Raw genomic sequence first — 120988 nt, forward strand, 5'->3', positions numbered from 1 at the left:
CAATCGTGTGAAGGTGGGCGGGAAAGAAAGAGCAGATCTACCAGCCAATCGTGTGAAGGTGGGCGGGAAAGAAAGAGCAGATCTACCAGACAATCGTGTGAAGGTGGGCGGGAAAGAAAGAGCAGATCTACCAGCCAATCGTGTGGAGGAGGGAGGGGCTGGGCAGAGCTGCGCTCTGTAACGTAGACCAGTGTTTCTCAACTCCAGTCCTCGGGGCGCACCAACAGGTCATGTTTTCAGGATTTCCCTCAGATCAAACTGCTGTGGTAATTACTAAGGCAGTGAAACTGATAAAATCACCTGTGCACAATAATGGAAAGCCTGAAAACAAGACCTGTTGGTGCGCCCCGAGGACTGGAGTTGAGAAACACTGACGTAGACTTTCACCCCAGTGACAGAACATAATACATTGCTGGATGTTCTGTTGTTTAGTCAGATTAGGCGACCCGTCAGAATCTGTAATGGAAGTGACGGTCTGTCGCCGCCATCTTGCTACACCCTTGCTACTCCTCCATAGTAAGGATACACTGAGAAGGAGAAAGCAGACATCTTGCTACACCCACAACAGTATAGCGACTTTATATAGTGAGATACAGTACTTAGAACTCCGTCTGACTGGTTAAATGTATAATTTTAAAAGCAGCAAACTTCTGTCAGGTTTGCCGCCGCTTTTAAAACTCAACATGTAACCAGTCAGACGGACTTGTAAGTACTGTATTTCACTATATAAACTCACTTTACTGTTAAAAATATATGCAATAAAATGCAAAACTCCAATGGGTATAACAAGATGTCCGCTTTCCCTGTCTCAGTGTATCCTTACTATGGCATAAAATGAAGGATGGATGGCCGCACTCCAAACCAAACAGGTTGTCTTTATTTAAACGAACAGCAAAAACATACCGGATCACAGCAACAGAAACAGGAGGATAACCGACGTTTCGCACTGACTTAGTGCTTATTCATGAATAAGCACTAAGTCAGTGCGAAACGTCGGTTATCCTCCTGTTTCTGTTGCTGTGATCCGGTATGTTTTTGCTGTTCGTTTAAATAAAGACAACCTGTTTGGTTTGGAGTGCGGCCATCCATCCTTCATTTTACGCCAATGCTTGCCTAGTGCACTGCCAGCACCCTTGGAATCCTACACCTGTGTATGACCCTATAGCAGACCCACCTTGAGCAGTGATTTTCCTTCTCGTATCCTTACTATGGTGGAGTGTGGGGTGTAGCAAGATGGCGGTGACAAAACGTCACTTCTGTTACACATTCTGGCGGGTCGCTAAATCTGAGGAAACACAGTTAGATATGGCAACCCGTCAGAAATGTTAAGGAAAGTGACATGACATCGCTGCCATCTTGCTACACCCCGCACTTCTCTATAATAAGGATACAATGAGAAAGGGGAAAGCGAACATCTTGTTACACCCACCAGAGTTTTGCATTTTACACTTATTTTTAACAGTAAAGAAAAGCCCGGAGCAATGAGTGAAAAGAATATGTGCAGGGCTTGCATGACAGTGGAAACAGGGGACTGGTGGATGTTAGGGACACCGTGATTGGCTCAAAAAGGTGGGGGGGGGGCGGAGGAAGGGAGTTTAGAAAAGGGGCGGCTAACAGGCCCGCACGGTGGGTGGAGTCAGAGACTATGGGTCCCCCCCCACTGTGAGGTCACGGGGGACGGCGCCTCCGCGCGGGAGATCAGGGGCACGGCAGCCGGGCCTACTTCCTCCGCGGCCGGTGGCTTGGCCAGGCCTGTGGGAGCTGAGGGTGAAGGATGGCGGAGATGGCAGCGACAGGGGGAGAACCAGCCCCCCTGGACCGGGGAAGTCGACGCAGAAATCGGTGGGTGGGTCCGCAGCGCTGAGGAGGAGACGGGATGAAGACGGACCTTCGGCAGCCAGGAATCCATCCCCTGGTGGGCAATCATCGGTGAAGGAGGAGCCTGCGGCCTTGCGGTCTGAGGGGGAGCTGTCGGATTCGTCAGAGGAGCGGCGTCCACGAAGGGTGTCTGCTGCGGTGGAGTCGGGACGGTCGGCTGGTGGGTGCGTGCCTAGGCAGCCTGGTAAGTCCATTTATTTACCTTCTTCTTTTAACTGTGTGGGTGGTTTAGCGGCTGCTAGTGAGGGTGTCAGTGTTTCTGAGGTGGTGGTAGAGGCTGCGGGGCAGGTGGGTCCACAGGCACCCGTCAATGGTGCGGGGGTTGGGGCAGACGCAAATAGTGAGATCGGTTTCGCGGGATTTCTGGCGGGCATAAAAAAGAGCTGGTGGGCAAGTTTGAAAAGTCTGGGGGCTCTGTGGCGGGACTGGCGGCAGCTTTGGTTGCCCCCGCTGGGGGGGAAGCGGTGGCCGTGCCGGTGGCGGCGGTCCCTGCGGTGGTGGTTCAGCCGGTGGTGGCGGAGGTCACTGCCCCTGCCCAGCCGGCTGGGGGGAAGGCGGCCGGGTCAAGTGACACGGCTGCCAGGCAGGATGTGATTCGCTTAGCGGACGCGGCGAAGTGCAAAGTGTATATTTGTTTTGAGGGACCGCTGGGTGCACACTTGAAGGCAGACGTTAAAGAGAAGATATTTAATTATTCTTTGGTTGCGCCTGATGACGGTGGCGAGGGCCCCGGGACAGTTTTGTCAGGGGGGGCGGTGGCCCGTCTTCCCAGGGACAACCGGCCAGTAGGGCAAAAGGGGTATGCTGGCAGTACAACTCGGGTACCTGCAGGTTTGGGTCCTCCTGCTGTTACAAGCACGAGTGCTCGGGCTGTGGGGGCTCCCACAATCTGTCCAGATGTTTCAAGCAAGGCAAGGGTCATTCCGGTGAGTTTGCTAACAAGAGGGAGGACGCCGGTGATGGTGGAAAGGATGCGGCCGTTTCTCGGTTGGTATCCAGATAGGGGGGCGGCGCAGGTTTTGGAGGAGGGGTTTTCGGTGGGTTTCCATATCCTGTGCAATTTGAGTGAGGTTCCCCTGTGTCGCGCAACTTGAGATCGGCTTTGATTCACTCTGACGTGGTTTCAGAGAAACTGCAGAAGGAGGTGTCCCTGGCTCGTATGGGGGGTCCTTTTCCCGTGGCGCCCTGGGTGGATTTGGTGGTGTCTCCTTTGGGGGTGGTCGCAAAGAAGGTGCCCTACAAATTTAGGCTGATTCACCACCTTTCCTTTCCGAAAGGTGGGTCGGTTAATGACGCCATTGACGCGGATGCGTGCACAGTGAGCTACACCTCTTTTGATGCTGCGTTCTATTGGGTGAGGCATTACGGGCGCGGGGCGTTGATGGCGAAGTCCGACATCGAGGCGGCCTTCCGGTTGTTGCCGGTACACCCTGATAGTTTAAGGCGGAGGTCAGGGGCATGCTGGGCGTTCGCAAGGTACAACTGCGGGCCCTACAATCGTTGCTTGGGAAACTGAATTTTGATTCCGATGCGGCGGGTATTTAGCCGGCGGCTGTCGGCTAGTACTGCGGGGGTGATGTCGCCAAAGCATTTTGTCAGCCTGGGAAAAGCGCATAGGGAGGACCTGCGAGTGTGGCATTCCATTAATGGCAGGGCATTGTGGATGGCAGGCCCGGTCAGCAACTTTGATATGGAGCTGTATACGGACGCGGCTGGTTCCACCAGTGTTGGGGCGTTTTTCCAGGGCCCATGGCCGCAGTGCTGGGTAGAGGCGGGTTTTACCAAAAACCTTGTCTTGTTGGAGCTGTTCCCGGTGGTGTTGACAGTGGAATTGTGGGGGGACGCTTTCCAGGATCGGAAGGTGCGTTTTCATGGGGATAACATGGGGGTGGTGCAGGTCATGAATCGGATGCCGGCCTTGTCGCCCCCGGTGGTTAGGATGCTGCAACATTTAGTTTTGAGGTGTTTGCAATTGAATGTTTTTTTTCACGCGGTGCATTTGCCAGGGGTTGAGAATGTCATTGCTGATGCGTTGTCTCGCTTTCAGTGAGACAGGTTCCGAGAGTTGGCGCCTTGTCCCGATTGGCTGTGGAGGATTGCATTGGAATGATATCTGGATGGATCAGAAGGTCGGTGAGTGATGCGACTTGGTCGGCTTACAGCAAGGTGTGGCTGGAGTGGGACTCCTTGGTATTGCTTGGCAGGGGTGGATCCGGTCGGTCCGGAGGTAAGGTGGCTGGTTTTGTATTTAGTTTCCAGGGAAATGGAAGAGGGAGCGTCAGTTTCCGCGTTGAACAAGAAGATGGCGGGCCTTACGTTCCTGTTCAAATTGCAGGGTTGCCAGGATTTCACAAAGGACTTTTGGGTGCGGCAGGCGCTCAAGGGTTATAGGAAGGCAAGGTTGAGTAGGGACGCTAGGCGTCCGGTGTCATTCGGGGTATTGGGGGATATCTTAGCGATATTGCCAGCGGTTTGTTCTTCGGAGTACGAGGTCTCGCTGTTCAGAGTGGCCTTCGCGCTGGCATTTCTTGGGGCCTTTAGGATTGGCAAGCTGGTCAGCCCTTCCAAGAAGGTACAAGGTGGTCTGGGGTCGAATGAGGTTTTCTGCTATGAAGACAGGGTGGCGGTGTGGCTGCGCAGGTCATAGACGGATCAGGCAGGAAGGGGCAGGGAGGTGCATGTTTTTGCCCTGCCGGGGTCACCGTTGTGTCTGGTAGGGGCGGTTCAGTATTTCTTGGGTAAGCGCCCGGTGGCTGCGGGGTCCTTCCTTATGCATGCGAACGGGTCCCCTCTGTCCAAATTTCAATTTGTGTCTGTTTTTAGAAAATGCTTGCGGGCGGTGGGGTTGGAAGAAAATACCTTTTCTTCCCATTCTTTTAGGATCGGGGCGGCAACGGAGGCAGCTCGGTGTGGTTTGAGTGCTGAGACAGTCAAACGGATCGGCAGGTGGGAATCTCGCAGGTTTCAAAGTTATGTTCGCCCTCATTTGGTAGGGGGGTATGGCGTAGGGTTGGGGGTTTCAGGTTTTGACTTACTGTGGTTACGGTGTTATGCTTATTCTCTCTTTCAGGTGCGGTGCAGGCCCTGGTGTGGATACTGGGCCACTCATACGTTTTCTGGGGGACAAAACGGGTGAAGGTTAGGCAATTGGGGTTTCCTAGAGAGGAGGCTGGGAGTGCCGGGAATGTTATGGAGTAGGATGGTTCCCGAGGTGCATAGGTTTGCGCGTTGACGTTTTAGTCCTACACGTAGGCGGTAATGATCTGGGGGCTAGATCTATGTTGGATATCACAAGGGACATTAAGTTTGATGTCCTTCGTCTCCGAATGGCATTCCCGGACATGGTCATCATGTGGTCCGACATGGTGGCTCGGACCACATGGAGACTGGCTAGTTCTTTGGAAGAAATTAATCGGGCACGTAGGAAAATTAATCATGACGTGGCCAGGTTCATGGTGAAGAATAGGGGGTTGGTGGTGCGCCACTTGGAATTGGAGGAGGACACGTGGAGGTACCTGAGGGGGGACGGGGTACATCTGAACGCAGTAGGGATTGACATGTGGGCTTTGGGGCTGCAGGATGGCATACAGCGTGCTCTCAGGGTGTGGCGGGGCACCCAAGGGTAAAGTCTTCCCCTTGGGCGCTGTGGTGGGTGTTGGTCTCTGCGGGGGAAGGATATACCTTGAAAAGCAGATTGAAGAACCTGTCGGTGATATGGGTCCGGTCGGAGATTGGGATAACAGATGTTCTTATGTTATTGTTAATTTAAAGTTGTTTTAATAAAGAAGGCTGCTACGGCCGGTATTTCCCCCAACTCCTGGTGTGGTCTCAGTTAATAAGGTAAAGGGGGGAGTTTGGGTGTTACGATGGGTTTACTGTTAAAGGGAAGTGCATCTGTTATACAATAGTCAAGTGAGTTTATATAGTGAAATACAGTACTTAGAACTCTGTGTGAATGTTTTTTTTTTTTTAAAGCAGCAAACTTCTGGCAGATTAGCAAACCTATGAGATGAGCACGCTTGCCGCTGCTTTTATAATTCAACATCTAACCAGTCAGACGGAGTTCTAAGTACTGTATTTCACTATATAAACTCACTTTACTGCAAAATGCAAAACTCTGGTGGGTGTACCAAGATGTCAGTTTTCCCCTTCCTCAGTGTATCCTTACTATGGAGTAGTGTGGGGTATAACAAGATGGCAGCGACGGAACATCACTTCTATTACCATTTCTGACAGGTCGCCTAATCTGATAGAACACCGCACTCGGCCAGCTCAGAAACACTGCGCATGCCCAGTTGTGAGCTGGCGACACAGCGGCCAAATTGTACAGCACATCAGAGCGGCCTGAGGGGCAATTGCATCCCTGCCCCCCGGCCCAGAACTCCCCTGCATCCCATGCCATCAGACAGCAGCACAGTTCAGCTGTGCTCATGCTACATGATCTTGGGTGAATTTTCTGTCATCAGCGCCTGGAACTTTTTTCTCTATTCAACGGCATCAGATGGCATCTTTGCTTTTCATCCTCTAGATGGGGCGTTGGTTTTTGAGAAATGTAAGAAAAGTGGCTGCCTTTCATAATATTTCTTTCACACCCTCTCTGCACATGAGTGAAATTGTTTGCTATGAGCAATAGTACTATTTTTATTTTGCTTTAATTTGAAATGTAAACTGAACTGGAAATGTATGTTTTGTGATACACCTACATTCACTGACAATAGGTCAGAACTATTTATAAATGTGCATAGAATAGCAGGCAGGTTAAGGTGACCGTACACCAGTGGCGGCTGGTGCTCAAAATATTTGAGGGGGCAATTGGGGGGACAATTGTGCCATCAATTGTCGCCACTGTGCCATGCCATCAAATGCAGCCACTGTGCCATGCCATCAAACGCAGCCACTGTGCCATAATTTATCACCACTGTGCCTATCAATTGTCACCACTGTGCCATGCCATTAAACGCAGCCACTGTGCCATCAATTGTCGCCACTGTGCCCATTAATTGTCACCGCTGTGCCATGCCATCAAACGCAGCCATTTTGTCATCAATTGTCATTACTGTGCCATCAATTGTCACCACTGGTGCAGGAGTTGCCTGTGCTTGCTGGTGTGCGTGCCGGTGTGCGGGTACGTGCCGGTATTCTTGGCGCCAATCTGCTTATTTAAACTGTCAGACTGCCTTAGATCAGTGCTGTCTGATCTGCAGCTCCCTGTGACCCTTGCTCCTGTTACCTGTCTCCTGATTACCCGATCTGCCTATTGGATTATCCTTTCCTTCCGCCTGCACCTGACCCTGGCTTGCCTTGACCTTGAACCTGCCTGCTCCTCTGTATTCCACTGCCTGCCTGTTGCCGACCCTGCCTGTGACCCGACTATCCCGCTCTGCTCATTATCATCTGCCTGTGTTCCTGTTTCCTGTTGCCTGTCCAGCCGAACACCTTCTCCTCTGCACCTGGATCCAGAGCTACATCTCCTGCAACTACCCGCCAGGCTCTCATACCACTCTGCACTCCCGTGCCTCCTGTCCATACTACCAGGGGCCACGAGTCGGACATGTATGGGAGACCTTCCTCTGCTCCATTGGGCTCTCCAGTCTGGTACGTACAAGTCTGACACTCACTTCCTGTTGTCTCCTTCCGTTTGTAAGTAGGAGCCATTTGTGAGTCGGATGTTTTAAAATAGGGAACGGCCTGTATATACTATACACTCTGCGGAACATTGGGCCTTAGGTGTTGGTGGTACCAGAACACTGTAAGCCCTCACAGTTACTCTTGGTGGGGGCTGGAACGGGCCCTGCTGTGAATTATTAGATCAAAAATTGTAATTACACGCCCCTGTCAAACAGGGGCAGAAAAATTGGGTCTTAGGCAGTGGTGGTGCCACAACACTGTAACCCCTCACAGATTCTCTTGTTGAGCGCAGGAACGAGTTGCCGGTTTAAAACGTAGTTTTAGCCCACACACGATCATTTTTTACAACCCGAAAAACGACATTTTAAAAAACGAGGTTAAAAAATGCAGCATGTTCGATTTTTTTTTGTCGTTTTTCAGAAGCCGAAAAACTATGTGAAGCCCACACACGATCATTTAAAAAAAAAAATTCATGCCGAAAAACGACCGTGTGTACGCGGCATAACACGGTGGTGGTGGCACAACACTGTAAAGCCTCACAGAAACTCTTGGTGAGAGCAGGAATGGGCCCTGCTGTGAAATATTACATACAAATTTTTAATTACGCATCCCTGTTAAACAGGGGCAGAAATATTGGGCCTTAGGCAATAGGCAGTGGTGGTGGTGCCACAACACAGCAACCCCTCACAAATACTCTTGTTGAGCGCAGGAACGAGCCCTGCTGTGAAAAATGTTATCAAAAATTTTAATTACATGCCCCTGTTAAACAGGGGCAGAACAATTGTGCCGTAAGCAGTGTGGTGGTGGTGCCCTGAACCAAAAATATTCTTAGAAGCTATCATCATGAAGATTAAGGAGGAGGAATAGGATAGTCACTCAGCATAATAGGATAGTCACTTAGCGTAGGCAGTCTTCAAGGGATCCCACATCCATAGAAAAATCAATCGGTTACATCAGCATTAGGTGCTTGGTAGCTGGTAATCCAAGACTGATTCATTTTTATGAATGTGAGCCAATCAAGTGTGTGGACAGGCACACTCTGTGATCGGTTACAAAGTCTCCAGCAGCACTGAATGTGCGTTCAGAAAGAACGCTGAATGCAGGATTGGCCAGTAACCAGAGATGTATCTTGGCCTAGGCCGACAAGGCCTAGGGCGGCACTTTGCGGGGGGGCTGCCGCGTTTCGCAGCCCCCCCGCACGAAAACCCCCCCAAATGTCTTTCCGAATACAGAGGCAGCCACCCGGCACCCGCAGAGATTGCTGCGGAGCTGCCGCCTCCCGCGGGTGGCTGCCGTTCTGTATGTGTCAATGTCATTGCCGCATACTGTGGGGAGCGACTGCCAGTGCCGCCCCCCATAGATCTGGTGCACGGCGTGCACGTTGTGTAGTTGGTGAATGCTCCCGCCTCCCAGTCTCCGAGCGGCATCCTAGCATCTGGTCGGGAGGAGGAGGAGGAGCACGAGAGAGAGAGAGAGGAGAAGAATGTGGACGATGTGACCAAGCAGCACTCAAAGCTTCATCTAACAGGTACAAATCGACGAGTGCTGTGACTGTCTGATGTCTAACCCCCCCCCCCCCCCCCGCTTATTATCAGCATGATGTCTAAAATCATCTTATTATCAGCATGATGTCTATCTGCTGCCTAACCTTTTTACATGTGAATACATACAGGCTAGTGTGGCAGCTCCGTTTTTCCGTTTTGCTGGGACTTGTAGTGCACTGTGTGGGGGCTGAAATATGGCAGCTCCGTTTTGCTGGGAATTTGTAGTGCACTGTGTGGGGGCTGAAATATGGCAGCTCCGTTTTGCTGGGACTTGTAGTGCACTGTGTGGGGGCTGAAATATGGCAGCTCCGTTTTGCTGGGACTTGTAGTGCACTGTGGGGGCTGAAATATGGCAGCCTCCTATCCTGGGACTTGTAGTGCCTTAGACTGTGGGGGGACTGAGGAATCCTCATTCTGCCACTGAGGGCACTACAAGTCCCAGCAGAGTGGGCTGCCATTCTTCCCTCCCCTGTAGTCTAGGGCACTACAAGTTCCAACATAGGAGGCTACCATTTCTCAGCCCCCCCGGGGTGCACTACAAGTCCCAGCATAGGAGGCTGCCATATCTCAGCCCCCCCCCCCCAGAGTGCACTACAAGTCCCAGCATAGGAGGCTGCCATATCTTAGCCCCCCTCAGAGTGCACTACAAGTCCCAGCATAGGAGGCTGCCATATCTCAGCCCCCCCAGAGTGCACTACAAGTCCCAGCATAGGAGGCTGCCACATCTCAGCCCCCCAGAGTGCACTAAAAGTCCCAGCATAGGAGGCTGCCATATTTCAGCCCCCCAGAGGGCACTACAAGTCCCAGCAGAGCAGGCTGCTCTTACAGAACAGGAGAAGGAGCTGGGGGGGGGGTGTACTGGGAGGGGAGAGACGGAGGCACATGTTTGAGGTGAGGGGGGATTTTTTTTCTGAACGTGAGGATTTATGCTGGAAGGGGGAGATGGGGAGGATTTGTGCCGAGAGATGTAATTTGTGCTGGGAAGGATGATATTCACTGGAAGGGGTTATATGAGGGTGAGGATTTGTGCTGAAAGGGTTATTTTTGCTGCTGGGGGGAGATGGAGGGGGTCTGGAAGGGGTGTGGTTTACAGATGATAGGGCGGGTCTTAAATTGGAAGGGGTGTGGCTTTGACAGGAAGTGTGGGTCGTATTTAAATTAGGGGATGCATGAATTTAGTCAGGCCTAGGGAAGCACAAAACCTAAATACACCTCTGCCAGTAACCCAGTGGATGTTCTGTTGGAAAGGTCTCCAAGTCTGATCTTGCCCCTAGATATTCCTGCACCATGCAATTCAGAAGCTGGCGATGGTTGCTGGGATCGATCAGACCTTGGCACTGAGGCCTAAAGAACTGTCTGAAGGCATCGGTTAGCCGGCCACCTTCTCCACCGCTCTTTCTCTGACTGAACAAAGCCTCAGCAACACGTTGTCCAGCACCAGGAAATTGTAACCTCCCAGGCTCTGGAAACGCATTGCACAAACCTTTCTGCAAGGCCTCCCGAAGATGTTTCATCCTCTGCTCCACCGGCGAAGGCTTGATAAGTTCTGCAACCTTACCCTTGTAACGTGGATCAAGAAGGGTTTCCAGCCAGTAATGATCCCAGTCTTTGATACCACGAATCCTAGGGTGCTTTCGTAGGCTTTGCAGGATCGGGGAGGCCATGCAGCGTAAGTTTGCAGAGGCATTCGATCCTGAGTCCTCTGGGTCACAAAAGATCACATGATCCGCAACCACCTCCTCCCAGCCACGTACAACTCTATGGGTTTCTGGGGACTGAAAACAATCCCTTGAAGACTGCTGCTGATGCTGAGTGTTATCCTCCACTTCCATGCTAACACAATCCTCCTCCTCCTCCTCCTCTTCCTCTTTCTGTGTGATCGGCAGGCCCACAGGAATACTATCTGGATAAAGGGGGCCATGAGAGGTAGGTAGTGCCCTGTCCATTATTCCATGAAGCATGTGCTCCAACGGGAAGACAAGAGGGACAGTATCACTGATGCATGCACTGTCACTGCTCACCATCTTCGTGGCCTCCTCAAATTGTGACAGGACAGTGCATGCATCCTTGATCAGTAGCCACTGGCGTGACAAAAAAAAGCCAAGCTTCTCTGACCCTGTCCTGCTGCCATACTCACACAGGTACTCATTGATAGCCCTCTGCTGCGTGTGCAGCCACTGCAGCATTGCCAATGTTGAGTTCCACCTGGTGGGCATGTCACAAATGAGGCGGTTCTTGGACAGGTTGCATTCCCTTTGAAGGTCAGCCAGCCGAGCACTGGCATTATATGACTGGCGGAAATTACCACAGACTTTCCTGGCCTGCCTCAGGAGATCCTGTAAGCCCGGGTACCTGCTCAAGAATCGCTGCACCACCAAATTCAGGACGTGAGCCAAACAGGGAACATGGGTCAAGTGTCCCTGTCGGAGGGCGCAGAGGAGGTTGGTGCCATTGTTGCATACAACCATTCCTGTCTAAAGCTGGCGTGGCGTCAACCAGTATACAGGATACAGAGGAAGACAGCAGATCAGACAGCAAAGGCCCTAGTGCAATTGTCATCCTTATATATGCCACTTGTTGCCAATGTTAAAGGTTGCTTTTTTGACTACCTATTACACTTTTGAAGGCCCTGGAGCACTAAGACAATGGAAATTCCCACAAAATTACCCCATTTTGCAAAGCAAACACCCCAACACATAATCTAGGAGTCTTTTGAACATGTAATTTTTATCCACAAGATTTTGGAAAATGTGGAAAGAAAATGAAAACGCATTTTTTATTTTTTTTACAAAAAGTAGAAATTTATAAGATATTTCTAACACATAGCATGTACATAACAAAAATTACACCCCAAAATACATTCTGCTACTCCTCCTGAGTATGGCAATACCACATGTGTGAGACTTTTACACAGCCTGACCATATACAGAGGCCCAACATGCAGGGAGTACTGTCAGGATGAGCACTGATGTGGCATGGATGTGGCACATTTGAGCACCGATGTGGCATGGATGGTATGGATGAGGCACGGATAGGGCATGAATGAGGCATGGATGAGGCCTGAATGAGGCACGGATGAACACTAATGAGGCATTGATGGGCATTTATGAGGCACATATGGACATGGATCAGGCATGGATGGGCATATATGAGACACGAATGAGGCATGGATGAGGCGCGGATGAGCATGTTTAAGGCATGGATTGGCATGTTTAAGGCACAGATGACATAGATGAGGCATGTTTGAGGCACGGATGGGCATGTATGAGGCATGGATGAGGCACAGATGGGCATGTATGAGGCACAGATGTGCATGTTTGAGGCAGGGATGGGCATGTATGAGGCACAGATGGGCATGTATGAGGCACGGATGGGCATGTTTGAGGCACGGATGGGCATGTTTGAGGCACAGATAGGTATGTTTGAGGCACAGATAGGCATGTTTGAGACATGGATGGGCATGTTTGAGGCACGGATGGGCATGTTTAAGGCATGGATGGGCATGTTTAAGGCATGGATGGGCATGTTTGAGGCATGGATGAGGTATGAATTGGCAAAGATCAGCTCTGTGGGCACTCCAGAGATAGCCCACTTGCGCTACTCCACCAGCTCCCTTCCCTCTTCACACACTGTACCGATCGCATGGAAGGAGAGGAGAGAGCTGAACCAGACATGCGCTGGTTTGTTGACAAATAATTGCTCCGTCATTGGACAGAGCGATCACGTGGTAAAGGGCCGCTGTCATCGGCCATTTAGTCCAATCCATGATGCGGTGGGCCCGGAGAACCCGGCGATCACAGATGCCCCAGGAGGCGCAAGGGAAGCGGGAGTCTGGGAGGACATCATAGTATTTCCTCCCAGAATTAGCTGACTACGCTATAGCCGTCATTTGGCTATGGTCTGGTCGGCAAGTGGTTAAAGCAGTTGTAAACTAGATTAAAAAAAAACTCTTTTAAAATGGGCCCCTGCAGGTTTATGCCATAGTCTGTTATTATGCATCTTAGGCCCCGTACACACGACCAAACATGTATGCTGAAACTGGTCCGTGGACCAGTTTCAGCATACATGTTCGGTCGTGTGTAGGCGCGAGCGGGCCGAATTCCAGCAAACATTTGCCCGCCGGGCCTTTTCCCAGCAGACAAATATTCCTGGACGTGTTTTAAAACCGTCCGCTGGAATCCTGCCCGCTCGGACATGTACGGTCGTCAGTACAGACCTACCGTACATGTCCGAGCGCCCGACGTCCCTCGCATGCGTCGAATGACTTCGACGCATGCGTGGAAGCCTTTAAATGGCAGGCCCGCCCACGTCGGCGCGTCATCGTCGCGGTGACGACGCGGACACGCCCCGCGTATTGTTTACGCGCGGACTTCTGTACGATGGTTAGTACAGCCATTGTACAGAAGCCCTCTGGCAGGCATGTATGGTGAAAACGGTCCGACGGACCGGTTTCATCGTACATGTTTGCTCGTTAGTACCCGGCCTTATACTAGCAAATTATGACAGGCTTATCTTTCAAACAGAGCCCTCCAGCTTTGAGCTGTCACCGCTCTTCCATCTTTGCCTGGTCTTCCTTCCGGGTTCGCACTCTTCGGCCAATTGAATGGCTGGGACGTGATGTCACTTCCATGTATGCGCACCGGAGTCATTATTGCAGCATGACCCTCTCTGCAATCAGGGCACACTTAATGCACCATGAATGCAGACATAATGTGCATGCACCAGTGACATCCAGTTTAGGAGACATTCACAGCACCTAAATGTATTGCCGCGTACACACGACCGTTTTTCGGGTAGTAAATTTTTTTTTTAATGTCATTAAAAACGATCGTGTGTGGGCTCCAGAGCATTTTTCACGACGCAAAAAATGGCCATTAAAAATTTAGAGCCTGACCTCATCCATTTAATGTGGCGGTGTCCCAAGCTGCATCTATACTGGACGGGGGTTCTCACAACACTAAACAGGGTATTCATGATTCAAATACCCCAAACCCCTAAAGTATGTATACTGGGTATTATAGAAGACATACCGCTGGAGGATAACCACAAAAAGGCAGTTGGTAGGGCCCTTTTCCAGGCCCGCAAACTCATACTAAGGCACTGGAAGGACGCGGAGCCTCCAGGGCTGGGAGAGTGGATAGCCCAGATGGGATCCACTCTACAGGCAGAGAAATACATATATCAGCACAGAAAAAGGAGGGGCAGGTTTGAAAAGTTGTGGGCCCCCTGGCTAAATTCCCCGGGTTTAGCTCCACTCGAGTTGGTGTTGGACAGATTACTAATGTAAGAGGTCAGGGGCAAGGACTTAAGACTGGATCTGGGGCACTCTGCAGGGGAGGGAGAGGGCAGGGTACAGCACAATGGAGTAATAATGGAGTAGGTCCAGGAATGCGGGAGCTTGATGATACTTATACACTGCCTTTTATGTATAATGAGTTGGTCTAGTGGGCAGAGAAGGTAGCATTCCAGAAGTTTATGTATGGTTGTTCTTTTTGTTATTTTATTATTCTACGCTTATGTATGGATGTAATACAGAGACTGAGAAATGAAACTGATGCAATTTTTGTAACCATGCATGATTATTCTATTCAATAAACATCCTTTTTTGAGGAAAAAAAAAAAAATTTAGAGCCTGCTCTAATTTTTCACGTCGTTTTTAACGTTGTCGTTTTTAACGTCGTAAAAAATGGTCGTGTGTGCGCTTTAACGACGTGAAAAATAAAGCACCATGTGAGGGGTGGGGGTTGTAGGCAGGGCAGGGCACTTATAGTATTTTTCTAAGCTCCTGCAGGTATAGCAGTAAGCTATCAAATTTAAAAGGTAATTCCACTTAAGTAGGAAACAAAATGCAAATTAAAACAAATAATTGTGTATGCATTTGTGTTTTGAGTCACATTGTAATCGTGGTTTGCACACGCACATGCACGGCGCGTTGTTGCGCAGGTGCCAAGCAACATGTTTTAAAACCCAGCACGCCAGAGCCTTCTGTAAAGCGGCGGGACACAGAGCTGTGGGCTGTAAGCATATCAGTGGATCTGATCCAGGCATACCTAAGACACCTGCTCAGCATCAGGTTGTGCAGTGAGCCCAGCCCATATATATGTATTGTAAGACTAGAGCACAACTGTTTTTGCACTTGTACCAGTACCTCTGCGTTTGCAGTTAAGGGCTATGTCTCCCAGTAAGAGGCGTTCAGGGGCAGGTAAAGGAGGCACAAACAGATCCTTGCCTAGGGCTGGGAATTCTAGACAGGCCGGCAGATTACCATCCCCCTGACAGACTGATAGCAGCCTCACAGAATGAATCTGTACCCCGTCAGGCTTTGCTGCCTCTCTTAATCCTGCAGCTCCTGCATATGTCACTGAAGACGCTATGAAAGCTGCCTTGGATGGCTTAGAAGGAAGGATGGCTACTTTAATCGCAACCTCCTTAAGGAGAAGCAGAAAGCGGGGTAGATCCCCTTCCTCTGCTCTGGGTTCTTTATCAGAGGAACATTCTGATGGTGAAATGTCCCTGTCTGCAGATGGCAGTCATGAGCAGTCTGAGGTTTCAGAGGATGGGGAAAAGATCTCATCTACCTCTCAAGCGCTTAAGATGCAGGTGCAATATTATACAGAGTGCGTACCCCATACAAATTTCCCTCTGCTGAAGCTGCCGTCAAAGGTCAGGGTCTTAAAAGAGTTGGTCCAAGTGGTCAAGGCAAAGAGGAGGCCTTCCATTCACCTTTGCATGAGATTGTTGGAGAAGATGGTAGCCTCATTCGAGGCGGTTCCTTACGCCCAGTTTCACTCAAGACCATTGCAGAGCAATATCCTGTCTGCCTTGAACAAAAGGGTTCAAGCCTTGGACCTTCCAATGCACCTGTCACCACGGGTTCAGCTGAGCCTAAATTGGTGGTTGCTCCCTCAGAATCTGTTAAAGGGAAAATCCTTTATTCTGGTTACTTGGAAGATCGTAACCACAGACGCCAGCCTTATAAGCTAGGGGGCAGTTCTAGAAGAAGCTTCTATCCAAGGAACTTGGTCGAGAGTCGAAAAGCTCCTGCCCATCAACATTCTGAAGATACGGGTCGGATGCCCTGACAATTCCATGGCATCAGTATTTTCTGATTAATGCATTCCCTCCAGTTCCGCTTCTCCCACGATTCCTTTAGAGAGTCAAGAGAGAAGGAAAGCCGGTGATTCTGGTAGCCCCGGCTTGGCCCAGGCGATGTTGGTATGCGGAGCTCGTGAACATGGCAGAAGGACCCCCTTGGGTTTTCCTGCTCCTCCTAGATCTGCTCTCACAGGGTCTGATATTCCATCCTGCGTTAAGTCTAAATTTGACGGTTTGGCTGCTGAGACCCACATTCTGAAAAGCCGTGGGCTCTCTGGTCCAGTCCTATCCACTCGTTAGTGCTAGGAAGCCGGCCTCCAGGCTCATCTACTACAGAACCTGGAAGGCATATGTTTCCTGGTGTGAATCCGGGGGGTGGCATCCTAGAAGGTATGTCATTAGCAGAATTCTTGTAGTGCAAAGTGGATTTGCCTTTCGTAAATAACCCCCAAAGTTTGCCAAAGGCAGAAAAAACAACCCCTTCTGGCTTGTGTTTTTGGGAGGAGGTTTTTTGTCCGAAAAAATGCTAAATGCTCTTAAAGCGTGGGTTCACCCAAAAATCAACTTTCTGCCATTAGATCCAGCATACTGCTGACATCTGCAGTATGCTGTTTTTTGTTGTTGTACTTATCGTTTTATCAGCCTTTGTTATCCGGCGCCGAGCGGGGATTCCTTCCGGGTATAGGCGTTCCTAAGATAAGTGGATTTGATTGACGGGCTGCTAAAGCGCGTCACGCCTTCCGAAAATACTCGAAGTGACACTCAAGTGTTTACGACGCCTGCGCAGTCAGCTCTACACGGCAGGCGCAGGCACCGTAAACACCCGAGTGTGACTTCGGGTATTTTCAGAAGGTGTGACGTGCTTTAGCAGCCCGTCAATCAAATCCGCTTGGCTTAGGAACACCTATTCCCCACAGAAATCCCCGCTTAGAGCCGGATAAGTACAAAAAAACCCCCAGCATACTGCTGGATCTAATGGCAGAAAGTTGATTTTTGGGTGAACCTCCGCTTTTAAAAATAAAAAAAGTTCTACTGCCATTTTTTAGTGTTGGTTCACACTAGTGCCGGCCATGCCCATGTTTTCGCTGGCACAGCAGCCCATTAATTTGAATTGGCTGCCATGCCCGTGTTTGCGCAAAAAAGGAGAATGCACTTTAGAAAAAATGCAGCTGCAGAGAAATTGCATGGTCATTTCTGTGGGCTGAGATGCATGGGGGTGTCATTCAGAATGAATGGCAACCCTGCGCGTCTCCTAAGAGTAGCGTGTTTGCCCTTGCGGGTGGTTGTAGGTGTGGAAATCGCTGTAATTCCACCCACTCACAGCCACATGTTTTCTTGGAAGTCGCCAGCTATATAGAAAAAAGTAATCACTTTGATGTCTATGACATTGTTTGATGTATGGGTATTTTGAGGTATGGGACCTGGGCTCAAGTCCTGCGGGAACGCGTGGGAACGGAGTTCCTGCACTTTTTTCACAGCAGGAACGCAGTTCCCTTTGCAGGACTAGAGCAGCTGAGAGAAGTCGAGCTGCCCGTGCCAATCCTTCACTAAACGGCGATGCCCAGCTCGAGTCACTTTTAGGGGCAGGCGAACCTTAGTAATCCTTTATGTTAATGGCCGCTTCCTGTATATGGGATTCATCGGGTAGTGTGCGGGTATTCCGTAATTTCCTTGATGCCGCAATGTCTCCAGGGAGCTTTTGTCATTGTTCCCAGGAGACATTGCAGAGGTTATCGCGGGATTTAGAAAGAACATGCGGTTTAGTAATTATGCATATGAGCGTATCATTTTTTTTTTTTGGTGGGGGAGTGGATCTTGGGTGGGAGTTCCCACACTTTTTCCCCCAGGACTTGACCCCTGTATGGGACTATATAGCCTGACAAATTGTTAAGCTCTGATTGCCTGAGGGAAGAGTTTGCTGCAGATCTGCTTCTCAGGAAGGAGTTATCAGGTGTGTTTAAAGTAAGTAGGACAGGTTAAACTTGTTGATCTTGTGTGCTACGCCACAAAGGTAGTGCATATGCCATATAGAGCTGACACAAGAACATGTTCCTGGCTGGGTATGCAATAATACACGGAAAGGTACTGTATCTGATTGTTAAGTGTAATCTTTATTTTTGGTCGCTATGATTTCTTAAGTGTGATATTTTCTACACATTAAAAATCGTTAAAGTCTTTCAGTAATTTGAGACTAGCAGTGACAGCTGCTCAGAACAAGTGTGGGAATATGTTGTGTTTATGTCAATTCAGCAACCTGGCTGGAGATCTTATCTATTTATTTTATCTATCTCTGTATTTAGAGGGTGGAATTACAGCCGTAACCGGACCCCTGGTTTGTGATATTGGCTGTAAAAAATTGTTTCTAGTTTTTATAAATCTTGTTTTGATGCAAAATAGAACTAATGGCATAATATGCTCTTAAAAATGAGTAGTTGCATGTATAAATGTAGCACACAAGATTCACTACTTTTTTCATTGGATTCAATTTTGAAAATGTGTGAATGCCGGGTGAAACCATTTATAAATAGACTCTACTGTGCTCTTAGGCTGGATTCACACCTATGCATTTTTTGTGCTTTTTGTATTTTGCAGATTTGCACTACAGAACGTGTTCCATAGGAAACCACGGTAAATGGACTGTAGTACAGATCTGCAGAGTGCAAAAAGCACAAAAAATGCATAGGTGTGAATCCAGCCTTAGACCCCTTTCACACGAGGCAGTTTTCACGCATTTTAGCGCTAGAAATAGCGCCCGAAAACTGCCTCCCATTCTCTGCAATGGGTGCTTTCACACCCGGCAGTGGGTCCTGCAAGCCGTAATGGCGGCCAGTGGAATTTTTTTTTTGGGGGTGGGCGGCAAACAGAACTCTCTGCGACCTGAGCCCACACTATTTTTAAGCCTGTTAACCACTTAAGACCTGGACCAAAATGCAGCTAAAGGACCTTGCCTCTTTTTGCGATTCGGCACTGTGTCGCTTTAACTGACAATTGCGCGGTCGTGCGACGTGGCTCCCAAACAAAATTGGCGTCCTTTTTTTCCCACAAATAGAGCTTTATTTTGGTGGTATTTGATCACCTCTGCGGTTTTTATTTTTTGCGCTATAAACAAAAATAGAGCGACAATTTTGAAAAAAAATCAATATTTTTTACTTTTTGCTATAATAAATATCCCCCAAAAATATATATAAAAAAAATGTTTTTCCTCAGTTTAGGCCGATATGTATTCTTCTACCTATTTTTGTAAAAAAAATCGCAATAAGCGTTTATCGGTTGGTTTGCGAAAAATTTATAGCGTTTACAAAATAGGGGATAGTTTTATTGCATTTTTATAAAAAAAATATGTTTTTACTACTAATGGCGGCGATCAGCGATTTTTTTTGTGACTGCGACATTATGGCGCACACTTTGGACAATTTTGACACATTTTTGGGACCATTGTCATTTTCACAGCAAAAAATGCATTTAAAATGCATTGTTTATTGTAAAAATGACAATTGCAGTTTGGGAGTTAACCACAGGGGGCGCTGATGGGGTTATGTGTGACCTGAAGTGTGTTTACAACTGTAGGGGGGTGTGGCTGTAGGTGTGACGTCATCGATTGTGTCCCCCTATAAAAGGGATGACACGATCGATGCTGCCGCCACAGTGAAGAACGGGGAAGCAGTGTTTACACACGGCTCTCCCCGTTCTTCAGCTCCGGGGACCGATCGCGGGACTCCAGCGGCGATCGAGTCCCACGGTCCCGGAGCTTCGGACCGGGTCGCGGGATCGCGCCGCGGACGCGCGCCCACGACCCATGGCTGGGTACTAGTACAGGACGTACCTGTACGTACATGTGCCCAGCCATGCCATTCTGCCGACGTATATGTGCAGGAGGCGGTCCTTAAGTGGTTAAAGACTCTGGCTTTAATCAGGTGCTTAATAAAAAAAAACGCCACTATAATTCATGCCCCTGGTGCCCTGAAAGGGGCCGGACGCATGAATAGGGGGTGGCCACGGCAGCCACAGATAGATTCATGCTATGCATGAATCTATCCATTGCATATAGGGGGGTGGGTGGAAGAGAGGGGGCGGAACCCAGGCACCCCTAAAGGATGGGCCGCCACTGGCAAGCAGCATAGTTACATAGTAGGTGAGGTTGAAAAAAAGACCAGTCCATCAAGTCCAACCTATGTGTGTGATTATATGTCAGTATTACCTTGTATATCCCTGTATGTTGTGGTCATTCAGGTGCTTATCTAATAGTTTCTTGAAACCATCAATGCCCCCCACTGAGACCACTGCATCCTTGCTGCTCTTACAGTAAATAACCCTCTACATAGTTTACTCTACCTCTTTTCTTCTAATTTTAATGAGTGGCCACGTGTCTTGTTAAACTCCCTTCCGTGAAAAAGTTTTCTCCCTATTGTGGGGTCACCAGTACGGTATTTGTAAATTAAAATCATATCCCCTCTCAAGTGTCTCTTCTCCAGAGAGAATAAGTTCAGCGCTCACTAAGTTTCTTCATAACTCCAGTGCCTTTATTAGCTTCGTTGCCCTTCTTTGTACTCTTTCCATTTCCAGTACATCCTTCCTGAAGACTGGTGCCCAGAACTGGACAGCATACTCTAGGTGCGGCCGGTCCAGAGTCTTCTAGAGTAGAAGAATTATCGTTTTTATCTTTGGCGTTAATCCCCTTTTTAATGCATGCCAATATTCTGTTTGCTTTGTTAGCAGCAGCTTGGCATTGCATGCCATTGCTGAGCTTATCATCTACTAGGACCCCGCAAAATGCGGTCGCGGCCACAGTAGTGAAAGGAGCCTTAGGCTGGCCATACATACTAGAATTTTTTCTTATTCAATTTTCCTTTAGATTTACCAAAACCATATAATATGAGGTCAAACCCAAACCCTTTCAATTTTGTATGCAATCAGGCAGGCCCTTGCACTGCGTAATTTAAAGGGGTTGTAAAGGAAACATTTTTTCCCCCTAAATAGCTTCCTTAACCTTAGTGCAGTCCTCCTTCACTTACCTCATCCTTTGATTTTGCTTTTAAATGTCCTTATTTCTTCTGAGAAATCCTCACTTCCTGTGAACCTCTTGAGGGGGGAGGGGGCGAGCAGGAGTGTCAGGCCTAGTACACACGAGAGGATTTATCCGCGGATACGGTCCACTCGAGGATTTCCGAGGATTTTGATCCGATGGAGTGTACTCACCATCGGATCGAAATCCGCGCCGAAATCCCATCGCGATGACGTGTCGCGCCGTCGCCGCGATGATGACGCGGCGATGTGCGCCACGCTGTCATATAAGGAATTCCACGCATGCGTCAATTCCAGCGGATGGATCCTCTCGTGTGTACGGGGCCTCAGGACGCCCACTAACACACAGCTCCTTTCTCTATCTCAAAAGTAGAGAGTGTCCTGACTTGCCTGCTAGCCCCCTCCCCCCTCAAGAGGCTTTCTCCACACCAGGGAGAAATCCTCGCATTACGGTGTTGAGTTACAGACAGAAGAACAGGAAGTGAGCATTTCTCAGAAGAAATGAGGACATTTAAAAGCAAAATGGAAGGATGAGGTAAGTGAAGGAGGACTGCACTAAGGTAAAGGAAGCTATTTAGGGAAAAAAATGTTTTCCTTTACAACCCCTTTAAGTTAATTCTAAAGGAATTTGAGTGAGAAAAATGTATAATGTATGACCAGCTTTCCTCTTATATGATCTCATAGCTAAATAACTTTGTGCTTGAAAGCTAGGTTGAAAAACATGTGACTTGTTCCAAAACAATTACCTTTGTTCTTATTAAAGTACTGTGTCAATGAAAGAATGTTTTGTTAAAGTTGAATGCCAAGCAAGCAACTAAATGCATATTTAACTGTTTTAACTACCAAAGATTCTGTAACTGTGTTTGGCCAGTCTTGTCATCCAGTAACCCCTGTCTTACAGCAAAGCCAGGTCAGTGTCCTAACTATACTGCAGTTACAGTTTGGGAACTTAGAAGATACCCTTACTTCCTTTTGTTCCCCTTTCTCCACCTATTCTCCTTGTGGCCCCATAATTGCGCCTCAGATGGGGGCTGCCTACTTAGCACATCTAGGGGGGCCTCCCCCCATTCCAACCTCCTTTACACTCCCCCCCCATTTTTTTCCCTTGGGCCTCATGCACACTGGCGTTTTTACAGCTGCTGTTTTGGGTGTCAGGCGTTTTTTTTTTTTATACAGCCAGTAAGTATGTTATCTGCTTTTATCAGTGTTTTTGGCAAGGGCATTTTCAGGCTGGAAAAAAAACCCAGAACTACTGCGTTTAAAGAAGAGTGTTTTTCAGCGGTAAAAACTGTGAAAAACGCAGCAAAACATGGCTATCCTGCGTTTATGAGTGTATTGGAGCCTCAAGATTTTGTGGGAGTATAGTTTTGCTAAAAAAAACTCAGCAAAACACTAATGCAAAAACGCGGCAAAACAATTTTTTTTAACGCAGCATTCTACAGCTAACGCTACTGCCATTTTTAGAACGTCCAGTGTGCATGAGACCCTATAGTTATTGTTCAGTTTTACGATCAAATGGCTCCAGATGCTCTTTTGTCACACTGCTAATCTGCTAATGGGTTCTGATGCAACCCACTTTTGTCTCTACCTCCCCACGATTATTGAGGAAACGTAATCCATGATGTGATTTTTTTTTTTTTTTTATGCATGCACAGTTATGTGTGAGCTTTAAGGTTGTATATCTCCCTGTAATTGAGATGTACCAAACACCTTTGTATTTCACTTGTCTGGTTATGTTGCAACACTTTGTTCCTAGTCATTGTTCTTATTTTTGGAATGGAAAACAAAAACAGCAGAACATTGATGAAATCATCCCTTGACACAATTTGATTAGTATGATGCCGCGTACACACCATCACTTTATGTGATGAAAAAAAATGACGTTTTTAAAAACGTCACTTTAATTGACTGTGTGTGGGGGAAAACGTTGTTTTATGTCTTGTAAAAAACGACCCAAAAAAATTGAAGCATGCTTCAATTTTATGTGTCGTTTTTCAAAAGTGCACTTTTTACTTCACAGAAATTGACCGTGTGTAGCAAAAAACTTCGTTTTCTAAGACGTTTTTTCACCCGCGCATGCCCAGAAGCTACTTATGAAGCTAGCTTCAATGGTAAAACGTGGTGGAACGTAACCTCACTTTGCAAGATCATTGTGAGAAAACGATGGTGTGTAGGCAACTTCGTCTTTGAAAATTGAAGTTTCAAAAACGTCATTTTTTACTTCACAGAAAGTGTCGATTTTTTTCATCACATAAAGTGATGGTGTGTACGCGGCATGAGAATCTACGGTATGAAGTCCAGAATTTGGCAATCTGTATGTTTTTACCTTTAACTTCCTATGGTATCATGCTGACTGATGCCACTATGTCCTTATTGCAGAATAGGATGGAATTCTTGTAGAATCGTGGAAGTTTGGTTCATATCTGTGCAGTGAGAATACTGAAGAGTCCATAAACAGTGGAAATTTTGATCAGATTGGATTATCGAAAGGGGTTGTTAATTTTACATGGTTACATTGTTACACAGTTCACCCAAAATAATTGGAATTTACGATGAAAAAAGTCAGACGGAATTTTTTCATTGGATATTCCGACCGTGTGTGGGCCCCATCTGACTTTTTTCCGTCAGAGTTTTATTTTTTTCCGATGTGGAACTCCGACAGAGAAAAAACCACGCATGCTCAGAATCAAGTTGATGCATGCTCAGAAGCATTGAACTTCATTTTTGACGGCTCATCGTAGTGTTTTACGTCATCGCGTTTTGGACAGTCTGACAGTGTGTATGCAAGACAGCTTGAACGTAATTCCAACGGAAAATTCCATCGGATTTTATCCCATCGGAAATTCCGATCGTGTGTACAGGGCATTAGGGTCCATTCACACTGTTGTACTGTTGTAACATTGGCGTTTCATGTGTTGGCTTCTCTTCGAATGGCACTCCAAAGCACCTTGGTTTTGGTGATTTTTAGTTAAAATGATTGGAAGTTAGGTTGCAGGGGAACTTTCACTCTGATTGCATAGGTAGTTGGAGCAGAAGTAGGATGATGGTGAGAATATGATCAGAAAGCAGCAGAAGAGGCACAGCAAGCAGAATTCCAGAAGCAGGGAGATCTTGCACTACAGGTCCTCAGGTACAGCTTTCTCTGCCTTTCCTCCAATCAGCTGTCACATCGTGTATGCCCAGATTCGCCTACCACTGCTGAAAGAGGAAGTAAAAATTCTAACAAAATGTTCACTTTCTAAAAAATATATAAAGCTGAAGACAGCAGATATACAAGTAAAACTTATGTAGGGAAATTTGTTTCAGCTCTGTGTATCATCTGAGGCTGTTAACTTTACTGGATATAGGAGAGGGCTAACATCAACTTTATGTAACATACATTTTCTTTTTAAATTGTAAAACAAAGTTACACCCAAGCTCATAATATCCCCCCCTCCCCCCCAAAAATATTTGAGCCCCCCCCCCCACACCTCCACATAAAAGGGTCAATGCATGTGTCGGGGGCGTCTACGCATGAAAAAAGTTGATTGCGTCACATATAGCTGCGCACGCTGGAGTGAAAGCAATATTTCTAGAACTAGACCTCCTCTTTTGTGTAGTCTAGAAAATGTAGGGTACTGAAGTTTGTTGCCATTTCACAGGCACACACAAATTTAAGGTTTAACATGTTGGGTATCTATTTATTCAGTGCAACCTTGTCTTTTATATTTCTTAAAAAATGTACATCTTTATTGCGTTCGTGTTCCCTAAAATATACTTTGTGGTAATATTATATGAAAATTTAAACTACCACTATTTTATTCTCTAGGGCAGCAGTTAGCAACCTATGGGTCACTACCCCATCGGGGGTCAAATGCCGATTTGACTGGGGTCGCTGAATCCCAGGCTGTTCCTGGAGCCTGGGCCGCTCTCCCAGCCTTTTTGCGGATGCCCAGCCGGGCTGTCCCTGGAGCTTGTGGCCGCCCAGCTGGGCAATCCATGGAGCCTGTGGCCGCCCAGCTGGGCTATTCCTGGAGCCTGTGGTCACCCACACAGTGTCTTTGCGGCTGCCCATTCAGTTCACGGCATGGCTGGGGGGCAGAGACTAGAGGTCAGCTGACTGGCGAGGAACATTAAGTGGGATGATCTGGGGGAGACCCTATCTCCTGATTTCGGCATTGATGTCACTGCTGCGAGACACTACGGAGCCCGAGACACAGTGAATAACACTGCCTGTCATTATAGTTGCCATTAAAAGTCCCCACTACAGTTCTCAGATCAGCAGATTACCTTGATCAAGAGCACCTAAGTTGGCTGATCAGAACTCCCCCCAGCACTCACACTGACCCACCCCAACATACAAAACAATTCTCCTGCCCTTAGGTGCTGGGTCTATAGATGTGTGTTGCAGTCAACCTTTTATATTGTATGAAAAGTCACTCGTCTTGCTGCCCTACTCAGAACAATGGGTGTCCTTGAAGCTGAAACATAAAGAAGGGAGGGCGCACTGACCTTGTGCATTACCAAAAATAATTTTAATAAAGGTACACAGCAATGATTATACTCACATAGAAAATACTGATCTCACCCCCCCAGCACTGCAACTCATCCCAACTCCCCCCCAGCACTTCCACTCATCCCATCAACAAGGAGTAAGAGAAGGAATAAAAAGAGAGAATACATGGAAGAGAGAGGAAAAGAGGGGGAGGAACAAAGAAAATAAGAGAGCAAGAAAGAGGGGGGGGGGAGAGAGAGAGAGAGAGAAACAAGAAATTAGGATAGAGAGAGATAAAAGGGAAAGAAAGGAGAACAAAGAGAGTGGTACTGTGCATCCTTAAAGGGGTGGTTCCCCTAAAAATAAAGTTTTGACATTGCATTTGCTATAATAATTACAGTTAGAATCGGCTGGTTTTATGTAAAAAATACCTCCGTACGTAGATGCCGAAAGAAGCCGAACGTCGTTGCGCATGCGCCGTATAGAGCCGCACCGACGTTCGGCTTCTTTCGGCATCTCGTGACGCGATGGATGCGTCGGTCGGATGCCTGTCCATCAATAAGGAACGCCCACTGCCAGCATCGTACCCGGAAGTGGCGGTGGGAACGAATAATACAAACGCTACGTACGGAGGTATTTTTTACATAAAACCAGCCGATTCTAACTGTAATTATTATAGCAAATGCAATGTCAAAACTTTATTTTTAGGGGAACCTAAATGTACCATAAGGAGTTTTAATACTGTACGAGTGGAAGGGACTCTGGGAGCGCTAAATGTCCGTGGGTTAGGGGCCCAAATGACTTGCCTTGCCTTGGGTGCTGACAACCCACACTACGAAAATAATTTTACTGTTAGGGGTCCCCACAACTTGAGAAATTTTATCAAGGGGTCACAACACTAGAATAGTTGAGAACCACTGATCTAGGGTGTCTGTTTGCAGAAAATAGATAATGTTTTGGGGGGTTTATGTAATCTTCAGGGCTAAAATGATTTTTTAGGCATTTGTGCAAAAAAAAACACCTACGGATTTTTTAGTTCGCCTTAAAGCTGTATTCCAGGAATGAATATTTTTGCATAGTCATAATAGTCCAGTTTGTACCAATGTAAGTATGTATGTTCCATACCGCCTATGATCCATGTGGAAGCTGAAAATCACTATAGTAGGCATGTCTAATACAATAAATCGCTGCTCTCTTCTGGGTCCTGTGTTCAGTGTCTACCCTGCTGCTTAGCAAACACAGGAGGTCTCTCACTCAGTATGGGCTCCATTCAGAGAACACTTTGCATTTTATATGGATGGCTTTTCATTCCAATCAGCAAATAATCCCCTGCTGATTGGAGCAGAGTGGGATAGGACCTTCTCCACCCAGTTTATGCAGAGTGGACACACACAGACCCTGCTATGCTCTATGGGTGGCTGGGAGCAAACTGACTCCACTATGTGGCTCAACTTACACTGCCAGGCTGTTCTCTTGTGTGCTGGAATGACTGCCTCCTGTGCATCTGAAGGGGTGATGTCACCCCTCGCCAGCAAATGATGATGCCAGAAGACCGGCACACAGGACAAGATGCTCATGTCAGCAAGGGACTGTAATAAAGGCACATTTAACCTCTTTAGTTCTGCTTTAGGACCCCTTTCACACTAGGGACGCAGTAGCGCTAAAGCGCCGTTTGTTTTTAGCGGCGCTTTAGCGCTGTTTAAGTGGACACGCTTTTCGGACACAAGCAGGGCACTTTTAACCCCAAAGAAGGGGGTAAAAACTCCTGTGTTTTGCGGCGCTTCCGCTGCCCATTCATTGCAATGGGCAGAGTATTTTGGGAGTGTTGTATACAGCACTCCCAAACCACCCCAAAATTCTGCTTGCAGGACTTTTGCTAACGTCCCACCAGCACAAACCCCCGGGTGTATAAACACCCATTGCAGAGAATGGGAGGCAGTTTTCAGGCACTATTTCTAGCGCTAAAACGCCTGAAAACTGTCTCAGTGTGAAAGGGGTTTAAGGGAAGTGAAAAAAAAAGGCATTTAGATAGGGGTCTTTCTTTCCATCCAGCGATCATATAGAAGGAATGGAAAGGGGGTGAAATGTATCCTATACAAGAGCTCTAACCCCTTCTTGCTCAGTCCTGGCATCTGTTTTACTGGAGCTATTACGCCTGCGAGGCGAGAAGATCTGCCTGATCAAATACTGTAATTAGCAATCACAATCTTTTGACAGCTCAGTCTCTGTGCTTGGAGTCTGCAATGAGCGTGCTCAGAGCACAGAAACCTCTGCCACCCAAGTATGTATATGTTCAGTGTGTGGGCGTTAAAGCCCAACCTTATTGCTGCCGTACATAAGCAATAAAAGGAGATGTCCTAGTGATATACACTCTTGATTAGTTAAAAAAAAAAAAAAAAAAGACAGAAGCTTTACCAATACTAAATAGAAATCTATACAAATCTAATACACACCTGAAACTTCAAGCAATGAATGGCCATTTAGAGGTATAATTTCAGGTTCCCTTTTCCTAATCTTCACATTTGATAACACCGTTTGGCAGATAAAGGGTTTACAGTAGAAAGGAAATAATCTTTTTATTGTAGGTCTGTGTACCTGAGGGGTGGTTTCCTTCTCTTTGTTGTAGATTACGCTTTCCTGCAGATAAAGTCCACAGAGCACATATGGCATGTGGCGCTACCACACAATTAATAGGTAAACAATATACTGTACTAATAGATGGGTCTGGACTGGAGTCAGGTGTTACCGCCATTGTATCAGGTTGTGCAATCCCTGAGGCCTAGCTATGCAGCCCAAACTATGTTCATTTTAACCACTTCAATACAAGGCATTTTCACCCCCTTCCTGCCCAGACCAATTTTTAGTTTTCAGCGCTGTCGCACTTTGAATGACAATTGTGCGGTCATGCAACTCTGAGCCCAAATTAAATCTTTATGTTTCCCTCCCCCCACAAATAGAGCTTTCTTTTGGTGGTATTTGATCACCTCTGCTGTATTTATAGAGAGGGACAATTTTGAAAAAAACACAATATTTTTTTTACTTTTTGATTTAATAAATATAAAAAAAAAATTAAAAATATATTTTCTTTCCTCAGTTTAGACCGATACGTATTCTTCTACATATTTTTGGTAAAAATCGCAATAAGCATTTATTGATTGGTCTGCGCAAAAGTTATAGCATCTACAAAATAAGGGATAGATTTATGGAATTTTTATTTATTTTCATTTTTTTACTAGTAATGGCGGCGACAAACGATCACCATCAAATTTAACTGAACTTGAGTAGTTCTGCAAAGAAGAGTGAGCAAATATTGCAAAGTCTAGGGCCCGGATTCACTTACATCGGCGCATATTTATGCCGGCGTAGCGTATGGAATATACGCTACGCCGACGCAGCGCAGAGAGGCAAGTACAGTATTCAGAAAGGACTTGCTCCCACTCGCTCTCAAATCTACGCTGGGTTTCCTCGGTGTATTCCGGCATAGGTGGAAGTGGGCGTGAGCCATGCTACGTGACCCCATGCAAATGATGGGCCAAGCGTCATAGAAGTACTTAAAACGAATGACGCATGCACCGTCCTGTGGCCGCATCCCAGTGCGCATGCTCAGAATCACGTCGAAAAAACTGCATAAGATACGTCGAATCACTGCCTACGGCGTGAACGTAACCTACGCCTAGCCATATTCACGTACTACGTAAACAACGTAAAATACGACGGCTGTGTTCCCTGGTCCATACCTTTGCATGGGTTGCGCCTCATATATGGGGAATAACCGGACGTACGACTTACGCAAACCGCGTATATAATGCGCCGGGCGCAAGTACGTTCGTGAATCGGCGTATCTCCCTCATTTGCATATGTGCATAGAAAATCAATGGGAGCGGCAAATCGCCCAGCGTAAATATGCACCCACGATACGCCGGGGTAGACAAGTTACGTCGGTCGGATGAAGCCTGTTTTCAGGCGTATCTAGTTTTGTGGGCACGGCGCACAGATACGACGGCGCATATTTGCACTTACACGGCGTATCTCGAGATACGTCGGTGTAAGTGCTTTGTGAATCCGGGCCTAGATGTGCAAAGTTAGTAGAAACATATCCCAACAGAATAAAAGCTGTAATTAACGCAAAATGTGGTCCAACATAAGGGGGGTGATCCTTTTTCCAACTCAGTGATTCTGTTTTTGAAAAAAATATATGACATTTTGGTGTTATATCTTTCACTTGGATGTTATACGTTGCAATAGTAAATACAGCTGGATAAAACAAAACTGTGTCTGTTTTAATTTCAGGCTGCAAAGTCACAAAGTTTGATTATTTTAAAGGGGGGTGATTATTTTCTATACCCACTGTAACTTTAAACTGGTAACCTGTAAAGACTTTTAAAGCATCTTCTCTTAAATTTTTAGGTAGTGTAGTTTGGCACAGTTCCAAGGGTATACATTTTAAAGCGTGACTTGTTGGATATCCATTTACTTGGCAAAACATCATCTTTTAGGCTTAATTTCCATGGACGTTTTAAAAAACGGGCTGTAAAGCTAGTACAGACGCCAGGAAAAAAGCAGTGTTTTTACCACGATTTTTCCCTCGTTTTGAATTAAATTCAATGCACGTTTTGCCGCGCTAGTTTTCAGCCGTGTTTTTCCCTATGGGAGCCCATTGATTAGAATAGAGGTCGCACGGTGTGCAGAGAATCTTGAAGGGGAAACCCGCGCCGGTCGGTCTGGTATGGATTTTAAGGGGAACCCCTACGCCGAAAAAAAAACGGCGTGGGGGTTCCCCCAAAATCCATACCAGACCCTTATCCGAGCATGCCGCCCGGCCGGTCAGGAATGGGGGTGGGGATGAGCGAGCGCCCCCCCCCCCTGAGCCGCATCAGGCCGCATGCCCTCAACATTTATATAGGCCTCTTATGATGTCACAGTCCCAGCATGCTCCGGGTAATGTCGTCACCACCCGGAGCATGCTGGGACTGTGACGTCATAAGAGGCCTATATAAATCATCGCGCACCGCACACCCGGCATTACAGCGGGAGGGAGCGACGAGGCAACATCGGAAGAAGAAGGAAGAAGGCAGAAGGCTGAAGGTTACGAGGAAGAGCGGGCTGGCCGCTGCCAGTAAAAGAGCTGCAAGAAGATAGCATCGGCCAGCCCCGAAAAGACGGCAACGGAGAGCGGGAGAAGAACCCCGAAGACAGAAGAAGACCCCCGGAGCTGGCTAATAAATTATTTTAAAAACCTGTGTTGTGTTTTTATTTTATTCACACTTTTCCTCCTGGTGAATGGGTAGGGGTACGATGTACCCCATACTCATTCACGTAGGGTGGGGGGCCAGGATCTGGGGGCCCCCTTATTAAAGGGGGCTCCCAGATTCCGATGAGCCCCCCGCCCGCAGACCCCGACAACCAGCGGCCAGGGTTGTCGCGAAGAGACCCTTGGGTGGCATGCTCGGATAAGGGTCTGGTATGGGTTTTGGGGGAACCCCCACGCCGTTTTTTTCGGCATAGGTGTTCCCCTTAAAATCCATACCAGATCGAAGGGTCTGTTATCATCCTGGGGGGGGGGACTTCACGCAATTTTTTTTTAATTTGCGCAGGGTTCCCCTTCAAGATTCTCTGCACACCAGTCGCCCCGCAAGTCGGATCATCTTGATCCGACTTCTGGTGCGACCTCTATTCAAATCAATGGGCTCCCATAGGGAACCATTGATTTTGAATAGAGAAATAAACGCAGGATGAGGCTTACAGCTCTAACGCTGGAGCTTCAGAACGCACTGGTCCTGGTTTTTTTTTTGCAGCTTAAAAACGGCTCAGCCATCTACAGCTCAAAAACGTCATGGTGGGCATGAGGCCATAGACTAACATGGAGAGCTGTTTTTAAGCTGCAAAAAACGCTCACAAAAGTGGCTGTAAAAACGTCCATGGAAATGAAGCCTTAAAGTTTACCAACATTTTTTTTTTTTTTTTGTGTTTGTGTTCAGTAAAATTCATTAGTGTATTTTTTCAAAAAATGTAGTTTGAACCGCTGTGCAAATACCGTGTGGCATAAAAGATTTCAACACATACCAATTTATTCTCTAGGGCTTCTGCTAAAATATATATAAAGTTTGGGGGTTCTAAGTAATTTTCTAGCTAATGTTTTTTTTACTTTTACATGTAGGAGAGGAATGTTAGAATTGGCCTAGGGAAAAAGTGGTTAAGCTACAAACAAGTAGGTCCTCAAGCGGTTAAAGTAGAACAAAAGGCAAAAAACATTTTTCTGCTTTTAAAGGACAGGTTAAAATAACCCAGCAGTTTTGTCACTTGTGTCCAATTGCAGAGATTTTCCTTAAAGCGGTAGTTCACCCACAATCCCATGATGTTACCATCGAGACAGGCATTGTAGCGCGAGCTACAGTATGCCTGTCCCGATTTTTTTAACCCCGTACTCACCTCGTAGTCGTCCATCGTAGATTCCGGCTCCCGCGGGGAATGGGCGTGCCTATGGAGAGGGAGGATGATTGACGGCCGGCCCTGGCACGTCACTCTCCCCGAAGACAGCCGGAGTAGGTCTCGGCTCTTCACGGCGCGTGCGCACAGGCTATGCGCACGCGTCGTGAAGACCAAGCCTATTTCGGCTATTTCCGGAGAAGCGTGACGCGCCAGAGCCGGCCGTCAATCATCCTCCGTCTCCAGAGGCACGCCCATTCCCCGGTATCTTCGATGGACGACTACAAGGTGAGTATGGGGGGAAAAAATTCGGGACAGGCATACTGTAGCTCGCGCTACAGTGCCTGATTTAAAGGTAAAAGAAAATTTTTTTTTTTTTTTTACTGTCGATAGGGTGAACCCCCGCTTTAAGCCCCTGTTCACACTGGTGTGATTTGTCATGCAATTTGACAGTCCCAAATCGCATGACAAGTCGCACCACATTGTTGGCAATCAAACCGTTCAAATTGCTGCAACTCATGTCGCAGCGACTTTGAAAAAGGTACCGGCACTACTTTTTGCCGATTTCATTGCGACTTCCATAAACTTCTATTGTTTGAAGTCGCAAGCCACAATGAAATCGGCAGTGCACATCACACTGATGTGTGAATTTGAAATTGTGCTGAAGTAACCAAATCTGAAGGTCCCCTTTACACCTGTTCTGAATATCATCTTACTTTTGGTAATTATGATAAACAAGTCAAATTGAGGGTGAATCTCCCCAACTGGGGTACAGACCTAAATAAACAAAGGTGCAATGTGGCGCGCCTGTGGCAGAATGCACACAGAGGACGAGGTGGATGAAATATTGAATTAGACTTTGACTTCAGGGATTAGGCATGGCCCCTTAGTTATGTAGCTAGGTCCCCTTTGGTCTAATGAAAACCTCCAGAGTTAGGGACAGCTGACATGCTTCTGTGTAGAGTGGGTTGCAAGGCATAGTGGGTGTAATGTAAGGTAGATTCATGGGCGCCAGACACTTCTTGAATGCAAACAGATTTATTTTCTCTTGAACAGAACTGTGGTAGAGAGGGTTTAGGGCCAGGACCCCCTTAAGTAGTTGCAATGTTAATTAGAAGACTCCAAGACTTCTATAGGTAGACAGCCATGCAGGGAAAGGCACCCAGCCAGACACCACATCTGCATGTGTAGTAGCGCTGTCTCCTATGGCAACAGTCTTATAACAGTTTCTAACACAAGTTGTAACAAACTCCTTTACTTCCTCTACAATCTCTTCTTGTAGATCTTCACTCCACTGAGCTCCCAGTCTCTCTCACTAGACTTGCTGATCCACTGCCACTGGATCTTCTGAGCTCTTCCAACTTTCTCACTGAGTATCTTCCTCAAGCGTTCCCCCTGCTTCCCTGCTGAGTGCCTAGCTTGGCACTCACAGATACTCTTCAAGCGTCACCCCACTGGCCTGCTCAGTCCCAGGCTTAGCACACAAGGCTGCTCTGCAAGCGTCACCTTGGCTGTATGGGTCTCTGGCTTGACACGTGCCGAAGTTTCCCAATTCTTCACCATCCCCGGTTGGTGAGAATACTGCTTCAGGACTTACTGTGGTCCATGATAATAAGGTGGTTGGTCCCTTAGTGGCGACAGCTTCCCCTCTACCTCCGACCACGACAGGTTTTCCAACCAGCAGAACCGTTGCTTATGGTTGGACTGCAAGCCACAGTCCCAACCCTACACTGCTCTTGCTTGCTTCTGAATAGGCCCTAGCAGCCAGATGTCCCTGGGATAGGCATCAGGTTTTGGCCTAGCAGCCCAGGACAGCACAACACATGTCTACCCAGACAGCTGTCCAGGTGGCACAGAACCCCGATCACCTGACCTCCACCAAATAAATAGGCTCTCCCAGCAGGCCAAGGGACCCGAGAAGATCCCTGCCCATTGGCTGAGATACCCTATCCATTCCTAATCTGTTCTTGCAATGCCCTTGTCTTATCTAATGTCACCAGATACCCGGCCATCTAGTGACAGAAGAGAGAAGTGCATCAATTCCAGAATTAGGGTGGAATCAATTGATCTCCTATCAATTGATTTAAGGCAACTATACCTGGCAGGTAAATTTACTAGCAACCCTGCCAAACCATCAGGGTGCTACAGTTACATAGTTAGTCAGGATGAAAAAAGACACAAGTCCATCTAGTTAAAAAACAAACAAAAAAAACATACACCATTCTTCACCCACAGTTGATCCAGAGGAAGCGAAAAACCCCAGCAAAACATGCTCCTATTTTCAACAGCAGGGAGAAAAATCCTTCCTGATCCCCCGAGAGGCAATCGGATTTTCCCTGGAAAATCAGTTATATTATGTACATTTAGGAAAGAATCCAAGCCTTTTTTAAAGCAATCTACTGAGCTTGCCAGAATCGCCTCTAAAGGGAGTCAATTCAACATTTTGACAGCTCTCACTGTGATGAAACCTTTCCTTATTTCATCTAGACATAAAGAGGTCCAGCTTGTCCTCTGCGATGACCTAAAGTGAATAACTGAAAACCAAGCTCACTATATGGACCACTTATGTATTTGTACATGTTGATCATAATACCCACTTAATCTCCTCTTTTCAAGAGAGAACACATCTAGTTCCTCTAATCTTTCCTCATAGCTGAGCTCCTCCATGCCTCTTATCAGTTTGGTTGCCCTTCTCTGCACTTTCTCCAGTTCCCTGATATCCTTTTTGAGAACTGGTGCCCAACACTAAACTGCATATTCCAGATGAGGTCTTACTAATGATTTGTACTGGGCAAAATGATATCTCTCTCTCTCTGGAGTCCATACCTCTCTTTATACAAGAAAGGACTTTGGAAACCGCAGCTTGGCATTGTATGCTATTATTGAGCTTATAATCTACCAAAACCCCCAGATCTTTCTCCACTATGGATTCCCCCAGTTGTACTCCCCTAGTATGTATGATGCATGCATATTCTTAGCCCCCAATTGCATAACTTTACTTTTATCAACATTAAACCTCATTTGCCACTTAGTTGCCCAATTAGACAGTGCATTGAGGTTGGCTTGTAAATTGGAGACATCCTTTACGTTAATCCACTGCATAGCTTGGTGTCATCTGCAAAGACAGAAATGGTACTTTTAATCCCAGACTCTAAATAATTTATAAAGATATTAAAAAGTAATGGTCCCAACACTGAACCTTGGGGTTCACCACTGATAACCTTAGACCATTCAGAGTAAGAATCATTAACCACTACTCTCTGAATTCCTTTTTCTTAACCAGTTTTCTATCCATTTACAAATGTATCTTTACAAGCCTGTAGACTTTACCTTACACATTAGCCGTATGTGTGGAACTGTATCAAACGCTTTTCCAAAATCCAAGTATACCACGCCCACAGCCACCCCTCTGTCCAAGGTTTTACTTACCTCTTCATAAAAATAAATCAGGTTTATTTGACAACTTCTGTCTTTCATGAATCCATGCTTTCTGTTACTTAAAATATTTTTTTCCCAGCAAGAACTCGTCTATGTGGTCTTTTATTAAACTCTCCAGTATCTTCCCAATTATAGAATTTAAACTAACAGGTCTATAGTTACTTGGTAAAGACTTTGATCCCTTTTTAAATATGGGCACCGTATTGGCCCTACGCCAATCCAGAGGTACCATTCCTGTCATTTAGGTGTCCCTAAAAATGAGAAACAATGGCTTTGAAATGTCAGAGCTCGATTCTTTTAGGATCCGTGGGAGGATGCCATCTGGTCCAGATGCTTTATCCACCTTTATTCTGTCTAAATATTTCTGGACCTTATCACTTTTGAGCCATTGTGGATCATTTGTGGCTGTGCCAATACCACCCCCATTATGGACATGGGCTCCCCCATGCTTCTTTGTATACACAGGGGTGAAGAAAATATTTCATAAATTAGCCTTCTTTTTGTCCCCAGTCACCCACTCTAGATTATTTTGTAAATGGCCTACATGCTCAGACCTGACCGTTTTGCTATTAACATATTTGAAGTATTTTTGGGGGTTTGTCCTACTATCTTTTGCAATCTGTCATTCGTTGAATTTTTGCATCCCTGATTTATTTTATACACATTCTGTTATATTCTTTGTAGAATTTAAACAATGATAGTGTTCCTTCATTTTTATATGTGATGGGAACTCTTAAGACGTCATCATACCAAGATATTTTCTTTTAGCAATAAATCCAAATCCCACCTGGAATTCATACCTGCAGGGGTTCTAGTACCAAGAGTAAATATCCACCAGACCTCTCTCTCTCAAGTAGTCTATGGTGGAGATCACCTCCCTGGGGAAGTTTATTAACCTTATCCACACCACTAAATACAAAAGATTCCATATTTCCAGCATGCACATGTTTAAAGTGTTTTGATACATTAGAAAGATTCCTGTCATTGGAATAAGCTGCACTATTATAGTGTTCACTCATCCTGACCCAAAGAGATCTGGAGGTGCATCCTACAAATTGGAGTGTGCATGCTGTGCATTCCATAACATACACAATATTATTTGTGCCACAATTAATGAAATCTCGAATTGTGTATTCTCTGCCAGTGGCTCGAGAGACAATGGTCTTGTTATTTCTACTGTGCTTATGCATTAAATGCAGGTTTGCAGGCCACAGCCGAAAGAACCATGAGTGGTTAATCATCACGTATCCTAAAGCAGGGGTGTCAAACTTAATTTCATTGTGGGCCGCATCAGCATTATGATTTCCCTCACAAGGGCCGATTGTTTCTGTAAGATTAGATATCCAGCGCATCCTCTGCCCTTATATTAGATGTCAAGAGCCACCCTACCATCAGAAGTTGAGTCCCCCACTCTCCCTTACATCACAGTGCACCCCCTTACCTTATGCTGCTGCTGGGAAGAAGCCTAATTCACATGGGGCGTGTATCATTTAAATTAGGCGCGTTCCCGCACCGAACGTACTGTGCATGCTCCGTTTTGTAATTTCCCGCCGTGCTTTGCGCGAAATGACGTCGCACCGACGTAATTTTTTGAACGGCGATGTGCGCTACGTCCTTTCCTATTCCCGGACGACTTACGCAAAAAAAAATATTAAATTTGACGCGGGAACGACGGCCATACTTTAACATAGCTGGTCTATATAAGCCATGAAAAAGCAGCCGTAACTTTACAACGGGAAAAGCCGACTAGCGACGACGTAATAGAATGCGACGAGCGCGCGTAGCTTAGTGGATCGCCGCAAACAGCTAATTAGCATACCCAACGTGGAAAACGACGCAAACTCCACCCAGCAGGCGCCGAAGTATTACACCTACGATCCGAAGGCGTACGAAGCCGTACGCCTGTTGGATCGAAGCCAGAAGCCGTCGTATCTTGGTTTGAGAATTCAAACTAAAGATACGACGCGGCAAATTTGAAAATACGCCGGAGTATCAGTAGATACGCCGGCGTATTTCGACTGTGAATCTGGCCCAATGCCTTTAATTTGGTTAAATTCCTGTGAAAAGGTGGTAACAAAAGTGACAAGAATACTTTTGTTAGATTCAGACAAATTCCTATTGCTTGTCTTGGTGAGAAGTGTGCGTCCATCTCTATTCTTGGCTATTGTGACACCCCTATTAATTTGCCAATTCTTGTAACCCCTCTCTATAAGCTTTGAGGTGATAATATTACTTCCTGCAAGAAGCTAACTGCGCTGGAATAATTCCGTTGTGCTCTAATAAATTCCCCCACAGGAATAGAATGTATGGTGTGGGAGGGGCGACAACTCCTTGCCAGGAGCAACAAATTACCAGCACATTTTTTTGCAGAGTGTATGGGTGTGAGCAGTACCTGTTGTATGGTCCACCACAAGACTGACATCTAAATAGTTAATCATGCTTTAACTCTCATAGCTAAACTCCAAACCAAGGTGATTGGTATTGACATAAGATGTGAGGGCAGACAGATCCATAACGGCCCCTATACAAGTATGAGATCAATAAATCTGCCATACCATCTAATGGCACCTGCACATAGATTGGAAAGGGAGAACAGGAACTCCTGCTCCTGCCAACCCATGTACAGGTTAGCCAAGGATGGTGAAAATATGACAGCCATAGAGTCTCCTCTACATTGTAAGTTAAAGATCTGATCAAAAATAAAATAATCGTGTTGTAACAAAAAAAAAAAAACTGACATGACCAAAACTCTTTCAACTCTGCACTATATGTGCTATAACAATGTAGATGGAATCTCAAGGCATCCAGTGCCAAATTATGAGAAATGCATGAATATAACCACTGAACGTCCAAAGTGACCCACAGATATGACTCCTGGCATCTAATGTCCTTAGTGTGAAACAACACTGTTGATGTATTCTTAATATAGCCTGCCAGTCGTTTTACCAGTGGCTGCAGCTATCGGTCGTCCTTTAACTGGAGTGGAGACCTTTGTTCACCTTAGGTAAATGGTGAAAAAACGGAAAAACATGAAAATCCACCACAAGGGAGTCTGCTCATGTGGCTGCAGGTATTGGTCAACCCATTCCCCAAGTTTTTTAAGAAGGGAGCCAATACCTGCAACTATCGGTCGTCCCTTAACTGGAGTGAAGACCTTTGTGCACCTTAGGTAAATGGTGAAAAACCGGACAACCCACCATAAGGGAGTCTGCTAATTTGGATGTCAAAACCTCCTCTCCTCAGTGCAAAACACATGAAAGCCCACTTGGAGTCTGCAAAAAAGCTCCCAAAAGAGCTCTCAGACTGTGAGGAACATCTGGTCTGATGAAATGAAGATTGAACTATTTGGCATCAATTCTAAACATTATGTCTGGCAGGAAACCAGGTACTGTTCATCACCATCCCAATACCATCCCAACAGTGAAGCATGGTGGTGTCAGGATCATGCTGCGGAGGTTTATCTTCAGCAGCAGGGACTGGTAGACTGGTCAAGGTTGAGGGAAAGGTGAATGGAGCAAAGTACAGAGATTTTTTCAATGAAATACTGTTCCACAGCGCTCAGGACCTCAGTCTGGGCCGAAGGTTCACCTTCCAACATGACAACATTCCTAAGTATACAGCCAAGACAACTCAGGAGTGGTTAGGGACAACTCTGTGAATGTCCTAGAGTGGCCCAGCCAGAGCCCTGACTTGAACCCTATTGAACATCTCTGGAGAGACCTGAAAATGTCTGTCCACTGACGGTTTCCATCCAACTTGAGGACTTGCGAAGAAGAATGGCAGAAAATCCCCCAATCCAGGTTTGCAAAACTTGTCGCGTCATACCCAAAAAGACTTGTAATTGCTGCCAAAATGACTTCAACAAAGTACTGAGTAAAGGATCTTAATATTTAGTTACATGTGATATTTCAGTTTTTTTATTTTTAATAAATTCACAGACATTTCTAAAATTCTGTTTTCAGTTTGTCAATATGAGTGTAGATTAATGAGGAAAAAAATAATAATTTAAACAACTGTAATGTCAGGCTGCAACATAACAAAATTGAAAAAAGTGACGGGAATTTGACAATTTATGAATGCACTGTATGTCTTCATGAATCTGTAATGAAAAGTGACAACATGCAGGTTTTTGGCACAACACCTTTATTGCACTTGACAATAATGTTTACGTTTAGCATGGACACTTTGGTATGCTTACAATTGATGGATTTCGCTATTTTGGCATCTGGAAACCAATCGGCCATGTTATTGGTCATCTAACAAAAGTAGTGGCAAATGTCCTTTGTGCAATAAAATTAACTTTTTAACTTTGTTAAAGTTATTTTTAATTTTTATCTTTTTTTTAAAAAAAATTGTGCAATTTCAGAGCTGGCTTGCGTTTTGAACTTGCAACATGACTATGGCTATCACAAACACCACCATGTAATACGCTGGACAATTTTTGCACCACAGACACTTTGCATTTTTTGATTCAGCATCTGCTCTTAACCAATATTTGAACTGCACATCTGTTAGCCAGGAGCCTAAAAGGAACAATGCCTACATTTGTGAGTTTTTTTGTTGGAGGCAGTGTTGCTTACATTTCTAAAGTGGAACTGCAGACAGCACAACCTACAACACACACCCTGAACTTTTTTGTGTTATCAATACCTGCTCTTAAATGTGTCAACATTTAATTTGAGATTAACCACTTAGGGACTGGAAGGATTTGCCCCCTTAATGACCAGGCAATTTTTTGCGATATGGCATTCTTTAACTGACACTTGCATGGTTGTGCGATGCTGTACCCAAACAAAATTTATGTGCTTTTTTCCCACAAATAGAGCTTTCTTTTGGTGGTATTTGATCACCTCTGGGGTTTTCATTTTTTGCGCTATAAAAAAAACAAGACCGACAATTTTGAAAAATAAAACAATATATTTTTTCTTTTTGCTATAATAAATATCCTCAAAAAAATAAATAAAAAAATATCTTCCTCAGTTTAGGCCGATATGTATTCTTCTACATTTTTTTGGTAAAAAAATCGCAATAAGGGTATATTGATTTGTTTGCGCAAAAGTTAGTGTCTACAAAATGGGGGATATTTTAATGACATTTTTATTATAATTTTTTTTTACTAATAATGGCGGTAATCTGCGAATTCTGCGACATTGCCGTGGACAGATCGGTCACTTTTGACACTTTTTTGGGACCATTGACATTTATACAATGATCAGAGCTAAAAATAGCCACTGTTTACTGTATGAAAGTCATTGGCGGGGAAGGGGTTAATACTAGGGGGCAATCAAGGGGTTAGATGTGTGTCCTAGGCAGTGTTTCTAACTGTGGTGGGATTGGACTGCCTGGAGGAGACCGATCGCTGTTCATAATTAGTATGAACAGCAGATCTGTCTCCTCTCTTTTGACAGAACAGAGATCTGTCTGTTTACATTGAAAGATCTCCATGTCTGTCTCAGGAGTGATCGTGGGTCCCCAGTGGACATCGTGGCCGCTGGGCAGGTGCATCGGCTCGGTCGTCGCTTGCATGCCCCCTAGTGGTCTTGAAGTGGCCGACGTACAAATACGTTGATTTGCCCAGGGGAGCCAACTTGCCGCAGTATAACTGTGGTGGCTGGTCCTTAACTGGTTAAACAGCCCTTTAAAATGTTTTCCCACATCTGTGAGAAACCTACAGCCTTGGGTACTGCAGATGCCTGTCTGAAGAAAGTGAGGAAATGAATGGCTGTTAATAAAAGACTGGTGGGCATTCCTCCCTTCCCGGCTTCTTGCGATGGAATGGAGGCTGTAGGCTGTTGGGACGGACGTGGTTCCTATAAACACGTTTGCGCCATGGCAATAGACTGGGGCTTGAGTCCCTCCTGGACCTGCACTGCATGGCCTGAACCCTAATGAGTAGCATCTGACTGGCTTTTGAACGGCATATACACAGTTCCAAAGCAGCTTTTTTTTTTACTTAGTGCCTGTTCCTGCTCGTTTATGTACAGGTAAAAGCTGCATGATTTTTACAAACTGTAAATTTAAGGGCATTTGGCATCCTTGTCCAGGAGTTTGGAGTTACAGGAATGAGACCCCATCTCACTGCCAGAACACAGCGTGGTACACTGTATGTAGCTGGGGCTACATACAGTTAAAACAGCGTGCCCATCAAGTGTACCTGTTCATGCAGTAAATGGTTTGTTTGGGTCACCTTGGCCCAAACAAACAATTTGATTTGAAGGTACAATGAACATGCAGATCAGCTTTAAAGTTCTTCTCCTCTCCCCTAGACTAAAAAAAGCAATTATACCTTGCAATGCAGGCACAACGGTCGCCACTGCAAGGACTAATTAGAAATTGTCTGGGGTTGGTTATAAATTAGCTCCTTGAGTTAAAAAAAAAACATGGTATAGTTGTTGCTGTTGCATTGACTAATATTGCTATGATCTAGCGCTGGCTAACTTTCAAAACTTAAATAATAAAAAAAAGACACCTTTCCCCTAAATATTCTAGTCAAACTGGTATTCCTATGACTGTAGGGATGCGTGTACAACCCCCACTACACTGCTAATGCTCCTGTGATCTTCAGATTTTTGTCAACCAACTCAAAGAGCTGATGGCTAATGTTAATGGCACTGGAATTTTCTGAGCCAGTGCCCAGGAGTAGGGATGAGCCCGATTTCGACTCGAACATCGGGTGTTCGCCTGTTTGCCAAATAGCGAACAATTTACGTTGTTCGCGGGAAATTAGAAAGCTGCGGAACACCCTTTAAAAGTCTATGGGAGAAATCAAAAGTGCTAATTTTAAAAGCTTATATGCAGTGTTGTAACTAACAGCGTTTAAATAAACGCTGTTGGGTAACGATGGGCCTCCTGAGGGTAACGAGTAATCTATCAGATTACTTTTTCCCTCTCGGCAACGCCGTTCCCATTACTGGGCGGCGTTACCGAAATTACTCCTACCCGTGTCAGCAGTACTGCAGCCGTCGCCCGTCGCCGTCGGCCATCCATTATTAAAAAGAGCGCACCTCCCGAGTGTTCCGTGATTAGCGGTACACTAATTTTCCCAGGAGAGCCTCTGTTTAGTGTTAAGCCTATCACGTATGTTCTCTCATCCGAGGCTGAGGATGAGAAGGCATCCGTGATAGGCTGAACACTAAACAGAGGCTCTTCTGGGAAAATTTGTGTTCCGCCAATCACTGAACACTCGGGAGGCGCGCTCTTTTTAATAATGGATGGCCGCCAGTGTAGCAGTAATATTACTGCACGAGAAGTAGAACACAGCGAAATCTGATTAACTCTGCACGCGCCGAGAGCTACTGCCGAGGAGAACTGCATCTGGATGACCGCGGGGGACACAGGCTTGTATAGGCTACCTACGGGGGGGGGGGGGGGTTCAGTCTATATGTCATGGGGGTCAGTCTGGGGGGGTCATTCTGTATGTCGCAAGGGGGGTCAGTCTGTATGTCAAGGGGGGTCAGTCTGTATGTCGCAAGGGGGTCAGTCTGTATGTCATGGGGGGAGAGTCAGACTGTATGTCATGGGGGGGGTGGTCAGACTGTATATCGCAAGGGGGGTCAGTCTGTATGTCATGGGGGGAGGGTCAGTCTGTATGTCATGGGGGGGGTCAGACTGTATATCGCAAGGGGGGTCAGTCTGTATGTCATGGGGGGAGGGTCAGTCTGTATGTCATGGGGGGGGTCAGACTGTATATCGCAAGGGGGGTCAGTCTGTATGTCATGGGGGAGGGTCAGTCTGTATGTCATGGGGGGGGGTCAGACTGTATGTCACGGGGGGGCAGTCTGTATGTCACGGGTGGGCAGTCTATGTCGCAAGGGGGGTCAGTCTGTATGTCACAGGGGGGGGGTCAGTCTGTATGTCACGGGGGGCAGTCTGTATGGAGATTTTGTCACACCCTTACTGTGCCTGTAACGTGCATGTTACAGGCACAGTGAGGCATGTTTACAGATGGCACAGTGTCGTCTAATACGCTGGCAAAAAAAAAGTCAGTTACTTTGCTGAGTAACTAGTTACTTTGCCAACGAAGTAACTGAGTCACTAACTCAATTACTTTAAGCAAGTAATTTGTAACTGTAACTAATTACTTTTTTAAAGGAAGATGAGCAACACTGCTTATATGCATGGTATTGTCATAAAAAGTGTTTGGGGACTTGGGTCCCCCCCAGGGGACATGTATCAATGCAAAAAAAGTTTTAAAAATTTAAGTTTTTTTCAAGAGCAGTGATTTTAACAATGCTTAAAGTGAAACAATAAAAGTAGGGCTGTGCAAATTAACTTTTAATTAATCGATTAATCTTAAATTTTTTTGATCGATTAAAATTATTTTGATTGGTACTCACCTCTCCACCGGCTTCTGGGCCTTCAGGGAGTTTCGTCAGAGATCCAGTAACGTCACGGACACCGGCGGGGCTTGCCGTGTCCATCTGAAGGGCTCCTTTGCTGTGCCTTTATATCTGCATGCCGGCGGGACCTTACTACCTGCCACACGCAAGGGCTGTTACACTTCCCTTTATCAACCTGGGATTCTACAACCATCCACTGGGAGTTGTGATAGTTCCCTTCATGGGACATCTACATGCTGACGGACTGATGTTAACCTCTCCTCATCTGGATTCAGCAGTGGTATCATGGTACACATTTTTATACCAGTATCATACTTAGCTACATGTTTTTATGACTGCTTTTGGTACCGTTTGGTATTACTCGCACCATTTTTTACAGTTTATGTAGCTACATCGATTTTATCTCCAGTGCAATATTTATTTGGTTACCTACTTGAAGACTATAAAAGTTTTAATGCTTTTCTCATCCAGTGCTGCCTTTGTGTGTTTTTTGTATCCTGCTATCCATTTTTCCAGTGGTTGGTAGCTGCACTGGGAATCAGCCTGCAAGGAGATCAGCTAAAAGTAGTTGGATCTGTATGTGCGTTATAATTAATCGAAATTAGTCGATTGATCGATTAAAAAAAAAACGATTAATCGAACAGAAAATTTTTGATCAGTAGCAGCCCTAAATAAAAGTGAAATATTCCCCGTGTTTAGAAAAGTCCCTGCAGCAAAATGACATTTCTAAAGGAAAAAAAGTAATTTAAAGTTACTGCTGTAATGAATTGTCGGGTCTCGGCAATACAGAAAAAAGTAATTGAAAAAAATGGCATGGGTCCCCCCAAAGTCCTTTATTAAAAAATTTCCAGTGATGTAGATCCATCTGGAGGGGGAAGAAAATAGTGCCGCAACAGCTCTGTCTCCATGGGCGGCTCCCGCTGAGTGACGCTACTCCCACCGTGACAGCTAAGGGTGGGGCCACCCAGTGACATGTATGAGTGACCTCACCCCCTCTAAAGCCACGGGGCATCAGAGGGGGCAGGGTCACCCGTATACGTCACTGGGTGGCCCCGTGGTATTTCCCCGTGGCGTCAGAGGGGCAGGGTCACCCATACATGTTACCGGGTGACCCCTCCCTCAGCTATTTAACAGCCGTCATGGCTGAGCTGTTGTTGCGGCTCTTTTTTCTCCCTCGAGATGGATCTACATCGCTTTTTTTTTTTAATAAAGGACTTGTCCCAAGCTGGCTCTTGTCTTTTTTACAATTTTTTACACTTTTTTGTGTGAAATGGTAGGGGTACAATGTACCCCGTTACCAATTCACATGGGGGGGCAGGGTCTAGGGGTCCCCTTTTAAAAGGGGGCTTCCAGATTCCGATAAGCCCCCTGCCCGCAGACACCCACAACCACCGAGCAAGGGTTGTGGGGATGAGGTCCTTGTGGGGGTGGGGGTGGGGTGCAGAGCTGCAGCTTACGCATATGTTTGCAAATGTGTGCAAACAAAACCCCCTTGTTTATATCGTGAACATTGTCATTTTGTTTTTTTGCAGGCTGGCTGGTAGGTCTGTTGGGCATTTTTGCTTGTTTTTGATGTCTTCCCAATACTGTACTGATAAAATTATTCTATTTATGTGTATGCTGTTAGAAAATAAAAGTGCAGCGCTATAAATCAATGAATAACATATTTTTAGGTGACAATATTAATGAATCTCCAATTAATTCTGTACCCTCCGCTTTATTGGAAATACAGTATAAGTTAAAACCTAGTAGTTAAGGTAGTTCCACCCCCACCTATCATTTTTTAACCGACTGCCATGCATCCTGGTGCTCACTCATTTTCTAGACCCTATTCTACTAGTTTACTTTTGAACCATTTTTTTTAACTGTATATTGTCATTTTTAATTCTTTATTTGGCCAAATATTGTGGCCCCTGACATTGTTAAATGAATTCTCATCTAAAATATAAATAAAATAAAAAAAGTGACAATAAAGTGAAAAAAAAGGCTATACAGAAAATGCACAAAAAATTACATCTAATTCATTAGTGTTATGTGAAAAGTCTGTGTAAACACTCTGAAAGGTGATTAACAGTGCACCCCACCCATAAGTGCAATACAGCGCCTTATCAGAACTTGTTGACCTATGTATTTCAGATGGTCATATAGCACTTTAGGGGATTTAGGTTTCCCTCAAACCAAACCACACCACACCTTTATTCAATGCCAATATGGAATGCATCACCAACATCACTCAAAAATAAGACATAAAAAATGCTCTTATAGTGTAAAACTGTATAGTGAAAGTTTACTAATGGATTAAAATGCACACTTGCATGTAAAAATATCATTACTGGCTTTATGAATGTTCGTGACTGTGAATGGCGTTCCTATGGACTTGCAAACGAATAGTCACGACCAGCCAATAAGGTCCACATGCGTGATGACGTCACTGTTGTAGGCCATAGTCTACGCATTTCATCAGAGATGTCGTCTGGGAGACAGGCAAAAGGACAGCTCACCAACCATTAGGGTCTTATGTAGAGCAGCTGTGACATATCCCACAGATAGGAATAATATATAATAGAAAGAGCGTCGTCTTGTGTCAAAAAAATTATAAGACACATGGAAGAGAAATATACTAATCCATGTCAAAGACAAAAGTAAATATTTAATAAATTATTATTTAAAAATCAAATTTAACCACTTCCCACATGGCCACTGCATAAAAACAGCCGGGAGGGCTCTTCTGAGTGGACATTACAGAACGTCTGTCAGAGGGAGTGGGACCGTGCATCTGTGCGATCCCGATGCGCTTCTATCACCCGGACATGGCACATCTCAGATCGGCAGGAGGGCTCTGTGATTGGCCCTCCTTATCACATGATGGCTGTGTCCAATCACAGCCATTATATGATGTAAATAAAGAGCCGGTTGCTAGGCGATCGGTTCTCCTTCTCACATGGAGCTTGTCAGTGCGGAGGAGAGCGGATCTCTGCAGCTGGCTGGCGATCAGTGAGTATGAGATGTTTTTTACAGCTTTTCACACACTGATCACCCACAGTGTTCCCATACAGTAAAACACCTGTCCCACATATGTCCCAGTAAAACCATCTGTCCCACTGATCATCTGCACACATCTGTACATGATTGTCTGCGCACATCTGTCCATGATCACACAAACCTATTATCATACACTTATCAGGATTTTTTTTACCAAAGACATGTAGCAGAATACATTTTGGCCTAAATGTATGACAACATTTTGATTTTATTGGATTTCTTTTAAAACAGAAAGTAGAAAATATTTTTTTTTTCTAAATTTTTCGCAAAAAAAAAAAAAAACCAAGTGGTGAATAAATAGCACTAAAAGAAAACTCTATTTATGTGAACAAAATGATAAAAATGTCTTTAGGGTACAGTGTAACATGACCACGCAATTGTCATTTAAAGTGCGAGAGCGCTGAAAGCTAAAAATTGGTCTGGGAAGGAAGGGGGGTGAAAGTGCTCGGTATTGAAGTGGTTAATGATACTAAACATTTCCAATCCATAAATTAAAAGGAAAAGCAACCAATAATATTAAAAAGGATTACATTATTTTTTTTTTTTTAAGGGACTGTCCTAAAAAGACCATAGGAACGCAATGTACAAAGAAAAGAGTATTTTATAATACAAGTAGATATACATGTTTTGAAATTGAATGCAAAGTATATATTAAAAAAAGAACCCACAAGAATAACTCAAATATAGTTTGCTGTTATTAATAAAACAATGTACATCCCAATCGACATCAAGGCCAAATAGGACATAGGTTTTTAGGTTATAGATCCATCATGTTTCCAACCTGGCTATTGATATCATAATATGGCTACCCCACCAATGTGGTGCATATTTCTCTATAGCAATACAGAGGTTGCCAGCTGGATTTGTGTGTGTGTGTGTGTGTGTGCTCTGTTGGAGATTTTCCCTCATTTCAGGACTGATGGAACTATTGTCATGGTGGCAGTAAATGAGGTTCTATTTCTTTCCAACTTAAACCAAGATATAAAAAGTTTTTATCCTGGACACATAAACACATCTTCCAGCACCCAACTCTAGATCTATACTGCCGATCTTGGCCAGAAGAGTCTCCAGCCTGATAGTGGATAGTATGATGTTCACCAATATAAGTAATTTTTTCCCTTTCCTATGGACTCCACTTCAGGGATGTTTTTTCTTTCTTTTACCCCCATTGATGACATTGTGTTTCTTTTTTTACCCACTGACATGTTTTCATTCTTCTGCTGACCACCAACATCCAGACATTCTTCTTGCTGCTGACCCTGAACAACAACAGTTTTTGGTTCTCCTTCCACTGATGCCAGGTCAACTTGTCCTCTCTAGGATTCTGGGGGTTACACATGTAGCGGTACCCCCATAAGGGCTGCTGAGTATTGTAGTCCATCTGTCACCCTGCCCAGTCAGGCACACAGTTCTCATTCCAGATAGCACTATATTTTAGGCCTGACACTGGCTCAGCCAGGCTTTAACAAATACCTGTTGCAGGCAGGGACTGTGGGCCCCTCTGGTGTAGCAGAACAATAGTGGTAGTTCTAGTGCTAGATGTCCATGTGGCTACTGATTGCAGCACCATCTCTTCCGTTTCTGTCAGCCCTCCTGACTGCAGCTGTCTCTCTACACTGCCCGTGCCATCACAGTCCACTCCATTTGCTCTGCACAGGCATGCCTCCCCAGTCCTTCTTGACTGCATGTCACTCACCAGCCCTCTGGATTGCGACCTGTTGTTGTTCCTCCCTGGAGACTTTGCCTGGCAGTGCTCTCCTGCTGTCCTCTCCTTGCTCCCATGCCACCTGTCCAGGACACCTTGGTGTATCGTGAGAAGGGTCCTGTCTGCACCCGAGCCCCAGGCCCAAAGTCACCCCCCCTCCAGACTAGGGAGCTTCCTCAGGTCCATGACAGCCTAGCACTCCATCTCCAGCTTCCACCTAAACAACTCCTCTCCAACTGGGCTGACCCTGGGTATTTAAGGAGGCCTGCCCCCTGCCAATCCAAGTTGGGGATTGGTCAGGGCTCCTCAGAATACCCCAGGCAGCTCCACCTTTCCTCTCCTCCTTCCTTTCCAGAAGATGCTAGAATTTTCTGAAAAATAAGTGCTTCCTGTTAATTAATCAGCTCTGCCTGAGTCACTCAACCCTGACCCAGAAGAAAAACACACAGGCTTGGCTGCCAGCCAAGCCTGATAATTTACCTATCATGTACAAAAAATCCTACTCCCTATCTAGTAACCTAGAGGGTGCTGAATACATCACATGGATCATGACTTCTACAACCTTCCTGACCCCTGTGCTCTGAATGTTATGCTGGGATTTTAACAGTCCTGACCAAGGTGTTTTTTTCTCAACAGTTGCTTGTTGCTATATATACTGTAGTTTCCAACTATTTTAGTAAAGTTCATCTTTAATTTAGGTTCAGACAAAATTGTATCTCTGTCTATATTCTGTATTATATTTAAAAAATTACGTGTCAAGTAATCAGCAGTATTTTTGGTTACATGACCATGATAAATTTGTACACTAAAGCTGGCTATTTAAGTGTAGATGTTCGTATAAAAATTCTTAGTACATTTGATGACTTATCACAGTAGTTCAAGTAGTTCAAATTTGAATGTGTTTTTAATATTTTATTTTGATGTGAATGCACAGAATGAAAACCACATACGCTAGTCGAACATGTATTAATTTGAGAACATTTTTCAATCCTACTCCTTTAATTTAGAAAAAATGAATGAATGAAATTCTACTAGTGTATGCCAGCTTAAGACATGGTAAAACACATTTATGTGAATGTGGTCTTATGCCGACCATACACGGATCAAAATTTGTCTGGTCCAGCAGGAATTTCGATCCATGTATTGGATCAAAAACCAGACCGTCAGGTTTTTGCTACCGCCGGCAACACTGATCATTTTATTCTGACGGTGGGGATGTTTCCCCACTGTCAGAATACAAAGTAAGAATGATTCCCCTGTCCACATTGAATGTGTGGATGGGGGAATTGGCTAATTTTTTTTCTTTTAACCCGCTGGTTGAACGAAAAAAATAATTGTGTGTGGTCTGGTTTAGGCTAGGTTCACACTGCTGCAATGTGATTTTGATCAGATTTTTCAGTGTGATTATGTAGTGCAACTTGGATTAAACTTAAATGTGATTTTGCATATTCTATGGGGCCAAAATCATGCTGGAATTGCACCAAAGTAATACAGGAATCTTTCTTTGCACCTTGCTGATTGCATTGATGTGAAATACATCATTCAAAACAATATGATTTCTATTGTTGTGCGATATTGTTCAGGTCAAGTCGTATCTGAAATCACGCTAGTGTGTTTTCAACTGGAAAAAAAGGAAGCTGTATAGTAGAAACAGAATTTTTCTTGAAAGTAAAAACTGACAACTTAGTTAAAGGGAGTGGGACTGAAGAAAAACCAGAGAGGAATTGGGCTAGAGCAGGAACAATAACCGGAGCATATTTATTTACCCCAATGCAAAAGTTCTTAGGAAGAGCTTCCTTACTGAAGAAAAGTGTGTTTGCTCGATTGCTAATAATATTTTTCTGAGAATTTGTTGGCTGCGTAATCCTGGACAAAGCTCACATTATTGTGGCTGTATTTTGAAGACTGATCCACTTTAAGAACACTGTTCTTACTTTTAATGTTTGACTGGCAAATATTGAGCGCTTATGTCAATTCTAGTGCTGTGCATACACCAATGCCAAAGTTAAAACATTAGCTGCTTTTGTCTGAAGTCCTCTTTTAACAAAACGCCTTTTTATTGTATATAGTGATTGGACAAAATTATGTGAACACCAGTATCATAGGGCTACATTAAAAGAAAAAAAAACTGCTAAGTTGCAATTTATCCTTTGTTTATATGTTGCTTCTCTCTATGTGCTACTTAAGCCTGGTAAACACTACAAGTCTTTTCCATTCAACCCAGCGGGTTGAACGAAAAAAAAACTGTCAGCTCCGGTCGGAGCCACTATACTAACTATGCAAAGTTAGTACATCGGTCTCCCCCACTGAGCTTTGATCGGGAGTCGTCGGCAACATCGGCAGTTGGTTCTCCAGCATGCACGTTTGACAGAAGCTGGCCAAACGGCAGGCTTCTGTCGGACAGACCAACATACACACGGGCCGAATCTCGACACATTTTTTTTTTTAACTGGCAAATGTCTCCTGACATTCAGCCTACGTGTACCCAGCTTTAGGTTGTATGTTGGTGTATTACATGTGTTTAAAAGAAGATACGGCACAGTGAGGTTGAGTTACTAAAACTGGAGAGTGCAAAACTTGGTGCAAAACTGTGCATGGTAGTCAATCCACTTTAAAATTTAGCTTGTTTAATTACAATTTGATAAAAAAATAATAATCTGGAACCTGATTGGTTTCTATGTTACACCAGATTTGGCGCATGCCAGTTTTCATAACTCAATCCCAATGGAGTGACCCTCCTGTATCTTTGAGCCTTGGATACCTCCAACTGTGTGTATGTGCAACCAGAGCTACCCTAGACTTCATTGCAAGGGATGCTGTTTACATGAATAAGAGCAAGTTGCTGTTTGTTTACTGAACAGCTTTAATGAAGTGGTGATTTTCAGATATATTCTCAGTTTCTGTAGCGTTATAGAGACTTTGCTGTGCAGTGACATATTACATGAACATTGATATTACCCTGATATTGTACCCTCACAAGAACCCTCACAGAGACTTTGCTGTGAAGAGTCCATATCTGTGCAGCTTTCATATGTATCCCCGCTGTTTGCCCTTTTGATCTATATTTTGAACTATTAAATCATATGACAAGTCAAACCGTTGTGACTGGGGACTTACTGTCTGATTATTTGGTCAATTGCCTATCCTGTTTTCTTTCTTTTTCTGCCTCTATTTCTTTATTGTCGCCTGTTGATCCTGTAAGTAACAGGCTGCCATGTACTGTCAACGTCCACTAACTGTACTGTATTCATGGAGGAGCAGAATTGTCACCCTAGGCTGCTCATATGGACACAAACACACCCCCCTCATTTCCTCTCTATAACAAAGGAGATAATTGATTTGTATTTTATAGATGATAGCTGGAAAAGCTGATATGGTTTCTAGCAGGATCAACAAGTACTTTTTTGTATTTGTAAAAAATGTACTTAACTTAAAGCGGGGGTTCACCCTAAAAAAAAAATTCTAACATTACATCCAGCATACGAACGACATTTACAGTATGCAGGTCTTTTTTTGTTTTTTGCCGTACATACCGATATAGTGTGATTTTCTCCCCGGCTTCCGGGTTCTGATTCCCGCGGGCCTGGGCGTTCCTATCCCTGGGTTTGTGAAAAAGCTCCCATGTCACACAAGGCGCGTCACCAGTTTTCCTTAATCAGCCGAGCTGCGAGTCGGCGCTATACGATGCCGTGTAGAGCTGACTGCGCAGGCGCCGTATAGTGCTGACTCGCAGCTCGGCTATTTACGGAAAACTGGTGACGCGCCTTGTGCGACATGGGAACTTTTTCACAACACGTCAATCATCTAACCCAGGGATAAGAACGCCCAGTCCCGCAGGAATCAGAACCCGGAAGCCGGGGAGGAAATCACACTGTACGGCGTAAAAAAAAAAAGACCTGCATACTGTAAATGTCGTTCGTATGCTGGATGTAATGTTAGAATTTTTTTTTAGGGTGAGCCCCCGCTTTAAAAAAAAAAGAACTAATACAGCAAAAACATTGTTCACGTAGACATTCATTAATTTAAAGAGGAAGTAAACACTGATGGGTTTTACTTCCTCTTCGTTTCCCTGCAAAGGTAAAGCATAATGGGCTACTATGCATCGCATACTAGCCCATTATGTGTCACTTACCTGAAACCGAAGCCTGCGATGTCACCGCTGTCCCCTGTCACAGGAAGCGTCCATTCTTCACCCCTCTTCCTTCCAGGGCCACGAACTCCAGCTCTGTGACTGCCCAGAGTAGCGTGACGTCACACATGCGTGCGAGAGCCAGCAGTCACGGCATGACCCCAGCTAGAAACAGCACAGCATGCCCTTTTTAAAGTGCGCATGCGCCGAATACATCGGCGCATGCGCGAAAGACACCGCCGTGTAGGTTTAGGAGATATTTCTAGCACCTACAGGTAAGCCTCAATCTAGGGTACCTGAAGATGAAAGTGGTCTGTAATGCCCTGTACACACGATCGGTTCATCCGATGAAAACGGACCGATGGATTTTTTCATCAGATATCCGATGAAGCTGACTTTCATCAGTCTTGCCTACACACCATCAGTTAAAAATCCGCTCGTGTCAGAACGCCATGACGTAAAACACAATGTCGTGCAGAGAAAAATTAAGTTTAATGCTTCCGAGCATGCGTCGACTTGATTCTGAGCATGCGTGGATTTTTGACCGATGGATTTCCCCACAGACGATCGTTTTTTTTAATCGTTTTTTTAACCATCAGAAAATTTTGAAAACAGGTTCTAATTTTTTTCAAAGATGGAAAAAAAAACGATGGGGCCCACACACAATCGGTTCGTCTGATGAAAACGGTCCATCAGATTATTTTCATCAGACGAACCGATCGTGTGTACGCGGCATAAGGGTTTACAACCACTTTAAGAAGTCTTCATAAAAAAATTAGCTTTGCGAATGTCTCCTCATTCACGCAAACCTTGCAAATAATGTAACATCCCTAACATTCAAAACATTTCACCATAAGAGTTAACATTCACTAATATATAAAATAGCCTAACACTAGAGGCAAAGAACATCTGACCACTTGATGCTTGAAATAGATTAGGTAGTGAGTCAGTCAACAGTAGGTGGTTTCAAACTTGCTCGGGGGACACAGATCTATACTCAGACCAAAAAAAGTTAAAAAAGTTTATAAAAAAAGTAAAGTTAATAAAAAATATATAAAATGGGGCAGACTCAATGGACCACTTTTTCTGCATTTTGTTTTCTGCCATCACTGACCACCACAGTAAATATGAGGGCAGTGCCGAAATGACATCTTACATTAAAGTGAGAAGCGGGGGGTGCTGACTTCTTACCTCTTTTCCCATGCAGCCAGCGAGTTGAGAAGCTGGGTGAGGGGTCGAAAATTACTTCTCACCAGGCGGGGCCTCTAGTAATTTGGGGGGCCCTCCGCAGCCTTGCGGGGCCCTAAGCGGCTTGCATAGTGAGCCTATAGGGCGGATCGGCCCTGTATGAGGGAGACCTCATCACTGTGTACTGTCTATGGAGATTCCTGTGAGAACAGCTGAATGAATGGTTGTTCAGATGATGGCATTACCACTGCTAAACGTGACTGCATTTTTCTGGTTGCTAGGCAGCCAGCACCTACCCGACTGCCTAACAAACAGTAATTCATCCCTGTCGGGCACATTAAAGCGGAGGTCCATCCGATTTTTTTTTTAAAAAGCCAGCAGCTACAAATACTGCAGCTGCTGACTTTAAAAAAATGGACACTTACATATCCAGCGCGCCCGCGCTGTCGGCAATCGATCGTCTCTTAGCTGCCCCCGCCGCCATCCTCGGTAAGGGAATCACTGCCTGGTTCCCTACTGCGCATGCGCGAGCGGCACGGCCCATCCTCACTGGTCCCTGCTCTCTCCTGGAAACAGTGTTTTTCCCAGAAAACAGTGGGGGACGGGAAGTGGCGTGACTCCCACGGGAGTCTATGCCCGAAAGTGGGTGCAAATACCTGTCTCAGACAGCTATCTGCACCCCCCGAAAGATGCCAAATGTGACACCGGAGGGGGGGAGGGTTCCGAAAAGCGGAAGTTCCATTTTTGGGTGGAACTCCGCTTTAAGCTGTCAGGCCGACATTCCTGACTTGACAGGTGAATGTAAACAAATGGCAAAAAAATAATTTTTACATACCTATTACAAACAGAGGTATTTGTTGCAGTTTATTTTTATTGGCCCTCAAGTGTCCTCCAAATGTCCCCAGAGATTAAAAAAAGTTCAAGCCCTGAATCTGTTATGATAAACCACAATATACTCTTTACACCTGAGCAGTAGCCTGAAAATGGAAATTTGTGTGTATTAACAATGCAATGTAATACAGTATGTCTGCCAGTATTTGCAGACTCTGGTTAGCTTGCCAAGTGTATAAAACTGCTCTCTTCTTACAGCTGTTTAATTTAACACGGGCATACACCTTAGAAAAGTAAACACTTTGCTTAATGCTCTCATCTGGAAGCCTTCTGATTTGTTATGCTCCCATGACTGTTTCAAAACTCTTGTTAAACACAAGACGCTTAAAATGTTTTCATCTGGAATTAACTGATGTAATGTGGTTTTACTATTTGATGATATTCTTTAAAAAAAAGTTTTAACATTTTCCAACCTTTTATATACTTTTTAACTGGGGGTATGGCAGGAATGCATCTTTTGCCTACATACAGTGGGGATCGAAAGTTTGGGCACTCCAGGTAAAAATTTGTATTAATGTGCATAACGAAGCCAAGGAAAGATGGAAAAATCTCCAAAAGGCATCAAATTACAGATTAGGCATTCTTATAATATGTCAAAAGAAGTTAGATTTTATTTCCATCATTTACACTTTCAAAATTACAGAAAACAAAAAAATGGCGTCTGCAAAAGTTTAGGCACCCTGCAGAATTTATAGCATGCATTGCCCCCTTTGTCATGGATTGTTCACAATCATCGTCTTGGAAGACCAGGTGATGTCAATCTCAAAGGTTTTAAATGCCCAGACTCATCTGACCTTGCCCCAACAATCAGCACCATGGGTTCTTCTAAGCAGTTGTCTAGAAAACTGAAACTGAAAATAGTTGACGCTCACAAAGCTGGAGAAGGCTATAAGAAGATAGCAAAGCGTTTTCAGATGTCAATATCCTCTGTTCGTAATGTAATTAAGAAATGGCAGTCATCAGGAACAGTGGAAGTTAAAGCAAGATCTGAAAGACCAAGAAAAATATCAGACAGAACAGCTCGCAGGATTGTGAGAAAAGCAATTCAAAACCCACGTTTGACTGCACGATCCCTCCAGAAAGATCTGGCAGACACTGGAGTTGTGGTACACTATTCCACTTTAAAGAGATACTTGTACAAATATGATCTTCATAGAAGAGTCATCAGAAGAAAACCTCTTCTACGTCCTCACCACAAAAATCAGCGTTTGAACTTTGCAAATGAACATATAGACAAGCCTGATGCATTTTGGAAACAAGTTCTGTGGACTGATGAGGTTAAAATATAACTTTTTGGCCGGAATGAGCAAAGGTACGTTCGGAGAAGAAAGGGCACATGATTTAATGAAAAGAACCTCTGTCTATCTGTTAAGCATGGGGGTGGATCAATCATGCTTTGGGGTTGTATTGCAGACAGTGGCACAGGGAACATTTCACGAGTAGAAGGAAAAATGGATTCAATAACATTTCAGAACATTTTGGATGGTAACTTGATGCCATCTGTGAAAAAGCTGAAGTTAAAGAGAGGATGGCTTCTACAAATGGATAATGATCCTAAACACACCTCAAAATCCATGGGGGATTACATCAAGAGGCGTAAACTGAATGTTTTGCCATGGCCTTTACAGTCTCCTGACCTCAACATAATTGAAAATCTATGGATAGACCTTAAAGTGGAGTTTCCATCCCAATTTTTTTTTTTCATTATTGTGCTCATTAGACATAAAAAAAAAAAAAAAAAAAATAAAATGTTTTACTCATCTGGAAATGCCTGTTGCTATGTGGTCCCACGAAATCTGCCTTTGGAATCACCTAGGATTCTGACATCATCTCCCTCTAATGCTTCTGGGAAATGTGTGTCATCATTTCCCAGGAAGCAGTGCACTACCCAATTATCACTCCCCATCCAAGACTTCCAGGAAGTAAATGCTTGTGGGCTTCACAATGCCCACAAGCAAAATGACAACGGTGTGGACATAGTTTTATAAACTATCTTTTTTGAATAACTATGCGGAGCGGCAGCGGATTGTAAAATAGTAAGTGACCGGATTTATATTATAAAAATGCATGATAAAAGGACATACATTTAAAAAATGTTAATTGTGGTTGGAACCCCGCTTTAAAAGAGCAGTGCGTGACAGACAGCCCAGAAATTTCAAAGAACTGGACGACTTTTGTAAGGAAGAATGGGCAAAGATACCTCAAACACGAATTGAAAGACTCTTGGCTGGCTACAAAAAGCGTTTACAAGCTGTGATACTTGCCAAAGGGGGCAGTACAAGATATTAACTCTGCAGGGTGCCCAAACTTTTGCAGATGCCATTTTTTTGTTTTCTGTAATTTTGAAAGTGTAAATGATGGAAATAAAATCTAACTTTTTTTGACATATTATAAGAATGTCTAATCTGTAATTTGATGCCTTTTGGAAAATTTTCCATCTTTCCTTGGCTTCGTTATGCACATTAATACAAATTTTTACCTGGGGTGCCCAAACTTTCGATTGGTTGCTAAGGATGGGGCTGGGAAGCTGGCCGCTGTGTCCCTAACAACCGATGAGTCATCAGCTGACAGTGGGGTCCCTGCTGAAAGCTTAATTGAAAAAGAAAAAAAAATGGGGGCATAAAAATTTGTGGAAAAAAAACGGTGAGGGGTCCACCCCCAGTTCCATACCAGGCCCGTTGGGTCTAGTATGGATTCACAGGTGACCCCCAAGCCCAAATTTTCAAAAAAACGGCATTGGGTCCCCCCAAAATCCATAGCAGACCCTTATTCAAGCAGGTCAGGAAAGGGAGGGGACAAGCGAGTGGCCCTCCCTCCTAAACCATATCAGGCCGCATACCCTGAACATGGAGGGTATGGGCGCTTTGGGGCAAGGGGGCTCTGCGCCCCCCACCCCAAAGTACCTTGCCCCCATGTTGATGAGGAAGAGGACCTCTTACCGACAACCCTTGCCCAGTGGTTGTCAGGGTCTGTAGGCGGGGGGCTTATCGGAATCTGCAAGCCCCCTTTAACAAGGGGACCCTCAGATGCCCACCCTATGTGAATGGGTATCAGGTACATCGTACCCCTACCCATTCACCAAAAGAGCAGTGAAAAGTAAAAATTTTGACAATTTATTTTATTAGTAAAATAGCTCTGAGTGGCCAGATTCTGATAAACACCCCGACAACCACCAGGAAAGGGTTTTCGGGAAGACGTCCTTGTCCTCATCAACATGGGGGCAAGGTGCTTTAGGGTGGGGGGCGTACCCTCTCATGTTGAGGGCATGTGGCCTGGTATGGTTTAGGAGGGGGGCGCTCGCTCCTCCCCTCCCATTCCTGACCTGCCAGGCGGCATGCTTTGATAAGGGTCTGGTATGGATTTTGGGGGGACCCTACACTGTTTTTTTTATTGTATTTTGGCATGGGGGTCCCCTCCAAATCCATACTAGACCCAATGACTCATCAGTTGCTAAGGACGCGGCTCCCTGCTTAGGAACCAGCTGCATACAGTGGTAAAATAAGAACCGTAAAACACATCAAAAATCACATCACAAACGCACCACTTGCATTTCTGGTGCAGCTGCATTGAAATCTATTAGCCGCAAAATGCGGGAAAAAATTCCCAGACCCTTTCAAAAAAAGCACTTGGCACAAAACGCATAGATGTGAACTAGTACCATATGAAACCATGTTAAATGGACTGTAGTGAGTTTCTGCAAGCTGCAAAACACACTAAAAACGCATAGGTGTGAGCGTAGGGTAAAAGAAATGCAAAATTGAAAAAAGCCTTTATTTCATGTACTTATATAGTGCTGTCAATTTATACAGAGTTTTACATATACAGTATATTGTACATTCACATCAGTCCCTGCCCTCAAGGAGATTACAAATGAAGGTCCCTAACTCACATACATACATACATAGATATACTAGGGCCAATTGAGGCAGGATCCAATTAATATCAGCATATCTTTGGCGTGTGGAAAGAAACCAGAGTACCAGTGGAAACCCACACAGATAATGGGAGAACATGCAAACTCCAGGCAGGTAGTGTCATGGTTGGAATTTAAACTAGGAACCCTAGTGCTCGTAGTCAGAAGTTTTTATCTACAGTAATGCTGTTTTTTTTGTTTTTTGTTTTTTAAGTAACACTGATAAAAGTAGAAAATGGTGCTTCTTTTAGTTTTTGTTTTGTTTGTGACTTGTATAAAAAAATACGAAAATATTTTTTGGAAGACAATAAAATCAAAATAAAGCCTTAGGTAATGACAGTTATTTTTAAATCAATAGTCCCATTGGAAAAATTTTAATTTTCCTCTGGTCCGTAGGTGGTGTACAGATGTGGGAACTGAAGTGGTTAACGTAAAGTGGTGGGAGGGTAAATTAAATGTTAATGGAAACATTTAAAGGTTAGGTTAAGGGCTCTTTCACACGGAGCGGACCGTTTCTGGGTCCGCTCCGTGTGTCCGCCAAAGCTCAGCGGGGATCCCCGCTCAGCTGTCGGCGGATAGGGCGGTCCCCGCACACAGTGCAGGGACCGCCCTGTCTCTGCTCCGCTGTCCCCTATGGGGGACCGGATGCAGACGGACCGTCTGTCCGTCTGCATCCGGTCCGTTCCGCCGAACGGAAGAAAAATAGTGTTTCTTCCGTTCGGAAAAGCGGATCCCGACTGACGCGGACGCTAGCGGATGCTCCATCCGCTAATGGACGCGTTCCCATAGGGACTCATTACAAGTCCGTTAATGGACTTGTAATGAGCGGATGAACGGTCCGCTAGTGTGAAAGGACCCTTAGGGTGTATTTTTGGTGTTTGTGAGTGGTGTTAAGGGGTTAATTTAGTGTTAAGTTAAAGTGGATGTAAACCCAAAAAAGAGAGGAAAGGCCTTTTTATTTAGACAGGTTTTTATCTGGAAGTCTGTTAATTTTCAGTGAACAATAAAAGAGAATTGCTCAGAGCTGGATTAACTCTGTGTGGCAAGACTGGGCACAGATGATAGGAAATCTTATACTCTACATTGTGACATAAAAAAAAAAAATTGGGGTTTACATCCACTTTAATTAAGCTAGAGAATTTAGCAGGCCTCAGGGTTCAGGGTTCATCGAGTCTGTGAGTGATTTGACCCGAACTACCATCATTCGGATTTGGCTGGAGTAGAGTGAGCTGTATCTGTTTAAATCTGTCTTTGATCCTCTGTAATAGGGAGTCATTAAGATCTGGTAAGCAGGCATTTCTCTCGGTGGTGGATCCTATCAAACAACTTCTATTTGTGAAGCAATTACAGCATATGGAAGAGACTGTTTTCACACAGGTGTTTCAACTCTTGTGTCTATCAATAATCATTTTTACCAAACATTTTCACTGGTGTTTTTTTCTGGACCTTTTTGGTTCAAATAACACTGATTTGTTTTATGCAACATTACAGTGTTCAGTTCATTGGACTATTACAATTACTTTTGTGTTTTTATTCACTTATATTCATTTACTTATACGCACTAAGTAACAATTATTCACTATTACCATTGTTCATATTTTGTGCAGAATTATTGTAGTCAGCGCAGCCTATTTTTTGCATTCATACTATTAATAAGCTACATTTTTTTGTGTAGGTATAAAGCTGAGCATGGACCCAGAAATGGCATCAAAACAATAAATCGTGTGTCTGAAATGGGATGGACAGAGCCACTGGTAATTTAAAACAAGAATTTTAATTTGCATGCATGTTTGTCTAAGATAAACCTCAAATGAATATGTGGTACTAATTTTACGGGTAATGACTAGAGTGTGTGTATATATATATATATATATATATATATATATATATATATATATATATATATAATGTATACAATTTGTGTGTGTATATATTGAGTATGTACAGATACATCTCATAAAATTAGAATATCATCAAAAAGTACATTTATTTCAGTAATTAAATAAAAAAAGTAAAACTCATATAATTTATATAGATGCGTTACATAAAGAGTGATATATTTCAAGCATTTCTTTCTTTTCATTTTGATGATTATGGCTTACAGCTAGTGAAAACCCCAAATTCTGTATCTCAGGAAATTTGAATATTACATAACACCAATTACATTTCTTTTTAATACAGAAATGTTGGCTTACTGAAAAGTATGTCTATGTACAGTATAATATGCACTCAATTACTAGGTCGGGGCTCCTTTTTCATAAATTACTGCATCAATGTGGTGTGGTATGAAGGCGATTAGCCTGTGGCACTGCTGAGATGTTATGACAGCCCAGTGGCCCTCAGCTCATCTGCATTGTTGGGTCTGTTGTCTCTCATCTTCCTCCTGACAATACCCCAAAGATTCTCTATGGTGTTTAGGTCAGGCGAGTTTGCTGGCCAATCAAGCACAGTGATACCATGATCATTAAACCAGGTATTGGTACTTTTGGCAGTGTGGGCATAAAGTGCTCTATAATTTCCTGGTAGAGGGCTGCACTGAGTTTGAACTTGGTAAAACACAGTGGACCAACACCAGCAGATGACATAGCTCCCCAACTCACCACTGACTGTGGAAACTTAACACTTGACCTCATGCAACTTTGAGTCTGTGCCTCCCCACTCTTCCTCCAGACTCTGGGTCCTTGATTTCCAAATGAAATGCAACATTTTTCACAGTCCATGATGATTTGGAGAGCAATGTCATCTGCTGGTGTTGGTCCACTGGTAATGGCGGCGATCAGCGATTTTTAGCGGGACTGTGACATTGCGGAGGACAAATCTGACACTAAGTGACACTTTTTGGGAGCAGTGACACCAATACAGTGATCGGTGCTAAAAAAAAATGTTCTGTTACTGTATAAATTACACTGGCAGGGAAAGTGTTAACATCAAGGGCCATCAAAGAGTTAAGTGTGTTCCCTGGGAGTGTTTTCTAACTGTGTGGGGGATGGACTGACAGAAAGAACACAGAGATCCATGTTCCTGCTTACAAGGAACAGAAGATCTCTGTGTACTTCCTTGATTACATAGGCAGATCCCCGTTCTGCCTCTCTGTGGAGCGATCGTTGGTGGCCGGCGGACATTTGGTCTGCTGGACCCGCTTATTGGCTCCCCTGCCGTGCAGTGGATATATATAGAATTCCCTGAATATGGAAATGTTATTTCTGTCTGAAAGGGATTGTAAATAAATTTGCACACAAACATATTCATTAGTGTCTACTTTATTAAAAGGAATGTGGTAAATGCTGGCAGGGGTTGAGAATGCCAAACTACATTACACACATTGTTTTTTGATTGAAAATGTATACTTTATTTTGCAAAGAAAATATACAAAAAACAAATACTTCAACAGGGTACATTCCACTCTGTACTGCAACGCAGTCCATAAATACACTACATAACAATACAGTTCCAAGCATACAAATAAATTACATTCATCCTGCGGTATGATGCCCGATGTGTTGCGCAGAGTACTGGTGACCCGAAACATCACATCATGCATGACGCCGCATTACCCTGAAAGCAGTACTTAAAAACGTGTCAAGAAATGTCAAAGTCATATACTGTCAAAGAGCGTTCACGTAGGCAACGGGTGTGATGGGGGGAGGGGGAGGAGGTGGTAGTATGGGAAAAAATAGTTCACAGGCCCGAAGCTTTATTGAACTGCCAGTGGATACAAACAGGTGGGGGGGGGGGGAATCTTCAGACGTCCTCTTCCTCCTTAAAGTCCATCAAGGTGTAGTCTCTCGATAGACATCCTCTCCCGCTGGTGGATGAGGCGCTTTCTGGCACACCAGAAAGCGTCCTTAAAGCAGCACAGCACCCGCCAGGCACTGTCAATGTCCTCCTGTGAATGGGTTCCACAGAAGAGTCCGTTTAACACACCAAAGTGTGTAATAGCAGTCTGTGGTACAAAGACTTTAAGTTCAGGTTCCAAGGCCCTCAACAGGCCCTGTGCAAAGAAAACATGAAAGGCAGTTTCCTCCTGGATGATACAAAAGGGGCAGTGCCTGTATCAGCACAGGTTTCTGGCATGCATGAATGTCCTCAGCGGCAATCCCCCTTGGATTGCCATCCATGTCAGATCTTTGTGCCTGTTGGTGAGTCTCTTTGAAGAAACATTCCTCCAGACCACTTTGAACGTGGCTGAAGGGAGGCCTGGGATAGTCTCAAAGATGTCCGATGCTCTAATCAACTTGTGGATAGTTTTTGGCTTCCACAAGTCGGGCTTAACTCCATGCAGCCCCAGCTCCTTGATGAACTTGAAAGTATCCAAGTAATACCATAAAGTGTCCCAGTTGTAGGGGACGAAACTGTCCCATTTGTCCCATCCAAGAGACCTCCAAAGAGGCAGGAGGAAAAAACAGGACACGGAGTCCACAGTTCTGTCCACCAAAGTCCTGCGAATGCAGTTACAAGCAAAGAATACCCTCAGTAATGTGGCGATGTCGGGCATGCCCTTACCGCCCTTGAGAGGTTCCTTGAACATAACAGTCTGCTTCACTCTGTCCATTTTGGAGCTCCAGATGAAGTGAAACACTGCCCTGGTGATGGCCTTGCAGGTGCTGACCGGGGGGGGGGCCAAGCCTGGGCGAGGTACTGCAACACAGGGAGAATCTCGCTGCGGAGTACCAGTGTTTTCCCTTCGATGGTAAGTTCTCTGAGGCTCCAAAGCCCAAACTTCTGTCTCATCCTAGCCAGTCTTTCCTCCCGAATTACAAATCTTTACGAATCTATGGAATGAGACGAAACTAAACAAAAAAAAAATTTTTTTTTTGTTGTGCACATGTCAAGTTGAGGATGCCAGACTACATTCCACACATTGATGCTGCTATCCAAACCACCTTAGTTTTGGGTAGCCACCAAGGAAAACCTTGTATCCTTTGTTACACTGCACAGGTTTAGTACAGAAATGGCTCATGAGAAGGAAACAGTCTTTGAGTATCCTTTCTTGCTACCAATGGCCTATGGGGGGACTCGTTCACTATACTTCGCTCCCGCTTGTAATTCTTTCAAGGGTTAATTCACCCTTAAAAACAAACTGTGCAGCTTTGACTAAAGTTAAGTTGAAAAATACCCTTGCTAAAGGTGTGGCACGTACCTCATGAAGCCTGACCAGGATGTTGCTAAGAAAGGCTGTTACTGCTCACCTTCACCATCACAGGAGCATGCTCTCAGTCTCAAACGCTGAGCTCAGAGTTCCTGCATTAGGGGAGAGAAGGTGAAAGAGCTCACTCCTGTGAAGGTTGAGGTGAACAGAAATACCTGGGCCTCTCTTAGCAATGTCCTTAACGTTTTTTTGGAATCTGGCTTCAAATGGCCTACAGCTATAGCAGGGACATTGTTCAACTTTAGTCAAAGCTACACAGCTTGTTTTTATCTACAGACACCCTTTATCTGTATAGGCAGTTTTTTGGTAAAAGTGAACTACGTCTTTAACCACTTCCCGACCTCCTCATGTAGATATACGTCGGCAGAATGGCACGGACAGGCACATCAACATACCTGTACGTGCCTGCCTAGACGTGGGTGGGGGGTCCGATCGGGACCCCCCCCGGTACATGCGGAGGTCGGGTCCGCTCGGGGAGCGATCCGGGACGACGGCACGGCTATTTGTTTATAGCCGCTCCGTCGCGATCGCTCCCCGGAGCTGAAGAACGGGGAGAGCTGTGTGTAAACACGGCTTCCCCGTGCTTCACTGTGGCGGCGCATCGATCGAGTGATCCCTTTTATAGGGAAGACTCGATCGATGGTGTCAGTCCTACAGCTACACCCCCCTACACTAGTAAACACATACACAGTGATCCCTAAATGTTACAGCGCCCCCTGTGTTTAACTCCCAAACTGCAACTGTCATTTTCACAATAAAGAATGCAATTTAAATGCATTTTTTGCTGTGAAAATGACAATGGTCCCAAAAATGTGTCAAAATTGTCCGAAGTGTCCGCCATAATGTCGCAGTCACGAAAAAAAGCGCAAACCAACCGATAAACGATTATTGCGATTTTTTTTACCAAAAATAGGTAGAAGAATATGTATCGGCCTAAACTGAGGACATTTTTTTTTTTTATATATATATGTTTTTGGGGGATATTTATTACAGCAAAAAGTAAAAAATATTGCATTTTTTTTTAAATTGTCGCTCTATTTTTGTTTATAGCGCAAAAAATAAAAACCGCAGAGGTGATCAAATACCACCAAAAGAAAGCTCTATTTGTGGGGAAAAAAGGACGCCAATTTTGTTTGGGAGCCACGTCGCACGACCGCGCAATTGTCTGTTAAAGCGACGCAGTCCCAAACTGTAAAAACCCCTTGGGTCTTTAGCCAGCATATTTGTCCGGGGCTTAAGTGGTTAATCACAGTAGCCACCAATGTTATAAGAGAATTTAAAATGCACCCATTTTTACACCCCTTAACTCTGGTGGCCAGAGATGGGTGCTTATAAGTCATCCTTTTTGACTTCTTTTTACATACCACCCACTTCGGTCCTCCTGTGTTCAAGGACCAAGGTTATGTAAAAAAGGAAGCATTGTAAATTGGCCTACCTCTAAAGGAGAACCATTTAAAGTTTGCTATGGGTCTCTGTATTTTTGGTTGCAATCCATGAAGCAAAGATCTTGGATTTACTACTGTTAATATACTGTAAATTTGTCGTCGAACACTTGAGTCCCTTATTCTAATGTAGACTGTTATGATTTGCAGAACAGATTAACCAGCCAGGAAAATGCTCCAGTGACAGCTTTCAGGTGAACTCGTCCCCGCCAACAGTGTAAGTGTCCTTGTTTGTGTACTAGGCCATTTTTAAAGTTGGACTCCCAGCAGCTACAATATAAAAGACACAAAACTGGTGCAGATCTGTAATCATTAATGCATCACTAAATGCATTTTTGAAATACAAAACCGTGTAAGTACCTCAATTTGACCTGTTATGGGACTCTTGCAGTCCCTGTTTGCAGAGTGCTGACTGGGAGAAGCAGCACAATGATCCAATCAGTTGTTCTACAGTGCTCATGTGCTATTAGGGGACAGGCTGATGACCTCATCAGTTTTGTGCTTCTACTGTCACAGACGGGGGGGGGGGGGGGGGACAAATCATGTATTTAACTGAGAAGCTTAGGTTTCCAGTCTTTTCTAGACAGTGCTGTGTGGCAGATCTGTGGAAATCTGATAAATGCAATCCCATACTTTATGTAGTTCATCTGTATGTTCAGTTGTTTGCCTCGTTTTTTTTTTTTTTTTTAAGTTCTAACTCTATTTTCTATTTCAGGGACAATGGGCCTCCAATTACCTTCCTTCGAAATTTTTCTGCCATTTTCTGATACTTCAAAATATTGCCTGCTGGCACTTGCCATAGCATTGTTCCTGATTGCAATGATTGTTTTAGCGTTCAAGATACACCAGTATTATAAATATAAATCATCTTCTATTGTGAAAGGTAAGAAACATACAGCTGTATAATTAGAAAAGAGTGCCTCCCCAGCCCACCTTTCTTCCTATCCACATCCTTACAAAAAATAAAACTGATTAGCAACTGCTCTAACAATTTTATGTATTTTTTTGTTATTCTTTGGGCAGTTCTTACGTTTTTTTTTTTAGTGTTTATTAAACCTAGCAATGGATGTAATGGCTCATGATAAGATTTTGTCATAACAATAATAAAATGCTTTCTGCCTATTCAAAGTTTATAATGTTGCCATCTTTCAAAGCTTTAATGGATATTAGCCACTTCAAATGAAAATATCTTATCCTCTTGTGATCTTTGTGTCTTTTATCTCCACATAGTTCATAGGGTTTTATAGGGTTTGATGATGTGAAGACTTCCCCAAGACCTATAACCAGTCCCCAAGGCTCTTTTGCGCAACACACATTGTTTTGTGGCTATTTGATCCTTTTGGATATACCAGGGAACTCAATTAAAAGAAAGCTGAGATACATGGCCCCCCATGTATACTTTAGAGTAGGGATATGCAATTAGCGGACCTCCAGCTGTTGCAGAACTACAAGTCCCATGAGGCTTAGCAAGACTTAGCAAGTCAGCCACAAGCATGACACCCAGAGGCAGAGGCATGATGGGATTTTAAGTTTTGCAACAGCTGGAGGTCTGCTAATTTAATATCCCAGCTTTAGAGGGATTTGAGTAAAGAACATTTTGCGATACATATTGTCTTTAGTGCTTCTACAGGCTCCTCCCACCTGCCATTTTGGCTTGGGGACTGGTTTTCGGTCTTTGGGTGCCTTTCTCTTCATCTCCCTATCTTCTTGGCAGCAAACCTCCATCTGTTGGAATGTTTAATATTTTTTTACGCTCTTCTGAAGAAGCATGTCTGCGAAATGCATTGAGAAATTGTAACCCCTCTACAATCAATAGCTGCCCTGTCACCTTTTAAATTTCAATGTTTTTTTATTAAAAGAAGAACAAATTCTAGAATAAACAGACGCATTGACAGAATGGAGTACATTTTTCAGATTGTCAACATAACAATACAGAGATATAGAAGGTATAGCCATAACACATATCCATCATCTACCACAATAACAGAACGTAAGGTGTACGATATGTATCCAAATACTAATGGGGTTGAATAATAGTCTCCCAGCCATGATTCGGAGTACCACTGGCCTGTCACTTTTTATGTACTATTGTGTATAGCAGGGGTGCCCAACCTTTTTGAAGAGCGAGGGCCACTTAAGCGACTTGGTAATCGGTCGCGGGCCACAATGAGCGGAGCGGGTGGATGGCATGTCCGTGTCCACTCTGCATATACAGAGCGGACACGGACACAGCCCACGATACTTTTTAGCGGATCGTATTGGAGGTAAAACACAAGTCGGTTTATGTCTGCCACTACTTAGAGGTGAGTGGAGGGTCCAATTGGTCAGACTGTTGGACTGACCATGTGGAAGGGGCCCAAGGCTGCTTTCACACTGATGCGCTGTGGTTTACCCGCACCACGGGTGCAACGCAGTGTACCTCTGGCTTTCCTGCACTTTGCAATAGACTTCTATTATTTTCTGCAGGTTTGGTGCACTTTCAGAAAGCTCACCAAGCTTGCAGGTAATAACAGAAGTCTATGGCTCAGTGCAGGTAACACACAGGTAAACTGCTCTGCAGCTGCGGATCAGTTTGAAAGCAGCCCAGTAACCACTGCAGGACAGATATGCCCATATATACACTGTGGCCCGGATTCAGAAAGAAGTTACGCTGGAGTATCTATTGATACGCCACGTAACTTCTAGGATTGCGCCGGCGTATCTTTTTCTGTATTCAGAAAACAAGATACGCCGGAATTTTGCTAAGATCCGACTGGCGTAAGCCTCTTACGCCGTCGTATCTTCGTTGCATATTTACGCTGGCCGCTAGGTGGCGCTTCGGTAGGTTTACGCGAGGAATATGCAAATTAGGTAGATACGCCGATTCACAAACATATGTACGCCTGGCGCATTTTTTTACGTCGTTTATGTAAGGCTTTTTCCGGCGTAAAGTTACCCCTCATAAAGCAGGGGTAAGTCATGTTAGGTATGGACGTCGGAAACTTACGAACAGCGTCGTATTTTACCTTGTTTGCGTAAGTCGCCCATGAATGGGGCTGTACGTAAGTTACGTTCACGTCGAAAGCATTGACTATTTGCGGCGTAATTGGGAGCATGTGCACTGGGATACGTCCACGGACGGCGCATGCGCCGTTCGAAAACAGCGTCAATTACGTAGGGACATAATAGTTTAACAAAACACGCCCACTACCAGCCAAATTTGAATTAGGCGGGCTTACGCCGACACATTTACACTACGCTGCCGTAACTTAGGGCGCAAGTTCTTTCTGAATACGGAACTTGCGCCCTAAGTTACGTCGGCATAGTGTATCTGAGATACGCTACACCCGCCGATAGATACGATAATGTATCTGAATCTGGCCCTGTGATTTTAGTAATAAACTGACCTTTAATAATGCCAGAGCAGGAGGTTGCGGGCCACATCTGAGGGCTGCGCGGGCCACATGTGGCCCCCAGGCCACTGGTTGGGCACCCCTGGTGTATAGGTATACATTCAGTGGGCTGCTTTTCTAACCTTTTCTGGAGTAGTTAAATGCCATTGTACATGCTGCTATTTGCACTGTGGATGAGGTTACTGATTTAAAGGGTTTTTTTTTTTTAAATGGGATTTTAACTATTAATAAACTGGTTACACTAGGTTGAGTTGATATGAATAAAATATTGTTTTTTAATGAATGTATATCTGTTTGCCTTTGAGAGGTAATGAACCATTGAAGTCCACCAGAACCTTTTGTTAACTGTTTTTCAGTCTGCTATTTTTCTATGTTCAATTTGGCATATGACCATGGGCAAGTCCCTTTTTGAATCTGTGGCATTATTTAATCTGAGTGAAAACAAGCATTTCACTCATTAATCTAATTAATTTGGTTGTTTTATTAGAAAGAAAAAAATTAATGAATGCCACAAGTGTTGCAAAGAAGACTGAAGGAAATATTTTAGTGAAAAGTTTAAGTCCGGGCTTCTTAGAGACAGCAAGGAAGGAGCAGGATTCAAAGGCAAGTTTATTTTTTCTAAAGGCAAATTGAACCCTCAGGATTTAATTCTGTAATGCATGCAGGCTTTATTTGCAGTAATACATCTGATCATCTTAACTCCTTGTTTTACTGGGAAGTGCTGCAGCAATGGCTAAAATACCCTGGGCTGCAGCATTCCGAAGAGTCGGGCTGTGACTTGCATAAAGCGCAAGCTCAAAAATCTCCCGTGGTCATACATCCCCCACCTTCCAAACCGTACACCTATCAAAAGCACTCTAAGCAGTACTGTTGCTTCATGCATTGTTTAGGATGGTATGCCAGACTTCAGGAGATCTGGGCCACTATTTTATGTCGGAGAACTCTCCAGATTGCTACAGCATCGGGTATTTGCAGCAGCACTTACAGTTAAAGAGTAATTACTGTGTATGCAGCCTGGCTTTAGAGCATTACAGAAAAAAAAATAATGTTGGGTTTCAGCTGGGCTTTAAAAATAATTGTAATACTACTATCTTAAATTTTGTTCAGAAAATAATTTTTTTTTCTGCTACTGATTGCTAACTAGATCCAACTCATGCAGAAGGAAATGGAAAAGCTGGAAGGACATTTAACACCTTCCCCTCCAAGTACAGAAAGTTTGGACGACGTATGCAGTGACTCTGATCGTCCACGCGAGCCCAGAGGGAAGCTTAAGTTTTCTATTAATTTCAATAAGAAGACCATGACCTTGCTTCTCAGTGTTATTGAAGCCACAGACTTACCGAGTTACAGCAGGGACCCTTTTGTCAGAATAAGAGTCTTCTCCAAAATAGATGAGCCACAGTCTAATGTCCAGTCTGTTATTCAGGAATGTGAAACAAGGGTGGTGAAAAACAGTAGAAATCCAGTATTTGATGAGGACTTCACATTGTCCCTTCAGAATTACCAGCTGTCAAACACCAGCCTAAAATTAGAGGTATGGATTATGTAAACCATTTTTTGTGTCAATAATGCATGAAAATCTAAAGTGTATGAAAGGACAAAGCTTTTTTTATGTTTTGGATAGAATGTGGAAGAGCTAAAACCTCAGTCAGGTTTTTATTGCTGTCTGGATCCCCACTAAAGAGATTTGGCCTGTGTTTTGCTCTGGTGTCCATTGTTTTTGGTATAGAAGGTGATAGGAAAACCATTTATTTTTTTATTTTTACAGGAACAGATGGGGAGGGGAAATCTTCCAATGGGAAAACCTGTTCTGAAGGCAGCTGTCCAAAAGGGGCTATCCCCTAGCTTTGAAGAGATTCCTCTTGTGTCTTAGTATTTTTTTTCTCGGATGGAAAATGAAATCTTCCTGAAAAATACAAGGGCTCTCTACTCTATCCAAACGAAGAAAAACTTTGTTTTTTGGACATTTTCTTTCATGCCGAAAAATGATCGTGTGTACGCGGCATAAGAGCCGGTTCACAAAGGGGCGACACGACTCTGGCCCGTGACTTTGCGAGGCGACCTGAACACGACCTGAGTGTGCAATACAAGCGCGACTTGGGGCAACTTACAAGGCAACTTCAAGACACCTCCAGGACATGAGGCTTTCCAGTGGGCAATAAAACAACCATCAGCTCTGTGGGAGGGAGGGGGAGGGAGGGGTTTGCCTGAGAAAACAATTTTCTCTTCCTGTATTGTTGCTTCAGTTAAGACAGTGATCCGACTTGGTGGCGACTTCCATTGAAATCAATGGGTCCAAGTTGCCTACAAGTCACCTAGAAGTCGGATTGAAGTAGTACAGGAACCTTTTCTGAAGTCGGAGCGACTGCAGTAGTGTACATTAAGACGGCTCCATTCACTTACATTGACCTTCTCAACCTTGCGACTTGTGGCGACTTCAAGTCGGATCCCAGGTCGCCCCTGTGTGAACCAGCTCTTAGTAAAATGTGTTTTAATTATACTGTATTTTGGAAGCTTAAAGTGGAGGTTCACCCTTTAAAAAAAACTTCTGACATCACACGGAGTCGCGCAAACCTACCGACAGAATGCCAGTGTTTTTTTTTTTCTCAGCACATACCTCTTAATCCCGATTTTCACCTCACGGCAATCCCGCGGGAGTGGGCGTTCCCAAGCACTGCCTGTGATTGACAGGCTTCCGAACGGCGCATACTGCGCGTCACAGGTTGCCGACAGAACCCGAACGTCGGTGCGCAGGCGCCGTATAGAGCCGCACCGACGTTCGGGTTTTTTCGGCAACCTGTGACGCACAGTATGCGCCGTTCGGAAGCCTGTCAATCACAGGCAGTGCTTGGGAACGCCCACTCCCGCGGGATTGCCGTGAGGTGAAAATCGGGATTAAGAGGTATGTGCTGAGAAAAAAACAAAACACCAGCATTCTGTCGGTAGGATGGCGCGACTCCGTGTGATGTCAGAATTTTTTTTGAGGGTGAACCTCCACTTTAACCCTTATTCAGCTCAGACTCTACATTGTCTTTTAGATCTGTCTGGAATTTAGCAATGTACATGCTCCATGTATACTAGCAGCTCCTAAATTTGAGTTTAGGAGCTTTTTGTGCTTTTGTGCAACTGCATAAAAGTCTATGTGTCCATGCACACATAGTCCCAGATTCTCGTAGATGGGCGTAAAACTGCGGCGGCGTAACGTATGTCATTTACGTTACGCCGCCGCAAGTTTTACAGGCAAGTGCTTTATTCACAAAGAACTTGCCTGTAAAGTTGCGGCGGCATAGCGTAAATCCCCCGGCGCAAGCCCGCTTAATTCAAATGAGCCGGGTAGGGGGCGTAGAGCATTTAAATTAGGCGCGTTCCCGCGCCGAACGTACTGCGCATGCGCTGTCCCTAAAATTTCCCAACGTGCATTGCGCTAAATGATGTCGCAAGGATGTCATTGGTTTTGACGTAAACGTAAATGGCGTCCAGCCCCATTCATGGACGACTTACGCAAACTACGTAAATTTTTAAATTTCGACGCGGGAACGACGGCCATACTTAACATTGGTTGCCCCTCATATAGCAGGGGCAACTTTACACGTCGCAAATCTAACGTAAACGTCGTATCTTCACTGTGTCGACCGCGTGTACGTTCGGGAATTCGCATATTTTGCTAATTTGCATACTCGACGGGGAAAACGACGGAGGCGACACCTAGCGCCGAAAAAAAATGCATTTAAGATCCGACAGCGTAAGAGCCTTACGCCTGTCGGATCTAATGGATATCTATGCGTAGCTGATTCTAAGAATCAGTCGCATAGATACGACGGCCCAGATTAGGACTTACGACGGCGTACATTGCGTTGCGCAGTCGTAAGCCCTTTCAGAATCTGGGCCATAGGCTTTTAGCAGAGTTTAGGAGCTGTCGTGTTTAGGTGAGATTAAACCTCCCTCCCTCTCCTGAACAAGGAAGAATCATGTTAACGATAGAAACGTGTTGACCACAGGCCACAGGAAAATGCAAATTGTGGTAAAAACACGGTTTGCGCTTTTGCCGCGTTTTCCAACGGCTGCGGTCTGGGTAAGCTAGTGTACATGTAGCCTTACTCTTTTAATATGTTTTTTGTATACTGAACCACTACAAATTATAAATAATCTGCCTTTCCAGCCACAGTATTTCAATAGTAAGGTTGCTGCCAGTATAATAGTGAATGTGGTCTTTATGTATAAAGATTACAAACCTCATGACTCTATTCAGTTTCATAAGGTTGCAAGTGTTTGCAAATCTTCTTCGGTGGGTTTGCATATATGCATTTCTGTGTTTGTGCTGAGAGTGCACTGCACAGAGACCATTCACAAAGCCCTTACGCCGACGTATCTAAAGTTGCGCGGCGTTTTTGAAAAATGCGCCGCGCGTATCTTTGCGCCTGATCCTCAAAACGAAATACGCCTGAAATCCAGATTTTTCCGTCCTACTTAAAACGATTACACCGGCGCGTCTTGAAGCGCAAAATACGCTAGACACACCATTGATTTTCGATGCTAATATGCAAATAAAGGAGATAGGGCGATCCACAAAAGTACGCTTGTGCGGCGTAGATTATGCCCTGTGCGCATCTGCTAGTTTCATGGTGTAAAATTACACCTTATAAAAGGTGCCCTAACTTTACACCAGGCGTGTAAATGTCAGCTAAAGCAACACCGTTAGGGAAGAGCTGAGCACACACACTTGCAGGACAACAATCTGTATGCCAACATGCCAGGGGCATCCATGCTCATAGCTATACTAGTGACTTTAGTAACCGAGGGTACCCCCTCTTCTGAGGGAACAGCAGCTAGGAGACGCCTCACAGAATGCATCTTTGCACAGTAAACACACACATTTATCATGGCACAATGAGAATGCATGCATGCACACCCACTGTGGTCCCTAGCACAGACACATCACATGCACATCGAATTGGATTAGACCCAAGTACCCCCAATGGTATTAGGAAGCAGCAACGCCACGGCTCCAATTATGTCACTGTGCATTCATACACTATTCACATGGACCTGGGATCACTTCTCCCTGGTCCTGGGGATCCCTAATCCACCAAAACTGAGGGTGACACCCTTTTTCACCAGGAATGTCACCCCCACATTCACACATCATTCACACACATAAACCAAATCATAATCACAGTATAATAAAAAAAATAATAAAAATAAAAAAACAAAAGTACAACCACAAATTAATGGCGGCGGCGTGAGCTACGCCTGGGCCGGCCACGGGCACGGCCACGGCCAACCAGGGGAGACTCATGGGGGGGAGCAGGGGAAGGAGGAGCCTCATGAGGGTGGGGGAGCAGGGGAAGGAGGAGCCTCCCCTGGTGACTGTCCTCCTGCTGGCCTGCCCTCCAAGGCCACGGCGATCCTGGTCAGACCCACAGTGAGGGCAGCCGTATTGGCCTGGACAGCCTGGGTATTTGCGTTGACAGCCTGGGTCAGGGCAGACACCTCCAGGGCCACGCCTGCTGTAGCGGTCTGCAGGTCACAAATGCAAGTTATGACCGCCAAGGAGTTGGTTCCCACATCACTGACCGAGTCCTTAATTAAGCCCAGGCTGTCCTCCATCTGGGCCAAAGACTGGGTGAGCTGACCCAGATGTTGGGTCTGCCAGGCCTGGTCCCTCCGCAGACTGGCTGGCAGAACCTCGGCCACCCCCCTGGTCTTCTGGGTAGCCTTCCTGCCTACAGATGAGGCTTGTGGCCTGGGAGGAGGGAAGAGAGAGACCCTTGTGAGGGGAGCCCTGTTGGGGGAGGAGTGGGAGGGGCTACCCCTGATGGAGGCCTGACTGCTGCCAGCCACAGGGGTAGCCTCAGGGGTAGCCTCATGGGGAACCACATCCGAAGTCAAAAATATTTCCCTTGCAAGGTCCATCGGATCATCCCCATCCTCCTCCCCCTCATCCTCCCCCCCTCAACCTTCTCATGAGGGGAGGTGTGGCCACTCCACTCCCCTGAGGACTCCTGCCCTTCTTGGGGCTCTTCAGCAGCCTGTTGTCCTGGGGGTGGTGCAGCCTGGCCTGATGGCCCAGAAATCTCCTGGCCATCTGTGGAAGACACAAAACATTCACAGGTTGGAGGATCCACACACTTGGCACATTTTCCCTCCCCCCCCCCCCCCACACATGCTACACACCAGATAGAAATAATAAAAAAAAATAACCTGTCCTCACGCCCTCCTCGGAGTCAAAGCCAGGCAGGCCCACCACTTGTTGTCGGTGGAAGCACCGGGCCACTGCCCACTCCTCCTCAGTCAGCCTGACGGAGCAGGGTGGTCCTCCGCCAGTGCCCATGGCATGGGCATTTATCTTGGCCATCTTGTCACGGACCAGGCTCCTCAGGTCATTTATCTTCTTTGAGATATCACTGGGGGTCCTCGTCTCCCCCCCCCTCCGCATTGATCTGATCCGTAATCTCCTGGCCGGAGGGGGGTGTAAATATCGCCCAAATCGGGTGATAGCCCTGGCAAGTATTTGCTTTTCTCTCACTGAAAAGTTCAACTTGCGTCTCTTTGGTGCCATAACACCCAACACTCAGCACCAAACACACACACAAAAATCAAACACAACAAACAAACACAAATACACACAAAACAAACACACAAAAAGACACAGACCAAACACACACAAAAAGACACAGAACAAACACACACAAAAAGACACTGAACAAACACACACAAAAATCCAACCGCAAACACAAGACAGCAATATCAAACAACACAAGCAGACAGCTAATACAAATTCAAAAACAAACACAGAAAAAACACTCAGAAAAAAAACACAACTACTACAACCTCCTACTACAATAAATCTTTTAGCTAACAATACACTCACCAACAAACAGCAACAGACAACAGAGCAAAAGCAACTTGCTTTAGGAAAGGGGAACACAGGGATGTACTTTTGCAATGGAAGTGCGTTTGTCTGGGGCTATTTAAGCACAGGGCGATTCTCAAACTAAGTATGCTTGGCCTTTTTCCTATCTCACTGATTGCGCCGAGCCGAGTTCTGCACATGCCCAGTGAGGTGCAGATTCGTGCGCGCATGCGCAGTACGGCCGGCCTTTCATTTGCATGGGGTCACGGCTCATTTCAATGGAGCACGCCCACTTCCTTCCCACTTGCAATAACCCCGCCTTACGCCTCGGTATTTACGTCGCGCTGGCGCAAATTTGGGCGCAAATGCTCTGTGGATACGGCACTTACGTCACAAAATTCAGCCGCCTTAACTTAACTGACATACGTTAGGACAAACTAAATTTGCGCCGCTCTACGTGAATCTGGCCCCAAGCTCTCACTGAGATCTCTGGATCTCATACTAATGATCAGGAACCATTGCTTTGTTCCCGGGCACGTGATCGATGTGACAGACTCTGATTGAACATCGCAGTGATCAGTCCGCATATTTTTGTTTTTCTCCTCTTGAATGGAGAAAGGAGAAAACGAAATAAAAGTAAGTGTGGGGGAAAAAACAAAAAGGTAAAATTACTACATTAGGGTTTTTTTTTTTTTTTTTTTTTTTTTTTTTTTTTGCCACTTCAGACTTCACCACAGCGAGAGACTTGTTCATGATTTTATTCATAATTCCGTCTCTACATCAGGTTTAGCATCATTTGTGGTACATTTCTTTTGCAAATTTTTATACTTGTTATTTTTATTTTATTTATTTGTTTATTTTTATATTTTCATCTTTTTTTTTTTTTTTTTTTTTTTTTTTTTTTTTTTTTTTTTCTTTTTTCACCGTTTCGAACTCACTCTTTTATAGTGAGCACGGAATTTTTAAAAGGTTTTATCTGCGTGACAAAGAAATACCCAGCACCCCATCTCCCCCCTCCCCAACTAAATCCCCCCTCCCCCCCCCTCCCTTGACCATCCCACGACTCCACTGTAAGAATTCCTTCCCTTAATTGAAAAATGCGTTCCTATTCCTCTCTCAGATTTTCTGCGAACCTCCAGGACTTTTTAAATTCCATCCAGGGTACCCATATATCCTTTTCCCCTACCTCGTGTTTATAGCTCCCGTATTTTAATTTCTACTACATTAGGGTTTGATCTAGGTCAGTGTCAGGGTTAGAGTTCAAGGTTAGTGGGTTTTAGGTAGGATAAAAACTCAAAATGCACACTTTTTTTTTTGGGTACTGCTACAAACAAATATGGCATTGCTACAATTGTCAGGAGCAGTTAAAAAGAAATAATTTTTTTTTTTTATAGTAAGTTATGATAATAGCAGAAATATACAGCTAAATTTAACAATTTGTTTCACTCTTTTATGCCAGTTTTCCTCTGACAATAGAAAAAAAATCAGGATACCATTTACAATTTGTCTTGAATATTTTTTTCTATAATTTTAACTGGACACACAAAATTTTGTTCAGGCGTTGTTCAGATTTGTTTTACCCTCACCGTGAAATGGCTAAATAAAGAATGATCAATTTGCTATTAGAATTGATTGACAGCATCTTGCCTCATATTTACTACATACTCCTATTTAATTATTTTTTTAAGGATTATCAGCAAACTGTAGTTTCACCAATTTTATTTTGTAAAATAGGTCAAAGATTTTGACAAGTATTCCAGGCACACGCTTATTGGAGAAACAAGAGTGGCATTAAACGATCTGAAAGCATCAGAAACCTTAGAATTGTGTGAGGATTTGCAAGAAAAAACAAAGGTATCCATTTTATTCTGGTTAATCTTTTCTGTTTACTTTTTTGAGCTTTATGTAAAAGATGGATACTGAATTGATCCCATTTCCCATTAGCAGGGTGATAGAATTTGTTTAGCAAAACATCAATCTCAAACCTATTAAATCTATGTAGAGATTATGGGGAAATTTCGAACTTCAAAATAAATCTCACCAAAACGGAGATTATGAGTATAAATATAAGTAAATTAGAAGAGCAATTCTTAAAAGTGAAGTACCAGTTCGCCTGGGTTAAAGAACTCAAATATCTAGGGATACTGTTAGCAAACTCTATAAAAAAAATGTATAAGATAAATTTCATTCCCCTATTAAATGAAATTAAGACAGAAATAAAAAGAGTGGAAAATAGAGCAATATCATGGATAGGACGAATCAATTATTGCAAAATGGTTATCTTACCTAAAATATTATATAAATTTCAGATGATCCCCATAGCCCTCCCGAGAACACTATTTTCCGCTTTAAAAAAAATAATTATGAATTACATTTGGAGAAATAAGAAACATAGGATATCACTCCAGACCCTAAAACAACCAAAAAAAAAGGGGGGTTTAGCGGTACCAGACATCAAAGGATATTATGATGCAGTGGTAATGACAAGGGTGGTGGAGTGGGCCAGAGCCAACAAAGAAAAAAGGTGGGTTAGTCTAGAAAATGAGTTAGCACAGACGAGGCTGGACAAGATTATATGGAATCCTCCTCAATTTAGAACACTAGAGAAAAACACACATGAAATAACAAAAAATGCACTTAAAATATGGGACAATGTCTACAAAAAAATTGAGAAGGAATATAATTCACCTTTTATAGCACTGAAAAATAATGATTATTTTGCACCAGGTAAAACACAAGTCGGGGGGAATTGGATCAAACAGGACACGGCACAACTAAGGGACATAATAAGGGAGGGTCACATAATAACACTACCCGAGTTAAAAACTAAAAAGAATTTAATGGAAATTAATGAATGGAGGTACCAGCAGCTCAAACATTTTACCCAGGATCTACCAGGCCCACTGAGAGCGGGAGACCAGTTAACAGACCTAGAAAAAATATGCTTCATGGAAAGAGCAAAAGGAACTACATCAAAGCTATATAGAATTCTATTGAAGATGGATGAGCAGAATATACCTCCATTCATTAAAAAATGGGAAAGGGAACTGGGAACACAACGGGATAAGGGCACAATAGATAAAATGTTGGCTCTGACACACTCCTCTGCGGTAGATAGTCGAACGGCGGAGATGTGTTTTAAATGCATATCCGGATGGTACATGACCCCGGATAAGCTAAAAAAATTCAAAGAAGATCAGACAGGAGAGTGTTGGAGGGGATGTGGATCACCAGGAAATATGGCACACATCTGGTGGGGATGTACTAAGGTTAAGAGGTATTGGGAAAAAATCTTGGCCTGTGTGGAAGAGATCACGGGGAAAAAGATCAAGATGGACCCATGGGTCATCCTATTTCATGGGGGGGAGGAAGGTATAAAAAGTTACAGGAAAACGCTTGTACCACATCTACTCAATGCCGCTAAGAGACTTATTCCAAGGAGGTGGCAAGAATTGGAGTGCCCCTCAATTTGGGAGTGGATAGATGCGGTCGAAGAAACTTACAGAATGGAAGAATTAAAAGAGGGCATAGAGGGTAATAACATCTTACAAATTACGAAATGGGATAGATGGAGGACTTTCAAGAAATCGTGGAGTTATGCAGAAAAATTAAGGGTAGACACTTAAAAGAAACACTAGAAGAAAATTTGAAAGAACTAGTGATATAGGAGATTGTTTAAGGTGAGATAGGGGGGATGGGGGGGGGGGGGGGGAGAAGGGGGGGATAAAATAAAAATGTAATCCTTTTGTTCCTCTGAAATATGAGGAGTGACATTTAATAAATAACAATAATATATATTTACATATATAATGAAAAAAAGAAAAAAAGAAAAAAAAAAAAAAAGAAAAATAAAAAATTTTCACACAAGAAGAAGCGACACTTATGATGCAAAACCAACATAGAGATGCAATGGGCAGGTGCGCCGAACATGAGCATATAATGCACACTCTATGGGGTGGAGTCTGAAGTAAAAAAAAAAAAAAAAAGAAAAAAAAAAAGAATTTGTTTAGCAAACCTATGTAATTATTACACAAAATTATTTCACAATCATTGCTTACATGCATATGGTATGTGAGCAGAGTAAGAAACTTAAGCAGAAATCCTGTCAAAAAGATTAATAGCCCATAAAAAGATATGATAAAATTGAGTTTGAATATACATTTCTTTTGTTTCACCCCATGTACTGTATATACAGAATAAACATTGTGATGTTTCTTTTATCAAGTGAGCAGGCTATTATTTCTACAAAAGAGACTGTAAGTACCCAATTTTTCCTGGTTTACAGAGAAATGAATGGGCTGCAAAATTGCACCACACGGGGCAATTTCCAGTGTAAACTGGCCCTAAGGGGTTTAACCATTACCTACTATATCTAAAACTAGTAAAAAAAAAGTTTTGGCTATGAAGGACCCTTCTATAAATGTTGGCTTCAGAGTTACACAAGCTTGTTCATGCCAAAAATATTTTGTATTTCTTGAAATAAAAACCTACTAAAATTAGCCCAACTCTTTGATACAACTCGTCCTTTGACTAGTACTACTTTCAGAGTTTAACAGCTACACACAGTTACTAACTCCTCAGCAAAGGGGTTACTGCCTCCTGCTGCTATCCACCAGGCTCTGACTAGTGAGGAAGATATATAGACTCACAACATATTAGGACAGCTGGACTCTTTCTCACAAACTTACTCCTGGCTCTCTCCAGTGAGCTTCTCCAGACCTGACTTGATCACCGGATATGGATTTGCAAATAGGCCCCCCAGCTAAGCCTAGCTGGGACTTTGATGTCTTCCTCTAGGATCCTGCACCAGAGGCAGAGCACAGGCACAGGGGCATCCTCCTGCAGGACTGGACCCACTAACTCTGCACCCTGCTGCCAGGGCCGGACTGGGAATGAGAACCAGCCCTGGAAATAATTTCATACCAGCCCCACAGCATTAATATACCAGCCCCCAAAAAAAAGAGAAATCCATGAGAGAGCCAGAGAGGGGCCATGCTGCAATGGTGAGAGAGAGGGGTGCAACGATGAGAGAGAGAGGGTGCAACGGCGAGAGAGAGAGAGAGGGTGCAACGGCGAGAGCAGAGGCATTTCTAGTGAAAATGGCGCCTATGGTAAGCACTGAAACTGCGCCCCTGTCAAAACATTTGAAACCCATCTTTCAGATAACCAAAACAAAAAAAACACCCAAGATTGCAATAATATCAGCACCCAAGATTGCAGTAATATTAGCACCCAAGATTGCAGTAATATCAGCACCCATAAAAGCGGCCTTAGCAGCTCCCATAAATGCAGCCTTACCAGCACCCATAAATACAGTAATAGCAGCACCCATAATTGCAGTGATATCAGCAGCCATAATTGCAGTGATATCAGCAGCCATAATTGCAGTGATATCAGCACCCATAATTGCAGTGATATCAGCACCCATAATTGCAGTAACATCAGCACCCATAATTGCAGTGATATCAGCACCCATAATTGCAGTGACATCAGCACCCATAATTGCAGTTATATCAGCACCCATAATTGCAGTAACATCAGCACCCATAATTGGAGTAACATCAGCACCCATAAGTGCGGCCTTACCATTACCCATAAATATGGCCTTACCAGCACCCATAAATGCAGAAATATCAGCACCCTTAAATTCAGCAATATCAGTACCCTTAAATTCAGCAATATCAGCACCCTTAAATTCAGCAATATCAGCACCCTTAAATGTGGTAACAGCACCCATAAATGCAGTAATATCAGCACCCATAAATGCAGTAATATCAGCACCCATAAATGTGATAACAGCACCCATAAATGCAGTAATATCAGCACCCATAAATGCAGTAATATCAGCACCCATAAATGTGGTAACAGCACCCATAAATGCAGTAATATCAGCACCCATAAATGCAGTAATATCAGCACCCATAAATGTGGTAACAGCACCCATAAATGCAGTAATATCAGCACCCATAAATGTGGTAACAGCACCCATAAATGTGGTATCAGCACCCATAAATGTGGTATCAGCACCCATAAATGCAGCAATTTCAGCACCACTAAATGTGGTAACAGCACCCATAAATGTGGCAATAGGAATCGTGCGGTGTATCATGGGCACAGCACTGGGCAGAAAGGCAGAGTGGAATGGAACATCAGACAGTGACTGCACGCAGTGGTACACATACAGGTCACACTCACTGGCAGTGGCACTGTGATGGTCAGGGACACGCAGCAGTGCAGGGGGGTGTTTTCTTGTATTGGGTACAGTCCTCTGCCAATGCTGCGCCAGCGCCTCTGACACTGTACAGGGGGAGAGAGGGAGTAGGATCACCAGCGGCCCAGTCTGCTTAGCACACACGCACAATTACACATGATGATGACTTTAAGGCCTCTTTCACACTGGGGCGGTGGGGGCATCGGCAGTAAAGTGCCGCTATTTTTAGCGGCACTATTCAGCCGCTAGCGGGGTGCTTCTAATGGCCGCAAAGTGTTTTGATTCCAATGGGCAGGGGCGCTTTAGGAGCCGCTCTTACTGCGCCTCAAAGATGCTGCTTGCAGGAAATTTTTTAATGTCCTGCCAGCGCACCACTCCAGTGTGAAAGCACTTGGGCTTTCACACTGGAGTGAATGGAACCACTCTTTCAGGGCGCTCTACAGACGCTATTTTTTGCGTTATAGCGCCTGCAAAGCACCTCAGTGTGAAAGGGGTCTACTTTCACACTGAGGTGCTTTGCAGGCGCTACAAAATAGCACCTGCAAAATGCCCTGAAAGAGCCTCTCTTCTCACTCCAATGCGAAAGCTTTCACACTGGAGCGGTGCGCTGGCAGGATGTTCAAAAAAGTCCAGCTAGCCGCATCTTTGAGGCCCTGTAGGAAAGGTGTATACACTGCTTCTAAAGCGCCCTTGCCTATTGAAATCAATGGGCAGCGGCGCTGAACCGCTAGAAAAGCGCTGCTTTTATCATTTTGCGGCTGAATAGCGCCACAAAAATGACAGTAAAGCGCTGCTAAAATACTGACACTTTACTGCCGACGGCACAACGCCCCAGTGTGAAAGTAGCCTAAGAAACAACCTCACGTGACGGGTGACGGCACTCACCGACCCGCTCGCTCGGGGAAAAGATTAAGGAAGAGCGCAGGGGAGGGTAGGTGGAGCCTCCTCCAGTCAAACAAATGACAATCTGGCCGAGTGGCCGGTCACACTCGTAAATGAGCATTGGGGGTGCCTGTCACACTCCTTCATACTGCCAACAGCTAAGTAACCACATTTTTCAGGTAAAGTGCCGTACCGCCGGGGCTATAGTGCGGGAGGCAGCCGCAGGAGGACAGGTGGGAATTTTTTTGGCGTTTATTTTTTTTTTTATTACAATTTGCAGGGGCAGCAAAGGTGACAGAGAAGGGGGGGGTGCAAATTGTAACCTAAACCTGTATAATAATCTCTCTCACGAGGCATTGCACGGTGCACCCCCCCTCTCTGAGATTATTATACAGATTTCAATTGCAGGGGCACCAAAGGTAGGTGACAGAGAGAGAATGGGGGGGGGGGGCGGGGGGGTGCAGATATGGCAAGAGAGAGATTCGTTATATAAATTGCATTAAAATGTTTTTTTTCACCTTGTGCTCCAAGGCAGGGTGGCGACAGGGGCAGTGGGGGCATCCTCTTCTCCTCTGCGGCTCACTCGTGGCCGTGCAGAGACATTGTAGGCGGTTTTGGCGCCGCACGGACGATGGAACTAGTCCTGACATTTTGTTTCTCCTGCTCGGCTCCTCCCCTTAGACACATGATCAGTGATGCTGCTCACTGATTAGCTGGGTAAGCTACCTAGCTAATCAGTGAGCAGCATCACTGATCATGTGTCTAAGGGGAGGAGCCGAGCAGGAGAAACAAAACGACAGGACTAGAAGGCAAGTGCGGCGGCGAGCATGGCGGCCGCAACCCGCCGGCTTGCGGCTGCTTTTAACTACTGCAGCAAAAGCAGCCCCAGGGAACTCAGTGCAGCCGTCACCCATGCACAATTGAAAAGAGCGGCGGCCGCGGCAATCGCGGCTGCGGCCAGCCGCTGATTATATTTGACTGACAGGCAGACTGAGGCAGTGACAGCAGGCAAAAACAGGCGGCCTACCGGGAATTTTCCCGGTTGGCCAGTCCGGCCCTGCCTGCTGCCCAGTCCTCAGACAGTTTATATGCTCTCTCACCACCTACTGGGCATGCCTCCCCTGGGATTGGGTAGTGTCTCATAAATATTCAGACTGCATGCCCCATCCTTCCTTTCACTATGATTCTAGAATCTTCTAGAACAGTGGTTCTCAACCTCAGTCCTCAAGTATCCCCAACGGGTCATGTTTTGGGAACTTCCCTTAGATAAAATAGTTCTTATCAACACCATGTCATTGATATTGATTTAAAGCAGTTGTGCAAAGTAAAGGCAAACATGAAAACATGGCCAGTTGGGGGGTACTTGAGGACTGAGGTTGAGAACCACTGTTCTAGAAGACAGGGGAAGTAACTGAGCAGCAGCCTGTGAAACACTGAGCAGCCCTAAATAATCGTTCCCTGCTCCACTGTTAGTGGAGCTAACTAAATTTATCTAGCAGCCTACATGGCTACATTTACATACCTGTATGATAATTAAAAGGAAAATGCATTTCTTTGAGTGAGATGGAAGGAAGCCTTCTATACTGTATGCAGGTGTTCCAAACAAAAGATGGATAACTTAATTGTTATTCCTAACATTTATTTTTAATAAATACTATTTTTGACTTTTTGGCATACAGTATATCTGAGTAATTGTTAAACTGCACTTGTGTGCCAGATTTTTATTGTGACAGAAAGTGTGCTTTAAACCGATTGTGTAAACAATGTGACAAACTGCACCTGTCAATCCAGGAAAGATTTGTGGATGGAGTTTACCTGCTGCCTTGATTGGCATTTCATTAAAGCGGTTGTATACCCGCAATTTTTTTTTTTTTTACACCTGTAAGGCAAAAGCCTTACTAGCTCATTATGACATACTTACCTTTAAAACGAGGTGTAGAGAACTTACCTGGTCCACGCCGAGCGAGATGTCATCTTGCCTCGGCGTGTCTTCCGGGTATCGCCGCTCCAGCGCTGTGATTGGCTGGAGCGGTGATGTCGTCACTCCCGCGCATGCGCACGGGAGATTTCATTCCGGCAAGGTCCGGCGGCTGGCGGCCCTTTAGCCGAGGATCCCCGCTGCGAATGCGCCACTGCAATCAGCGGCGCATTGCAAGGGGAATATCTCCTAAACCGTACAGGTTTAGGAGATATTCTTTATACCTACAGGTAAGCCTTATTAAAGGCTTAACTGTAGGTAAAAGTGGTAGTAAAGGCTTTACTACCACTTTAAATAAAATTATTGCAGTGATAGGTCTTCAATAATATACAGGACGTTGAGCACCTGCCACAGCTTTTCCCCCCACCTGGGGTATAATTTGCTTTTACTGAGAGGAACAGTGAGGCTTGGTTGCAGATTGCATATTCCAGGTGCATTTTGTGTTTTTTCAATAAACGTTGTTGACCCATTGAAGTCTATGGAACAAAAAACAAACACGACAGTGCTGACAAGGGAATCCCTACTGTCGAGTAATTGTATTCTCCTGAGCGGGGGGGAAGCTATCCCTACCAGGAGAATACAGTGATTACCTCTAGCGGCTATAGCAGCCACTAGCAATAATCGCAAGAGAATCCGCCAGGCTGGTTGTACCCAAGTTGATTGATCAATCAACTTGGTACATTCAGCCTGCCCATTAACGGTTTGAATCTCGGCCAATTCCTGCTGAACTGGCCGAGATTCTAACCAGTTACCTTAATAACCTTTTTGTTGTTCATTGGATTGTAATTACTTGCCCCCTGTGAGAGAACCTCTAGATTTAGCTGTGTTTGCTGCAATGCCAATGAATAAATATGGGCAGGGAGCCCTTAAATATACTTTGACATCTGGACTAATTCCCTGTAAGATCGCCACATGAAGCTGATCTCCTACAAGAATTATAAAAATCAATATTCAAAATACAATAGTTTACAAAACCCAATTTGATTTGTTTTCTGTACGCAAACGTGTAAATGATGAATTATGATTGTATACAATGTTGTTGGCTCTCGTGGTAGATGCGTTTTTGTGTAGTGAGTCCACACTAAACAGGCATATATCGTTAAGGGCCTGGTAGCCCACATTTATTAAATGAGGAAAAACAAAACAAAAGTCCACTCAGGAATCCCACGCAGGGGTTTACACGATGTTCAGAGATAACTGAAAATACCAGCCCACCTGGCTACTCTTTCGACAGCACTGCTGCCATAGGTACAGGTCCCTTAAACCACCAGCTCCTCCAGGCCCCCAGTCTTGGATGCATACAGTCTTAGGGGTCCTTAAAGCAGGGGGTTCACCCTAAAAAAAATTCTAACATTACATTGAGCTGACTTCATACACTGACAGTATGCTGATCGTTTTTTTTTTCCGCTATTTTTCACCCCTGCTTCCGGGTAGTGAATCCGCGGGAGTGGGCGTTCCTATTCACAGGCTAAGTGATTGACGTGATGAGAAAAGCTTCCCACCGGCGCATACGGCCGCATCACCAGTTGCCGAAAGAAGCCGAACGTCGGTGCGCAGGGGCCGTATAGCGCCCTGTTTTGCAGTCCGGCTTCTTTCGGCAACTCGTGACGCGGCCGTATGCGCCGGTGGGAAGCTTTTCTCATCACGTCAAAAACTGACAGGTGGAACCAATGGGTCCACCTGTGTGAAAGGGTCTTTAAAGGAGTTGTAAAGGAATTTTTTTTATTTTGCTGAAATGACTGTTTACAGGGTATAGAGACATAATAGTTAATGGATTCCTTTTAAAAATGATTAAAAATAGATAAAAATCAATCATATAATGTACCTACAGTTTCAGTTTCGTTTTTGCATGCTGTTTCCTGCTCTGTGATGTACAGAGACACAGAGCCAATACAGGGCAGTGATGGTTTGTAAAACTAAACTGATTGGTGTTGAGGGGTTTTAGACACACAGTAATCACACCTCCTTGATTAGTGACCACAGAGAGAAAGCTCCCATGACTTTTTTCATCAGGAAACAGACAACCAGGAAGTGTTCAGAACAGAGAAGGATTAGAGCAAAAACGAACAACGAGGACATGAAACCAGGACTGCAGTAAGGTAAAGGAAGCTAAAAAAAAAATAGTGACCCTTTAAGGGAAGCCTATTCCACCCCCACCTAAAAAACATTTTTTTACTTCCTCCATCAGCTTATCATTCACAATTAATGTGTTTCACATTAAACGGCTAAACAGCAACCACAGTTGCAGGACTTGGGAGACTAGTGTAGTCATGTGTAGGCACTTCTAGGTACCTGATTTTTTTTACTTGCAGCAGTTTTTCCTCTTCTCTTTAGTGTCCCCTTAAATTAAAGATAAGCAAAAGGGCCATCTGTGTCTAATAGGAAATAACCAATTTATTCTTTCCACACCAAGGTGTAGAAATTCCGACACTTTCCTAGTAATTTATGGCTTGGTGTTGGAAGAATACATCTTAAGCCTCACACACACCAGTAGTTTTTTTTTTTGGTTCGAACTAACAGGGCTGACTTTAAAAAAACTGACAGCTCAGGAGGAGCCACTTTACTAACTATCTGACATTAGTACAGCAATCTCCTCTGCTGTTCTCTTGAGTTCTTACAGGGAGAGCAAAAGCACTATACTAACTATGTTCTTCCGATTTCCGTATTGTGTGTACAGCCTTTAGTTCCTTTTAAGTGTAGCAAGATCTGTTTATAGGCGCTAAATAAAGTTAGGTCCATATATATTTTGGCACAATTTTCATACTTTTGGCTCTGTATGCCACCAGAATAAAATTAAAATGAAACAATCCAAATTTATTTGAAGTGCAGACTTTCAGTTTTATTCAAAGGGTTAGGCCTCGTACACACGATAGGTTAACCAGAGGACAACGGTCTGATGGACCGTTTTCATCGGTCCAAACCGATCAGGTGTAGGCCCCATAGGTTATTTAACCTTAGGTTAAAAAAAAGCCAACTTGCTTTAAAATTAACCTATGGAATCCTAACCGATGGGAAAAAAACGATCGTTAGTAGGCACGTCCATCGGTTAAAAATCCATGCATGCTCAGAATAAAGTCGACGCATGCTTGGAAGCATTGAACTTCGTTTTTTTCAGCAAGTTGTTGTGTTTTACGTCACCGCATTCTGACACGATCGTTTTTTTAACTGATGGTGTGTAGGCACGACGGACCATCAGTCAGCTTCATAGGTTAACCTATGACAACGGTCCTTCAGACCGTTGTTCTCTGGTTAACCTATCATGTGTACGAGGCCTTAAACATAAATATCAAGTACAAATTTTAGGAACTGCAACCATTTTTATACACAGTCCCCCCATTTTCAGGGGCTCAATTGTAATTGGACAACTGAATATAATCATAAATAAAATGTTCATTTTTAATATTTTAGAATTCTTTACTGGCAATGACTGCCTGAAGTCTGGAACCCATGGACAAAAACTGGGTTTCCTCATTTCTGATGCTTTGCTGGGCTCCAACTGCAGCTATCTTCAGTTCTTCTTTGTGGGTCTTTCTGCTTTTCGTTTTGCCTTTCAGCAAGTGAAATGCATGCTCAATTGGGTTGAGATCAGGTGATTGACTCCGCAATTGCAGAACAATCCACTTATTTTCCTTCAAAAGCTCCTGAGTTGCTTTTGCAGTGTGTTTTGGATCATTGTCCATCTGTACCGTGAAGTGCCGTCCAATCAACTTTGCTGCATTTGGCTGAATCTGGGCTGACAGTATATCTCTAAACACTGCAGAATTCACCTGGCTACTTTTGTCTTGTCCCATCATCAATAAACACCAATGACCCAATGCCACTGGAAGCCATGCATGCCCATGCCTATACACTGGCCCCACCATGTTTTACATTTGACTTTGGATCATGATCTGTTCCAAGCATTCTCCACACTTTTTTCTGCCGTCATTCTGGTACAGATTTATCTTGGGTTCATCTGTTCAAAGAATTATTTTCCAGAATTGGTCTAGCTTATAGATATGTAGCGGATGGTTTCTACTAGTTACTAACATCCACCATATCACCCCGCTGCAAGACCTCCATATATCACTCTCAGAGACAATGAACAGTCATTTGCTTTGTTTTGTTTTTGTTTATTTGGGGGATATAACTTGGTTGGGGAAAGGGATATGTGATGCCCATAGAACAGATCACTTTGTCATCATATTTAATGAATTGGTTTAAAGAATTGAGCTGTTGAAGAACTGATAGACTCTAATAATCACAGTCACTTCCCCTGCATAACTCATGCAGACGGTTGCTCATCCTCTGCATCAACTCATGCAGACTGTTACCTCCTACAGCAAACTTCACTGTGAACTATTATGCCGCGTACACACGATAATTTTTCGGCAATATTACTGGTCCAACATGACCAAACAGTCAACTCGAGGTAGATAGAATAGGTTGGTGAAAGGAGAGAAACTTGCAGATTCAGGCCTCTAGATAAGCGAAGCAGTCCTGCTTCAGGATAATAGCTCTTGCTTCATCGCCACTCCAGCCGGAGTGGGTGTAGTTCCCCTGGACAGGTCCCTCTCACAGGACTGGCAGCCAAGGCGTCACTTAGAACTTCTGAGAAGGAACAAGTCTCTGCCACCGACTTGGCTCTAGTAAGATTTAGATTTGCAGTGAGACCTCTGCCACAGGCCCAATACTCATGAACATGGACAATAGAGCGAATCCTCCCAGTAAACACAATTTCGCCTGAATCTTCCTCAGTTAGACTTGTTAGCTTGGGGTCACCGACTGACAGTTTGCAGCATACAACCTGTCAGTGTCCGGTCGCCCAGATCCCCGATGGATCGTCTAAGCCCTATTGGATCACCTGCCTCCGGGTTCACCTCAGACCGACTCCCCACCAAACAGCACAACTCGCTTGGGATATTCTCAACAAGAGGTGGGGGACCCAGTAAGTCTCTGGGGCCCCTTGGCAGCATCAGTCGCTCCGGGCCATGAGGGCCCAGAGTCAGGAACTCCGTGTGGCACGTGCGCCCCGGAGGCCATATCGCCGGGGTCCGTGATGTGCGCACACCCTAAAGGTGGGTGCCGCACCTGGAACCAGGAACGGGCAAAGAACCCCACACAATGGCGTCTGTCACAGAAATACCCTCCCCCAGCATGCCCCGCGAGGGAAACACTCCTCTCATTGGCTGCTGGAGAAAGGCGCTCCACCTGGACCCCTCTGGCGCCACCTGCTATCCAAAGATGGGAAAATATCTTTGGAACACACTCTGACACCACAGGACAGCCCAGGGCTGACAGAAAACCAATTTAACAGATCAACATGGATGAAAACTCTCTCATCCCCCAACTAAATTTGACATAGCACCTGTACTGAAAAGTACACAGGCGCTACATTAAAAAATGTCATTTAAAATGATCGTGTGTGGGCTTCACATAATTTTTCAGGTTCTAAAACACGACCAAAAAAAATTCGAACATGCTGCATTTTTTAACGTCGTTTTAAACTATGTCGTTTTTCGGGTTGTAAAAAATTATCGTGTGTGGGCTAAAACGACGTTAAAAACCTGCGCATGCTCAGAAGCAAGTTATGAGACGGGAGCGCTCGTTCTGGTAAAACTACCATTCGTAATGGAGTAAGCACATTCATCACGATGTAACAGACAGAAAAGCGCAAATCGTCTTTTACTAACACAGAATCGGCTAAAGCAGCCCCAAGGGTGGCGTCATCCGCATAGAACTTCCCCTTTAGAGTGCCGTCGTACGTGTTGTACGTCACCGCGCTTTGCTTGAGCATTTTTTTAAAATGATGGTGTGTGGACAACGTCGTTTTAAAGCGGATGTGCCACAGGGAAAAAATATTAAAAGCCAGCAGCTACAAATACTGCAGCTGCTGACTTTTAATATTAGGACACTTACCTGTCCTGGAGTCCAGCGGTGATCGCAGCAGAGCACGAGCGATCGCTCGTCTCTCTGCTGCTCCCCCCTCCATCCACGCTGAGGGAACCAGGAAGTGAAGCGCTGCGGCTTCACTGCCCGGTTCCCTACGGCGCATGCGCGAGTCGCGCTGCGCCCGCCGATTGGCTCACACGCTGTGTGCTGGGAGCCGAGTGTTCCCAGCACACAACGGGCGACAGACGGGAAGTCAGAAAAACCCGTCTTTCGCCCGTAGCGTGTGGCCGGAAGTGGGTGCAAATACCTGTCTTTAGACAGGTGTCTGCACCCCCCTCCCCCTGAAAGGTGTCAAATGTGACACCGGAGGGGGGGAGGGTTCCGATCAGCGGGACTCCACTTTAGGGTGGAGAACCGCTTTAATGATGAAGTTGGAAAAACGTTGTTTTTTCTACATGCCGAAAAACATCGGTTTTTTTTCATGCCGAAAAATGATCATGTGTACGCGGCATTAGTCTTTCCGCCTCATCATCTTCACTTTACATAAAGGATTATTTTGAATAGTCCTAGATGCTTGCTGACTTGTTAAACTGTTAATAGGCCAGGGCCCTTCAGTACCCCTTCTTGCAGCCTAGTTGTTTAGCAGCTTGCTTTAGTTGGTGGACTACTGATCCCAGCTAGCCCGACTTGCAAATCCTGTGCCCGCAGGCCACATCGATTTTACACAAAACCCCACAGTCTCTCCTTTGGCCTTGCACCCAGCTCCCCTGGCATGCCTCTTCCAGATATCCACTGTGTCTCACTTACCGACCTTCTCCTACCCTGAGTGCATGGTGAAGAACTTAACTGGACATGCGTTCCAATCACTTCTCCAGCCCCTCTGTTCCTTGACACCTCTTCCATGACCGTGTAAGGACAAGGCTCCATCCCAGCTCTCCCGGGCTCTTCCACCGAGGCGTGCACCCCCCATATGCTGTGATCTAGCACTCTATTCTTCACGTCTCCCAGCCGACAACTCCCCTCCAGTGGGCTGGACCTGAGCTTAAAAAGGAGGCCTGCCCCCTGCCAATTCCAAGTGGGGCACATGAGCTCCCTGTCACTCCAGCTCCCAGCCCTGCCCCTCTTCCAGAACATTCTCCCTGGAAGCAGGGGAGGCACCCAAGAACTGAAGCACAGGTGATCACACTCACTGCTACACTAACCACTCCCTACCCCCAGATCAAAGGCCTGCCTAAATTTACCTGCCTGGCAGCTACCACACAAAAGTCCTCACCTCTAGCACCTACTTATGGTAGAGGGTGCTACAGATGGTTTTTGGCAAAGTCTAATCTGGCTTTTCTATTCTTCAAGCTTATGAATGGTTTGCACCTTGTGGGGAACCCTCTGTATTTGCTCTAGGGAAGTCTTCACTTGATTGTAGACTTTGACAAGGATACACCTACCTCCTGGAGAGTGTCCTTCACTTGTCTGGCTGTTATGAATGGGTTTGTCTTTACCATAGAGTGGATCCTGCAATCATCCACCTGTGTAATCTTCCGTGGATGTCCAGGCCTTTTTATGCTACTGAGCTCACCAGTGCATTGTTCTTTCCTCAGAATGTACCAAACTGTTGATTTGGCCACTACTAATATTGCTGCTATCTCTCTGGTGGCTTTGTTTTGTTTTTGAAGCCTTACAATGGTCTGTTTCACTTGCATGGACAGGTCCTTTGAACCTTTGATGTAGATTCCAAATGAAAATACCACACTTGGTCATGATGAGGTTGAGGTTGTGTGCCTTCGAAGAGTAGCGCATGTGCATTAGGATCTGCATGTTGAGCATGGTGGTGGATAGCCTCGGATGTGCTGCCAGGATCCAGGCAGCTAGGTTGAATGTCCACGGCTCCCCCTGTCAGGATCTTGAGGTGGTTATAGAAGTGTGGCCACAGTGGAATCCTTATGCTGTATCTATTGTCACACAATGTGAGTTTGACCATTGTGATGTTTTTGACTTTAATATATTAAAGCCCAGTTACACTAGGGCGGCTTTGCGCTCTTTTTTTTGTGTTTTGTCTAGATGTATTCCTGCCACCCAGAGGATCCATAGAGAGCAGCAGCACTTTTTGACTTGTCTAATTATCATCAATAGCCAGCTGGAGGGCTATACTAAACTGTTGATCAACGCACCGTCAAGTTTTTTTCTTTTGAGTACATTTTCAATTGGGTCTCATGACCCGCTTCCTCATTGGCCAGGCGGAAAGGAAGCAAGACAAATATTAATTCGCTAATCTCACACAAGTGGGTGGGCTCGGGGCACAGTGCTCTGCGCCCTAAGCCCACCCTTTTTGAAGTCAATTTGAGTTTCCGGCTCCCCATTGAAATTAATGCATCCAGAATGCTGCATGGAGATTAGGGGCCGTGCGCATGGATTAGGGGGCGACGCCCCTGCACCCCTAATGAGCGGACCGCCACTGGTAGGACTACAGATTCCTCCCCTATCCTCTTCTCCCTAACATAGAGAGGCAAGATTCTGTAGCCTTCAGAGATGGAATGTAATCCATAGAAGCATATATATATATATAAAAGGTTTTCACTGACCAAAAGGGACGGAAACTAGAAGTTTATTGTTAGGATTTGCATGCACTTGGGGCAGGGCCATCTTTTCCATTGGGCACGCTGGGAAGTTGCCCGGGGGCCCCGCTTGCCTGGGGGGCCCCACCGGCTGCCCAGCAACCCCAGTAAAAAATTATGGAGAGTGACGGGTTAGAACTGCCCATGTCCAGTTCGCGGAAATCACAGAGAAGATCCGGTCCTCCACGAGTGCGGGGGGTTGCTGATGTAAGGGGGGAGTGAATGCAAAAATGTAAGGGGGCACTGATATAAAGGTTCCCCCTCCTATATTAGTGACCCCCCTTACCTTAGTGTATTTAATCTAAGGAAGGTGGTCTCTGGTCACCAGAGTGCCCCCCACATCAGAGTCTGCAGGATTCCCCCTTACAATGCAAGGGGGAACTCAGTCTGCGGACCCTGATGTAAGTGGGAAAGAGAAAGCAGTGGACTCTGATATAAGGTTGTCTCTGGTCACCATAGCCCCCCTCCACATCAGAGTTCCCCCCTTAGATCATGATCTGCAGCGTTCCCCTTTACATAAGAGTTCCCTTTCACTGTAAGGGGGAATCCTGCAGACTCTGATGTAAGAGGAAACTCTGTGCTGGCTGGGTTATAGTAACCTGACCTTCATGTCAATGAAGACATTTTTTTTTTTTACTTTTGTTTAACTTAAACACATTTCTAATAGCACTAGCTATATGTTTATAGTTTAAATACTGACATTTGCATTGTTCGGCACTGAAAACTGTAATTTTAGGTACTTTTTTTGCAGTGGCAGTAAAAAATGTGGTTCTGCCAGTAAATTTTATGATTTTTGTCAGTAATTCTCGTGCGTGATTGTGTAGATAGGGCCCCAGTGCACTGTATTGCCTGGGGGCCTATAATGCTCTTAAGATGACACTGACTTGGGGTGGTTGTTTCTCTGCTGTAGCAGAATATAAATTTTGACATGTCAGGACTGAGGCAAGACCTGAAGCACTCACTGTTTGCTACAACAATTGCCATTGTTATTTGCAGAGAACTGCTAGTCTCCAAACAGGGACAAGCAAACATTTCTAGGGGAGTGGATTCTTAAGTGTTGCAAAAGGCTTGTAATGCAGCCTTATTGATACAGTAGAACAATTTTTTTTGAGCAATTAAGGTACGTTTGTTCATTATTATTCCTAATCTGCATAGTGACAGAATATCACACAGGATGTTGCACAATATTTGCCTTCCAGACCTTGTCACCTCAAAAGCTTACATTTGTGTTTCCCCTTAACAGTGAAGTCAGTGTGAGCATTGCTTTACATAGTGGGCCAGAGTGATGACACACATGGGACAACCTTTATTTGAGTCACATTTAAAACCAGCAATCAGGCAGTGTACCAGTTGGCAAACTTATTTCTTCCCTATTTTTTCTCTTTCACATGATGTTTATTATTGGTTTTAATAAATAACTAAATAAATAAATAGATAAATAAATAAATAGCTATTGGGTAAACAATAAATAAAGATATTAATAAATATATATAACTTTAGCAAGCCTAGCCACTACGGCTCAGGCTGCAAAAAATTACCCAACCAGACTTAAACAAAGCACTCATCAACAGTATAAGCATCATTCCTTTTTTTTTTTTTTTAAACTTTATTTATTATAAAATATAAACTTATATTAACAGCTAGTCCCCCTTTGCAAGCCGCAAAGGTGACCCAACCACATAACAACAGCCACGACATAATAAAAAAGAGGGGGGGGGGGGGGGTGGGGGAGAACACCACAGTTCTTCTGTCCTCTGAAGCGACTGAGCTCCTAGTCACGGACCCTGCTTTAAATAGCCCTAACTCCTGCCAGTTTCAGCCAGTTCAAACCTCTTTTGCGCGGTCTTTTCCCTGGGCTAGAGAGATGACCTGCATTTGACCTATAATTTGAGCGGGCTTTCACAGGTCACAGAGGGGTCACTGTACCTTGTTCCCCTCATACCTGTGAGCCCGCCAAAACTTCCCAGATATAGAAGGCTCCTAAAGGACATTTTTGAACCGCTCTCCCGCCACTTTCCCATGAGGAAAAGGGGGGCTAGAGGCTGCCATTCCCCTTTTCCTTTAATGGGAAAGTAGACGGTAAATAAATAAAGCTCACTAAAACCTTAGAATAAAAGAAATTGACAGCAGACAACTTGTTGGATAATAAAGGCCGCGGATGTTTATTATTGGTTTTAATAAATAAATAAATAAATAGATAAATAAATAAATAGCTATTGGGTAAACAATAAATAAAGATATTAATAAATATATATAACTTTAGCAAGCCTAGCCACTACGGCTCAGGCTGCAAACAATTACCCACCAGGCAGGTGGTAAAATACCACCTGGCACAAAACCCCACTACGCGGCCAAATCCACACAAGAACCTAGGTCTGCATTAAAAATGTCAAGGCCAATGTCGGACAAATGCACACCGTCTGATCTATACAGACCAGCATAACCCCCTTCCAATTCAGTGTGTCTGAAAGAAAACATCCCCAAATCAGAAAGCAATTTGGAAACCGCCCTATTTATCCTTTTCCTAATTTTCTCCAAAGGGCGCCTAGGAAGGGGGGGAAGCCAAACTAATCTTTGCACTATTTCTGAAAATACTATCCTGGCTTCAGGGAAAAGAAGCTGAAACCTAAGAAGATCATCCCTAATGCTGAAAATGATGTCTAGTGTTTTGCTCTGACCAACGTCATTTCCCCCAAGATGGATGATTAATACATGCGGATGAGGGAAATGACGCATAAGCCTAGATAATTCAGAATTAAGATTGGACCATACCATACCTCGTCTACCGCCCCAACACACCTTAAACTTATAAGCATCTAAACCTAAATTGACAGTGTAACTTCTTGTCTGTGCTCTCAGGTGGGCCCAGTGAACGAATGAGTGCCTGATGATCCAGACAATTCGTAAGCACCCTGAAAGGATCAAAAAGAAGTATTAGGGCGAACATAAAGTAAATAGCTGTCAGATTTCCACCTCCCAATTTTTTTAATCCTGTCAACATCCAAACCCAACCTTGAAGCCTCAGTAGCCGCTCCTATCCTAAATGAATGGGAAGTAAGACATGCTTGATCTAAGTTCAAAAACTTCAAACATTTCTTAAGCACACTAGAAAATTGAAATTTTGTCAATGGCCGACCTGATTCGGGAACAAAAAATTTTAAACACCCCGTGGGCCTGATTGACAAGAATTCATTAATTAAATGAACAGGGCAGGTAACTGAACCGTCCCATGCATCCAGCTGTAACCAAAATCCCTTCCCCAGCTGGTCCGTTTTTGACTTACCTATTAAAACTCTAACAGACCTATCCATGACAACAACATCCGTTGTTGTGATGGCAACCAGTTCGGACACCCTTAATGCTGCAAAAAACATTAGGGAGAAAACCGCTTGAAAAAGCACCGATTCAAAATGAGAGAAACAAACTTTACCCGTAGACAAACATAGGTCGCCTAAAAGCTTTGGAGTAATAGGCTTCCGAGTATCCAACAAAAAATGGTATTTCTTATAACCTTTTAAAGCTTGTTTAACTGAAAAATAGTGCATAAAAGAAGGAAGGTTGTTAAGTTTTAGAAAAAACTAAATGCCCGACAACGTCTTCTGCACGTAGGACCAAGAATATTGCTTGGCAAAAAGAAAATGTAAAAATGTATGGCGTACATCACACCCTTATTGTCTGTACGAACCAGAATTCTCCTGTTTTGAAAGAAAGATCCCCAAATCTCCAGAGCCACTATAATTGGGAACAATTCCAACAGAACAATATTTTTTAAATAAACCTTAGCCTGCCAGGAGGAACACCAATGTCCTGCACACCAGTGGGTCCGCCAAATGGCGGCAAAACCCACCGAGCCTGCAGAGTCAGTGAACAGAAAAAACTAAAATAAATTCCTCCTGCCACACTGCTCTACTATTGAAATGGGATAAAAACTGCAACCAGACCAAGAGGTCCTCTTTTATGTCATGAGACATTTGAACATGGGAGAAAGGGGATTTTATACCAGAGATGGACAAATAAAGTCTTCTTGAGAAGACTCTACCTATCGGCAAGATCCTTGTTGCAAATGCTAGTAGACCTAAAAGGGACTGAATCTCTTTCAAAAGAGCCTTTTTTTTTCGAATCAAAGATAAACTTAAGTATTTAATTTTTTCTATTTTTAATTCAGGAAGCCTGAATTCCATTAATTCAGTATCAATGATGATACCTAGGAATTCCAAGCATGTGGATGGCAAAACTGTCTTATCAAAGGCCAAAGGAACACCGAAGTGTCCACAAATTCTAAAAAATGTGTCTAACAACTGGTCACAATCGGAAGTATTGGGAGGGCCAAAAAACAGGAAATCGTCTAGCTAGTGGATGAGAAAATCAGAACCAGATTAAAACGTGACTACCCATTCTAAAAAAGATGAGAATGTTTCAAAATAGAAACATGACAGAGAACAACCCATCGGCAGGCATTTGTCAAAATAAAAACAGTTATCAAAGAAAAAACCAAGGGAATTGAAACACAAAGGGTTGATAGGGAGCAATCGAAAAGCCGATTTGATGTCAGCTTTTGCTAAGAGAGAACCCCTACCAAGGAGTCTCAACTTAACAAGAGCATCCTCAAAAGAGGCATATGATACAGAGGACAAGTTATCCTCTATCTCATCATTTAGGGAGTTGCCCTTGGGGAAGGACAAGTGATGAATTTATCTAAACGAGTTATTTTCTTTCTTTGGGACGATCCCTAAAGGGGAAATCCTGAAATTATCAAAAGGAGGGGCGGAAAATGGACCTTCCACCCAACCTTCCAACACTTCCAGATTAATTTTTTTTAAGCACTATTTTGGGAAACTCACCAACCGATTTAAGATTGTTGACAATATTACAACCTTGACCAGAAAAAATCGGCAACAAAAAACCCTCATTGAAACCTTCAATGAGAAGATGCGCCTTCAGCTGGTTTGGGTACACCCAGAGGCACGGCAACATATTTAGAAGCCTCAGTGGCATGACCGCTCTTTGAAAAGGTACCTGGCTGGTTTGCTGCTGCCATTTTTTTGAAGCACTTGGATACTGAGTGAGAGCCAGCGCAGAATGCACATTCATGCCTGTACTTGAATTTGGCCACCGACACTGGCTATCGTTAAAATTGAAGCACAAGCCCTTTTTGTATCCAGAGCTACTGACGACCTGTGGACTAACGGTAGGTCTGGTAAATGTTGGCCTTTGGGGCAGAAAAAGATTCAGCCAAAGGCCAACATCCTTGATGAAAAAAGCCATTTATTAAAGGATTTTTGTACCGGCCTACGTCTGTCATCTTCATCTTTCTTGTCCGCTCTGTTAACAAAATCTCTAGCAGACGGGAGCAAAGATAATATATCTATAAACTCTCCCCGCCAGATTTTCTCCTTAACCGTAGTGGACAAATGGTAACCCAAAGGGTTAACATCACAAGGCATCGGTACTTTAAGGCAAGTTTCAGGTAAATTTTGTGTACGAATAGCTGCATAACCTGAATTTTCAATACTCTGTGAATGTACAACATTTTGTGAATTAACAGCACTCTGAGAAATTTGAACGCAATTAGCTAAAGCACCACTAGATGGCGACCACACATTCACAGCAGAAGAGTCAGTAGGAACACTAATCTGTGACTGAGAATGTATATCCTTAGCTAACTGCGATAGAAGCTCTGCAATATTTGACAATAAGACACCAGAAGATGCTTCAGGCATACCTTGCTGGGTGATTGAAGCTGCAGAGGACTGGACATCTCTAGTATCTAGCAGAGGCACTGAGGTTAATACACTGGATCTGGTGTCTGACCTGGCAGTTGAGGATCCCTGCTGCTGAGAAGCCGGCTGTGTCTGCTGACTCGAAGCCCTGCTTACCGAGCCTCTTCTCTGTTGTGATGCTCCTGGTGAACCACCTCTAGCCGCCCCTGCAGCGCTGCTCCCCGGGACTCCACGGGACCTGTTGGGAGATAAAATAATACCGCCGGCGGACGCACCTCTGGCACCGACTCTCGCTCCTCCTCTGGCACCGCCTCTCGCTCCGCCCCCGACCGTGTAACACGGTCCTGAGAAGGACCTGCTCTGCAAGCTCGTGGAGCGCGGGGAGGGGAAGGGGAGTACCCCTGGCGCGGAGTGCGCCTCCTCTTTGACGTCTCCGTGACGCGGACAGGGGTGGAACTCTCTCTTCGCCGATGACCCGGAACTCCTTCAGACCCTCCTGGACCGGCTTCCTCTTCCTCCGGCTCGGACTCCCGGACGCTGGCAGCAGGATGCTCTTCACTCGCAGGCGAAAGCACCGGAGCCGTGCCGACCATTGCGGCTCCCACCGGAGCCTCTTGACCCGACGTCCGAGGTAAGCTGAGGCAGTGCCGGATCCAGGAATCCCCGCCGACTTCTCCTGCCCGCTCCAGCAGCTGAAGAACCAGGCTCATCTTCTGGCTACAGGGACACTGTTTGCTCAGCGAGGTAACTCGGAGAACACCACAGTTCTTCTGTCCTCTGAAGCGACTGAGCTCCTAGTCATGGACCCTGCTTTAAATAGCCCTAGCTCCTGCCAGTTTGAGCCAGTTCAAACCTCTTTTGTGCGGTCTTTTCCCTGGGCTAGAGAGATGACCTGCATTTGACCTATAATTTGAGCGGGCTTTCACAGGTCACAGAGGGGTCACTGTACCTTGTTCCCCTCATACCTGTGAGCCCGCCAAAACTTCCCAGATATAGAAGGCTCCTAAAGGAAATTTTTAAACCGCTCTCCCGCCACTTTCCCATGAGGAAAAGGGGGGCTAGAGGCTGCCATTCCCCTTTTCCTTTCATTCTACAGGCGACAGGCCCCTGGCTTTCACTATGATGGAAGGCCTCACTGGCCAATAACGAGGCAAGGGGTTGCAGGAGAAGGTGGGGCCAAGCACCACCCTAAAATATTTCCAATATTGGTATCGAACAGAACAAAAGGTAGGCCCGAAGCAAAAAAAATAAATAAAAGGCTGACATGACTAGGTAAATGCTCATAGAGAGGGTTAAAGTGGTGTTTTGGGGAAAAAAATGAAAAATTAAAAGCCAGCAGCTACACATACTGCAGCTGCTGGCTTTTAATAAATGGACACTTACCTGTCCTGGAGTCCCTCGATGTCGGCACCGCAGCTGATGTTTCAATCAGCTGTCGGGTGCTGCAGCAGGACTAGGTAAATGCTCATAGAGAGGGTTAAAGTGGTGTTTTGGGGAAAAAAATGAAAAATTAAAAGCCAGCAGCTACACATACTGCAGCTGCTGGCTTTTAATAAATGGACACTTACCTGTCCTGGAGTCCCTCGATGTCGGCACCGCAGCTGATGTTTCAATCAGCTGTCGGGTGCTGCAGCAGCTATTGCGGGTAAGGGGACCCGGCAGTGTAGACTTTCAGCTTCACGTCGGGAATCCTACTGCACTTGCGCGAGGCCCTGCTCCTCTCTCCTATTGGCCCGGAGGATGAGGATGGAGCCCCATGGTGATGTCACAGGCCGATGGCCGCGGCCGGACTCCCGGAAGTGGGAAAGGATACGCATCAAAGACAGGTATCCTGTTCCCCCTCCCCCCAAAAGGTGCCAATTGTGGCACCGGAGGGGGGGAGGAATTTGATGAGCAGAAGTTCCACTTAAGGGTGAAACTCAGCTTTAACTTTCAGTGGCTATGTACCAGGATTAAACAACAAAAGTTTCCTTCTAACCACTTCAGTCCCGGAAGATTTGGCTGCTCAATGACCGGGCCATTTTTTGCAAAACTGCGTCGCTTTAACTGACAATTGCGTAGTCATGTGACGTTGTACCCAAACAAAGTTGACGTCCTTTTTTTCCCACAAATAGAGCTTTATTTTGGTGGTATTTGATCATCTCTGCAGGTTTTATTTTCTGGACTATAAACAAAAAAAGAGCAACAATTTTTGAAAAAAACCCACAGTATTTTGTACTTTTTGCTATAATAAATTCCCCCATTTTTTTTTTTAAAAGCTATTTTTTTCCTCAGTTTAGGCCGATATGGATTATTCTACATATTTTTGGTAATAAAAATCACAATAAGCGTATATTGATTGGTTTGTGCAAAAGTTATAGCATCTACAAAATAGGGGAAAGATTTATGGCATTTTTATTATTATTATTTTTTTTAGTAATGGCTGTGATCAGCGATTTTTATCGGGACTGCAACATTATGGCGGACAGATCGGGCACTTTTGACACATTTTTGGGACCATTGGCATTTATACAGCAATCAGTGCTATAAAAATGCACTGATTACTGTGTAAATGTCGCAGGCATGGAAGGGGTTAACAGTAGGGGGCGATCAAGGGGTTAACTGTGTTACTTAGGGAGTGATTCTCACTGTGGGGGAATGGGACTGCCTGGGTGAAGACAGCGATCTTTGTTCATACTTAGTATAAACAACAACAGATCGCTCTCCTCACCCCTGACAGCATGGAGATCTGTCTGTTTACATTGACAGATCTCCATTCTGTCTCTGTGTGGAGCGATTGTGGGTGACCTTGCGCACGCGCCGTAGAGGTGAAAAGGTGAACCGACGTACAGCTATGATGGTTCGCCCAGGGGAGCCAACCTATCACAGTATACCTGCAGCGGCTGGTCGGGAAGGGGTTAATCCAGCGCTGGGGGGTGATGGCTACAAACCACTTGAAGTATACCTCAGAGAAGTCATAAAAATGTCTATGCCATGGCCTGTGTAAAAAGATTTATTGTAAAATCAAAGTACCCTGTATTCCAAGAATGGAAAAGGTTAAAATATGGCAATCAATGTTAAACATAATGCTTGATATTGAACTTTAATCTCACCCAATCTCAATCAAACCTCGGCAGGCTGACTTGGGCATATCAAGGCTGGTGCTGGGGGCAACCAAAAGGTGTATAGGTGTCAGATGTCGCATGGGCATCCACCCAATCGAAGAAATGACAGATCACTGGTGGAACCTGTAAGGGTCAGTGATGTGGAGAGGCCCCCAAGAGACCAGAAATTGGACTCCAAACCACCAGAGGATGCAGCTGGTGTAGTCGGGTGTCGTGCTGAATGTGGAGTCACCAAACAGTGGCCTTGATATGCCCAAGTCAGCCTGCTGAGGTTTGGGTGAGATTGAAGTTCAATATCAAGCATCTTTAACATTGATTGTCTGTCAGCCATGTTTCAACCTTTTTCATTCTTGGAATACTTTGATTTTACAATAAATATTTTTACACAAATCGTGGCATAGACATTTTTATGACTTCTCTGAGGTATGCCTCAAGTGGTGTGTAGCCATCACCCCCCAGCGCTGGATTAAGAGGAATATTTTTTTGTTTGTTTTTTTGCACAACACCACCCCTGTGTTTTGGTTCCCCTCTAGCTGCAGATGGCTAACATTCATTACACAGACTGCCATATGTTGGTTCTCCATACAGCGCCTGAACTTTTTAGGAGTACATTTATGTACCAGGATTGATGGGTTTGAGGGGTCAGGATGGACTTGGAAGTGATCTAGGTAGGATCAAGGATAACTCCAATCAGTCTGAAGCCAATGGACAATAAACAAACTTCTCACGGGGGGGGGGGGGGGCTTAATGGTGGAGCGAGTGGCCGCATAGTACCACCACTCCGGCTCTCAAAGGACATCCTACCTTAATCCTGAGTCCTCTCTCTTCGTATACGGTGCTGTATCCTTCCCCACGGCCCATGGCATTTAAGCTCCTTGGAAGATACTGTGCACCCCTTGTCTTCCACAATAGTGATACTACAAGTGAGATGGCAACCCTCCGTGCTAAACTCGATGATTTAGAGAACCACTCACACAGGAATTATCTCTGTTTCGGGGGGGGGGGGGGGTTAAACGCGCAGAGGTATAAAACCCTTAAAAACGTTTCTATACTCCTGGCTGGGGGACATTTTCGGTACTGATGTCCCACCATTCTCATAAGTCATTGAGTAGGCATTTGCACACTGAAATATCTCGTTTTTGGAATTTCGTTTTCGTAAAAATGTATTTAGTTACTCCCGAAATTCGTTTTTATTTATTTTGTTTCGTTAAAAAATGCATTAGTCCGAAAATCAGAAATAATTAAGGTCGAATATGTCATTGAAGTCTTATGGTGTCTGTCGAATGTTCTAAGAAGATTCAACAGAGCAGCTAAACTGTACGATGCCGCAATGATACATTTCCGGTCCAATGTTCCGCCTACAAGCTATAGAAGAATTTGAATGTTGTATGACATTAGTAATAATTATATTTATAAATTATTATTACTAGTCAACCAAAATTCTAATTCTTCTATAGTAAATCTGCCGAGCATTTGACCGGAAATATACGATTGCGGCTTCGTACAGTTTAACTGCTTGTCAAATCTTCTTAGAACTTTCGACAGACACCATTAGCCTCGAATCTACGTCGTTCATGTCGAATGGTCTACCCCAACACTGTCTGTTCAGTCGAATGTGCCCACCACCGAAAAGTGGCCACACAGCCTCCTGCTTGTAAGTAGGAATCGTTCGGATGTTCTTAACTCGGGTACTCCCTGTATATCGATCTGTAGTAGCAAGAACATTTTTATGTCGGATCTTTCGGATTTTGGATTCTGCGTGTTCATTTTCGTTTGTTAAAACGATGACGAAAATACCTGAAATTCGGACGAAAATGCATTTGAACGAAAACAAATGCACACGTCGATCATTGAGCGCACACACCGTACCCCTCCATGTTCCCCTCTGGTAGGACCCCCTCCACGCTCCCTTATTGCACAGATCCTTAATTTCCAGTATATGGTCGCCATTCGACGCCTTGCAAGGGAAAAAGGGCTGCTTAAACGTAATGGCAATACCATTTCGGTCTATCCTGGTTTCTCAGCCAAAGTTCAAAGCCAACGCATTTCCTTTGCAGCAGTGAAAACCTGCCTGCCTACTGAAGTTTATTTTATTTATTAAGGTGGCTAGTTTGCCTTAAATTAGGGGTGTCCAACCTGTGGCCCTAGACAGCTATGAATGCGGCCCAACACAAAATCGTAAATTTACTTAACTTACTTACTTTACTTAAATGATTTTTTTTTTTGGATTTTTTTGTAAAAATTTATTTACACAAGTTTTATCTAACCAAACAAAAATATCCCAATCTTCACAATCACACCTTATTCAGGTCATCAGTTTTCGGCAACACCTATATTTCTGAGCAACTATTTTTAAGAATGAAGCATACAAAGGGCAAAATTAGAACAAAAATTCTGATGTGCACCTTGAGAACTCATTGAGAATTGCTACTACATCCATCAAACCAGATATGGATGCATTCATTTGTCAAAAACAGTGTAAAATATCACACTAGTTTTATGTTGCCCTCTCTTACTTTTATAATAAAAATATTAAGGCTTCATTTCCATGGACGTTTTTACAGCCACTTTTCTGAGCATTTTTTGCAGCTTAAAAACAGTTCTCCATGTTAGTCTATGGCCTCATGCCCACCATGACGTTTTTTAGCTGTAGATGGCTGAGCTGCAAAAAAAAAAAACAGGACCAGTGCGTTCTGAAGCTCCAGAGTTAGAGCTGTAAAAACGCCAGACGTTAAACGCTCAAAAACGTGCAAAAACGCTCAAACGCTACTGCTGCGTTTTTGAGCTCCAGCTAAAAAAAAAAGAAATAATCAAAAAAAAAAAAAAAAAACATGGACAGGCGTTTTTAAGCTGTAAAAACGTCCATGGAAATGAAGCCTTATAGAAAATTACGTTTTATTACTCAGGTACATTATCTATATTAGTGGTTGTTAACTTGTGATCTTCCAGACTCATTATCTATCCTGATTGTTAGTGTATTTTATTTGTGGGCCAAGACAAATCCTCTTCTTCCAATGTGGCCCATGGAGGTCAAAAGGTTGGACACCCTTGCCTTAAAAGAGAAGTATGGGATTTATGTTTTTTTTTAATCCTACTTCCCTAGGTAAATGCAGCATTTGCCTGATGCTGCATCTGTCCAACGCCAGCTCTAAGATTGAGAACTGAGCGATCAAACACCGGTGATCGATTGATTCTTAGAGCTCCATGAGCAGAGAGATCTCAGCTCTGCCTCCCCGCACTCGCTGGAGTGCTGAGCTGTGGAGGGGGCAGCTGGCTCAGGCTCTCAGAAGCTCACTCAGAGGCTGAGCTAGGTGCCAGTCAAAGGTTGTGGGCAGATTCCGACCATATTGTCACAATCTTTCCACAGCCTGGACCGGCTCAGTGACGTCAGCCGACATCGGGCTGCAAACAGGTCACAGGAGTGCAAAGCGAACTGCACTAATGTGATCCACAGGAGAAGTACAGCTTTGGCTGCACTTCTCCTTTTAAATGATCCCGCTACAGAATGTAGATGTACACATATTTGTTAATTCTTTCTTTGTCCTTTCTGATTGTAGGACATTATTGGAGAGGTTCTTATCTCACTGAAATGTCTACCCACTGCACAAAAGATTGAAGTCGGGATACTAAAATTCAAAACCAGCTCACAGAACGTTATTCAGGAAAGAGGTATGTAATTGTTGCCAAAACTTCTCTTCAGGTCTCTTCACTCTGTGCTCCCCCTCTCCCATGGACCCCCACCCCCTGTATTTTTTTGCTTTTTATACTTGCCTTTTCCCAAAGACTTTAGGCTGGATACATGAAATGCAGGTGATCCTGAGAGCAACATGGAAGTGACATCAGCACCACTCTCTTTATTATGACACTTTGTTTTCAAGGTGCCCTGGTATTGCCCTTCGTGGGCAGATTTATGCACTGAGTGTGTCTTCATTCTTTCAGATTAAGTGTCGTTCAAGTGTCATTTTTTCAACTTTCCATCTATTAAACCTTCTGCCCTTGTTGTTTAACTTTGGACAGTAAAACATTTTTTTTCTGCCAGTAAATACCTTATACAGCCCACTTCCTGTTTCTTGTCTGGTAAAAAGCCTAGGCTTATGACATAATGCACATCTCTCTCTCTCACTCTCCTAAGAGTTTGCCAGGAGGGGGTGAGTTATAAGAGGGCCAATGAGAGTTGTAGAGCTGAAGGTGTGCCTCTGTGTCTGTGTAAATCCAGGAAATGAACAGGCAGTAGCTTCAGCTGCCCACAATTAAAATGGCTGCACCCAGACTTAGTGGAGGGAGATTTCTGCAGCATATTTGGCAAGTACAGAATCACAGTATATATAAAATTATATGCAAAGTGGTTGGAGGGAAGCTTCAGAATTGCAAATTATGTCAGCAGACTGCAGTTCCTCTTTAATTTAAATTAGCGATACCCTTTTATCAGATTTCAGTGTGTAAAACTCTCATAAGTTGCTTTGGACAACTGCACATTATACATATGTTTGTTTTATTACAGTTGCCTGGTATATTTTCCAATTAATCACTTCACATTTCTTTTGTAGGCTGGGAGGCATGTTACACTTATCCGTATAAAAATTAGCATTGTCATACTTACAACCAATGACTTATAGTGGTTGTAAAACTCAGACATAAAAATTGAACAAAGCATATCCTTCTATAGTTTTTACTTGCCTCAATGCAAAGCACTGAGTCATTTCTCTCTGCTGTCTGCATGGGTCATTGCCGAAAAGGTTTTCCTGCTTGCAGGAGATAGAGGGGGAGGACTCCTCCAGCATAACAGCCTGTGATTGATAGCCTCAGCTGTGCATGTGTTCGTGTGGAGGTAGGTGTGTTCTTTCTCTACCAATCAGCTCTGAGGTTACACAGATCTCTCTACTTGGAGCTGTGCAGTGTGTGATGTCAGATTCCCACCCCCTGCCTTCTACTGCTGAAAAATAGCCTTTGATCTGTGTCTTTGGAGGCAGTACAGGAGAGATGGCTGTGCATAAACAGGTACAACTTAGGAGGAGGATTTGTTTCATCTCTGTGAACCACTTGAGGCCTGTCACTTCACTCGGTATATGTAATGGTTAACAACCAGTTTTACCTAATATGCATCTGCTGAGCATTTGTCCTGGACTAGGTAGCAGAGTCCAATAATGTAGAGGGATAAAAGCCACACTCCAATGTTAACCTTTCTTGCCGTATTTATTGAACGGTTAGCAAATAACTGCATACTATACATAATATATCCACCCAGAAACCACACTATCTTGACACGTTTCACCACTCCTGGCTTGTTGAACAAACATTGGAATGCAGATTTTATCTCTGTCTGTATTCTTTGAAGGTGAGTGATGACTACATAAGCTATTGCCCCGATTGTCCGTGGATTATAAGAGGAGCAGGTCTTGAGCAATGCTGTGGCTTGGAGTATGTCTTTACTATAAGAATCAAATAATGAATGCAGTTAGTCATTGCACAGATATTTATGACAGGTTAAACATTGCGTTCTCTGTTTAACAAATGTATGCAGTGGGACTGATAAGGTTAGTTGACATTTTAGATATGTTATCTGTCGATCAGGCCTATAAGGCATGTTGTAGATTCAGAAAGCTGCTGTGACATTTATTGACCGATCAAAGAAAAAAATGTTTTGTATCTATGTTTACTATGCCTATAGAAACGTTGTTTTAAAATTAAAACTTTTAAAATATAACCAAGGATTCCCAGAGCACCACGAGTTATCTAAAAAGTGCTGCAGAGCTTCCCACCTTGAAGCTTGCTCTGTCTGATGGAGTGGGATGAAATTACTCTGTCCCGTGTGTGTGTAAATTTCCATTGTAACAACCCCTGCGTATTCTCCTCAATCACTTGCTGTCTGACCATTGTACTTAAATGGCCGAGCAGCTTACTCCTCAGGGTGGGAGAGTGTATTAAAATTGTACCCAGAGTTTCGATTTACTGCTCCAAGGTACATTTCTTCTGAGTTTACTACTCTTCCTGAATGCCTGAGGCATTACAGCTGTATTAAACCCAAAACCCCAAAAAAGCTCATCCTGCAGTTACACAAGCAGTTACAGCAACAGGTGATTATTGTAACCCCTCTCCCCCTTCCCCAATCAGTGGTAAATGGTTTATCTCAATCTCCTAAGATTGGCGCAAATTTATTTTGCACAATTCCCCCATGGGCAGACAGTGCTGACAAGGGAATCAGCAATTGTCTTCTCCTGGCAATGGGGGCAGGGGTGGGCGGGGGAAGCCATCCCCGCCAGGAGAAGACAGTGATTATCAGCGAGATTAGCTAGAGATAATCACAAAACAATCCAGCCGGCTGATTGTACCCAAGTCAGTCAACTTTGTAGTCAACGAATGCAGCCATCACATAAGAACTGATAGGCTGAAATATAATATAATACTGGCTGCCCACCGCAGATATACTACAGCAGGACAACCGTTCTGTGGCAGATCACATGCCTAGTACGTGATCTGATACTTCTTGGTCTGGGGTGTGCGCTCACGTCAGTGTTGCCAATCTAGCAGACTTTCACACTGGAGAAACAGCAGCAGCTGTTTAGGGTCGGTTTGCAGGCGCTATTTTAGCGCAATAGCGCCTGCAAACCGATCCAGTGTGAAAGGAGTCTTATAGTTAAGTCAGTGCAGTGCTTGAGTTGTCTCTGTGGACATGTTAGTGCTGTGATTTAGTTAATTAACTTGTGTAGCGGTCTCCTCAACCTCCAAGGATCTGGTGGTGACTCCTAGAGGCTGGAAGGGCTGATATTCACCTGTAGTAGCAGTAGACAAAAATAGAACTAGGCAGACATCAATGCAGAGAAAGGGCCTTTAAGCTGGATGCAGCGATCTGTATTTTGTAGCAACTGCTGTCTCCTATAGCAACAGCTTTACTCACAGTATACCACTGTAGATCCTCAAGCTTAAAGGGGTTGTAAACCCTCATGTTTTTTCACCTTAATGCATCCTATGCTTTAAGGTGAAAAAACACCTGGCAGTCACTGCCCCCCCCACCCCCCCCCCCCCCCCTTTACTTACCTGAGCCCAGAATTTGCCTCGGCAGGGAAGCATTGTCCCACGGGGTCCTGGCTCTTGATTGGATAGATTGATAGCAGCACAGCCATTGGCTCCCGCTGCTGTCAATGATGCGTGCACTGGGGGTAGGGCCGAGTCAAACATTTGGCGGCTATGGATGCCGAATAAATGACTCGTAAGCACATCTGCAAGGTAATTCCCTGGGAGAGTGCTTCTCCTAGGGGGTTATCTGATGTGGGGAGGAGCCACGAGAGCAGCCGAGGGACTCCAGACGTGGTGTTCAGGGCCACTGTGTGCAAAACATGCTGCATAGCGGAGGTAAGCATGACATGTTTGTTATTTCTTTTTAACCACTTGCCGCCCGCCAATGACAAATTGACGTCGGCAAAGTGGTTGTAGAATCCTGACCGGACGTCATATGACGTCCTCAGGATTCTGAGCCGCTGCGCGCCCCCGGTGGCGCGCATCGCGGCGATCGTTGTTGCGGGGTGTCAGTCTGACACCCCGCAACACCGATCTCGGTAAAGAGTCTCTCACGGAGACTCTTTACCACGTGATCAGCCGTGTCGAATCACGGCTGATCACGATGTAAACAGGAAGAGCCGTCGATGGCTCTTCCTCACTCGCGTCTGACAGACGCGAGTAGAGGAGAGCCGATCGGCGGCTCTCCTGACAGGGGGGGGGTCACGCTGATTGTTTATCAGCGCAGCCCCCCCTCGGATCGCCACATGGACCACCAGGGAAGCCCACCCTGGACCACCAGGGAAGGGCAGGAAGAAAAAAAACGGGGCAAAAAAAAAAGTCTAAAAAAAAAAAAAAAAAGTTTGAAAAAAAAAAAAAAAGTTTGAAAAAAAAAAATAAGTCTGGAAAAAAAAATAAAGATGACAATCAGTGCCCACAAATGGCCACTGACTGGCAACAAAAGGAAAACAGTGCCGCCCCACAGTGTCCATCAGTGCCGCCCCACAGTGTCCATCAGTGCCGCCCCACAGTGTCCATCAGTGCCGCCCCACAGTGTCCATCAGTGCCACCCCACAGTGTCCATCAGTGCCACCCCACAGTGCCCATCAGTGCCACCCCACAGTGCCCATCAGTGCCGCCCATGAGTGCCCATCAGTGCCGCCCATGTGCCCATCAGTGCCGCCTATGTGTGCCCATCAGTGCCGCCTATGTGTGCCCATCAGTGCCGCATATCAGCGCCCATCAGTGCCGCATACCAGCGCCGCCAATCAGTACCACCTCATCTGTGCCCGCCAGTACTACCTCATCGATGTCCATCAGTGCCATCTCATCTGTGCCCATCAGTGCCGCCATATCAGTGCCCATAATTGAAAGAGAAAACTTACTTATTTACAAAAAAATTTACAGAAAAAAATAAAAACGTAATTTTTTTTCAAAATTTCCAGTCTTTTTTTAGTTGTTGCGCAAAAAAAAAAATCGCAGAGGTGATCAAATACCACCAAAAGAAAGCTCTATTTGTGGGGAAAAAAGGACGCCAATTTTGTTTGGGTACAGTGTAGCACGACCGCGCAATTGCCATTCAAAGTGCGACAGCGCTGAAAGCTGAAAATTGGCTTGGGCGGGAAGGTGTATACGTGCCCTGTATGGAAGTGGTTAAAAACAATCGAAGCTTTACAATGACTTTAACTCACAGTATCCCATTGTAAATCCTCAAGCTTAGCTAACAGTATCCCAGTTTAGATCCTCAGGCTTAGCTCCCAGCTACCTGCTGGACTTCTCAAGCTTCACTCACAGCTACCTCCCATATACTTCAAGCTTCACCCACCACTACCCGCTGGGTTCCTTGGACTCACAGCTACCCGCTGGATCCCTCGCGCTTTACTAACAGCTAAACTCTTATTTTCAAGCTTTACTTACAGCTAACCACTGCACTCCTTCAAGCTTTACTCACAGCTACCCGCTGTACATCTTAGATGAAATCCCTCCTGAAGCTTTCCCAACACTTCACAGTCCCCGGCTGATAAGGAGTCTGCTCTGGTACTCCTTCAGAACTCCATCCCTTCGACACTTGCCTCCGGCAATTTCTTCTATGCATCCTGGCAATGATCAGGCTCCCAGTGGGCTGAGCTTCTTTACACGTGGCTAGACCTCAGGCTTTAGACTTACACCTCTGCTGCTGCTCCACACACACCCACCCAGGCCAAAGGTAACTAATGCCAAAGGTAACAGTGCCACCCATTGACAAAAGAGAGAATCACAGTTCCATTGAAGCTTAGGAGAAAACTATTTGATCAACTACAAATAAGCAAAGGCTAGTTACCTAGCACAACTAAATTTACTAGCATCCCTGTTTAGGACAAGGGTGCTACACTTGTATTCAGCTTTTGTAAGTATAAACATCATCCTAAAATGATATTGTAAGAGCCGGTTCACACTGGGGCGACCTGGGATCCGACTTCAAGTCGCCCCAAGTTGCCCCAAGTAGCGCAGCTGAGAAAATTAATGGAAGTGAATAGGAGCCGTCATAATTCAGAAAAGGTTCCTATACTACTTCAATCCGACTTCTAGGCAACTTGTACCCATTGATTTCAATGGAAGTCGCCTCAGAAGTCAGATCACTGTCTTAACTGAAGCAACAATACAGGAAGATAACATACATTTCTCAGGCAAACCCCTCCCTCCCCCTCCCTCCCACAGAGCTGATTGTTGTTTGATTGGCCACTGGAAAGCCTCCTGTCCTGGAGGCGACTTAAAGCGGGAGTTCACCCAAAAAACTATTTTTAACATTACATTCAGCCTAGTTGTCAAAATGACAATCGCCTTTTTTTTTTTACTTTATCCCTGTACATACCGTATTTTCACCGCCCCTTCCGGGTATCTCTTCTGCGGGACTGGGCGTTCCTAATTGATTGACAGGCTTCCGACCGTCGCATACAGCGCGTCACGAGTTGCCGAAAGAAGCCGGACTGCGAGTCGGCTCTATACGGCGCCTGCGCACCGACGTTCGGCTTCTTTCGGCAACTCGTGACACGCAGCCTGTCAATCAGTTAGGAACGCCCAGTCCCGCAGAAGACATACCCGGAAGCGGCAGTGAAAATACGGTATGTACGGGGATAAAATAAAAAAAAAACAGCCGATTGTCATTATGACAACTCAGCTGAATGTAATGTTAAACATTTTTTTTTTGGGTGAACCCCCGCTTTAAAGTTGCCTTGTACTGTCCTGGAGGCAACTTGAAGTTGCCTTGTAAGTTGCCTGATGGTTCATACTCAATTTGTGTCCAAGTTGCCTCCCAAAGTCCTCCTAGAAGTCGTGTTGCCCCTGTGTGAATGGGCTCTAAGGCCTCGTACACACGGCCGAGGAACTCGACGTGCCAAACACATCGAGTTCCTCGGCCAGTTCAGCCCTGAAGCCGCGGGCCGAGTTCTCCCATAGAACAACGAGGAAATAGAGAACATGTTCTCTATTTCCTCGCCGAGGTCCTCGTCGGCTTCCTCGGCCGAAAGTGTACACACGGCCGGGTTTCTCGGCAGAATTCAGCCAGAAACTCGGTCGGAAGCTGAATTCTGCCGAGGAAACTGGTCGTGTGTACGGGGCCTAAGACTTTAAAAGTTAATTTTGATGTTGAATGGTGTGTGTGTTTGTGTGTGTATAGGAGTGGGGATGGGGAGGGGGACAAGGAGGCTGACCAAGGGGAAAAAAATATTCAATCTGGCTCTGATTACTGCCTTTGCCTACCTATCTAGGTGATTACCCCACCCCCCTTGTATGTATGCCATAGGGACAGGAAGTGAAGAACAGTATCCCCAATGGGGTCACAGTGAGCAAGCAATCCTTGACAGAAATGTTAACTTTCTCACACTATTGGAAAACAATTTAGTACTTTAGTAATCTATAAGGTCTTAAAGCGGGGATTCACCCGTACATAAGACTTTTTCCCCTTAGATGGATGCTCGTTTGGTCTAGGGGAATCGGCTAGTTGTTTTAAAATATGAGCTGTACTTACCGTTTACGAGATGCATCTTCTCCGCCGCTTCCAGGTATGGGCTGCGGGACTGGGCGTTCCTATTTTGATTGACAGTCCTCCGAGAGGCTTCCGACGGTCGCATCCATCGCGTCACAATTTTCCGAAAGAAGCCGAACGTCGGTGCGCAGGCGCAGCATAGAGCCGCACCGATGTTCGGCTTCTTTCGGCTACTAGTGACGCGATGGATGCGACCGTCGGAAGACTCTCGGAAGACTGTCAATCAAGAAGGAACGCCCGCTCCCGAAGACCCATACCCGGAAGCGACGGAGAAGATGCATCTCGAAAACGGTAAGTACAGCTCCCGCTTTAAGTCTCTTGTTTTGTGTTTTGGACTGATTCTTTAAAAACGATATGATCTATTTACATTTCAGATGTGTACGCCAGAATAGACGTCTTCAGCAATCAACATAGGCAAAAGCACCAGAAATCCAGTCTGCGAGCAAAGTCAAAGGTGACAGTTTTCAATGAAACTTTCCTCTTCAGCCTTCCTGATCCAGGGAAAACTCACTGTCTGGTCCTGATCTCACTTTATGAAACTGTAGCCAATGGGAGGAAGCTGATTGGACAAACTTCACTGGGTAACCAGAAGACCGCGTCAGGCCATAACCATTGGGACATGATGATGCAGACTCTTCGCCAGCCTGTAGCTGACTGGCATCCATTGTATATTTGAAAATTAGGAAGTTTATAAAATAGGAACTGTATTGAATTGTGTTGTTTTTGTTCTAATGTGTAATAGGATAGACACATTTATTTTATCCCATTTTTTTGCCATTTGTAGATGTCTTTTTGTTACATACTGCCTGCAGTAATACAGTAAAATGATCTTGAATAAAAATAAGGGGATTAGACAAAGGACAGCAAAAAATACATAATAAAGATATTGTGAGTACATGGCTTCTAGCATTGGATGTCTAGAAGGTTGTTGGTAAATGTTAGCCACTATAACATGTTCTGACAGGTTCCTTTTTTTACTGTCATAGGTTCAGAGACCAGGCTTCCACCCAGCACTGAATTCTGACTTGTAGAAGTGGTGATACAATTGGGACATCACTAGAAAATGCCGTATTTGCTAGGCTGGTTGGGTAATGGCAACCTCCAGGACTGGATGGTGGCCTCAGTTGTGCCACTGTGGAATTCCGTTTAATTAGTAATTGCCATCATTTTAAATAAAATCAATCTCGGCTACAGTTTTGTCAGCTGAAATGCAAGTTTATACTTCCTTGAGAATAGTATTTTAGTATAAAGTCGTACGGCCGTCGGGAAGTGGTTGTAAAGGTTTGTTTTTTATTTTCTAAATAGGTTCTAAATGGGTTCCTTTAAGCTAGTGCATTGTTGGTTCACTTACATTTTCCTTCTAAATGTTTTTTTCTTTGTCTGAATTTCTTACTTCCTGTTTCTCCTCAGTAAACTTGCCCCCTGTTCTGACTGGGGGTTAATCAGCCATAACAGCTTACTGAGGAGGAACAAGAAGTGAGAAATTCAGACAATTTTTTTTTTTTAGAAGGGAAATCAAAGGAAAAGGTAAGTGAACCAACAATGCACTAGCTTAAAAGGAACCTATTTAGAAAATAAAAAACAAACCTTTACAACCCCTTTAATGCGCTGTTAAAACTCTTGTTCTTGCAAATGCCTAGCTGTAGAGAAGTCGATTTTGAGGTTCATTTTATTTGGATGGCTTCATCCCAGTTACTTTTCAGTTTTTTTTATGGCGTGAGCCCCTACAAGCTGTTTCGTTAGAAAACTTAAATGAATACACTGAATCGTATTGTGTTTGTTTAATACAATAATCCACTGGTGTTAAGTTATAAGGGAAATATCCTCTTTAAAGGGGTTGTAAATGTTTGTTTCTTATTTTCTAAATGGGTTCCTTTAAGCTAGTGCATTGTTGGTTCACTTACCTTTTCCTTCGATTTCCCTTCTAAATGTTTTTTTTCTTTGTCTGAATTTCTCACTTCCTGTTTCTCCTCAGTAAGCTTGCCCCCATCATCCGAGCCATTCTGGATGGGGGTTAGTCAGCCAGAACAGCTTACTGAGGAGGAACAGGAAGTGAGAAATTCAGACAAAGAAAACAAAGAAAAAAAAACATTTAGAAAGGAAATGGAAGGAAAAGGTAAGTGAACCAACAATGCACTAGCTTAAAGGAACCTATTTAGAAAATAAAAAACAAACCTTTAACCCAAAAGCACATCCAGCTTCATTCAGCAGAACTGTGCCAAAAGCAGTTTTATTATACAATTCTTTACTGAATACGACAGTGTTAGTGATTGCCTAGTGCTCCTGATTCTGCTCTCTTCGCAATTTGTTACCTACTTTTAGAATTATAGGTGACTTGTAGGTGTGGTTTATCAGTAAGGCAGATATTATGGTGCATGGACAGGACTGGGTCAAGGCAGAGGTAGAAAAGACACCTGTCTTGGGTGCAATGCCGCTGATGGTTGGGGGTGGGGGAAGGGTGCAATTTGGGCTGGAGTCTTGCCTGCTTCTGCATCACCCAGAGACATCTCCTGCACTGCAAGCTGTCAAACTAATAGCTTAGCCCTGCAGACAGCCAATGGCTCTGTGTGCTCTTGGTAAACAGTGTACAGCACCTGATTGTCACAGAACTCTGATAATACAGGGAGAGATGCACGCTCCCTGTGTAATATGCAGGACCAAGCTATCAGTTTGACAGCTCTAGTCCTGCATTTAATTATGAAATAAAGCTACAATTGTAATGTTCATTCATAAATTACCATTCTGTGTAAATAAAAGTAATAAAAAAGCAAAAACTTTTTTTTTCAAACATTTAGCCCCTTATTAACCCTTAGTGAATACTTATTACTAACTCTTTTGATCCCTTCTTCCCTTGGCACCTATTTTTATTTTTTGTTATCGTTCATAGGTAAACTAATTATGTATTTGTACATGTTTTTGATTTCAAGCCATGAAAAAGCTTTCTGACAGAAACCTGACTCTAGTGCCTTTATAACATTTGAGTTTAACTCAATTTGTTTTTTTTTCCTTTTTAGTTTGTAGTCAAAATTTGTTAACCCAAGTTATTTTTCTATTTTTTTATTCTCCTTTATTTGATTTTTTTTACTGTTGTAAAAAAAAAACTTTTTAAAACTTGTGTTTGTTTTTGTAATGCTGCTAAAGAACACCGTGCATGGGTAGGGTTTAATGTACCGCATAAAAGTATGAATCAGATGTATGATAAGTCATGAACATCAATATGATTCTTGTCCCCTGGACATCAAAAGATAAAATGCACATTCGTGGCTGACCAAGTAAGGCTGAGTTCACACTACGATTTTCCCGTCCGTCAGCCGCATACGATTTCAGTATTGAAAACGTACGGGCCCGTACGGGAAAACGCATACATAGACAATGCATTGCAAATCGTATGCACTCAGATGCATCCGGGTGCGTACGATTTGCTTGCAAAACGTTTTTTAACAGTACGCAAAACCGTGTTCAACCACGGTTTTGTGGCCGTTTTTGAAACCGTATGGCAAACGCATACGTTTTTTTTTAACATTAAAGTCAATGGAAAACGCACATATGGGCGGTTCCATACGTTTACGTCCGTTTCAGCCGCATACGTTTTTTCATATAAATCGTATGCGGCTGACGGACGGGAAAATCGTAGTGTGAACCCAGCCTAAGCTAGCATATTGGGGTGTTGCAGGATCTTCTTTTCACAGGTAAGATTTTCCTTGTGCTAAATAAAACTTGTAGAAAATGCTAAATGTTGTCATGTTAATCCTCTGGTTTCTTTACTTTTAGCAAGTGGACAGGTCAATAGTTTAAACTTCACTTGTTACATTCTTCTTCTGGGTCAGTTACTTAGAAAGTAATGCTGCGTACACACGACCGTTTTTCAGGTTGTTAAAAAATTTCGTTTTTTTTTATGTCATTAAAAACTATCGTGTGTGGGCTCCAGAGCATTTTTCACAATGTAAAAAATGGGCATTAAAAATTTCGAACATGCTCTAATTTTTCACAACGTTTTTAATGTTGTAAAAAATGGTCATGTGTGGGCTTGAACGACGTGAAAAAAACGCGCATGCTCAGAAGCAAGTTATGAGACGGGAGCGCTTGTTCTGGTAAAACTAGCGTTCGTAGCGGAGATAGCACATTCATCACACTGTAACAGACTGAAAAGTGCGAATCGTCTCTCACCAAACTTTTACTAACAAAAATCAGCAAAAGCAGCCCCAAGGGTGGCGCCATCTGCATGGAACTTCCCCTTTATAGTGCCGTTGTACTACACCGCGCTTTGCTAGAGCATTTTTTTTCCATGATCGTGTGTAGGCAAGGCCGTTTTAATGATCGGGTTGAAAAAAACGTAGTTTTTTCTAGACCATTAAAAACTTATTTTTTTACAACCCGAAAAACAGTCGTGTGTACGCGGCATTAGAGTCAGTAGCTAGAAGTTTTACAAGAATGTTTATAATGATTATTCCCCTATTTATCTCAGTTCAGGGTCTCTTTAAAACTGAATGCTGGCTGTTACACCTCACCCCTGCCCTTTCCCCCAGGTCCCAGCAATTAATTGCTGGTTCAAAAACTATGCTAAATGCCCCAAATACTTGGCCAAATTCATGGTCATATGACGCACCTTCCCTTACAATAATGTGACCAGATTTTTTAAATAAAATGCGGGGAAATATATATATATATATATATATATATATATATATTTTTTTTTTTTATTGGCAAATGTCACAGGACTGCATAATACATAGAGTGCTGAGAACTACATGATACACAGAGTAAAAGTGATTGGATATCTAGAATTGGCGCCCCATGAATGAGGAATATGCAAATGAAGCTTGAAGGTGAATAAGTCACAAAAAAGTTGGAAAAAATATATAAAAGGTGGCGCTAAGCATATACAAGTGAACGTAGAGTATATATCATGAACCAAAATCATGAACATATATCACTGCAAAGAAACACATATATTATTGAACATATAGCAAGCTAAAAAGTTCATTCGTGATAGTGTTCCCAACACCAAAAAAAATGCTTTTATATGAAGCTTCTAGTTCTTCCACCACAGGTGCTCAATGGGAAGGTGGCAACTCACCACAGGTGTTTGACCACTTTTTAAGGTAGGTCAAATTGTGTATTTGGAATAACAAATTGATTCCCACTGCCAACGCCACTCCGCTCCAATGAACTCTTGGAATGAATCTAGGGCATAAAAATTGACTCCACGGGAGATGAGAGAGAAAGTTCCATAGTGTAGTATATTTAATAAAATTTAAAAGCAATGACAAAGTAGTAGGTTGCACTCACATGTAAAGGTGCCTGCCTGGCACTAGTGAAAACAGCGTTTTCAGATCTCCAAACGAGAGAGGGAGCGGAGGATTCGTCACTTCCAGGTCCTGATTTGTCACCCCACACCAGGCTTTACCCCCTACAAACGGGACACGGAATGCACGCTCAGGACCGCTGATAGGGGGTGACCACCAGTCCTCCTGTAGGGGGCCGGGCACACCAGGGGGGGGGGCCCAAACAGCAGAGGTAATTAGTGTGTTTTGGCGGAGGGGCAGTTACAGAAGGATGCCCTGTGCAGCTCTCTGCGGCATCTGAAAGCCAGTCTCTCCCCCTCCTGCTGTCTTTCAGCTGCTGCAGGGAGAGACAGACACAGGGCATCATTCTTGAAATTGCTTCCCTGACATTGATTCCCCTCCCTGTTCTGCCTGCTACTGCCCCCCCCCCCCCCCCGTGTGACCCCTTGTCACTGTGAATTTATATATATATATATTTTTTTTTATGTAAAAAAACAAATAAAAAAGGGCTAATTCACACAGGTTCTCTGTTATGTTTGTGTCCACTAATAACGATTTTAGTGTATTTTTTTTAAAAATATGGTCTTGATATATTGGGGGTCCTGCCAGGTAGGCTGTACGGAGCCCCGTGATTTGTAACAGCAGCCCTGTGCACGCTACTGCATTAGGAACCAGCCAGATCCGCACACAATGTTTTCCCTAGTGCCAGGCAGGCACTTTTACATGTGAGTGCAACCTACTATTTTGTCATTGCTTTAAAATTGTATTAGATATACTAAACTCCAATTGGAGCGGAGTGGTGTTGGCAGTGGGAATCAATTTGTTATTCCAAATGTGCAATTTGACTTACCTTGTGGTCAAACAAGTGTGGTGAGTTGCCACCTTTCCATTGAGCACCTGTGGTGAAATCACTAGAAGCATCATTTAAAAGTATTTTTTTGGTGTTGGGAACACTATCACTAATGGACCTTTTAACTTGCTATATGTTCAACAATATGTGTCTTTTTTCAGTCATATATGTTCATGATATATACTTTATATTAACTTGTATATGCTTAGCACCACCTTATTATATATTTGTTCCATGATACACAGAGTGCTGAACACAGAACTACATGATACACAGAGCGCTGAGAACAGGACTACATGATACACAGAGTGCTGAGCATGGGACTACATAATACACAGAGCGCTGAGAACAGGACTACATGATACACAGAGTGCTGAGCATGGGACTACATAATACACAGAGCGCTGAGAACAGGACTGCATGATACACAGAGTGCTGAGCATGGGACTACATAATACACAGAGTGCTGAGAACAGGACTGCATGATACACCGAGTGCTGAGCATGGGACTACATAATACACAGAGCGCTGAGAACAAGACTGCATGATACACAGAGTGCTGAGCATGGGACTACATAATACACAGAGCGCTGAGAACAGGACTGCGTGATACACAGAGTGCTGAGCATGGGACTACATAATACACAGAGCGCTGAGAACAGGACTGCGTGATACACAGAGTGCTGAGCATGGGACTACATAATACATAGAGCGCTGAGAACAGAACTGCATGATTCACAGAACGCTGGGCACAGGACTACATAATACATAGAGAGCTGCACACAAGACTACATAATAGACAAAGCGCTTAGCACAGGACTACATAATACACCGAGCGCTGGGCTCAGTACTACATAATACACAGAGCGTTGAGAACAGGACTGCAGAATACAGAGCGCTGGGCTCAGAACTACATAAATAGACAGAGAGCTGAGAACAGGACTGCATAATACACAGAGCGCTGGGCACAGAACTACATAATACACGGAACGCTGGGCACAGGACTTCATAATGGACAAAGTGCTTAGCACAGGACTACATAATATGAATATAATGAATATGATATGTGGTAAAAAAGCACAACAATCTATTTTTGTGTATTAATTCTCCATAAAACAGCAGTGTGTCAGGTCCCTTTGCCTAAATACTTTTTGCTAACAGTTGTCCCTCTGAACAGTTGTCATCTGAAAAAGGTGGGAGGTATGAAATTACTATTGCAGTTTTTTTTAAGTTCTTTCTGTAAAATATCTGTATTGCCTGTTGATCCAGCCAGTTGAGTAAAGTAAACAAAATACAAAAGGAACTCAGAACTTTTCTGGTTTCTAAAGGTAACAGAAGGTATTTTGGGATGTCTGCTCTTAAAGCCCAACTCCAGAAAAAAAATAATGAAATATAAATAGTACATTGTGCATCTGTTACCTTATTCCTCAAATTTGATTCCAAACACCTCTTCCTAAGCCATACTGCAATGTGATGGATCAAAATCACAGTTTTCTCTATTAACCACTTGACCACTGGGCACGAAAACCCCCTTAATCACCAGACCAATTTTCAGCTTTCGGTGCTCTCACAATTTGAATGACAATTACTCAGTCATACAACATTGTACCCATCTGAAATTTTTGTCCTTTTTTTCACACAAATAGAGCTTTCTTTTGGTGGTATTTGATCACCTCTGCGGTTTTTATTTTTTGCGCTATAAAAGAAAAAAGACTGAAAATTCTGTAAAAATAAAAAAAAAATTCTAGTTTCTGTCATATTAGCAGGTTATTTCTCACACACATCATATGCATACTACAAATTACACCCCAAAACACATTCTGCTATTCCTCCCGAGTATGGCGATACCACATGTGTGAGACTTTTACACAGCGTGGCCACATACAGAGGCCCAACGTGCAGGGAGCACCATC

The 120988-nt window shown here is 44.4% G+C and overlaps 1 protein-coding gene across 3 annotated transcripts; it reads left to right on the forward strand.

Annotated features, from left to right (window-relative positions):
• The first annotated feature begins 18033 nt into the window (after positions 1 to 18033).
• LOC120917360 (synaptotagmin-1-like) lies at positions 18034 to 113815 on the forward strand. 3 transcript variants are annotated; one of them, XM_040328596.1, is made up of 8 exons: positions 18034 to 18107; positions 60388 to 60466; positions 66019 to 66186; positions 69183 to 69298; positions 69840 to 70229; positions 77283 to 77402; positions 105481 to 105592; positions 113315 to 113815. In XM_040328596.1, exons 2-8 carry the CDS (start codon positions 60451 to 60453, stop codon positions 113614 to 113616), a joined length of 1224 nt encoding a protein of 407 aa, XP_040184530.1. In that variant the 5' UTR covers positions 18034 to 18107; positions 60388 to 60450; the 3' UTR covers positions 113617 to 113815. The 3 variants fall into 3 exon arrangements, with proteins under 3 accessions (XP_040184530.1, XP_040184529.1, XP_040184531.1); XM_040328595.1 differs by lacking the exon at positions 18034 to 18107 and adding an exon at positions 18125 to 18227; XM_040328597.1 differs by lacking the exon at positions 18034 to 18107 and adding an exon at positions 65454 to 65520 and having other exon boundaries at positions 60390 to 60466.
• The last annotated feature ends 7173 nt before the right edge of the window (positions 113816 to 120988 follow it).

The sequence above is a fragment of the Rana temporaria genome, chromosome 11, assembly GCF_905171775.1.
Source record: "Rana temporaria chromosome 11, aRanTem1.1, whole genome shotgun sequence".
NCBI lineage: Eukaryota > Metazoa > Chordata > Amphibia > Anura > Ranidae > Rana > Rana temporaria.

Bases quoted from the DNA above. Each gene is read 5' to 3' on its own strand.
- LOC120917360 (XM_040328596.1), top strand. The intron at 66,187-69,182 runs GTAAGAAACATA...TTGTTTTATTAG, and splicing joins ATCATCTTCTATTGTGAAAG to AAAGAAAAAAATTAATGAAT. The intron at 70,230-77,282 runs GTATGGATTATG...TTTGTAAAATAG, and splicing joins ACACCAGCCTAAAATTAGAG to GTCAAAGATTTTGACAAGTA.